At 44.3% G+C, this 144,179-nt stretch overlaps 3 protein-coding genes across 4 annotated transcripts; all 3 read right to left on the reverse strand.

The window, feature by feature from the left end:
* Positions 1–9,192: 9,192 nt before the first annotated feature.
* On the reverse strand, positions 9,193–30,431 carry ARHGAP40 (Rho GTPase activating protein 40; the record flags this gene model as incomplete). The annotated part of the gene is given in 16 exon segments (XM_080813585.1): positions 9,193–9,386; positions 9,457–9,527; positions 11,539–11,645; positions 12,172–12,296; positions 18,325–18,472; positions 18,476–18,484; positions 18,842–18,907; positions 18,909–18,920; positions 19,519–19,642; positions 19,792–19,837; positions 22,421–22,468; positions 22,471–22,494; positions 22,497–22,541; positions 22,544–22,583; positions 28,697–28,772; positions 30,427–30,431. Coding segments are annotated over 16 exon segments (1,140 nt in total).
* A 14,341-nt stretch (positions 30,432–44,772) lies between these two features.
* Positions 44,773–48,646, reverse strand: ADIG (adipogenin; the record flags this gene model as incomplete). The annotated part of the gene is made up of 2 exons (XM_080814703.1): positions 44,773–44,867; positions 48,520–48,646. The coding sequence occupies 2 exons, from the start codon at positions 48,644–48,646 to the stop codon at positions 44,773–44,775; spliced, it is 222 nt and encodes a 73-aa protein (XP_080670829.1).
* A 2,491-nt stretch (positions 48,647–51,137) lies between these two features.
* On the reverse strand, positions 51,138–118,229 carry RALGAPB (Ral GTPase activating protein non-catalytic subunit beta; the record flags this gene model as incomplete). 2 transcript variants are annotated; one of them, XM_080814518.1, is made up of 29 exons in its annotated part: positions 51,138–55,187; positions 55,882–56,030; positions 57,168–57,246; positions 58,035–58,143; positions 61,447–61,583; positions 63,209–63,331; positions 65,946–66,111; positions 69,493–69,651; positions 71,707–71,916; positions 74,095–74,247; positions 75,824–75,930; positions 78,263–78,450; positions 84,469–84,620; positions 85,695–85,877; positions 87,391–87,512; positions 89,305–89,434; positions 90,594–90,658; positions 93,463–93,610; positions 93,987–94,101; positions 94,615–94,782; positions 97,515–97,716; positions 101,212–101,428; positions 101,556–101,704; positions 103,164–103,342; positions 104,014–104,145; positions 107,530–107,716; positions 109,338–109,501; positions 114,873–115,075; positions 118,044–118,229. In XM_080814518.1, 29 exons carry the CDS (start codon positions 118,227–118,229, stop codon positions 54,994–54,996), a joined length of 4,476 nt encoding a protein of 1,491 aa, XP_080670644.1. In that variant the 3' UTR covers positions 51,138–54,993. The 2 variants fall into 2 exon arrangements, with proteins under 2 accessions (XP_080670644.1, XP_080670643.1); XM_080814517.1 differs by having other exon boundaries at positions 87,391–87,524.
* Positions 118,230–144,179: the final 25,950 nt, after the last annotated feature.

The raw sequence follows: 144,179 nt of genomic DNA on the forward strand, positions 1-144,179 counted from the left end.
CCACAGAAAACCACTCAGCTTTAAATAGGAAGGCAATTCCAACATGGACAAACCTTGAAGACATGATGCTGAGCGAAATAAGCCAGTCACAAAATAATAAATGTTGTATGATTCCACTTATATGAGATCCCTTGAGAAGTCAAAGTCATAGAGACAGAAAGCACGGTGGCTGCTGGTAGGGACCCAGGCAGAGGAACGCGGAGCTGGTGTTTCATGAGGAAAGAGTTTCTGTTTTGGAAGATGAGAAAGTTCTGGAAACGGATGGTGGCAATGGTTACACAGCGAGATGAATGTACTTAATGCCACCGAATCGTGCACCTAAAAATGGTTAAAATGGCAAACTTTACATTAGTATACGTTTTTAATAACGGTGAAATACACACAACTTCACAGCACTAGCATCATTCTCATGGGGTTTGGGGCCGCCCTTCTGTCCCAGGGCAGGGTCACGGCCGCCTTCCAAAAAGGCTGAGTCCCATCGGGAGCTCCAGGTACCAGTGTCCGCGCTGCAGGTTGGATGGAGAAGGCATGGGAGGAGGAGATGGGGTGATTTAAGGAGACATGTCTGGTTAGGTGATTTTTCCAGTAACCCACAAAATCTGCCTGTCTTGTATTTATTTCCTTCACCAAATATCTTGAGTGTGTACCAAGTGCAGGTTACCTGGAGGGCTGTGGGGAGGGATGCCAAGGAAGACAAGCCTGGGTCTGGTCTCTGGAGCATCCAGGCCAAGAAGAAAGGCACGACACCCCGGTCTGTGAAATGGGTCGAAACCTTCCATGGGGTTGGAAGGGAGGAAGCTTGAAAAGCTCTTTGTACAGGGCCTGACCCAGAGCAAGAGCCTAGGAGAAGTCCTCCGTAGTTCTTGGTTTCTTTAAAGATTTTATTTATTTATTTGACAGAGAGAGATCAGAAGTAGGCAGAGAGGCAGGCAGAGAGAGAGGAGGAAGCCCGCTCCCTGCTAAGCAGAGAGCCCAATGCGGGACTCGATGCCAGGACCCTGAGAACATGACCTGAGCCAAAGGCAGAGGCTTAACCCACCGAGCCACCCAGGCTCCCTTGTTTTTTTTTACTTTTCACTCTCATAGGAGGTAAAGAAGGTCCAAGTCAGTTGGCTAGGAGGGTGTGGGGTTCTGTGAAAGGACGAGCCCATGAGAGTTATTTTCTTATTTTAAATATAGGAAAAATATACTGGAGAAAATAGAGAATATCTACCCTATACAAGGAGGAAAATCTCACTGAGGGGACAAAGTGGTGGCTTGCTAATCCTGATTTCTCTACAGTTTCCCACCCCCACCCCAATCAAAAGCCTGGTCTAACATCAATCGCCGCCCCCCCCCTACACTTAGTGCCCCCTCCCCATGACTCATTTGCCTTAGATCCAATTGTTCTCCCGGCCTCCTCAGTACGGAGCTCTTGATGGATTTGGTAATTGGAGTAATTACGGTAATTTTACCTTAAAGACAGGCAGCTGCAGATTTCCTATTGGGAGCCCCTCCCTGGGCCTCCTGCCAGCCAGTATTCAGGGACGACAAGGACAAGTGGCTCCCATTCCCCTCCCCCAGAATGCAAAGTGGCTGGGGTAGGATGAGCGCTTTCAATAGAAGGCATGTCCCCCCTCTCATCGCTGGGTCCCCCAGGACCACCCCCCACCACAAGAGGGGCAGAAGACAGCGGGATGGATTTGCCAGAAATCACTTCTCTCCAGCACCCCAGCATTGGCTCCAGGACTTGCAAAACACAGCAACTACATTCACTTGTTCCCCATCCAGGACTGAAAACCAAGACAAGGGACCCCCCACTCCCCGCCAAACCCAGGTCTAAGGATGAAGACTCTTATAGATCCCCTAAAGCCCCCACTGCATGTATCCTGTGGTCTCTGTATGTAAGAGTCAGGGAGGGCTGATGGACCCTCAGACAAGGTGAGGAGAGTCACCTGCCCACAACCAGGTCCCAGCAGCACCCTACCACCCTCACCCCCCCTACCAGGGCCTGGGGTCCCTGCCCCCATGGGCAGCCTGAGAAATTTCCCCTTCATCCCAGTGCCCCTTAGAGTCCAGAGACCAAAGTACCACAGGCGGAGCTCTGATGGTTGTCAGGGTTAGAAGTCTTCCCAGAGGAAGGACCTCAAGGAAGTTCTCAGAGAATGTATGAGGGACCCCCTCTGATGCTTGGGAGTCAAGGCCAGACTGCCGGTTGGGCCCACCAGTGAGGAGGAGCACTAGTGGGTGTGGAATTCCCGCCCAACCCCCATCAAGGTAGGTGCCTCCTGGACACCTTGAGTTGGGGAGCAGGGGGCTGGGAGAAGGGTTGAAGGAGCAAAGGTCAAAGGAGGGACATGGTACCCTAGGTTAGCCTCCCAGGTTTGCAGGAATTATTGAGGACTAGAACTCAGATTAATTGGATTATGAGTAATCGAGGTAACCTGTTTGCACCCCGTCCATATCCCTAAGGCTTTACGGCTTCCGTATGCTCCAGCAAGGTCCAGGGACATGGGGCTCCCCCACCTGGCAAACATGGGTGGCAAGAGCAGCGGAATTAACATTCTCGAAACAGCCCTCAGCCAATGACTAATGGGAGTGGGCCTTTAAATACACCTCTTCCTCGCCCCTCAGGAGTGAATAACTCTGAGAGTGTTCTCTGTCTCCCTGAGTTCCTCTCTCAATGGGGTCCCAGTGTGATGACTCACCGTTCAGTGGCTCCCTGTCCCACGTCCCCACTGTCCTGCACTCAAATCCTTGTCTCTGGCCTGCTTCTAGGAACTCATACTGAGACACCACCCAAGCCAGGGGTTGCCGGAGGGATGTTCTGACAGAATATCACGGGCCTGGGCTCTACTCCCAGTTAGACCACCGCAGACAGGACACCCCTTGTTGGGGTCCATACCCCAGTCAGCCTCACTGGGTCACCTCATTGCCATTCTGCCCACCTGATCTGGCCACTAGGTTAGACTGGGGCTACCGGAGTCGCGGGGTCTGGGGACTACTTAGAGCCAGAAGGGGACATGCCCGTGTGACATCACAGCATCACTGGATGGCCAGGGAAGCACATCACTGTCTCCTCGAGCACGGGGCGGGGTGGGGTGGGGTGGAGTGAGGGCAGCAGTGGCTGCAGAATTCCAACTTCTCTGCCCTCTCACCTCCCTTAGGTGAGCAGCATCTCCCCGCCCCTCCCACCTCCCTCAGGAGCGAATGAATGGATAGAACCTCCTGGGATTGGGCCCCCCAGGCCCTGCCCACCCCAGCCAGCCAATCACCGAGTAGCCGTAGGTGGGTACAAGGGTGGGAGGAGTCCTGGGGAAGGCAAGAAGGGAAAGGTCTAGGAGCGAGCCTAATTGATCTCTTAGCCGCGCTGCCCAGACAATCTCTCTTGCAGCGTGTGCTGCCCCAGCAAAAATGGCCTTGGCCGACATCCTTCTGTTCCCTCTCTGCAACCCCCCTCTCCAGGCTCTTCCAATGGGAGGCCCCTTCTCATTTTGGTGTCAGTTCAAATGTCCCCTCCTCACGGAGGCCTTCTGTGACAGGGGCTATGCCCACATCTGCCCCACCCACATCCCCTCGGCGCTCACCGATCTTGTCCTCATGGATGGCTTCCTACAGTAAGCATCTGGGACCCCCTGCCCAGACTCTTTCTGTGACACACAAGAGGGTCAGCCTTGTATCTGTGAAATGGACCAGATGCACCAGGGAGTTAACACCCCCAGAAGCTGCTCTCAACCAATACAGGTGGTCGGGCAGTCCGTGATAATACTGTCTCTTCTTTACTCCTTAGCTGACACAGACCGGAAGCAGGTCTATACCGTTGCCCAGAACTCCCTGCAGCACCGAGCCCCAGCTGCTCACCGCTGAAATCTGCTGGTTAGCACACCCTGCTTTGGCTCCAGCCTTCCTACTCACATCTCTACCCTCAACAGGGTCTTCCTGGGACCACTTCCCAAATAAACTTCTTGCCCTCCAATTTTTGGCTCAGGGTCTGCTTCTGGGGACTTCCAAACTTAGATCTTTCTCTGGCCACCCAAAACACCTACCCACATTCCTTTCACCGTCTCTCTCTCTCTCTCCAGGGGCCTTTCTTTCTTCCTTTCTTTCTTTATTTCCTTTTCTTCCTTCCTTCCTTTCTTTTTTAAAATCAAGTTTCTATTTATTTATTTGAGAAAGAGAAAGAGAGAGTGTGCACCAGCAGGGGGAGGGGCAGAGGGAGAGGGGGAAAACCTCAAGCAGACACCCGCTGAGGGCAGAGCCTGATACTGGGCTTCTTCCCACGACCCTGAGATCATGACCTGAGCCACAATCAAGGGTTGAATGCTAACCAGACTGAACCACCCAGGCACCCCAATAATTTTGTTGTGTCTCTGGATAGTCCATGAGTTCCAAGAGAGTTGGGACCTTCCCTGTCTTGTTGATTACTCTGGTTCCAGCCTAGCCCAGTGCTGGGCACTGAATATCATTGTGAACCCAATGCAGATTCCCTCATGTCATCCTTCCATCCTTTGGAGTGACACAGGAATGGCGTGTTGACTCTCCAGGAGCACAGAGAGGTTACCTGCAGCCCCACATGGGTACACCGGAGCTCAGGGCTGCCATCCAGCCCCACGTGGCCACCACTAAACACTGCCTGTCCCAGAGAAGCCCTCACTTGAATGCCAGAAGAGACACCTCCTCTGCCCAGGGGGCATTTCTGCCTTTGCCCAGGGAAATAGTCCCACTCGAAAGCATCTTTCCAAACCCCATCCTCCTTCCTCGCAAAAGCTGGAGGCAGGAAGGGCTTGTCTCCATCAGCCCCAGCTGCATAACAAAACACCACAGGTTGAGGGACTTAAACAACAGACACTTATTTTCTCCCAGCTCTGCAAGCTCAAAGTCCAAGGTCAAAGATGGCAGAAAATTGGGTTTCTGGTGGCAATTATCTTCCTGGCTTGCTGACAGTTGCCTTCTCATTTTGTCTTCCCATGGTCTTTCCTCTGTGAGCCTGAAGAGAGTTTTGGTGTCTCTTCTTCGTATAAGGACACAAGTCTTATGGGATCAGGACCCTATCTTATGACCTCCTTTACCCCTAATTACCTCCTTAAAAGCCCTATTTCCAGAAACAGTCAACTTGGGGGTTAGGGCTTCAACACTAAAGGAGGGGGACATAATTCAGGAGCCCATAACAGGGCTCCTTAAAAGAAATTTGATCCTAGCCCAAGTCAGCCCCCACTGCATAGAGCTTGGAGAAGCTGGGCACCCAGTGTGAGCTGTGCTAACCCAGCGGCAGGGCTGGTGCAGGCTCATCAATCATCATGATACCACTCGGTGGAAGAAGATGAGCCCTCAGATAGAGCCAAAGATGAATGGGCAAGCTGACATGTGATTAAACTGGGATCCTCTGCTGGTGGCTGATGGCCCACGATGGGTGCCAAGTTAGCACAGCTGGGTGTGGGCTCACAGCACCCACTGAGGCTCCTGCACCCTCTTCCTGCCCGGATTAAAGGATTGTTCCTCCAACCACACAGATATCTGCCATCCCGGCCCTTTTAATAAGAGAATGAGGCAGGCAATGGGACCAGTGTAGGTGCTGGAAACCATGTGGGAGAGAATAGCATTAGTTACCATTCAGCTTGCCTCCTAATAATTCCTCCTATTAATAATAGGTTATTATTATTCCTCCTAATAATAATAATAGTGAGGGCACTGAATGAGCACTATGTACTTCAAGTGCATTTTCTCATTTCACTCATAGGACCAGGGAGGTCAGAGTTAAGTTAGGGGATGAGGCAACAGTTTCTAGAGGAAACGGACAGAGGGGCAAAGAGGGATTCATTTATTCATTCATTCATCCAACAGATTTTTATTAAGCACCTACTGTGTACCATTATACCCACAAAGGTGAGCAAAACCCCACATAATCTCTGCCTTCAAGGGGCTACCTTGTATTTGGGGGAGACAGATGACTAAAAAATGAATTAAATAAGATAACTTCAGGTAATGATAAATGTTAGGATGAAAATTAACCAAGGTGACGAGAGAGAGAGAGTCAGAGGAGACAGTGTCAGAGGAGGCAGTGGGATGGTCAGAGGAAGGGACATCTGAGCAGAGACCCAGATGTGGGAGGAGCTGGCCATGGGAGTGGCTGGACTAAAAGTATTGTAGGCAGAGAGAACAGCAAGGGCAAAACCTCCAAAGCAGGAATGAACTTGGTATGTCTCAGGAATTGAAAGGAGGTTCTTGTGGCTGGCTTTGGTGAGTGTGCATGAATGGCAGGAGAGACATTAGACAGACCTCATAGGCCAGGGCAAAGACTTGGATACTATTTTAAGTGGTATGGGATCTCTCTGGAAGGTTTTTAGTAGGAGTGCTTTCAGAAGAATTGAGTTTTTGTTTTACAAGGACCACTGTGCCTGCTGTAGAGAAGAAAAATAGGAGGGCGACAAGAGAGAACAGTTCTAACTGACAGTGAAGCCACTGAGACTTTGTACCATCACAATCATCATCACCATCACCACCATCACCACAATCATCACCATCACCACCATCACCATCACCACCATCACCATCACCACCATTATCACCATCATCACCATGATCACCATCAACACCATCATCACCACCACCATCACCATCACCACAATCACCACCATCACCACCATCACCACAATCATCACCATCACCACCATCACCATCACCACCATCACCATCACCACCATCACCATCACCACCATTATCACCATCATCACCATGATCACCATCAACACCATCATCACCACCACAACCACCATCACCACAATCACCACCATCACCATCATCACCACAATCATCACCATCATCACCACCATCACCACCATCACCACAATCATCATCACCATCACCACAATCATCATCACCATCACCACCATTATCACCATCATCACCACCATCACCATCACCACCATTATCACCATCGTCACCATGATCACCATCAACACCATCATCACCACCACCACCACCATCACCACCATCACCACCATCACCACCATCACCATCATCACCACCACCACCACCATCACCACAATCACCACCACCACCACCACCACCATCACCACCATCACCACCACCATCACCACCACCACCACCATCACCACCATCACCACCATCACCATCATCACCACCACCACCACCATCACCACAATCACCACCACCACCACCATCACCACCATCACCACCACCATCACCACCACCACCACCATCACCACCATCACCATCAACACCATCATCACCGCCACCACCACCACCATCACCATCATCAAAGGCATTCGGGTGATTGTGGCTTGGACTAGGATGGTAGTAGGAACAAAATGGTGAAGTGGGCAGATTGGAGTGTATTTTGGTGGGCGGACCCATAGGGCTTGTAGGTGGATTGTGGGGGTAGGGAGGAATTGGGAAACAGAAGCAGCAACTTTGGCTGAATCCCATGGTATTTCCCCCACTTGGATAATCTACCGAATCCCCCTACTTGCACTGTTTTTTGTTTTTTGTTTAAGATTCTATTCATCTATTTGAAAAAGAGAAATAGAGAGCATGAGCAAAAGGAGAGGAAGAAGCAGACTCCCCACTAAGCAGGGGACCTGACATAGAGTTTGGTGCCAGAACCTGAGATCGTGACCTAAACTGAAGGCAGACGCTTAACCAACTGAGCCACCCAGGTTCCCCCCCACTTCCATTCTTGACTGTCCCCTCTCGCTAGAACCTACCAGGTCTTGATCCTGCTTCAGGCAATCATGGTATGGTGGAAAGAGCACCAGATTTGGAATTGGGCATTTAAACATCTCATTCTGTGTGGCTTTGAACCCATGGTATAACTTTGCTGAACTTCAGTCCCTTCATATGTAACATGGGACCATAGTAACACTTTGGTGGGGCTAGTGTTGGGCTAAACTTGTACTTCATCCAGTGTGGGCTCTTTGGAGCTGGGGAAACTGAGGCCACTCAAAGGCTCTTAATCTGTTGCAAGCAGGAGGGGTAAGTCAGATGGATATCTTCTACAACACTTCTCAGAATTCTCCAGTAGAATTAAGCTCTGGTTGCCTACCTGGTAACCTGTTTGATGATGGGTCCTTTTATGAGCTGCCTCCCCTCTCACCTCCCCACCCCTTTGTGTCTCTTGGGGGTCACTATTTGCACTTGAATCATTGTCTCAGGGGCTGCTTCTGGATGAAACCAAATGGAAACATGGGATTACTGCAGAGGTTAAACTTGTAAAGCCCTGGGCATATGTTAAGCACTTCATAAATTCATTGCTGAATAAATGAATGAGTGAGGCTTCCCCTGCTCTGAGGAGACAGAGCTGGGAAAGGGGGAGGAAGAAGAGAGAGACCCGGAACACTGGGAAATGAGAGGGGGAGGCCTTGGGCATTTCTGGGAAATGAGAGAGAGTCAGTCTTGCACATGCCCACCCCATTCAGCTACCGGTCAGGATTCCATCCCTCCCTCTCCCGAGTTCTCTTCCTGGCCCTAGGGTAGGGGTAGCTGCAGGTGTGAGGTGTAGCCAGAACCCTTTGAGAAATAGCCGTTCTCACACCAAGCCCCCAGGTTCACTCACTGAAGGGACAGCACCCATGAAGAGCTGAACTAGGGAGAAAAAAACCAAATGAAGTGAAAGCAACATTTCACACATGGCTTTCATCTTCAAGTGGAATTTAAATATGATATTACAGAATGGCAAGATTGTACAACATTGAAATCATGAGAGCTGTGGAGAGTCTCCGTCTTGTTTTTCCAGGTCTTCCCCGGGCTGGGGGTGGGGGGGCAGAGCCTTGGCTCCCCCTCCCTCTCACTCCTGGAGGCCCAACCCCTCCTCTTTCAAGGCAGCGCAGAGAAGGCAAGGGGTTTAGCCCAAGCCACAAAGCTGTTCTGACTTGGTCTCCAGGACTGTCCCATGATATACTCTAGGGCCACTCTCAAAGTAATTTCCCTGGGAGAAAAAAAACAACTGCTTCTCGAGAGAGGTGCTGTATTTTTTATTCTCCTCAGGCTGGACTCATGACAAAACTCCATGGAGATCCAAGTCCCTGGGTGCTGTGGCCATACAGCCAGCCCGTGCAGGAGTCACCATCCTGAGGGCTGGGGAGCCCGTGGGAGAGCAGCTCTGTGTGTGGGGTCCTGCGGGGAGGAGACAGCCCCAGCCCCAGCCCTCTGTGGGATCTGGGAGCCATTGTAGGGAAGGGTGCTTCTGAGGAAGATCTAGACCTTTCCCTGAGGCAGCTGCGTTCCCACGCTGGGTCCACTGGCATAGGCCATAGAGGCAGGGGTGAGGCATCTGGGGCTGCTCCTCAGAGCCCAGGGTTTAGGGGGGCTCTGTTTAATGACCCACTGGCCATGGGGGTTGGAGCGATACAGAGCTAAGCGGCAGGGCTCTGGGTCCAGGCGATGTTCACCTGTAGGAAGCGGAGAGGAGGGAGGTGGCAGGCAGTGGGTGGGAAGATGCCAGCTGGCCAGGAGCCTCACCGGACCAGTGCACCGCACCCACCCCTACCTGTGTGAGCTTCGGCTGCTGTGGCTCACAGGTACCCCTCTGTCTGCAGAATGGGCCTCTGCAGATGTCAGGTGCCTTGCAGGGGTGGTTGAGCTGCCTTCCCCAGGGCATCCCACAGCCAAATCTGCCTGGCGAGGTGGGAACCACAGGCTTCCCGGCCTCTGATGCAATTTGCACTCCAGCGCCCCCGTGTGGCCAAGGCTGGACTTCTCTCTTCTTCCCCTTCTCCCCTTGCTCCCTCCTAAAGCTTGGCCTGCGGAGCACGCCCTCAAGGCACCACCACCATCCAAGCCTGGTCTTAGCCTCTGCTCTTCAGCCAGGGGCTCTCAGAGTGGAGTCCCTGCACGACCAGCAGCAGCAGCACCGGGGAACCTGCTAGAAATGTGGATTCTCTGGGCCCAGCCACTGTGTCTTCACAGCCCTCTAGGGGATTCTGACCCTGTGGTACAGTTTGAGAATCACTGCCCTGGAGAATGGCAACTGGGAAGAAATGCCCATCCTTGGCTCCCCCAAAGCCAGGGGAAGAGGCCGCAAAGCCAGGCGTGTGTTGGCAGAATTCCTTCTGGAATCCCTGGCCAGGAGGTCCAGGAGGAGCCTCCTCAGCCAGGGAGCCCCAGTGGCATCCCTTTCAGTGGTGGCACTGGCAACTGTCTCACTAAACAAAAATTTCTGCCCTCCCATGCCTCAGGCCAGCTCCGGGCAAGACTCCACACTCCTGAACAGAATCCTGAGGCACGGCACAGGCTGACCCTCCACCTCCTGGCCGGGTCCCACCTGCATTCATGGGAGACAGGGGCCCGAGGGGAAGGCTCACCCCAAAGTGGGCTCTGGTTTCCCCCAGAGGAGCCTAGTGAGCCCTCGAGGTCAAGAGCTCCCAGGACCTGGGCTTGGGGCCCCCCACCCTTGACCCCGGGACTTACAGATATTCCCTCCAACCTCTTAGAGGAAGATGTCACGAGGCAGAGACCATGAAACCACCGATCTTTTCTCCCAGAGACAGCAAGATCAACTGCTTCTGGACCGGAAGCCTGGAAGGGCCAGCCTCACAGATTTGGGGTGCCACGTGCGAGAGGAGACAGAAGAACCTTCCCAGGAGAGCCGGAGCCCCTGAAGGAGCCTAGGGCCCAAAGGGAGGGGAGAGGTAGCTAGATGGCACTCAGGGGACCAGCCCTGGGTACCCTCTCACCAGAACATCAGGATGGAGTCTATGAGGGAATGGAATGGGGGAGACAGATGGGAATAGGAGTCTGCTGTGAGAGGCAAATTCTAAGTCAAGGTGGGTTATGGATTTTGTATGATTACCTATGATAACTAAAATTATTATATAATTGTCATATTATAATTATGGATATCCCGTGTTCAACTGCAGAATCTGTCCCTTTTGCTGTGTGGCCCTGGGCAAGTCCCTTTCCCTCTCTGGGGCTTAGTTTTCCCATCCATACAAAGAGGAAGTAGATGAGACACTCACTAAGGCTGGCTGGCAATCCAAGATCCCTCATGCCAGTTCCATCAAGGAGGCTCCAAAGGTTTCAAGCTGTTTCTCGCATCCTGGAACAACTGCAGTGTACCAACCCCACTAATCCTCTCTCAGCATTTTGGCCATGCTGCCTCAGGACCTTTGCACCTGTGGGTTTCTCTGCCTGGAAGTCTTATCTCTTCCCCAAACTATACTAGGTATGTTGTTTGACATTTACATTACTCCCTGAATGTCTTGTAAAACAAAATACAGTTTGTAACTTGATATTTACTTTGTGGCTTTTGACTCCTGTCTGTCTCTTCTACCGGGTTGGGAGCTGGTAAGTCCAGGGCTCCTGTCTATTCTTTTCATGGTGATTCTAGCCTTCCCCATGGTACCTGGTCTATAGTAGGCAGTCATTAAATATCATTCTTATTCGGAGCCAAGAAGCTCTCTAAGAAGTCTGCAGACCCACTTCTGAACACCTCAAAGAGGGAAAAGCCAATGGCATGAGCAACTCCCCTCGGTGGTAAGCTCTGAGAGACTGGTCCCTCCTTGCACCTGCTCCCTGCAGGGGAAGGGCTCCTGTCTTCAGCACCCTGTGAACAGCCTAGGGACATGGGCCACTTCGGGGCTGGGAGTCAGGGGCACCGCCAGGGGATCTGTGATAGGCCAGGCCACCTGGATCTTTGGCACTTCGGAAGTCTACCGAGAAAGAAAAAGATCCAGCTGCAGAGGACACATATGCATTCCTGGAATTCAAATGTGTGAGCATAAACACACACGTGCACGTACACAAAAACCCACGTTAGAAATACAAGACACACACACACACCAGCCGTCTGTACACAGAGCATCTCATGTGCACGTACATAAGGGCCCCGAAAGTGTGCATACACAGGCATGGAAACACGAGTGTGCACGAGGCTTCACACTCAGACACACACCAGGAGTGCGTGCATTGCACCTAGACACGCACGCATATAGGTTTATATAAAGGTACGTCATGCACAACACGATGGCGATCAAGTTCTCCTTTGAGGACTCCAGTAAGGACCCCCGCTGCGGACTCGCAGGAGCACTCCGGGTTCTCGGAAGGCCCTTCTTTTCTACCACTCCTCTCCTCACCCCAGTCACCCCACAGCTCACCATACTTTCCCAGCCCTCGGTCAGGCACACAAAAGGCTGTGCGAAGGGGGCTACGGGAGATGGCTGCTACAAGTCCCCGCACCGCGCCACTTCCCTCCGGCTCAGTCGGGGCTTGAGACACGGCCTCCTCGCTCGCTCCGACGGGGCCGGCGCGCCCCCTGGTGGCAGAATCCGCAGCGCCGTTCCCGGCAGTCAGGTAGCGAACACCTGCAGGAGGCGGGAGCCCGCCGCCCATGGTCCCTGTCTCCATCCGCCTGGCAGGGGATGCTCAACACTGCCTCCGGGCCCGCATCCCCCTCCCTGTCCCTGTTTTCGTGTAACCTTCGCATCCAGGTCTTGAGGTCGCTGTCGTCGAGCCGGGGTGGGGGGGCAGCCATGTCACTCAGTTTTCGCACCTGGACGACCAAGAAAGAGGGGAGCTGGCCGGAAGGAATCGCGTCCTAGCAGGGGCCTGAGGCTGCTGGGGAGAGACGCGGAGCATGGGAGGGTCACTGTGGCCTCTCCTGTCCCAGCACCCCACGCAGGGGTGGCAATACAATTCGTTGAACTTGGGGCTGAAGCGCTAGTTTGGTAGGATGTGTGGGGGAGGGCATGTAGGCCCTAAAGAGGGCCAGGAAGTAGGGGACTCTGAGACTTAGAGCCCACTTTGGGGTTTAATGGACAGCAGTCTCCCAGACAGAAGCTGGAGGGTCTTGTACCTGCTGTGGGACAACTGTTCAAGGTGTCCCCAAGAACACACCTGGAGTAGGCTAAGGCTGTGGGAAACCCCAGCCATCCCTGCACTGGCAAATTCCCAAAGAACTTCAGATCAGCCCATGCCTGTCTGTTGGATCAGAACGCAGCAGACAGAGCTGGAAGAATCTAGCTCCAGGGGACCCTGATCGCAAAGAGCTTGTGTGCACGTCTGAAAGAAGTGGGTTCCATTCTGGGCTCCTCTGTTTCTTGCCTGTGAGACACCCAAGCAAGATAATACACGTGGGGGAGGGAGAGGGGCAAGTCTCCTATTTACTGACGCTTGCAACAAGAAAATACTTAGGTATTCCTGGAATTTTTCAAACTCCCTATGATAAAAATTATCTAATCTAATGTGTCTTAGTCACCTTAGTTCAGAGATGAAAGACACAGGGGAGAAAGGAACTATGGGAGCAGAGGCGGTTTACCTGCGTGGGGGATGAGGGGGGAGGGAGCAATCCACACAGCTGATTCTTGAACTAGGCTGGAAGAAGGAGCGGAGCTACCCGGCTTCTGCCCTTTCTGAAAACGCATAAGCCAAAGCTCAGAGGGATGAGGTGTCGGAGGAGGGGGGAGAACTGGCTGACATATGGTGGGCTTAGAACACAAAGGAATGCCTGAGTTTGGTGGGGGGAGAAACAGAACAGTCAGAGCTGCACTTGCTAGCATTAAAAAAAACCAAGAACCCCCTATCTTACTGACTTGATGGATGGAGGGAGCGAGGGAGGGAAGGGGAAAAGGTGAATCAGTGGGTGTATGAGTAGAAGGGTAGGTGGGTGGGTGGGTACATGGGCTGCCGCCTTCCAGTGCCGCAGTCACCCAGCCGCGGTGGGCCATGCTGCCTGTGTTCACAGGGGACTCCAGTGCTGGCTGGGTCTTCCCGGGCTCCAGCCTGGCCCTCAGCTTTCAGCAGGCCTTGCAGGCCTATAGTGCAGAGGCGTCCCTCTTCTTACTCTCATCCCTTGCCCTTGCTTTGGACTACTCTGATGGTTGCTCAGGGCGAGGCTCGCAGGGGGGCCCGGGGTGCCTTGGCTCTTTGGCTGTGGCCTGGGTTTTAGCGAGGTCCTGTGCTCTTGAGCCTCAGTTGTGGGGCTTTTTCAGCATCTTTGGGGCTTTAATGTGAAGAATTCCTTGCAAGAGCTCGGGGAACACCCCAAATCTGGGGTAGCCCAGCCAGTAGTGGACTGGCTGAGAGGCACGGCAGTAGAGACAGAAAGTGGAGACACCTCTTGGACACCAAGGCAGGGGGAGGACGGAGACAAGGGCTCACACATAGGATCCCACAAAGATCCCAGAAGAGATACAAGGAGAGATTGGAGAGAGATAGCCGGGGAGACATCCAGTCCAGGATGGCGGGAGCAGCAGGGCAGCTGACCGAGAGGAGGATGGGAGCTGTCCCTGCCACCAGGATGGACACCTCGTCCCCTCCACTCGTGGTTGACCCATGGGCACTCACCGTCTGGAGCTGGTCCTGGTAGTGCACCGTCCTCGGCACCCTCTCAGCTGCCCCCCCCATGCCAGCTGCTCCTTCTAGTGTTTGGGGAGCTTGGGGGGGCCATCCTTGGTGCAGAAAAAGATTTGGGGCCATAGTGTCATCTTGTTGCCTGGCTCTCAGGCCACCACCTTCCCGAGGAATTCCGGGAGTGCCTGGGGAAAGCCACAGAACCTCCCTTGGGTCTTAGCATGTCCCAGAACTCCTTACCTTTCCCAGAACCCCATGCTGCACCCCTTGGGGGCACGTGGAGGGAGCCTGCGGCTGGGATTGGGGGCGGGGGGCTGTTTTAGCTTTGCCGTCAGCCCGTGAGTTCCTCCCTGCTTTTCAGTCCCCTGCTATTGTCCATACCCCTCCCTGTCCCTCTTCCCTCAGAAGCAAAGGAGATATCAGAATCAGACTTCAACTTCCAGGCGGAAAAGAGCCACAGCTTTGGGAAATGGGTCTTTTCCCCGAGAGCCCCAGGATGGTTGCTTTTTCTGGAGTCTGGATCTGCCAAAATGTGCAAAGGAAAAGCCAGGGAAACAGAGACAATGGGAGGAAACGGGGAGACGATACAACTCCCATTTATTAAGTCTTCTTTGTGTTTCCGGCCCGAGTGAGCAACGCACTTGCATTTATCATCCCGTTCAGTCCTCACAACCACTTGGTAAAGTGGGTTCTATCATTGTACCCATTTTACAGAGAAGGAGAATGTGCCCAAGGCCATATAACCATAAGGGTGAAGGAAAGGAGGATGGAAAGCTGGGGAGATGGACAGATGGATGGATGGAAGGATGGAAGGATGGTGGGGCGGAGGGAAGAGCATGTACCAAGGCCCCGCAAAGCACCACACCTTCTGCTCTATGAGTTCTCATGCGTTAGCTCTTTTAATTGCCAAAACAATCACATACCATGCTATTATTATCCTCCTTTTACTGAGAAGGAAGCAGAAATTCAAAGAGGCCGTCTCTTCCACCAAAGCTGAGGCACGAGGCGTGGAGGTCCCTCGAGCCCGGCTGTCTGGTTTCACAGACTTCCTCGGGGCCTCTCATGCCCACAGCAGACGAGGACCCCAGGAGGCCTGGACCTCCTCGCAGCCTCACCCTAGCATTTGACCCAAAGACAGCCAGGAGGGGGCCGGAGTTAAGGCAAGGCTGCACCCGAGCCCCACTCTAGCCTAGGTCCTGAGCACCGACTCCCCCAACACACAGTGGGAGTTTCCTAAAAGAGTGTTTCCCAGACTGGTGCCCCCCGCAGCCCACCCCTGAACGCCAGTGCCCTGTAATGCTTTCCGCAACGAAAGAGGTCCGTGATCAGCTGGGTTGGCAAAGTACTACATACTCTAGTCCCACTTGGAGACCATATCACAGGCTCTGAGAGGTCTGTAGGGAAGAATGAGCCTCAGCCTTGCTTCAGGGAGTCAGTGTTCACCCATGTTATTTGAACACGGAGCCCTTTTCCTCTGTGCCACCTGTGAGCGCCACACAGGACTGATGGCCGGCAGTCCCCACTCCAGTGAGCCCCGATTTCTTTCAGCGCTCATCTGCTTTCTCTAGGGAAGAAGTCCAGGAAAGCCTCGGTCATCACTGTTGTCGTCACGGCAGGCAGCATGTGGCATCGTCGTCGAAGCGATGGCTAAGTCGATGAATGAGGAGCCATGATGGCGGCCGCGGGCTGAGATCGTGGAATGGAGGCAGCTCCAGTTACGGCTTCGCCTTCTTTTTTATTTCTTTTTAAAGTAAGCTCTCCACCCAACGTGGGGCTCGAACTCATGACCCTGAGATCAAGAGTCGCATGCTTGCTTTACTGACTGAGCCAGCCAGGTGCCATTCAGGGCCTTTCTGCTGGGGTCTGGGAGGGTCAGGATGAGCCGGTGGAGAGCCGGCAGGGGTTGCCTGCCTGAGGGAGGAGGGAGGCTTCAGCCTCTAGTCTCCAGTCCGCGAGAGTCTCAGGGACTCTCCCTCTCTCGGTCTGGAGGCCCCTTCTCGGGGGGAGATCGCAGAGTCCAGGGACAGCCAGGAAACCCTTCGTCACAAGACCAGGAACTGTTTCCTGGGCTTGTGGCAGCTCAGAGAGCTCTGACCAGTGCCGGTCGCGAGGCTCACTCTCTATGCTGTGAGAATAAAAAGTATCCCGTGGGTGCAAACACAGACACATACATGTGCACATGTGTGCGCGCGCACACACACACACACGCACGCCGAGATGTGTGGCCCGAGAGCTCCAGTCCAGGGGCAGAAATGCACCGAGCCCACAATCGCCCTTAGAGGGGAGATCGTCAAGTGCCCTGGAGAGGTTTCATGGGACCCTTAGCACTGCGAGAGCACCGCAAAGGAAGAAGCAGGCATCCCCTACCTGGGGTCAGGATCTCCAGGGAGCAGAGGAGGTGGGAGTTACAGAGTTCAGAGAAGGAGTTCCCCAAGCCAGACCAGACCCATGGGCTGAAAGCTGGCAGAGCCTGCGTGGGGGCACAGAGGCTGAGCGCAGGCCTCCTCCCTCGGATGCTGCGGGGCTCCCGTTCCTTCGTTCCGGCGCTCGCTGGCTCATCTATTCATTCATTCATCCGCTCCCTCCCGCAACAAGTATGGCCCAGTGCCTATCCGGTGGGCTCTCCAGTCCAGGTGCCTGGGACGCAGGACCGAAGAAGACAAGAAGACAAACAGGCCGCAGATTTGCAAAGCTTCAGCTTCAGGGGAGAATGCAGACAATAAGTGATTCGAGAAATGACTATCTTCTGACAATGATTCACACACACACACTACGCAGCGGAGCGGAGCGTCGGGGATACGCAGCGCCTGGGCGGGCCTCTGGGAGGCGCTGACAGCCAGCGGCCATCCCAGTGCCCAGCGGCAGCCCTCCTGGGGAGTGGGCAGGTTTCCAGAGGCGGAGGGCTGCGAGCGCAGGGGCCAGAGGGAGGGAGTCGGGGCCGGCAGGCAGGGAGGACAGAGGGGAGCCCCCTACTGGGAGGGGCCCAGAGGGAGACTGGAGGGCCCTGAGGGCAGATGAGGGGAGGGACTGAGGATTTATTCCGGGTGGTGGGGCGTGGAGCAGGAGGAGCTCTGCAGCCACAAGGTTTCTGTTTTAAAACGAGGCTGTGGAGCCCGGGGACGGGTACGAAGGAGGGCACGGACTGCATGGAGCACTGGGTGTTATAGGCCAGCAATGAATCAGGGAACGCTGCATCAACACTAATCATGTCCTGGATGGTGACTAACATAATTAAAAAAAAATTATAAAATTGAAAAAAAAGAAAAAGGGAAAAAAATAAAGCGAGGCTGTGGGAAGCAAAGGCTGGAGAGGATTTCTAGGGGTCCCTGCCCTCGGCTGGGGATGGACATCAGACAGCCCGCACCCTGAAGCTTATCAGAGAGTCGGAGAGAGTGACAGGGCAAGCAGGTTTCCCGCTAGGTCACAGGTGGACCCTGGGCAGGTTGCTTTATTCTTCTCAGCAAACTAGGAGTGTTTGCACTCTGTGGGGTGTGAGAAGTCCAGGCAGAAGGTAAGTGGGGATCTGTGCAATACGTGCTCACGGGCAGACAGACATGCCCACGGACAGATGGATGTGCACACACGTGTGCGCCTGCTGATACAAAATGAGCTGAATCTGATAAGCTCGGCCCCGCCGCCATCGTGAAGGGAAGAAAGCTGGTGTGTAGGAGGATGAATAAGGACTGCGGTGAGCAAGCCGTACCTCCTCTTCTCCCCCGTTACACACCACACACACGCATGTGCTTGACATACACATATAGGCACACACTATATACCCATGCGCACACACACATACCTGATACACTCCACACACACCTGCGCGTGTGCACGTGACACGCATACATGCAAACACTACATGCACACACATACGGTACACACCATACACAGGCACACACATGTACATGCGCATACATCCTCCCCCATCAGCTCAAGGTCACAGGAAGGAGGTAGTCCTGTCTTCCCACCATGTCGCCTCTCCAAACAAGGTCAGTGGCATCAAATGCTCTTCTCTGCAAATGCAAAGGGCTGGGACACTCTCACTGGGCAGCTCGGTGAAGGTCGGGAGGCACTCGGCAGTGAGCAGAGGTACCAGCAGATCCCAGATGAACCTCTTGAGCAAATGGGACGTGTCACTGTGGTGAACCTTGTCCCAGCCAGAAAGGCCAGTGGAGAAATCTCTCTCTGGCTGTTATTCCATCCCCTAAAAGAAGGAGGGGCATCAGTGAGAAGCTGGCCCAAGGCTCTAGGAAAAGTTGTTCTACCACTTCTCTGGGCCTCCGTTTCCTCATCTGGAAAGCAATAGCACCATCTCTGTGGGCTGATATGCAGAGTAAATGGACGAACTGGGTAAGTCATGGCACAGAGTTTCACCCAAGACATGCTGGCAGGCTGACTCCACTCCTGTGCCACACGCTGCTGCCTCCCTGCTTTCCACCCTCCTGGAATTCCCTGACCCAAACAGGACCCAAGGCAGAACACAGACAAGCTGGGAACTGATTCTCCCGTGGCTTAACTCGGAGTTGCAGCTTCCATGACATGGGGGAAACCAAACAGTTACCTTGACCCTGGCCTGGGATCCAAGCACCCTGAGAATGCCTTCCATGTCCAGCTCTCTCTTTTCCAAAACAGGACAGCAGCTATGAGAGACGGAAGCCAGCGTTTAAACCAGCACCCCTGAAAAGTGTGATTCAAACTGGTGTGTTTGTCTCCCTTGAAAACCGGGAAGAGGAGAGAGCTAGGAGGAGGGTAACAGCTCTCTCGGCCACTTTCAGAAGCCAGCCCCTGCTCTGAGAGCTTCATATGCATTTCTCTTACTTAGTCCTTCATAAAGGGAGGGTACTATTATTATGACTTCACTGCACAGATCTTGACGGGGAGACTTATGGAGGTTCAAAAATTCATCCCCAGGGGACGCCTGGGTGGCTCAGTTGGTTAAGCGGCTGCCTTCGGCTCAGGTCATGATCCCAGCGTCCGGGGATCGAGTCCCACATCAGGCTCCTTGCTCTGCAGGGAGCCTGCTTCTCCCTCTGCCACTCTGTCTGCCTGTGTTCACTCTCTCTCTCTCTCTCTGACAAGTAAATAAATAAAATATTAAAAAAAAAAATTCATCCCCAGTCTCCAAACTAGCAAGTGTCAGAGCCAGAACTTGAAATCAGGAATCCAATTCTAAAGCCCATGTTCTTACACGCCTGGGCTAGACATCTCCCAATGGTGGCCCCAGACACAGTCTCTCACGGGCTCAATGAGCCAAAGCTGGGCACAACTAATGGTGTGAAGGACCAGCAGGACCTGGGGGCTGGGGAGGGCTCTGTGGTCAGCTTCTGGCAGGGCGTCAAGGGGCATGCTGAAAGCCATGTTTCTGCGGGAAGTCAAGAGCAAAAGGGGCATTTCACGTCGTGGAAGGCCAGTCGGGCTCTAGCCTGTAGGATCATCTGGGCAACATGAGTCTGACTCCTTTCCCTGCGTGGGGACTGAGCTCTCTGCTGAATGGCTGAGCTCAAACTTCACATCTCTACAGCAGAATCTTCGATCTCAGCAATAATGAAAATGTTAGCTGCATCACAGACCAGAAACTCTCAGCTGGACAAAGAGGTGTTAAAAAGAAAAGGTGAAGCTGTCCCGGGGGTGCTGGGTAAGGTATACACCAGTGGTCTGGGGCAGAGGGCCTAGCCCTGCAGGCATGTGCCAAGTTCCTAAGACGTATCCCCAGGTCTTCTTACTCGTCCTGTCTTACAGTCTTCTGGGGCAACTTCCTCCTTCCAAATCTACCCTACCTTCCTTCTCTCTTCACCTCTCTACCCCTCTCTGTGCAAAACTCCCACCCCTGGTCTGTCTTACCCACTATGTTCTTGTTGTTGTTGTTGTTGTTTTTAACATTTTATTTATTTATTTGACACACACAGAGAGAGAGAGAGAGAGAGAGATCAGAAGTAGGCAGAGAGGCAGGCAGAGAGTAGGGGTAAGCAGTATCCCCACTGAGCAGAGAGCCTGATGCGGGGCTTGATCCCAGAACCCTGGGACCATGACCCAAGCTGAAGGCAGAGGCTTAACCCTCTGAGCCACCCAGGTGCCCCTGTCCTTTTTTTAAGGACACAAATAAAAAATTCAGTGTGTAATGTTGACAATGATGCAGTGAAATGAACACTCTCATACAGGACCGAAGGGTAACAAACACCAAGAACTTAACAGGCCTATTTCAGATAATCCAAGATGCATTCATGGTTGTATGTACAATACATACATGTGGTTGTGTTTTACAATTGCAGAAACAGGGAAATAGTAAATGTCCACTAATAAGGAAATGGTTAAATAAATTAGAATATATCCCTAAGGATGAAAATAATACCATGAGTAAAAATCACGTTTTCAAAAGGAAACAACAAATGTTGGCGAGGATGCGGAGAAAGGGGAACCCTTTCACACTGTTAGTGGGAATGCAAGCTGGTGCAGTCACTCTGGAAAACAGTATGGAGGATCCTCAAGACGTTAAGAACAGAGCTACCCTACGACCCAGCAATTGCACTACTGGGTATTTACCCCAAACATACAGACACAGTGAAAAGAAGGGGCACGTGCACCCCAATGTTCATAGCAGCAATGTCCACAATAGCCAAACTATGGAAGGCGCCAAGATGCTCTTCGACAGATACATGGATAAAAAAGATGTGGTCCATCTACACTATGGACTATTGTTCAGCCGTCAGAAACGATGAATACCCACCATGTGCACTGACATGGATGGACCTGGAGGGGATCATGCTAAGTGAGGGAAGTCAAGCAGAGAAAGACAATTGTCATATGGTTTCACGCATATGTCGACATAAGCAATAGCATGAGGACCATAGGGGAAGGGAGGGAAATCCAAAGGGGGAGAAATCGGCGAGGGAGAGGAACCTGAGAGACGATGGACCCCAAGAAACAATCTGGGGGTTTCAGAGGGGAGGAGAGTGGGGAATGGGGTAACACGGTGATGGGTATGGAGGAGGGCACGTGCTGGGATGAGCATTGGGTGTTACACTTAACTAATGAATCACTGAACACTGCATCAAGAACTAGTTATGTACTATACAGGGACTAACTGAACATCATAAAAAAAGCATGTTTCCAAAGAATGCTATTACTAGTTGTAATAAATGGTAACTGTTCTAAGTTCATTACCCAGCCTTGTATCCACACCCTTTGCCATATGAATTTGCAGTTCTTCCCATAAGGCAACAGAAAATACTTCCCCATTGCTTTGCTAGTCAGCCAGGTGATAGCTTTGACCCATGGATCAATAAATTCCATGATGCATGCAGAGGTTTAAAATGCATTGTGTGTCAGGGCACCTGGGTGATTCAGTCAGTTAAGTGTCTGCCCTTGCCTCAGGTCATGATCCCAGGGTCCTGGAATGGAGTCCTGCATCAGGCTCCCTGCTCAGTGGGGAGCCGGCTTCTCCTTCTGCTCCCTGCTTGTACTCTTTCTAGCTCTATCTCTCTGACAAATAAATAAATAAAATCTCTAAAAAAATAATAAAGTGCATTATATGGTAGGGTTTGCTCTCTTGTGCTTCTGCCATTAATTGCCAAAAGGACAGGCTCCAGATGGCCTGCTGGTCCCAGGAGGATGAGACACATGAAAAGCAGACCCAGACCTAGCCAACAGCTTGAGCCAAGGCCAGCCTAGGTCAGCCAAACCCCCAAACATGCGAACGAGAGTGAGTGATTGTTATTTTAAATCATGAGTTTGCCGGCTGTTTGTTATGAGGCATTATTGTGGCAATAGCTGAATGATACAATGGGAGATGTCCATAATTCTCTAGTATTTAGTGAAAAAAAGATACACACACACACACACACACAGGAAGATGATGCACTGAGAGCTGGTAGCACTTAAATCTGAATCGTATCTTTCCTTTTGTATTTTGCTCTGTTTCCCAAATTTCCTACAATGAGCGGAGATTGTTTTCAGATGCAGAAATATACATATATGTATCTACATATACATATAACAGCATATATATTCTATATGTAACATAATATATTTGTTAGTTATACATATATGTAGCAGGAAGAAATATGGCAGCTAAGCATGCTTCCTTTCCACACAGCTCCTTGGATGAGAAAGCCACAGGGTTTTTGGAGCTGGGACTGCTGACCTGTTGCCTTCCGCTTCCCTGCCCTGCTCCTCTTCAGGTCCAAGTCTCACTGGTGCAGAGCACAGTCAGCTCGAGAGGGCCAGAGCAGGGATCTTCTGCATATCCTGCAGGGAGAAGTCTCTATCCTCGTCAAGCCAAGTCTGCCTTTGGGAATCCTAAACTTCTAGGGAGGGAAGTAGAGACAATCGCTCAAGGGGCCCCTGAGTGGCTCAGTCGGTTAAGCGTCAGACTCTTGGTTTCAGCTCAGATCATGATCTCAGGGTCCTAAGAGTGAGTCCTGCATTGGGCTCTGCACTCAGCGTGGCGTCTGCTTGAGATTCTCTCTCTCCCTCTGCCTCTGCCTCCTTCATGTGCTTGCTTGTTCTCTCTCAAAATAAATAAAATCTTTAAAAGAAAAAAAGGCAATCGCTGAAGCCACGTGTCTGGTATGGGTGTTGAGGTTCTCCCTTCCTCCGCAGGAGGTTACTGGGGGGTGGGGAACAGAGGCCATGAGGACTGGGGCTCAGGCTTCCATCCCAGGTTCAAGTTTAAGCTCTATCTCTGACTGACTGGGTTACTTTCTGAGCTTCTAAATCCCCATCTCTAACCGTAAAATAGTGCCTGCCTCGTAGGGTTTTGTAAAATGGGCTAAGGGGTATAAAGTGCTTCTGGTGCCAAGCACACAGCGAGGCCCCAACAAACGGAAGCTGTTTTTATTACTTGCATTCCAACAGGAGCGAACACCGCACGGGCCTCTTATCATTGCTTCTATTCCAGTCCTTTGTTGCTCTCTCTTGCCCCATCTGTCTCTGCCCTTGGCAGTGCCACCCATGGATCCAATGCTCCTCTTCCTATTACTCTGAATAATGACAGAATATTAATTGAAAAAATAAATTATGCTTAACTGCGCCGTCTAGAGGCCATAGTAGGGTTCTGCGGGCAGCAAGAGGCATTCCTGCAGCCAGAGGTCAAAGACAGCAAGAGCGAGGGACTGATGGATTTGTTTAGTATTCCGGAGTCAACTTGACCAGCGTATTCCCCAGGGCCCCATTCCAGTGCCCTAAGAAGGGAAAGGAAGCATGTTGTGCTTGTAGATAACAATGTTAGGGCTATCGTACAGCCCAGTGCTTGTGGTGTGAGCTGTGGTGTCACATCTTCTGGGTTCAAAGTCTGATGTTCCCTATGGGTTTGGGGAAATCATTTTACCTGTCTCTGTGTCAATAGTCTCACTTGTAAAATGGGGCTAATGACAGGACCTACTTCACAGGATTGGGGGGGGGCGTTAAATTAGATAAAGCATATGAAACATAGTTTCATATAACTACTATAATTATTTTTTTTTCAGGGCATGATTGCCAACATAGCAGAAAGAAATAAAATCATAAAGGTAAAGTACTGGGTATAATGCCTGATCCACGGTAAAACGTCCATATATAGTATCTCCAGATTATTAATCATCATCCTTCATGGGTTAATGCGGGAAATCAAATGATCAAGGCTAGAAGGTAAGATAATGTTGAGCATTAATTATCTCTGATGCTTTAGAAATAGAAAGTCATTATTTTAAAAAAAATTATTTTGATGTACTGTGCTTACATAAGATATTTTCCCTGGGAGAAACTAGGTAAGGAGTACATGGGAACTCTGTACTATTTTTGCAACTTCTTGTGAGTCTAAACTTATCTCAAAAAGAAAAAGAAACATTCTATTTGTGGAGTAGAGGTTACCGGGGGAGGGGGCATATTTCCTAAGCGGTGGACAGTAACAGTCCACCAGGAAGGCCCTGGGTGGGGCTGCTGGGGGCTCCAGTCCTGGCCTCAGGATCAGCCGGCCCTCTCACTTCTCTCTGAACCTCACTGCTCCTTTCCTACCAGCGAGGTGGGGGTGCAGTGACAGCACCCACCTTCTAGGGTGAGGGAAGGAAACAAACCAGTGCATGGAAGCCTCTGGAACAAGGCCCAGAGCCAGCTACCTAGGGTTATCCAACCACATCAAAAATATGGTCAGTGAAGAACCTCTTCCTTTTGGTAACAGCAGGACCTGGGAAAACCTATACATGATAAGAAGAGTCAGAACAGTGGCTGCCCTAGGAAGTGGGGATTAACTGGGAAAGGCACAGGGGAGCCTTCAGGGGTGCTGGAAGCGATCTAGATCTTGACCTGGTGGGAGTTACACAGGTGCACACATCCAGCTGCACATGGCAAATATCTGCCAACCTTACCATGCACTTTATTTCAATCTTTAAAACCTAGCTATAAATAATGCCATCCTCACTTGGAAGGAACTGTGCTGGGATAGTTCAGCCCTTTGGGAGAAAAAAAAAAGGGCAGAAGTTGGGTGTCTCTCTTTCATACCAGACACCAAAATGAATTGAAAAAAAAAAAAAAACAACTAGAAAAAATATACCTGGAGGTGGACAGTTTTCAGTTTGCTGGATTAAGGAGGACTTTCTAAGCGTAAAAACAAAGAACATAAATGAACATAGAGTGAAGAAGGAGCATGAATGCCTGTAGCTCTCCGCTCCCCAGGCCCTGGCACGGCAGTTACCGGGCAGAGAGCTGTGCTAGGAATTCAGTGAGTGAACGGTTCAACCCCTGTGTGCTGGGTGCCCAGCAGCTCGGCAGGGGTGAGGAGGGCGATGCAAGATGTACAGGTGCCGAAGGGTGGGGCCCAGCCACCAGCCCTCTGGGCGGTGTGCTCTCCGGCTAGGTGTCTCCCCTAGTCGGGCAGCCCCGTACAGGAGCCCAGCAGCATCCAAGGGGATGCATCCCCCCGCCACTCGCTTCTGAGCCTCCAGCTCTGCGACTGGAAACAGAACAGAGAGGCACACATTCCTGGCTGCCTCCCCTCATTGACTCCCAGCCCAGAGCCCCAAGAAGCAAATTCCCAGGCTTGTGCCCTTGCTCAGGCCCACGAAACTCAGTAGCAATTGCCTAAGATTAGGATCTGAGATTGTGACTCCAGGAAGCAAGCCGTGAGGCCAAGGATTCAGGCCTTTACCACAGCAACCCGCAGGAAGATGGAAAATCTCAGAGGGGTGCGCGCTCTCTTACCTCAGCGTGCAAGCCCGGGGGCGCAGCTGGAGAATGCTGACGCCTGGAGAATGCAGGCCATTTACTTGGAGGAGACTTCGAGGTCTGGACCTGAGCTGGGTCCATTTCATACCCGAGGCCCCAATCTCTGAAGACATGTCCTATGCAAAGAACAGACGGCTCCCAGTTAGTCGTGCAGGAAGCACGGGGTGCTAGGCCGCGGGACGCAGGAGCGGTCCCCAGCCCCTTCACAGACGGAGCCGCTGAAGCTCAGGGAGCTTGTCCAAGACCCCACAGGGGCTGAAGACCTACACATAAAATGGGAACACAGTTGCGGACAAGCACCGAGATAGACAGTCTTGCTGTCTGTGCGCACGCGCACGCGCACGCACACGCACGCACGTACGTGCGCGCGCCAATACAGCCCTGCCGCGGTATCGCTGTTGTGCTCTGGTTGTGGTGACATCCCAGAGGCCCCAGGGAGACGGGGCCTGCCGTGACCTTATGCCACTTACTCACCATTGATCGGAAGACCCCGCGGGTGTCCCCGACATCTCTGGCGGTGCCTGGTGTTGTCTGCAGGTTTAGCAGGCAGAGATGTGCAGCCGGCCGCGCACGGCAACCGCCTGGGGCCGCGTCTGGGTGGACAGGAGCGCCTGGTGGCCACGGCCCAAGCTCTGGCCACCAAGGAGGCCTGACAGGCCTGTGTCCTGCAGCCACTGGGATTCGGCTTCTCCTGCCAACAGAGGAGAACACCCAGAGGAACACACACAGCTCCACACCCAGCCACAGGCACTCACCAAGGCCACATGTAAGAATACATACTCCCGTGGACGCAAAGGGCATCCACATATCTGATCAGGGGACCCCCTAACACCAACCACACCTTTCAACGGGGAGATCTAGTAAGCACCTGAGAATATGGGGGATACTGATGGGATTACCCACTAGCTAGATGTCAACCCTTAACACTGCCACCGCTGGGAAACAGAGCAGGCTGAGGAGGCCCCGTGTATGTTCTGATTCTGAAATGTAGCAATGAACTCATTCCCTCTCCCAGATCCGGCAGAGACCACCACAGAATCACATGGGCCCCACTTTGTAGAGTGTGGGCAAGCCGTTGGTGTCCCCTTGGAAAGTCCCTTTCTACTCAAGACCTTATTTACAATAGAAGACACCCTCCACTATGTTTCCCCTTATGCTTCCCACCGCAAAACCCTTCATCCAGATCCTGAGACCTGCCTCCAGAGACCACCCAGGGGCTCAGGCCCCAGGCCCGGGGATCTGCACTTGGAACATCCTCCCCAGGTTCCTGGAGCCTCTGGGCAACACTGGCCTGCTGTGTTCCTTCCTTCTCTCGGGGAACAGATGAGAGCTCAAGGAGGAAGTTGCACACACATGTGAGCCGACTGGGGGCGCGGTATATGGTTGTGCCCAGTGTGACCAACTTAGTGGACCAGGTGCCGGTGGTTTAAAAAACCCCAAATTGGGACGCCTGGGTGGCTCAGTTGGTTGAGCAGCTGCCTTCGGCTCAGGTCATGATCCCAGCGTCCTGGGATCGAGTCCCACATCGGGCTCCTTGCTCGGCGGGGAGCCTGCTTCTCCCTCTGCCTCTGCCTACCACTCTGTCTGCCTGTGCTCGCTCGCTCTCTCTCTCTCTAACAAATAAATAAATTAAAAAAAAAATTTAAAAAAAAAAAAAAAAAAATAAATAAAAAACCCCAAATTGCCTTTATGGCAGCCTGGATCATGCACATAAGCCAGACACCGTAGTCTTCGAACATTTCCCCTGTACTTGGGTGCCAAGCAAATGCTTCCAGGGCAGACACAGCTCTGTGGGTCCTCCCCTCCGGCAGGTGGAGGCACTGATGTCACTATAATGCTAGGAGACTTTTCCCTCCTGCTAACCACAGATCATTTGTGCAGATCTTTTCAATGAATCAGTGAAACTGAGACATTTACCTACCACTTTATCATTTTCATCTGTATCTAATTAGTCCCATACAACTGTTTCCTTAGTATTTTTCTCTAATCAAGGGCCACATTTTTACTTACATCTGTTCTTGGAAAAGAATCCCAATATCCCAACCACTAAAGGGAGCATCTATCACCGCAGGTAGTAAGTAGAAGTTAATGAGAAACAGTGACTGTATTAACGTTCTTGGCCCCACGCCACCCAGAGGCTCCCGCTATCCTGTGAGTCTAAAAAATCTCTTGTGTCTCTTTAGAGGTCCACATGGGTTTCTCCTTTACCCACCCCGGCCCCAATCCCTTTGATTGTGTGAAATTAGATTGCTGGCCGGGGCACGATGACCGACCGGTTTCCTGCAGCGGGGGCATCTCCCCAAACCACTTCTTCCGTGCCCAGCGATGTGCATTCTGTACTGGAGCCGTGGTGGCAGACCATCAGGCCCTTGGGGGACCCCCGTCTCCCATACAACCACGTGTTTTGGAAACCATGGGCTAGCATAGCTGAACTGTATTCTAAACCAAGGAGGTTTCCGTGTGGATGCTCTCTCCGTTCCCTCCTTCACTGAACCAATAAGGATGGAGTATGAGAATGTGCTTGGCTTGGGTCTAGGCATTGAGGAGGCAGCGGTAAAGAAGATGGGCGATGTCCCCAGCCTTGTGGAGCGTCCCTTCAAGACCCTAGTGAGAAGGGCCCGGCTGAGCCCTGTCAAGCCCCGGATGATGCCGTCACCATTGTTCTTGTCGTCATCGTCATCATCATCATCACAGTGAATGCTGCTTTACACTGCTGAGTTTTGGGTGCCCGTGCAGTCATAGGTAACAGGGACATAGGGCTGTCTGTCTCTCAGAGAGATGGGGAGACATCTAACTTGTGAGCAGAGCACTTTGAATTCCACTAGAATGTTAGCTCCACGAGGGGACAGATTTTGCTTTGAACAGTGAACAGTGTTCACTGTTGTATCCCCAGTGTCCAAAACAGTACGTGGCATGTGATTGGCACTCGTCAATATTTGCTAAACGAATTAATCTAAGGAGGGCATGATCTAATTTACATTATAAAAAGATCATATGACTGTTGCATGGAAAAGGGAGAGACCGGATGGCTGGGAGCAAGGGGAGGGCGGGGAAACCCGTGAAGAGGATACTGCATCAGTCCAGATGCGAGGGAAATCCCCCTTCCTGTTCTGGTTCCCGTCTGGCTCCTGTCATGTTTCCCCTCCCCCTGCCCCAGCACCCAGCAGGCCCCAGCCAGGGCTCTTCACCCTCTGGAAGCTTCCATGCCCACTGCGCCCTATTCCTTCAGCTCATCCCTCTGTTGGATCCACTCCACCTCCATCCGAAAGCCATCCATGGACGAGCTTTCTGCCAAGCTATTATTTAAAAAACAAACAATAAACCAGAAAAGAAAAGAAACATGAGGTGCATTCCTCCAGCCACAATAATTGATTCAAGGAAGGGAACATACAGGACTTTGGCTGGGAGTTCTAGGATAGAGACAACCAGCTCTAGCCCAGGACACAGAGCAAGTAGCCCCACGGAGGTGGTGGGCACAGAGTAGAGATCCAGGCTCAGAACGAAGTGGATCCCACACTCAACATAAATAGAAAACTTAAAAACTTGGTCCTAGATGATGTCATTGAGTAGCTGAGACATGAGAGGGTCACCTACATGGCGCATATTCAGGAAAGATCCTCGTGGGGAGGTAGTAACCATCCCCTTTGACAGGTGTTGGATTATTTCTATCTGTCAGTCACAAGTAACATGATGATAAGCGTCCTCACGTTCATTATCATGTTCCCTTGTGTAGAGGTAATAGTAAAAAAGAGTGCGAGAGGCAGATTTGTAAACACAAAGGGTTTGTGAGATTGTGACACTTCTTGCCCAAATTGCCTTCCAGAAAGGATTGTTCTATTGGATTTGTTTGTTGCGGTCCATGTTGCAGCCTGGGGCGGGGTGCTGATTTGGTTCCTGCTGCCTCCCTGGCTTCCCTCTTGTGGGTCCTGTGCCCTGGAGTCTCTGAGGCTATATTTTGCCCATAACCTGAGATCCCACCTCCTGATGTGCCCCCAGCTTCTGGAGGTGTGAGCCAGTACTCAGGATCAGGGTCATGGATGTGGGACCTGAGCAGTCACACACGGTCCCTCGGTTAGAAGGGCCTCCCGATGGGTTTAATCATTATCAGGGAATTCTTAATAACGGTTGAACAAGAGCCTCCATGTTCATTTGACGCATGGCTTGTGCCTTTCTCCCAAGTGTCCTGCCCACACACTGAGCTCAACTCCAAGCGATAAACACTCACATCCCGAAACACACTCAAACGGGGTAAAGCTGAGAATTCTCAGGTCCTCTGGGGCCCAAGGGAAGAGGCAGGGCACCAGCTCTCCCCAGGGGAACGGCTTGGCCATTCTCACCGAGCAGAAGCTTAACTGGGGACCGATTCCCAGTTAATTATAAAATTGGCGGTTCCACTCTATTTATGCTTTTCGAGAAAGCTGCTAGCCGGCGCCCCTCCTGCGAATCCGTTTGGTCCCGCATGCTGGCGCACAGTTTGGTTTCTTTAGCTGTTTTGCGATTTCGCTTGAAAATTGCCAGCATCTGTGTGTTTTCCTGACAATGTGAAAACCTCAGTGACTAAACCCAAACAGAAGACAGTAACTGTGTCTCGATTTGACAGCTGAGAGTGAGAGAGGAGCTGTTGCCGTTTCTCTGGGTGAACTTTCTAAGGAGGTCAGACAGGGGCCCAGGAGAAAACAGACACAAAATAAAACCCCAGCAGTTCTAAAAGGATTGTTGTGCTGAGATCACGGCGTGCAGTGCGGTGACAGATCTTTAGTTTAGCACAACTGGGGCACTCGGCGCGTCCACAAAGTTCATTCCGAGTTTCACAAACACAGCCAATTTTCTGCTTTTGTTGTCAACATTTTATTGAGGTATCGTGTACGCAGAAAAGCGTACAGATCCTAAGTGTACAGCACGATGGTCTCTTGTTGTAATTTTGTTTTTAGGCAGTTACTGAGCACTTACCACATGCCCACTAAGTGATAGATAACGGGATCCATAAGTTTAGAAGGTAAGAACTTCGGCTCAAGTGTCAGACATGTGTGACTTTGAATCCTAGAGCTGTTATATTAGCGAAGTAACCTTGGGGAGCCTGTGAACCTGGAAAGCCTCGGCTTCCTCCTTGTCCCACGGAGACCCCTAGTGTGGTTTAAGTTCTACTCGGGGCAGTCAGCAAACGTGGATTGAGCTCCCGCATAGTTTCTAGAGAGCTGGGGCACGTACGGTGCTGGACTGAGAGGTCCTCCACAAATGTCAGTTCGATAAATACTTGTTGCTTCGGGGCGCTTTCCACCTGACATTCAGATGGGACAAGTGACTTGTCCAGGGCTGCCCAGCCAATGAGTGGGTTCTAGCTCTTGCTCTGCAGTGAGGGGCCAGAGGCTGACAAGCCCAGCCTGGGGACAAAACACGCCATCAGGTCAAATGGTCCGGGTGGCAATCCCAGCTGCTCAGGGCTCTCCTGAGTGCAAAGTCTCTCCCCACGCACCAGCTGGTTGTCCCTCCAGGTGACCCGTGGGAAGACGAAGATCCTACAAATCCTCAGCTGCGGTCTGTTTGTGCCCCCTAATACTTCCTCTCTGTGTGACCGTGGATGTTTCCCTTTCTCACTCCAGGCCTTAGTTTCCATAACCGTGCAGTGGGGAAAAGGTGGTAGGGACAGGAACTTTGCAAGACAGACTTGGGAAGACTTGCCCATGGGGTCACGGCAGGCCCCCAAGGAGCAGGTGATGGGGGGAGGCAGCAGCTGGAGAATGCGCTGAGGAGCCCGCACAGACAGGATGACGACGAGGATGCCTCACTAGGGGAGTGCCAGGGGAGGTGTGGCTGGGCCTCCTCTCCAGCTGGCTGGCTGTGGCAGTCAGGCTCTTGGGCCCCCCTTCATTCCCTTCAAAGAACCTGCCGTTGCTGTCACCTCCCTGACTCCGACGAAGTAGTGGCAGGTGGCAGGACTGGGCACCCAGGTTAGACAGAGGCTGAGCTCCAGACGCTGACTCTCCGTCTCAGCAGAGATGTTTCACTTCCCTGAGCCTCCATGTCCTCTGCAGAGGGGGGCTAATCCGAGCTACTGTCGCAGCGAGTATCACAAGAGGGGTAACCGAGAAGCCAGGCAAAGTAGCTGGCCTGCCCTGGGTGCTCGGGAAATAGGAACCGTTGCCACAATTGTCATTAGTGTGACAGCATCGCTGCTCCCCTCGTCATGAATGATAGAGGCAACCGTACGTTTGGGAGGAGGATCTGGACACCAGCACAGGCGATGTGGCCACAGTGACATGTTGCCACATGTCTCCTGGGGGGCAAAATTGCACACATTAAGAACCAATGTCATTCATGTAATCTTCACCACAAGTTCCTGTTCTTATTATCCCATTTTACAGAGGAAAAAACAGAGGCACAGAGAAATGAACTTGTCCAAGATTACCTGTCTAGTAAATGGGCAGGACTCCGACCTCAGGCATCAGGCTCCACAGCCCACGTTCTCAACCACTATGCAATAAGGCCTTTGTGCAACTTTTTTTCTTAATTGTGACTTTTCCTTCCCTCTCTCTTTTTTTCCAGCCCATTGGCCAGATGCAGCAGGAGCCTGGGGAGGGAATACCACCAGCCTAGACTCAGTCCCAGCTCTGCTTCTTACCAGCTGCTCTGACACTTTTGAAGATTCCCTCCGGCTCATGATTAGGAATAGACAGAGAGGCCTGGTGACTCCGTCGGTTAAGCGGCTGCCTTTGGCTCAGGTCATGAGCCCAGAGTCCTGGAATCGAGACCTACATCAGGCTCCCTGCTCAGTGGGGAGTCTGCTCTCCCTCTAACCCTCCCCCTGTTTGTGCTTTCTCTCTCCTAATAAATACATAAAATCTTTTTTAAAAATTAGCAGTGGATAGTGATATGTCATAGCAAAATGGATTGAGATAAATCCCCATGGGGCATGTTGGAGGAGGAACAGGAGGTCACTGTCGGGGAATGCCAAAGTCTCCTTGGCCAAGTAGATGACCCAGGGGCAGGTAAGAAGAAAGGGTGAGGATAAAGGAAGGACAGATCGCCAAGAACGGCCACCATGGGAGGAATGGCCATAGGACACGTGATGTGACCCTATCTTTTATATCCTCTACAAACATTCAGGAAATCAAACAGACCAGCCAGTGCTTTGGGAATTGGGTTTGTTTCAGAGCTAGTTGCTAAAATGCCGACATCAGCCTCCGGTTCAGGGTGGACTGAGGACAAATGCTGGATCCTCAGAGGTGTTAGTTACATACACCCAGTCATAACCACCCCGATTCCCAAGAGGGCACAGGCAAAAGTACAAGAAGGGAAAAGCCACAGATATTTGGCATTTGCACAGTTTGATCCCTGGCTACCAGAGGAGGTTTTGGGTAGGAACTTAGTTTTTTGATCCCAGCTCTGTATTTTACAGTGTCTGAAAATGTCTTCCTGACAGAGTTCTAAGTATGCAGCTTGTGTTGTCCCTATGTCATTTGAGTTTGCCCCCCACCCATCTATTGACGTGGATTTTGGGCACATGCCATGCTCTGGCCCATGGACTGTTCGCAGACATGAGATAAGCCAAGGTGTGAAATGTGCCTGCCTGATGGGGCTGGCCCTCCTGCTTGAAATGGGGCCACCCAGCAGAGCCTGGGCCAGATCAGTGACCTCTCAGCCAGCCAGTAGACACATGTCTTGAGTAATGAGCGTTGTTTAGTGAATGATTGCCATTGAATTCAAGATCATTTGTTACACAATGATAGCCGACAGAGACAGTGTATTATTGAACAACCTAAACCACTTGGCAAGAAGACTAGTGGGCCCACCAGAAGAAGCTTAGTGGTGGCCACCCCTTCCAGTGGGCTTTCCAGCCAGCAGTGCATCCCTGCCCTGCTTGCCAGAGAGGGTCTGAAAGTTCCCATGGGGTTGAGGCTTGCCTCCATCCTTCCTTTAAGGAAGGTCACGGACACTACCTTGTCCCCACCTGAGCCACTTAATCAGATTATTTTATATGTTGGGCAACATATGGAATTGTGTTGGTCACCTGTGCCTACCTGAGCACTTGAAATGTGATTAGTCTAACTCCAGGCCCTGGAGTCAGGCTATCTGGGTCTGGGTCTGTCCTCTTGATGTGTGACCATGGGAAAATATCTTAGTCTCTCAACTCCCCCTGCAAAATGGGCATGACGAGGATGATACTAGTACACACAGGTTGTGAGGAGGAAGTAAAGCAATGCATACAAATCATTTGGCCCCTAGTAAGTGCTCCACCAAATGTCTAAAAGCAAAACTGTGCTTCAACACAGCCTACAAACTGCCTAAGATGAGGCAAACAGCCCCGAGGGACAGAACAGGAACAAGAGTGGGAGGGGGCTGAAGAGAGAAGGCTTCCTGGAGGAGGCAATCTTGGGACTCAGTTTTAAAGGGTCAGTGAACACCAGGGAGGGAATGAGATATGCAGAGCTCACGGGAAGGGGAGCAGGTTATTATGCTGGTAAGTACAAAGGAATTTCCCCGGGTGGATGGGAGTCTACATTAAGGTTTGCTGAGAATGAAGTTGGGAAGAAATAAAGGGTTATGGAAATCTCCCCATGCAGAATAAAATCTAGAAGCCATTAACCAGCAATATGAAAGGTTTGATCACACCAAAATTCAAAATTCCTGTATAACAAAGACACCATACACAAATTTAGTGATCAGCGGACAGGACGTTTGCAACAAATGATAAAGGTTACTACCTAGTCTATATAAAGAGTTCCTGGAAATCAATACAGAAAAAATACCTTCAAAAAACATCTCATAGAAGAGTACACAACAGATACGAATTAACAGCCATATGACAAGATGTGATTAGGGAAACACAAATTAAAACACTGAAACATTTTCACCCACCAGATTGGCAAACACTGAAAAGATCACTAATACCCAGGGGTGGCAAGTGTCGAGAAGACATTTTCACAACCTATGAGCATCTGCTGGCTGTTACGCCCCAATAACGGGTCTGTGATTAAAGGAGCGAGACTGATATAAAGCGAAGGTCAAGCAAAGCTTTATTTCGCTCCAAGCATCAAGAATCTAACCGAACGTTCGGGGACGCACCTCTTACAAGAGAGGGAGACCCTTCTCTGGTTCACAGACTAGCTTTTAAGGGCAAAGGCCATGCGGTCGGGCCTGGCCACACACGGGTGACCAATGAGATTGTAACACACACAGGAAACTCCACAGTGATGCTAGGTGACCAATTGAATTGCAATTTACCCTAGTAGACATTTGAACCAGCCTATTACACCTTGATTAGGATTGGTGCCCAAAAGGCTCCCAAAGCAGTGGGGGGGGGGGGGCATACTCCTTGGTAGCTAGGGAGACAGTATGCAGCCCCCCACTGATCGATGTCTCCACCTGGCCTGACCCACCCTTGTATCTGGGCTTTGTTACCTGGAGCTGGTTTCCCGGACTTGTTTTTGAGTGAATCCCCTCGGGGAAGGGGAGCAGGGACAGTTTAAGGGTTAAACAACAAGGTTTTGTTTAACCTCAGTGAAAGCCTCTTGCTAAAATACAAAAATATAAAATAGGTCCTTACACTGGCCAAACTGGGTGGAGTTGGTAATGCTTAACGGAAGGGGAGTTAGGGGTGGGGAATCCCAGAGCTTTGAAGGGCCTCAACCTAACCCCTCAGCATGATGAGAAACTTCTCCCTTTGCTTCATTGTCAGGTGAGAGAGGAAATACGGAGCCCATCAGAAGGGACCTGCCCTTCACTGGTTTGTAAGCAAGTTGGCCCAGGTAAGCCCATCTGTTGCAAACGTGGTTGGAAGGCAGCCCCCGATGGCCAATCCGTGGTGGACATCCAGGAGGGTGTGTGTGAGCAACAACTCTCAGAGCGGTATTTGTTGCAAATGAAGGCAGGCACAGGCTCAGAAGGGTGACATAAGCGGAGGACTTAGGGCTCAAATGCAGATCTTTCTTCCACGGCAAGGAGTCAGGAGGCCTGACTTTACTTATTGTATGAAAACAACTCTGTGCTATCTGTGTCCTTCTCAGAGTGATCCCTCAGAGCGCTAATGTCTGGGGCAACCAGCACGCTCCCCACGTCCCCACTCTGTGCCAGACCCTGCCCGTGCATTCATCTCCTTGGGTCCTCATAGCAGAGAAGGCTGCCCCCATCTTACAGAAAAGGAAGCTGAGGCTCAGAGAGCTCCCTGGAGCCCCACACAGCTGGGAAGGGTGGAAGCTGGACTTTGAGCTTCAGGCTGACCTTCTACCACTGATGCATTTAAACTGCCTGCGGTGATCTCTTGGTGCTTGGGTTTGCATACAGGGGTGTGTGCCTGAGGGGTTAAAGCAGCAGGATATCTGGAAAAGATCAGTGACGTTACCCGTGGCAAAGACCTCAGAGCGACACACGAACAGAGAGCCTGAGGTTAGGTAGGCTTTGTAAAAATGACTTATGCCACGAATTTTCTGTGTGCAGCTGGGCAAGTCGCTTATCAGAACCTCAACCGCCGCACTAGACTCAAAATGGTCTTCCTGCTTCTGTGATCTACCAGGCGCTCAGCATGAAAAGTTGTTCAATGGCACTTACATAAGAAAGTGGAGTTAGGGTGCCTGGGTGGCTCAGTGGGTTAAAGTCTCTGCCTTCGGCTCAGGTCATGATCTCAGGGTCCTGGGATCTACTTGCTCTCTGCTCAGCAGGGAGCCTGCTTCCCCTGCCCCCCACCTCTGCCTGCCTCTCTGCCTACTTGTGATCTCTGTCTGTCAAATAAATAAATAAAATCTTTAGGAAAAAAAAAAAGAAAGAAAGAAAGCAGAGTTAAGAACAAGATACAATTAGCATAGGCTAAAAAGAGCAGTATTGTCCAGTCAAGAATGTCAACATAAAAAACCAAACCAGCACCCACTCTGTGAGTCTGTAATTGGACACAGACTTCTGGGAAACCACTGGGCGATATGATTCAGTTTTAAAGGTACAGACCTTTGGATTCAGTGATTCCTGTTCTGGGAATTTATCATAAGGTAAGTGCACAAAGATATATATGCCTAAGACAATGCATATAGTTAAAATACCAACAAGAAAGGAAGGAGGGAAGGTGGAAGGAAAGAAAGAAGGAAAGGAGGGAGGGAGGAGAAAGAGAAAGGAAACAGCCTAAATTTTCATCATTGGGTGTTTGTCAACAAAAGTAGAGTTTGGTCATAAAAGAGCTACATGGACCCAGCTGAGACCCCATAGCTTAAGGTCCTCAATCCTGAACCTCAAATAAACTCTTGGGTCTCTCTAATACAGCGCACATGGGGGGGAGGGGGCATCCCTCATATCCCTTAGAATCTGAAAATCAGTGACCCCTGCGGAAGGCCATGAGTCGGAGTCCAGGGCAGTGTGTGTCCCAGAAGGGTCTCATTTGGAGTTCACCAACCAAGGTTTGAAATACACCCCCAGCACTTGGCAGCTTGTAACCTTGGGTCATTTACTTAAGCTCTCTGAGTTTCCGTCTCCTCATCTGTAGGATAGGAGGAGAATTCTTCCCTCATGGGGGTGTAGCGGGGACTGACAGACAGAACATATACCCCTCTAAGGTCCTCATCTTATTCCTCTTACCCCTCAGGCCTGGCCCTGAGACACCAGTGGCCCAAACTTCGCTGCTCTCTTTCCTTGACAACCGTACCTTCAGCCCAGGTCTGCACAGTGCCCGGGCTGCCCGGCGCTGCGGGCTCACAGGATCCAGGGACATGGTGAGGCAAGGGGCACCGGGGTCCAGCCTCTCCATCAGGGGTGTGGGGAAAAGGGCTGACACCCTCACGGCTCTTAGTTCGGTGGCTAGGCTCCCATCACCATGGGGCTGACTCGGCCAACAATGCACATAGGAGGAAGGCTGCAGGGTTCTGTGACACACTCAATTCCCAGATGCCCCCAAATATCCAACCTCCTCTCCTGTGAGGCTGTCTCAGCTGGGGCCACCTATGGGCAGACACACACAGACAGACCACCCCCCTGCACCCGCCCACCAGCGCACAGTGAAGTAAAAATGGCACCTTTTAAAAAGTCATGAAATATTATTTGCATTGCATTATTACCTGCAGCCATCCAATTTTAAATTAAACTGAATTAACAAAGTAACTGACTAACACAGCCAGTAAAGGTAGCCATGACTCAGGGATCTTCATCTCGGCCTGGCCACTCTTTGAGCAGGTCACCCACCAGCTCTATGTCTTGATTTCCTCCTCCCTGAAATGGGGATGGTAACATTTGCCAGAAAGCAGGAAAGCAAGCCAGCAGGATTGTGTTGAGAGGGTGAGAAGGGCAGGGCCTGGGTGGGAGAGGAGGCTAAGGGGCAGGGCAGGGGAGTGGCAGAATGTGGGGGTCCTGGGAATTGACATTTTGCCTGGAATGTGCAGGAGCAGGAGCTCAGCACATGCAAAGGCATGGAAGTGAGAGACTTACCCACCAGTTTCCCTGGCTTGTGTCCCCATATCTGTAGGAACCAGGAGGGCTTCCTCTTGCACTCTGGCCAGGACAGAACACTATGGTCTTCCCCCAGGTTGCTCTGGGCTCCTGCCATGCCCTCCTCAAAGTCTCTGAGTGTTAATGACCCCCTCCAGAGGGCATAGTTGAATTTACACTAAGAAGAGTGGCTCCAGGGACCAGCTCAAGGGTGGGGCCCAAGTCCACAGGTCACCATAGCCTGCTCTGTCCAGGGAGAAGCAAGAAATGGAGCCCAATAACTGGAAATAATACCCTAGGGGAGCCACAGTACCCAGGACTATGCATGGCTCTCACATCAAAAGATGGTAAGGGCTCCACAGGACAAAGGCTCCCTTGGGACCCTCAAGTCTCAGGTAAATGTCACTGGCTCTCACATGGAGACTAAGACCATGCAGATGACTAACTGTCCAGTCTTCCTGAGGACAAGACTCTGGAACCATGCCACCAGAAGATCAAGTATTTGGAGGTCCCATTGATGCAGAGGCCCTCCTTCCCAACAGGTAAGTTGAAATAGCCATGAAAATGGGTGAAAAAGTACTTTGGGAGCCATAAGTAGTTTTGTGTGTAAAACAAATAGATGCTTAGTAAGTGTTAGATGGGTGGATGAATGGATAGATGAATAGATCATGGGTGGATGGATGGTTGGATAATGGATGGATGGATGGATGGATGGATAATGAATGGATGGATGGATGGATGGATGGATAATGAATGGATGGATGGATGGATGATGGATGGATGGATGGTTGGATAATGGATGGATGGATGGAGCATGGGTGGATGGATGGTTGGATAATGGATGATGGATGGATGGATAATGGATGGATGGATAATGGATGATGGATGGATGATGGATGGATGGGTGGATGGGTGGATGGGTGATGGATGAATGGATGGATGATGGGTGGATAGATGGATGGATGGATGGATGGATGATGGGTGGATAGAAGGATGGATGGATGCTAGATGGATCATGGATAGATAGATGGATGGATGGATAATGGATGGATGCATGATGGGTGGATGGATGGATGGATGGATTATGGATGAATGGATGGATGGATGGATGATGGGTGGATGGATGGATGGATGATGGATGGTTGGATGATGGATGGATAATGAATGGATGGATGGATGATGGATGGATGGATGGGTGGATGGATGGAGAGTGGATGGCTGTGTATATGAACGTGTTAGAGCATGAATGAGTGCATGAAGAATTCAGTGAGCCATTAGGTGAATGGATAGAAAAGCAAATGAGTGAAGGAATAAATAAATGCTTGAATGAGTAAACAAGTTAGTACCTGAGTAAATGAACTTCTGGTCCAGAACAGAAAACTTAACTTGTTATCACCTTGCTTAGGTGTAGGGAGCGCCTGGAAAGCAAGGAGGAAGAGAGAGTATCCTGAGTCTTGAGTAAGCTTCTTTAAGGAAGTACCACCTCTCAGCTTCCTGGAGAACCACAACTACTCAGAAGAGGGTGAAGTGTGCCCGCACTCTGGGCAACATCCCTCTGCCCCTGTTGGGCCTGGTCCCAGCCCTGGAGCATCAGTCAAATGGATCAGGTCACAGTGGAATGACTCAGATTCTGGCAGCTTGCCAGCACCTCCCCAGGGAGCCTGTGATCCAGCCCACCTCCTGACTATTGTAGAGCGGTGTTCCCCACCCCTCACACCCAGAAAGCTTCCCAGGGTTGTGTGCTCCGTGTATAGCATTTCCACCCTGCCTTGCTCCCCCTCTGAGCATCTCCTGCTCCCCAGCATACACGTGTCCCACCTGGTGGGGTAGAGGGAGCCACACAGGCCTGTGGTTGAGCCTCAGCTCAAGAGCCACTTGGGCTCTTTGGCTTCAGGCAAGTGCCTGAACTTCTCAGAGTCACAGCTTCCACATCATTTCGATGAAAATCTTGCCTGTCTATAGCGGTGGCCGTGAGGATTCAGTGGGATAATACGTGTCAAGGGTCCAAACTGTGCCGGGCACAGGATGTACATCCAGCACCTTATTTCCGGGTGCTCAACTTGGCTCTCTTGGCGGCAGTTTACAGAGCATTTACGAAGTGTGAGCCCAGCCCTGTGCTCAGAGCTTTCCGTGCACGACCACACAGAGTCCTCGAAGAAGAGGGAGGTAGGGATTATTGTGTCCTGCTAAGAATACACATGCAAGTCCTAATAACCTCCAGGACCTCAGAATAGGACCTTTTTCTGGAAATAGGGTCTTAACAGAGGTAATCAAGTTAAGACGCAGTCATTAGGGTGGGCCCTCACCAATGAGGTGTCCCTATAGAAAGGGACAATTTGGACATAGAGACAGACACACACTGAGGGAGACGGTGCAAAGACCCACAGGGAGAAGGCCGTGTGAAGAGGGAGGCAGGGGCTGGAGGGATACAGCCAGAAGCCAAGGAACATTTGGAGCTGTTAGAAGCTGGGTCCTTCCCGCAGGTTCAGAGGGAGCACGTCCTGCCAGCGCCTTCTGGACTCCTGGCCTCCAAACTGTGGAACAATCCATTTCTGTTGTTCTAGGCCACCCAGTTTGTGCTGCTCTGTGGTGGTCACCTCATGAAAGGAGTACAGAGAGGATTGGCCTCAAATTGCCAAGGACGACACTGAGGGTCCTGGAGAGGGGGAGAGGGAGGGTCCCAGAGCTTCTGGTTAGAGGTGGAAAATATGAGCATGCCTGGGAAATGTGTCATGACAAGAGGTCCAAAGAGAGAGCCACGTCCACTTACTGTCCTGAGTTTGCTCGTGTGTCTTACAAACATCAATGGCACAACCTTCAGTTGCATCGTCCGGGCTAGGAAGAGCCAAGGATATCCCTGGGGATCTTCAGATATACCTCTCAGTTACAGTTAGGAAAACGGGCCATTTTCAGGTTGGGGGACTTTGGGGGAGTTACTTAACCTCTCGGACCCTCAGTTTCCTCACTGGAAAATGAAATTAAGACCCACCCCACAGGGTTGTTGCAAGGATCAAATAAGACAACTCACGGGGAGTTTATAGCCCTGGGGTAGGCACAGAGCAGCAGGCACTCAGCCACCGCTGCTATAATGGGGACGATGTCTCTTGGAGAGCCTATCACTAGAGGCTCACAGGCTGTGTTTAACACACACACACACACACACACACACACACACACACACACACACACCTGCCTTATAGAACAAAATGTTGAAAAGGAAACCTCAATCCACACCCCTCAGAGACCCAGGATCTCAGCCTTCCACCCAGAGCTGGGAGGGCATCTTCCCACAGCCCCCACCAACTACCATCCAGAGCTGTTCACCTACCAGGAGTCCCAAGGAGCTGTGTCCCCTGCCTTCTGCAGCAGGTGCTCCCAGGTTTATGGCCAGAGGTCCTCCTTGCAGAGCCAGGCGGTGCCCACTCTCCTTCAAGGTCTGACCCCCACCCCTCAGGCGGCTTCTCTGGCTCCTCCAGAGTGACAGGGAGCAGGAGGGTGGGGCTTGATGGCTCATCTGGCTTTTCTAGGTCAGCACAGAAGCTGACCCGCAGCATGTTCCCTCACAGCAAAGGGGACAGAGGCGACCAAGCAGTGCATGGGACTCTAGGGAGCAGGGAAGCTGGAGAAAATGCCAGACAAAGCCTGAGAGAAGCTCCAGCCACAGGGGATGTATGTTACCAAAAGTGTTTATTTCAATGCCAGGAAAGCTCCCAGGAAAACGCAGGTTGCCAAAATCTCATCAGCTAGAACAAGGCATGTGTGGAGGGAGAGGTGGGCTGGGGTGAGGGGATGGGGGAGAATGTGTGTGTGTTAGGGGTATCTGTACAGTAGGGCAAAGGCCTGGGGGAACAGGCACGTAATGTACACCCTCGGAGTTACCATATAGTGGGGCAACTTAGCAACATCTGCAAAATCCAAACACATAGGTCTCAAATTCAACAACTTCTCCCAGAATTTATCCTCTAGATAGAAGCGTACTTGTATACCAAGATAAAAGTTCAAGGATGTTCCCATTGTCATTAGGAACAGAAACCTTGTCCCGCAAATTTGGTGGGGCTCAGCTCCCAAAGGGCAGCCCTCTGTACCACACAAGGAACTCAAGACTTTAGCCCTAGGACAATAGGGAGCCATAGAGGGCTTGAAGCAGGGGGAAGGACATGTTTTACTTTGTGCATTGGATGGATCGTCTGACAGGGCAGAAAAAGCAGAGCTGGGGAGACCAAACTCCAGACGAGCTAATAATTCATATTCCTGACTGGTAGGATCTGAGGTGGCAGAGGACCCCTCCTCTGCCCCAGGAGGGCCTGTCCCCTTCTTCTGCCATCAACTCTGCTGCCCCTGGGAAGCTAGTGAGGACAGGGGATTTCTGTAAAGAGCAGAACCCTTCCTCGCCTGCACCTCCCCCATATCCCAAGCTGGATGAGACCTGGCACAGTGGAATCAGGGTCTTGGCTCAAAGCCCAACTCCACTGGCGTGGCTCCAAGCCAGACACTTGGTCATTCTGTGCCTCATTCTCCCCTTCTGTGAAACAGGGATCACCAAAGACCCTACGTCATAGAATTCTTGTGAGGGTTAAAATCCCTAATATAAAGCCCATGGAAAAGTGCCTGGTACACAGTGGGTGCTCATGAAAGGTGAGTTAATTTTATACTAGCATATGGTAGCTGCTCTGTATTTACAAAATGAGTATTTGTTATTAAAGTCAACCTAAAGGCGAATCAAGGAGTGTGAAATTATAGAATGGGAGCTGGGAGCAAGATTCCCCCAACCCTTTCAAAGGATGGGAGAAAGTCAGGCATTCCCAAAGATGGTCAAGGACATGCGGAGTCAGCGCCAGAGGTTGGGCCCAGACCCCACAGCTTATTAAATGAATGGGTCTGGCCAGGCCCAGTGGACTTGTCAGGGGTCTCCTGAGCTCAGGAAACTCTTCGTTTCTTTAATATGGACTCACACCTTTTGGCCCAGCCCTGTCCTAGGACCTCCTCTGAGTTCAGAGGGCCAACTTTCCCCGCATGCCTGTTTATCCCATCTTCAGAGGCTCAGGCTCTTCCCCAAAGACCCTGGGAGGTGATCTGTAGTGGGAGAAGAGCTGGGTCCTCTGGGGGCTTTCCTGAGTCCGTCGGTGGAGGAGCGGAGTCCGGTGACCCCCGCGAAGCACCGCATTTGCCAGAGTCCTCTTCCCTCATCGGCGAGTCTCTCCCATCCAGCTCGGTTCCTGCCACCGCTCCGCTGACTCCAGGAAAGCCAGGCTGGAAAAGCATGGCAGGTTGAGTCTAGAGATGATGATGGAATGAAAGAGTGAGAGAGGAACAGATACATGATGGGACGATAAGGGCTCTATATGAATGGGACAGGGTTCTGGAGCAGAGTCCAAAAGTCTCCTTTCCTCACCCCACTAATTGTACACAAACAGGGCAGGTTACATAATTTGTGGGCCCACTGGGAAAAAATGAGTGTACAGGGCCCCTCGTTCAAAAATTAAAAAATTTAAGACGAGAGACAGCAGATCATTAAGGCAAGCACGGGGTTTTTCGGAACATGGGACCTCATGGGACCTCACAGGTTACCACCGTGAAGCTGGGCCTGAGCACAGTGCTCCGAGTGCAAGCACGCGAGTGTGTTTTTCCAGGGAAAGCACCCTCAGCTGTCAAAGCCATGGCCCAGAAAGGTTAAGAATCAGTGTAACTGAGGTTAAGTGAGGGCCCTTGCTTCTCACCCCACACAGGCAGGGGCTCCACACTGACCCACAGGGAGCAGCAGAGGGGGTTGGGAACACGTTGCATCGGTAGACTTGGAATAGATCAGGCTGGGGTGTTCGTGGGGACAGAGGGAAGTAGACACATGAGGGATGGAGTTGAGGACTTGCTGATGGACTGGATGTGGGCTGGGAGGGAAAAAAGGCATGAAAACTGACTCCTGCACTTATGGCTCAAGCAATGAGACCGATCAATGGAGGTGCTATTCATGGAGATGGAGAGAAGCTCATCAACATCAGGGGAGGTGTTTTGCTTTGTTGTGTACCCAAGGGAATCAAGACTCCCCTTCCAGCCATGAAAAGGTGTCAAGGAGATGACAGAGCTGAGAAGGACAATTAGAGCATCGGGGTCATTGGCACAGGGCTGACATTCCACTCCTCTGGAGTGGCTGAGGCCTTTCCAGGTGTTCAGTAGGTGCCAGGGCCCCGTTACTCCGGGCAAACTACTTACTGCTCTGCCACTCAGGTTCTCATTTGCAAAGTGGAGGTAAGAATGATACCCTCTTCTTAAGATCTCATAGACGAGCTTGTGAAAGGGAAGTGCTCGGCACAGGCCCTGGTGCCTTGTAAGTGTCCAGTGACTATCAGCGAGCTTCCTCACTGGATCGTGTCATTCCTCCTCCAAAGAGCTATGTGTCAGGAGTGCAGGGAGGGCTTTGGATTAGTTATCGGGCACATCAGGAGGTGGTAATGCTATGGCAGAAGACAATCTAGAGCAGAGTAAGGGGGACATTTGAGCTCAACCTCAGAGGTGAGGGAGTGCACCGAGTGGGTGTGGGGGAGAAGAATTCCAGGTGGAGGGAGCACCGGGGGCAAAGACCCTCCATAAGGAGAGCGGTGGGAGGTGAGGTCATGGAGGTAAAGGGTAGGGAAACTTTGTGAAGGCACTCTTCATGGCAGAGAAGGCTGGTCCTCCAACATGGTGAAAACACGTCTCAACAGAATGAAGCAGAGGGTTCCCCAACATGGTAGAGACAAGCAGCTCTTGTCCCATGGTGGAGGGAGTGGATATCCAACATGGCAGCCGCCCAGGCCTTGGGTCAGACCTGAGGCTCCCCGTTTCTGCCCCCGCCCCGCCCCAACTCCCAGAAGGGTCTCACCTGGCTGAACAGAAGGCTCACAGGCAGGGCCTCTCCTCCTTTTAGCTATGGAGTGTCCCCTCCCAGCAAAACTGGGCTGGGGCTTTGCTCCAGGGCTCCCAGTCAAAGCATACATCTGAGTCATTTTCCTCTGAATCTGTGGAGGTACAAGATAAGGCATCTTGGGTGGTCACATCCTGTCTCCTACCCCTGACCTCAAGGGAGCCCCCTGCCAAACCTGGGCATCCCTGGTAGCCTTGTCTGAGACCAAGGGGCCAAGGCAGAATCATGGCATATGGGACAGCCCTGAAAACTCAGGAAGACCTGAGGACCTTGAAGGTGACCGGGACCAACAAAGGTTGTCCTAGGACTCAGAGAGTGGCCACACCCACCTACTACATAGGGACAGGCCCTAGAGGCAAACAAATGACCTATTTGTATTCAGTATGGTCCAAGAGCGGGCACTGGGGAGACACAAACCCAGCGACTGGACCATCCATCCATTCGTCCACCAGTCCACTTATTAACAAGTATCTGAGCATGTATGTGCAACATTTCCTTGCAGCATTGCTTTGTGGTGAAGCACGCACAAGCAATAAAATATGCTGGAAGCTCCGTGCATGTGTGCGCACGCGCGTGTGTGTGTGTATGTGTGTCCATCACGAGGGGTCTGGGGGATGGAGAGTGGCACAGTCTCACTGCACAAAGAGCCACCCCTCCATCCAGTGCCATGTCAGAAACTGTTAAAACAACCATGAGACCTGTAGCTTTCTACTTGCAGGATGTCCATGATGCATCACAAGCAAGTTTCAGAGAAATGTATAGGTTCAGATCTCCTCCCCTTTTTACTGAGAAACAAGTAACAATCTGCTCATGCTTTTTTGGAAAACCTGCATGTGTTGTTAGCTAGGTGTGTGAGCTTGCCACCATGACTTATCCGGGGAAGGCAAGGTGGAGGAGGAGGGAGGAGGGAGAGGGGAATCCTCCTCCTTACTATACTGATGGCAGAGAAGTAGTGAAGACTGAAGAGAGCCCTCCGCTGGCAGACCAAGAGCAGGAGACAGGAGAGGCAGTCTTCATTTCCTCATCTGTAGAATGGGCACATTACAGCCCTATGAGGAGGGAGTGATGAGGATTTACAAACCAGTGTGAGGGCTTGAAGGGTCCACTCTTCACTACAGGTCGTGATTGTTTCTTGAACACACGCTAAGTGCTAAGTATTGCACGTGCATTTTCTCATTTAATCCTGTCGACAACATCTTGAAGGAATTACTAGTGTTAGTTGCAATTTGCCAATGAGGAAGGCTGGGGAAGGCGGAACGTCCAGGCTCCCAGCCAGGAAACGGTGGGGCTGGGCTCCAGTCGGCCTCTCAGCACCAGGGCCCTGTGGTTGTCCCATGTTCCATCCGCTGCACCAGTTTGACGTCAGGGGATTCAAAGGGAGCTTTGCATTTAACCCCTTGCTCCCAGGATCACCCTGAGGTGGGTGGGACAGGCATGTTTCAGCCCTAAATGCAACTCTTCGGAGGTTTCTCTTCTTCTTGCTGCAAATTCCTTTCTGATCACAAAGGAAATGTCCTCAGAGGAGCCCCTTCCCCTTGAAGGGCACACAGGGCTGCATACTCTCTCCTGTCATGGTCCAGAATCAGTTGTCCCCACTGGCCAGCTTCTCCAGGGCTCAGCTGCCCACGACCTTTTCTTGCCTCGGTGCCAAGCTTGCCGGGCAGCTCCCTTCTCCTCCCCTTGCTCCCTCACCTACTTGAGAAAGCATGTCCTCCTGGGGCCCATGGCACCCCCCGCCCAAACCCGCCACCTTCTGGGCCCTGGAACGGCCCTGCTGAGCAGGGGGGTCAGAGCTAGTCCTTCCCGCTTTTCACACCTGATTCCAGGCCAGACTGATTCCAATGAGATCAACAGCAGAACAGAAAACTGCCAGCCCAGGTGTCCCCTTGAGAAGCAGCTCCCCCAAACCCCGACAGGCCCAGACCCTGGCACAAGGACATTACCAGGGCAACAATACTAAGAGTTCTGAGCAGACGGGCCCCTGAGAGGAGACTGTGTGTATCTCGCTTTAAGGACAGTTTCTGGTCATTGCAAATTACCAAATGCCTTTTTGCAAAGGGCTGTGTGAGATGTGGGAGGAAGTTTGAGACAAGGTCAGGACAGGGCAGGTTGCAGACGGTTTTAGAGGTTTTAGAGGAGGGCATTCAAGGAGCATGAACTGCTGGAGATTAGTGCCTTAGACCTTAGGGGAGGTGCTCCTGGCTTCTAGAGAAGCCATCCGAAGACACGCCTATGCTTCCTCCCACCTCGTCTACACTGTCACTGAAATGGATTATTTCTCAGCCTATGAGCACCTACTATGTGCCACACGTGTACATGTCCTCGACGCCCTGCCCTTCACACGCATCTCTCCACAGCCCCAAAGGGTAGGGACTGATATTCTCTCCATCCTATAGATGAGAAACCCGAGGCTCAGAGAGGACTTGCCCAAAGTCACAGAGCTGCTGGGAGGCAGAGCCAGGAGGTGACACCAGATAACCAGCACTCTCAAGTACTTCACGGGTGTGTGACCTGGGAACGTGGCTCCTCTCCCTGAGCCTCAGTTTCCTCAGTTGTGCCATAAGGATTATTTTGCAGGGTTATTCTGAGGATTAAATGAGATGATGCACATCAGTGTTTAGCACAACCTTTAGTACGGTGTGCAAGAAAGTCTAGCAGTTATTCCGAACGATGAAGGGCCAAGGCTCAAATGTGGGCCCCGTCCTAGGCTCCAGAGAGATGGCTTTTGCAGCCACTGCACGGACACATGCTCTGTCCACCACCAGCCACCAGCCCAAAGTCCAAGTTGCGCCCCTCAGGGAAGGTGGCAGCCCACCCCGGGAATATGAGAATGTAAACATTTTCCAGAAGCTCTCGCCAGGAACTCCCAGTAATGACAGCATCAGCAGCCCCCACACTGGAGAACGTGGGGCAGCTCTGGGGATGAACCGCTTACCCTGTCTCAGTGCCATCGGACCAGAGCTGGCGGCGCATCAGCACCCTCTCTGCCTCACTGACCAAAGGTCTTGGAACTGCGGAGCATGAGGTGGGAGGTCAAACCGTTCCCAGGAAGAGGCTCCCTGGTGAGGGGAGCGCCCAGGGGAACAGGACACCTGTGGAGCCGAAGGCCATCCCTGCCACTAGTCCCAGGCTTCCCTCCTGGCCAGCCCCATCCTGCCTCTTGTTGCTCTGGGGGGCACGCCGAGTTCAGGACAAGCGTCCGTCGGCCTCCATGATCTTGCGACCCCGAGAACCCAGCTGCCTTCCTGATGCATAGTCCAGGCAGAAAGCAGCGTGAGGGGTCTCTTAGCACCCGATAAATGCCTGGCGCTGCCGTATCCCATCGCGTGTTATTTACTGCACGGAAACACTTGGGAGGGGCTGAAGTCCAGCGCATGCCTTGTTCCCCCGGCCTTGTGCCCTGGCTAGTCACAGCAAAGGGCCCCTTTTAATAATTCATCTGGGGGCAGGGGCTACCTCTTTCTGATTTGTGCCAAAGACCTTCTGTGCTAGCAGTGGCTGTGAGGGCACACAGGTGTGCACACACACACACACCGCTTCCCAAACTCGGGGGCTCACTCTTGGCCTTTAAACCACTCAATGAATCCTTTGCTCCTACAACTGCAACTGCTTGTCTCAGCCAGCGCATGAAGGAAACTTAAAGCGCATGAAGGACTCTTCTCTCTGCCGTTGCTTCAGGACCCGCCTGCCCAGCTTCGGGACCCCCTGCCCAGCCCCAGGATTAGGTCCTGGCCCGGGCAGCTCACCTTGGCTCAGTAAGAAGCGGAGCCAGACGATCAGCAGGACCAACAGCAGGCTCACGGGCAGGCAGAGCCAGAACACCAGGAAAGAAAACGTGAGGTCGTTCACCAGCGGCACCAGAGGGTACTTCATGGCGTGTGGCTAAGCCAGGCCTGCCCGGGCTGGGCTGGCAGGGCTGCCCTGGGGACCCAGTGGGCCGGCCCACACTCTGCTCTCAGCTCAATTGTGACTGAGCGGATGACCGAACAAGGAAGTCAGTGTCTTTCAGGCAAAGGGAGAGCTGTTTTGGACAAGCGAGTGGGAACTACTGGCGGTGAGACAGCTTGGCCAAGAACAAAAAGCCCAGGCTTCCAGGCAGGCAGGTCTGGACTGGAATCCCTGCTAAGATGCTGTGGGTTCATGGGACACCTCCTTGGATCCTCTTGTAAGATGGAAAGAGTTCTTACTTCAGCAAGCTGCTAGAAGAAGAAATGATGGGATAAACACCAACCCCAGGTGGCTGTTCAAGTATTTGAGGTCACAGGTTCCTTCAGGAGCCCGCCGGATCCCAGGACCCGTCCTTCTGGCTACAGGTGCCCACATGTGCACTTGGTGGCACTGGGAGGGGGGGATGCGGCGACCTGGATAGAATTTGGTGCATCGAAGCAGGCAGCTGTCGCAGCTTCAGGCAGTAACTGCTGTGTGGGAAAGGCAGGCCTGGTACTGGCACATCTTCTTTCCCAAGAAAGCCCCCCAAATCTGCATTTTTATGCAAAATCTTCCAATTTAAAAATTTGCATCAAGCACTGAAAACACTGTTAGCTCAAGAAAACGAATCTGCTGGGCCAGCCTGGGTCACTGGGCTGCCATTTATAAACTTTCTAACACAGAGGAGGCCCTCAGTAAATGACTATTTACTCTGGAAACTTCCGCATCTCTCCTTGAGAGTTTTCCGTGAGGGGCTTCTAAGTAGTTAGCCTTGTTCCTTTGTCTCCCAAGTAGGGAGAATACTCTCAAATGCCATCTTCTCTTCCCACCTCACCTGTCATTGGCTCATTCATATGGTAGCACACCTCCATGTGCCGGGCCCTGTGTCGGGAAGGAGGACCTCCAGGGCCCGACCATCCCAGAGCTGGAGGGGAACGCTGGCCAGACGGGGAGCCTGACAGGTGCGGGGAGTTCACAGGTGGAATGGCTGCTGCTTGTGGAATGGAGTGAGGCAGAAGCACTCAATCCCCACGAGTTCTGAGCCAGCTACCTCAGTCAGTACCGACATGCGTCTGTGAAACACACCGATTCCTACACTTCCCCCTGTTCTACTCAGAAACTCTAGGTGAGGCTCAATGAGCAACCAGTCTGATCCAGCCCTGCTTCCGGCGCCACAGCAGCTCACAGAGCATGGGTCAGACAGTCAGGCCGACCCAGTTCCAGGCTGGGAGAGCAGCTGCAAGAATCGGGTGGTAGACCTGGGGGAGGCTTGGGGTGGAAGGACCCCCTTACAGGAGGACACCAGCTCAGGGAGAAAGGCAAGAGGCCAGCCACAGAGCAAGGAGGGAAGGGGTCGAAGGAGGAGAGGGGAGCGGGGGCCGGAGTTTGGAAGCCAGTGCTGAGTCTTAGCCTGGGAACTTAGAGACTGGAATCCCCAGAAGGGGCGGCCTGGGCAAGACGGCATCACAGTGTGTGTCCAAGAAGAACAGCGCCTTGGCAGGCTGTGCTACTCTGAGCCCAGAGGCCAAGACCAGGAGAGGTTTGGGCTGGGGTGGGGGTGGGGATCCTTTGACAACTGAGTCCCGAAGGGGCTGAGCAGCACTGGTGGGAAAGGCTTGAATGGACATTTTCTCACCAGAGCCCGAAACAGGACCACTGTACAATCAGCCTGACGCTTTCCTGGCCACCAAGTACCGGCTAGAGGTCCTGTGGGCAGAGCAGGTGCAGACACACAATTACAGGGAAGGCAGCTCAGAGAGTCACATGTGAATGTCCCGTCAAGTCAGCGATAGGCTGGAGGGACAGCTCTTGGCAGAGGCCTACACCCTAACCATTCTCATTGCTGTTTCCTTGGTTCCCCACATGTGTGGTCTTGGTAGGAAGGTGCTAATCAGGCTGTGTGGAACCCTCTCGAGCCAACCTTACTCACGGGGCATTAGGTAGGGGGAGGATGACCGCCTCTGCGTCTCCCCTGACTGCTAGCCCTGGCAGAGTCCGGATTTGGGGCAGGCAGAAGGTAAAGCTGCTTTTCTGTGTCCCTAAGATACAGGCAGCCGGCCCCTCGGTGAACACAAGCCTCTGTACGGCGGGTTTCAGCTGGCAGTGTTTTCATTACACAAGCCCTGTGATGACTTTGTACAGTGACAGAGAGTAACTTATACCTATGGAAGTAATTAATCGTGTATAAAAACAGCGAATCACTATGTTGTAGCCTGGAACTAATATAATATAATGCTGCATGTCAATTGTAATTCTGTTAAAAAATTAATCTAACTTTCAGTATTCCATGAAACTCTACAAAACCAGTGTGAAAACCCACAGATCTAAATTAGGAAGGTCAGGCAAAGCAGAGCACACAGCCCTGCAAAGAGTAAATTAGAAACACCAGTGCAGGAGTCAAACCCCAGCCTGTCACCAAAAGCACACACAACGTTATTAGATAAGAATCTCCTTAAAATTTAATTGACTAAATGTATTACATTCAATATTCCATGGGTTTTTTCTGGACAAAGGATCGGCATAAATACAAACAAGCCTCTGGGCCTTTTTCCCTAACTGATGAAGAGAAAACACAGGAGGCGAGGGGACACAGGTACACCTTCGTATTTACATTTCGCTTTTACTTTACAGTTCAGTGCCAGAAATATTTACAGAAAATACAATAAGAAAAAGATCATGTCTTGGCAACATACCGAAATTCATACAAATTGTATATATGATTTCAAGCAAATAATGATACTGTTTGTTTTTTAGCCACAACTGCCAAGCCCTTCAGAGGAGAAAGATGTTCTTGGTCACTGCAAGAGGCAAGGACTTGGGAAACTTGGTTTGCTTCAACAAATGTTTATTGGGCGCCTACTATATGCAAGGCACTGTGGAATCCCAAATTACACCTTTTCCCTCACCATTAAAAAAAGAAAAGCATCTGAGGAACGTGAGCTGATGCTCTGAGAAAAACACTATACAGTACATGGCTTCTTCAGCTACCGAGAACCCACAGTTTGATTCCACACTGAGCGGATGGATTACCTCCAATCTCTCCATCTCAGGAAAAGAGGCTGTCACTGAAATCCTTAGAACAGACCATCTCATTCAACTTATTGTTTCATGTAAACACATAAATCAAATCCTTCCGGGAAGCTATAACATGAATGGGTTTTAAAATGCTGAATGGAGAACCACTGCCAGCAGGAGTGTCAAATTACCCCCAATACATCTTTACTATCTACCTCAAAGTGGGTCTTTGAGTAAGGCTGATTTCCACCTTGGGTAAAGTCTTACCTTCCAACGGAAATAAATGCTGCCGAAGATGGTCTCTCTAAATATCACTCTGTAGAGCCTCACAAATGCTTCCCCACAGTATGCAGAAAGTAACCATTCATAAAGGCCTCATAGACACAGCCTGCGGGCAACCGACATTACTGGCCAAAGACGTAGGTCTTTTCTATTTGTAAGGGAGTCCAGAGGAGAATGAGCTACCCTGAAATCGAGGACCAGGAAATGGAGGACAGCATGCACGCACATGGGTGTGTATGGCCAGCGCAGGAGGGGGTGAACCACCACGTAACTATTCCTTTCGGAGGGCCAATGCTAGGTAGGAGGAGGTCTTAGGAGGAAGCACAGGACAAAAGTGGGAGCTGGCTGACCAAGAAAAGGCAAAGCCTCCTCATTGTTGTCAGTGCTCCCAACCAGAAAGGAAGAGGAAAGCTCCCATCTCCCGAATGGGAAAAAGGACTATGAGGGGCTACCTGCCTCTGTCCCTTGGGTAATGCTTTCCTTGTCACTCATCCACCCCCTGATAATACCTGTCACATGCAGCAACTATACTGTTTAAGCCACAGACCAAAGTGGTCCTGGCTTCCCTTTGAAGGTTAGGAACACATGCTAGCAAATTTATCGAGTGGACTACTAAAGGTTATCACTAGGGACTAAATATGCTCCTCTGGCATTATTCTATTCAAAGTGATTCTAACAAAGGCAGTTGGGTGAACTTAGTGACCATGAACTCAAACCCATACTAGTGTTCCAAGTGTTCTTACCGCACTCCCTTTTTAGGTAAATGTTATTTTGAGCAGAAGGAAGGGGCACCTCACGAGGTAGATGTACCCCTATGTTCTGTTTGTGCTGTACACATGCCTTCGGGGGCTGCACAGCTCTGCATCTATCCCTCCTTCCCTGGGAGATCATAGGCTTCCAGATTACAAACTGCATTCAACACGGTTATTCACTTCTCAGGAGAATTACAAAGAGTTGCCAGAAATGAGAGCAAACGGAAGGATCAGGAAGCCTACCCTCAACACGCACATCACAGTATATTTTGCTGACAGTAAATATGTGCTAGAGGTTTTATCTGAAGAATCACACTGAGGAAGCACACCTACATCAGTTATTTTTAACCTCTGGAATGTTATGAGTTGCGTATTGATTTAAGCCTTCTTTGTTTAAGTCCACCAGAAAAAAGGCCCATTTTTCCCTTGAAATTCCCTTGGAATTTCCATGAAAGTTGTTAAACTTCACTTTACACCTGCTGAGTTAATAAGATATTTCTAGAGTAGAATTTGCTCATCTTTATCCTACACCCCCTACCCCCATGCTACCATCTGGAAACATCAATTTATTGCCCAGATTAAAAAGAAAATCAATTATTCAAAAATACCATACTCTGAATGGAAACTGGAGTCACAGAAGGAGGAGGTAACCTTTACCTGAGCTTAAAACAAATATGAAGAAACAGGTACAGCAAACTTAAAACCAAGAGTTGCTATGATACCCAAATTTCTTGCTCATAGATGACAAAACACATACTTTTGGGATAGAAATATCTGCACAGGGAACCAGGCCCTACATTATCCCCCACCCTCAAATGAACTCCCCAAACATCAAACCAAACACACCATCGCGGCCCTGACCTACAGTCTATTGACTCCAGAGTTCACGTGGGAAACCACCCCTAACACAGCCGTGAGCACTCCTCGACTTCAAATGTCACTTATTTTCTTAACATAAAATAATCTTAATAAAGAAGAAAGCATGGAAAAATAGGAGAAATGAGCAGTGTATACTCTAGCACTGTAACAGGAATCCTTGGAAGGTTGTTCTGGGTCTGGCCACCTCAAAACATTTATCCCTGGCAGAAAAGTAGCAGTGAGGTAACAGAAGTATTTCCAAAAACCGGGCAGGGATTTGTTGTGCCTTCAGCTGGCAGAAGTCCAGAAAACATGACAACAACAGCCATTTCTAACAGCAGTCACCCTAGGGGGTGGTCACTAATGTTTGTCAATTACGATGAAATCCAGTAGCGCTCTGGGAGAGATCTGAATTAGTAGCGTTGAGAGGCTATTTCCTGAACCCCAAATTAGAATCCTTCATAAACTACTGCAGTTTCCTGCTTGGTCCTGAAATAAGAGTCAATGGATGAAACCAAATAATTTTCAACCCTTGTTGTGACTTACATTTCTCAAAATTTAACCAAGAAATTACCAAGGAATTATGAATGCTTAGCCTGTCATCATGTCCCAAGCCATACAGCAATGGAGAGAGTGGAGGCATCACTGCTGTCTCACTTTCTAACCCCAACGCCACTTGTGTCCCCTTTAAAGGACACAGCCATGCCTCCATTGTAGATCTGCTCCTGGGCTGCCCAGAAACTGAGGCCTTCGATGCAGTAATGAGGACGTAACTTTGTGAAATGTGGAGAGGAAACATGAAATATTTTAATGTCAGGCTTCTTACCTAAACAAAACACATTTATGCTCATTTCTGTCAGTTGGACAGCTGGACGACAAATGAACTTACAAGTGAGCAGAAAGCTGAGATTTCTTTCCTTCTCCTCCGTGCTATCATCAGCATGAGTCTTTGAATGTCCTGGAAGATTCTGAGACAGATTTTAATTCTGAACATAACCTCCTAAAAAGTGAAGTATAAAACTATCTTCAACTTCTAATTTGCAAATTTGATACTACCAATGCACGTGTTTAACTGAGATGCAGGAAGCCTTTCTCCTCAAAAGGCTTATATTTAACTAAAATTGTCACTTTTAAAAGAAAGTTTATGGCTAAAATGTATATCATCATTACCAGCAGGAATATGATTGTGTCTGGGAGCCCATTTCACTAGAAAGCCAAAAGTCTTCTATCAAATGGGTTTATAATGTGTTTCTTCTATTCTGGTGATTAAACAGTAAGCTCTTGGGGAGTGATTGGTTTTTCTTTTTACAGTGATCACCTATCCAATTGTTTTGCTCTGATATCATAGCCCCAAACTGGAGTTCAAGAGTCCTAGACAGACAGTGTCTAAGAAGTGCAGTTCTTGAGTCCAACCTCCTGGAAAAGTGAAGTATAAAACTCTGGCTCCAGCTGCTTATTCCGGTACTTGTTGACGATGTCTGTGATTTTCTGTTTCCGGCGGACATGTGGTGGACTGTAGGAGTCACTCTCCAGTCTCTTTCTTCTACAAATATTAATTACAGTCTGCCTTACCAGAAAACCTTGAAAAAACAGAGGGTATTAAATTCAACGTGAGTAACGAGCTGTCTAGGTGAACTATCAGTATTCAAAGTGAACTACTCTCTACAAAGTCAAACCTAGTTCATTCCATGTACAAAACTCCCTGTCCCTGGAGAAACAGACAACATTCTACTGAGATAAAACTGCTAGAAGAAATAAACCAGGGAAAACAGAAGTAAATCTGGTCTGACAACCCATTTTCCTGCCCTGGATTATAAACAGCTCTCTGATTTTCTAGGCCTGGAAGTTTGTGAATCATAGTTCTACATGTACTTAAGTAGATGAAGCACAGTTAAAAAAGAATAAAACATGCTTCTTAGTTAACAAGTTGGCAATTTCTTTTTTTTCTTTTTAGATTTGATTTGAGAGAGAGCAACTGTGAGAGAGAGAGAACAAGCAGGGAGAAGGAGAGGGAGAAGCAGACTTCCCGCTGAGCATGGAGCCTGATGTGGGACTCGATCCCAGGACTTTGAGCTCATGACCTGAGCCGAAGGCAGACGCCTGACCAACTGAGCCACCCAGGTGCCCCAAACCACAGCATTTTCTACATGTAGGATCTATTAAGTAATATCACCATTTCCTTATTTTTACTTCTTGGTTCATAAAAATATTTAAGCAAATAAATTTTTTAAAAAAGAGAGAAACCTTAACTCTGGCTATATATGAAGGCCTTACCAAGTGCTCGCCTGCTGACAATCATCCCATCCACAAGCGGGATGACCATGTTAAATTTTCCAGTGGCTCCTTGAATTTTTATCCGGAATAATCCAGTGTTTAAAGGGTGGATAAAGATGACAGGAACTTCTTTTTCAAGAGTGGTAGATCTTAAGAAAAGAAAACTTTTTATCCCAACCATATAAAAGCTGAAGTTCTCCATGTGTAATTTAAGAAAATTAAGGACACTTGATGCCAGGCTTGACGTAGTCTGATAGGACCCAATTTGTCACTGCTCAGAATCCTCCTTCTGGGAGCCCACGTTGCTGCACCCCACCCCAAACCCCCATTAACATCTGGCCCTAATGCCCATCACTGGGGTTGGGCTTTTCAAATTAATAAAAAAGGGCTCAAAAATGTGTTTTAAAACCACTAGGGACACAGGATAGAAGCAAAGGGAGAGGAATCTCTGGGGGGGAGATCCAGCAACCAACTATGGGACTTTCACTTAGTTCCTCCTTCTTGTGGGGAACAATTCATCTTACATGCAATACAAATCAGGTTATGTAACTTGGTATCAAGGGCAGATCTCTGATGTATGAAATAAGGTTGGCATCTGGGGTCAGAAGCCTGAGTTCAGAACACCTTCTCTTTCATTTACTGAATGTGTGATACTGTAGAATAATTTCTATCAGCCTATTTTATTCCATTTGTAAAACAGAGATGATAATGGCACTTCTTGTGAATTGTTTTAAAATACCTATTTAAACCAAAAGCAAGCAAGAAAGCAAAAGGTCTTGACTATAAAGCCTATAGAGATACATTGTTACTAATTTTAGAATCTAATTATACCCTTTTATCCTTTTTGTGTATGGGCAGCTAAAATAGGAATCTTACTACTATAATAAGGTTAACATTACATTTTACTTAGAAATATTTTCCCATTGAATAGCTCATTTAGTTAGGACATTTTAACTATCCAGAATGTTTTGACCAATTTAACTCTATTACTTCTATCTAATATCGGCGGTCTGTTGTTGCAGTCTTCATTAACGCTCAACTGCTTCCACCTATTCACTTTTCTCTTTGCTGCAGAAAAACATAAAATTGCAATTAATTATGCCATTTTAAAATGCCTGTTAATTTATCACCTTGTGCATGTATCTACCAACTTCTTTGATTTTTTTTCCTTATGTTTATTTCCTATTGCCTCCATCCCTTTTGTTTCCTCATCTTTATGAAATCACAACTGACATACTGTAACGAATAGATTTTGCTGGTGAGCTCGACACAAATAAAGAGTGTACCTCAGAGAAGTGCTACTGTTTGCAGTAGTTTCCACACCAGTACTGATCTCTGTCAGCAGGTCTGAGAGGGGAAAGTTTTCTGGAAGAAAGTAACAGCATTACAATTAATATCTCCCTCATATTTCTAAAATAAATAGTATGAAATCTAATTTCCTAATCTCTTTATACAAGTGTGCAATGAATATATGGATTGTGATATCCTAAAATACATAATCCTGACCATTCCTACCAAAAAGAAATCTCCCTCAAGACAAATTTTAGCTAAGTGCATCTAAAGCTGAATATTTATAGAACATGATCTGTGGTCTTTGAGAGCTTGGTTGGAAAGCAATGATCACACTTTTCCACAAACCCTGAGCTGGATGAGATACTAGGCTAAGTATGCATTTCTAATGCTCTTATGTTACTTACATAAAAATCATGAGAAACTTACCCACAGCAGAATTCCTAAGGACAAATTAATCTTTACACCAGAACTAGACAGTAGGGTTCATGCAGAGGTGAGGGAACTGTTCCCCCTTCCCCTTTCCAGAGGTCCTGGGATGACTGGGAGCTACATGGAGTGGGACCAACTCACAACAAGCCATTCACTGTGATATCAAGAATAGCTGAAAGTTTTACATCCACTAGTCTCATCAAATCAGCACAACTAGGACATGCCATGAGTGTCTCCATTTAACAGATGAGTACTCTAAGGCTTAAAGAAATTGAGTGAGGGGTGGAGCCAGGATGCCAACCCAGGCTTGCTGAACTCCAGCCCCAGCTTCTGGCCACCATACCACATCTGTGCTTCCTCTCTTTAGACATTCAGCAAGTCACTGTCATTCTACAATAATTTTACTTATGGACAAAGTCCTTACACAGTACCTATATCATCATAGCGCTCCACCCAGACTACAGAAACTCTTGTCTCAGGTCCAAGGGGAGGCACAGGGCGACCCTGAGGCAGCTTCTTCATTCTGGAACTGGGACTAAGCTATATGAGGTAGAGAAAAGCAGAAAAGGGAAAAAGGGGGAGGGAAAAAAAAGAAGCGACTTAATAAAATGACCCAACCACATATTCATCAAGCTGCCCAGTGATGTAAGTATCAGGTCACGGGAAATCACTTCAGGAAAAAAGTAAAATATATTTGCAAAAAAGCTCTTCTTTGACTCCTGTTTATCAAGTCTCAGCCTAGAACAAAGAAACGAGGGTTTTAGATTCCCAAAGAAGATAAGGAATACTGACCAATTATAATTTACATTAATAAAAATAAAACTTGGTGGGGAGTTGCCAGGGCGGCTCAGTCGGTTGGGCGTCTGACTCTTGGTTTCGGCTCAGGTCCTGATCTCAGGGTTGTGGGATCGAGCCCCCCATGTTTGCTGGAGATTTTCTCCCTCTCCCTCTGTCCACCCTTCCACCCGCTAGCATGCACTCTCTCTCTCTAAAATAAATGGATAAATAAAATCTTTAAAAAATTTGCAGGCAATGTCTTAATGAGGGCTTCAAAGAATTTGAGTCTATTGATAGTAAGCAGAATGCTTTCCTCAAAGCCAGTAAGCAGAATGCTTTCCTCACCTCAGCAACGTCACTGGTTTGCCTGGGGATCCTAATCTCTAAAATGTCCCATCAGCAAGTTACTTCTAGTTCTCATTTCTAGGCCAGAGGTTTCCTACTGCAATCTAGGCCAAAAAAGTCCTTTTTCTTGACAATAGAATGAAAAAAAGAGTTGCTTGTGTCTTTGTTATCATACAGTCCGCTTCTGGCTTCCCTGCCTACCTGATCGGCATGCAGTTTCTCAAGGGCTAGCAGGCCTCTATGGCTCCCCTTTAGCAAACTGGCACTGAGCAACACCAATGTTAGGGCATATAGTAGGGAGGAGTTTGTACTAAAGCCCTAAACAAAGCTATGTGGACAAAAGAGAGAATCTCATATCTAAGTTGAATTTTAAAAATAAAACTGCTTTATTAGCACAGAAATATACCTGTGTTCGGATGATAGAGCCCATGGCAATTCCCCTAGATTCTTATTTCCATTTCTATTTGTGTTCTGGCAGTCACAGAAAATGGCTGTGACTAAGAGATCTTCCCCAAATTGGTGGCAGACACCAGCCACACACAAAGACCATTTTCTTACCATGGCTCCTAGTCAGCTCTGAATCTGACTTTAGCCCTAGATTTAAAGGGCTCCTATGGGGTGCCTGGGTGGCTTAGTTGGTTAAGCATCTGCCTTCAGCTCAGGTCATGATCCTGCAGTCCTGGGATCGAGCCCTCTATCAGGCTCCCGGCTCAGTGGGGAGTCTGCTTCCCCCTCTGCCCTTCCCCCTACCATGCCCTCTTTCTCACACTCTTTCTCAAATAAAATTTAAAAAAAAAAAGGAGGGGGGGCTCCTGTGATTAGGTCAGGCCTACCTGGGTAATCTCTTTTAACTCAAAGTAACCTTAATAATTATATCCACAAAATCCTTTTTGCCGTATAATAGAACATAATTACAGGATAGCTCATCATATTCACAGGTTCTACACACACACATGGGGAGGACATCATAAGGGGGCAGGAGTCCCTGGGGGTCATCTTAGAATTCAGCCTAACACGGTGGCCTTTTTTCCTATAACCTTAATAAACTCACTCAGCAGATCTAGTAGATTTTTTAAAAAAGATTCCTCAGGGTTTCTACATATATGATCATGTCATCTGCAAATACATACAGTATTACTTCTCCTTTCCAATACTTAATGCACTTTATTTCTTTTTCTTGTCATATTTCCCTGTATAGGACTCCATGTTGAATGCAAGTGGTGAGAGCAAATATTCTTGCTTTGTCCTCCATTCAGGGGGAAAGCAGTCAACAATACTGTATAGTATAACCTTAGGCTTCCAGTAGAGCTCTGTCTCAGGTTCAGAAAGTTCTCTTCTATTCAGAGTTTGCTGAAAGTCATGAATGAATGTTGAATTTAAAGTCAACTGCTTTTTCTGCATCTAATGAGATAACATTTTTATTTTTTTAGATAGTAGTGTAGAAATTAACAAAGGGAAACCTCACTAAAGCAGGAGGCTAGAAAAAAGAGCCATGCCACCCAACTGCAATTACGTGAATAACTGCCCATTACAGACGCCAACAGAAGAATCATCAACAGGAAAGAATAATCAATTACAGGCCCCACCAGGAAAAGATGTACATGAAATCTCCTGCCAAGAAAACCTCTGCTTCAATCAAGTTTACATTTCTTTTGTCTTTCTTATTATTTGTTACAAATCAATCTTCTCACATTTATGAAAGGATCCTATACCCTCCTATCACTCACTTGTCCACTTTCCAGTAAGGATGAAGAGGTAATATGAGGAGAAAACAAAAATAAAGACATAACATCTACTCATACGGCAAGAAAAATCATATAAAAGTAAAATGCTCCCTTCTTGCAGGGCTGCTGTGTGTCTCACTCATTACGTCTAGTCATACACTGGGCTAGTCTCCAAAGTGCTACCATTTGTACAGAGTAGACTTAAGTTGAATGTTGCATGATTAAAGACGTGGAACATACAGCTGCTGTTGTACTTTTCTTTATTAAGGTTTATTTATTTATTTGAGAGAGTGAGAACTAGCGTGTGCACGAGTGGGGAGGGGCGGGGGGGTGCAGAGGAAGAGAGAATAGCAGGCTCCCTGCTGAGCACGGAGCCCAATGCAGGGCTCGATCCCAGGACCCCAAGATCATCACCTGAGTCAAAGGGCAGATGTTTAACCAACTGAGCCACCGAGGCACCCCACTACTATTGTACCTTTTTTTTTCATTTTTTAAAAGATTTTATTTATTTATTTGAGAGAGAGAGAGATCACAAGTCGGCAGAGAGGCAGGCAGAGAGAGGGGGTGGGAAGTAGGCTCCCCGCCGAGCAGAGAGCCCAACGCGGGGCTCAATCCCAGGACCCTGAGATCACGACCCGAGCTGAAGGCAGAGGCCCAACCCACTGAGCCACCCAGGCGCCCCTACTATTGTACCTTTAATGGATATTTCAGGGGCCGGATAAAAACTTAAGCCTGAGAAGGAATGGGTGAGAGACCCAAGCATGGTACCAAAATGGCCAAATCAAGGAAAACAACGAGGCTGTCTTATTTGTCTACTTGCTGCAAGCTGAAAAAAAGAAAACTGTGAGAATTTGATTTTAAAAAATTAAGATACTAATGAATCAGCACTGCTATCATTACTCTCTACGTTACAGTTAAAAGGTGACTAAAGGCATGATTCTATAATTACTCCCACTGCATGACAAATTTTCAGAGCTCTATCAACAAAGTTACTTACCCGCTGTGAGGAATTAAGATTGTCTGTGTGATTAGGGAAAAGCTCAAGTGTCAGGGATGGCTGTTTCAGAATTCCAGGCATAAGATCCATATTTGAATCACTATCTTGGTCCGAGATGTTACTTTCCAAAGAATCAGCTATAGAGTAAAGAAAAAAATCAATTATATTTACTATTTCTTTAGACAAGTGTTTAATTATGCTAATGGTCTAAATTAAGTCACTTAAGAGAAGTAATGCCTCTAGACAAAAAAACTGGTAAACTTTTTCTGTAAGGGGTCAGTAAATATTTTAGGCTTTGCTGGTTATGTAGGTCTCTATGGCATATTCTCCTCTGCATTTTATTTACAACGCTAAAAATGGGAAAACTGTACTTAGTGGTCTGATTTTGGCCTGTGCGCCACAGTTGTCAGCTCCTGTGCTACAGGATAACTGAGGTAAGACTAGAAAATATTTTGACTTTTCAGATGCAGAATATAAGCCATCTGTTACACTCTGAATTATTTTGATTACATATTCATCATGTAGCATGGTACCAAGTGGCACAGGGGCATTCCGAAGCCACGGAGTACCTAGTCTCTGTGATTAAGAAGTGATCTGATTGGAGACAAACACACAGAGTCAGAAAAAAACAAACACAAAAACAAATCTCAAGAAACTGGAGGAGGCTGAGTTGGAGCAGGGGCACAGTCAGCACACAGGACGTTTCCTGACAAGAGGTGAAGACCCAACTGTGGCAACTGAAGTACAAGGACAAGGCTCTAGCTCCGCTGGTGCAAACAGGCTGGGCTAGAGATGAAGCAGGGACTCAACTCAGAGAGGACAAATGGGGCCTGGCTTCTGGAATTACAGTAGTAGATCACAGTCTTGACGTGAAGGCAAACAGCTGCTAGGGATACTGACCTAGACCATGAAAGGTCTCTCTTGCCAGGTACACAACTGGCCGGAGAAAATAAGACAGGGGTTGGGGCGGGGGGGGGGGGGGGCGGCGCTGGTGTAGGAAATCAAAGGCCCAAGTACAAAGGTCAGGAGGCCGCCAGAGTAAGGGCATGAGAGAAGTCATTAGCCTAGAGATGAGACTGTAACAGTGTGATGTATATAGCAGCCCATCCTACAGATGGTCTCAATGAAGAAGGTGAAAATATTCCACCTACTGCTTGGTCAGTCACAAAGAAGTGGGCTTAATTTGGGAGGAGCAAAGGTTCTTGGCAAGATAAGACTATGGGTTCAGACTGAGAAGTAATAAATCACTCCTGATCCTTTGAAGAACAGGCTTAATTTGCCACCTTTTCTAGGCTTTGCAGTTTCTCCTACTTGGTGTCAGAAGATCAGCCAGATGCTATCTTCCAATTGTAGAGAGTCTTCCAATTGTAGGATTCTCTGAGGTTCCACATAAGCCTCTCACATGGAAAGAGGCAAGTAGGTGGGGGGCCCATTCATAAATAGAGAAAAAAAAATGAATAAACTGGAAAACAAGCCTTCTACATATTAATTAAAGAAAGACAAAAAACAGGTTGAAGTGGGTCCCCTTCCCTACTTAAAGATTATTATGAGAGGTTCAGTCTACCTGTCTTTAACTAGTGTCCTTAAGAAAGTTAAAAAGAGCTAACATCCTATACCTCTGCATAATCTAAATGCTACCATGCCTTAGAAGTTAAACAATGACTTAGATGACTTCAGAATATCTCCCAATGCAAAAATACTGCACAAACCAGTGAATACAAAAATAGATTTTAAAACAGCACCATACAAAAAATGCTCTTACTTAGGGACTCCACAGGAGAAGGAACTACAAAAGCTATTTCCGTAAGGGCATCGGCATAATACAGCACCTTCTTCTGTCCATTGAAAATGCTAGCCCCAACGTCTTCAGAAGAAATAACTTCATCTAGGAATGAGAAATACTACATTATTGCTCCAAAAAGTGGGAAAAATCAGTTTCATCCTGCTTCATGAAATTTTAACTGTTTAATAAAATGGAAATCAACAGAAGGCACATTTCCAGCAAGAACCAATGAGTGTTTAAGAAGAATAAACTATAAGTGTTTATGTCTTTACACTAAATTTAAATGATAAAATCTTAAATTCACAGTTTCTGAAACTACTCTAAATTAGTCTACTTCTGATTAGCAAAGCCTTGAACTCATCTGTATGAGGCAGATTATGAAACCAGTTTTTCGGGAAGAGGTAATAATCCAAAGGAAGACAACCACCACAAACCTCTGAACAGAATTAGGGCAGGTGTCTGTGTGTTTCATACTCTTGCTTTCAAGGCATTCCTGTCCCTGGTCTCTCTCTACTGCTCCTCAGCTCTGCTTCTGCTCCACCTTCCCCAGAGCTCAGTGACAGAACATAAAACATACAGGCATTTTGATTAATAGTATCTGCTCTAAGCCAGCAAGAATGAATGAACAAAAGTAACGTTCCTGAGAGCTAGTATAGTTCTCAATTAAAATGAACATAATGCCCTACCAGTAATACAAAAAAGACCAACAACCTAAAAAAAATTGGGAAGAGGAAATGAACAAGTAGTTCTCAGGAGAGAAATAAAAGTATGAAAAAATGCTGAAACTCAATCTTAATTAAAAACAGAAAATTGGAGGGGCCTGGGTGGCTCAGTGGGTTAAAGCCTCTGCCTTCGGCTCAGGTCATGATCTCAGGGTCCTGGGATCGAGCCCTGGATCAGGCTCTCTGCTCGGTGGGAAGCCTGCTTCCTCCTCTCTCTCTGCCTGTCTCTCTGCCTGCTTGTGATCTGTCAAATAAAAAAAAAAAAAAAAAAAAAAAAAAAAAAAACAACAACCAGAAAATTTCTCAGCTAACAGACTGGAAGATACCTAATGTTGGTGAGGATGTGGCACACAGAAGTTTAGACCAGAGGTTAACAAACTTTCTCTGTGAAGGATCAGATAGTAAATAAGGTTTTGTAGGCCAAATGGTCTCTGCCATAATGACTCAAGTATGAGAGCACCGCAGCACGAAAGCAGTCGTAAACAATACATTAACAAGTGTAGCTGAGTTCCAATAAAATTTCATTTGCAAAAATAGGATGGGCTGTAGTTTGCCAGCTCCTGGTTTCGACACTGGGAATGCACACTGCGTCTACTATAGTAGACACTTTGGTTATTGCCCCAACACCCACTCCGTCCTCCTGCATTCTGTAGCAGGTGCGAACTGTAAGTGAAACTGACCCTTTATACCGGCTGTACCTTGTCTACAGCTCTCCACCAGTGTCAGTCCATCTCTCCTGCCATAGCAACAGGTCTGGAGTAGCCAAATCACTGCGTATCTTAGCACCTGGGTGTAGGGAGGTACTGAGACCCAGCTAATCTCTCCTCTTTGGGCTAGGGTTGGTATGTAAATGTAAAGCCTGGAACGGCCTTTCCATACTATGAGAGAAGCCAGGCTAGGGACAAAATCAATATATGAACAGCAGAGCTGAAGGAAAATTGCAGAGAAAGGGAACAGGGTGCTGATCAAATGACAACAAAAATGTACACTAACCTCTGGAATTTTCATTTACATCAGACAATAAAGGACCTTTAAAATATAAGCCAGTTTGGGTCAAGTTTTCTATTACTGCAACCGTAAGCATCCAATGATACATTTATCAAATTGAAAAATATGCATATTCTTTATCAGTTTACTTATAGGAATTAAATATACTCAAGCATATTATTAAAGGATATGTGGAAATTAAAATTAGAGTATATCCCCAAATAGTTCCATTTAACCTTGACTGAAAGCAGAAAAAATGACAGGTCACAAGTCACCACAGTATTCAGTAGGAAACCTTGAGAGAGTACAATCTGGTTAACAGAGCAACTCTGATAATTCAAAGCACCGGACACAGGTATCACCCACTTCAGAGATAATATTAACTCTCCAGTGACTTCAGGAGCCCTCAGAACAAAGAGCCAGGAGGGGCAAAGGTCTTAAGTTTAAATTTATACTTGCCCTGGTATTTATTATTCTGATTATAGTTCCCCAAGAAGATTTGTAGATATGGGCATGAATCTCTCCAAGATAGTCAGGTGTTTACTACAAAGGTTTTTATAGAATGTCCCAAGAATGTAACTTTTAACGATAGCCACGATATCTATAAAACACACCTGTTAATAGAAAACTGTATGGGGCAAAATATACGTTAGCAAACTTGTTAGCAAATAAATCTTGATTTATTACAATACTGTTATACAAAACAGAATTTGCTCATTCACAATATAAAAGGGAACTTATTAGCCTTGTGATATTTAAGCCATGAATTTTATATTAACTACCTTTATGTGTCTATATTTTTTTCCCATTTACACAAAAGACGTCTGAGAGAATATACAAACTAGAGTTAAGTGGCCTCTTGTGAGGAGTTGAATTAGGGGAAGAAAAGTTTTCTTTAATATACCTCTGGTTGGTTTGTTTGTAAAATAAGACTACAAACTTATAGTAAAGAGGGAGAAACCAAGAGTAACAAAACGAGGAAAAACAATGACCATTATGAGTTTTACCTTGTTCAGGTCCTTCACCATCATCACAACTGTTAATAGACCAACTGGTGGAAACATGCCCAGTCCAACCCGGGTGTCTGCCCACATCTACTGACCAGCCAAGGGAAAGCAAAAATTCTAGGAAATGTGGCTGAACATTTCTGGAAGATTCCACATTCTTTAAAATCTGAAATACATACCAATCATCAGCCATAGTGAAGGAAGCAAAAGAGCATATCAAAATAAATCTTGAAAATAAATAAATAAATAAATCTCCATAAAATCCATTAGCTTTAAAGTATCTGACAAATTAAGTCTAAGCTCAGAATAAACTTGGGAATACATCCCTTTGGTTAAAAAAAAAAATGATGCTTCTAGTTAGACAGATTTGGGTTCAAATCCTAGCTGGGCCTTAGGAAAGTTTCTTAACCTCACTGTTAACAGTGTCTTCAACTCTAAAGTAGGGATAATAATGACGTTTGCGAAGAGTAGCTGAGATAATGCAAGTAAAGCCTTTAGCTTCCCCTCTTGCAAAACAATACTGAACCAGACAAGTTTACTTAAAGTAAATTAAAACTGCTATGTCCCTGTTTTCACAGACTTTACTGTCTGGTTAGTGAGATACATTACACAAGTATGTGATTATTTTATTACACATCATAAGAAAGGATATAAAAAGTACAAATCTATTAAAAATTCAATAAAGATTAGGTATAATTAACAAACAAGCGAGAAAACATCATTCCCCTAGTCCATAAAAGAGAATGCAGCCATTCCAGAAAAAAACAGAATGACCTGAAGGTTCTCCCCTCTTCACTAAATATAAGATTTAATACCTGGGCTTTTTACTTATCTCAAAAAGGGAAGTCTCTAAAATCATAGTTCCATGGGGGTGATTCCCCCTTCAGGGGGCAACTGGAATGTCTGAAGACACTTCTGTCATCACAGCTTGTGGGGTGCTACTGGTATCTAGTGACCTATTTGTAGGACAGCTTCCATAACAAAGAATTATCTAGCCGAAACAGCAATAGTACTGTTGTTGAAAATCCTACACTAACGGAAGGAAAATGAGAAATCCTCTACAAATTATAAATGAAAAGGGGGGAATGTATCAAAATCAGCAGGGGAATATTTTTTTCTTGACTGTTCCACTAAACTTTTAATTTAATAATTATAAAAACATTTAACTTTTATTTCATTTTGTATTCAATGTTATCTCCCTTGTGAGAATAAATGACTAAAATTATTAAGTGATTTATCTGATCTATAGTTCTTAATCTAAGATCATTCAACCTATAATCTAATATCGGCAATATTAAAAGTCTGCAGTATGAACTGCATCTATAAAACACATAAGCAGATCACACAACATAAAAGCAAAGAGTAAAAGGATCGCCTGACACTGAACACAGCAACAGATAACACTGTTGATATAACACTCAAAATCAGCATACAGAGATTTGAGGCATTCTTGGATTCAGAGAGGGGTGAGTGGACACTGATTCTATAGGACCAGGGAAACATAAATCTGCCACCTGGGCAACATCTTAAACATGAGATTCTCTTAGATCACTGCAGACCTTCTACCATCAGCAAAAGTAGGATCCTGGAATCACTATTCTTAAAACTCTCCAAATGACAGTGATGGAGTCGGTCCACAAGTCACAGATGTGGCTCATCAGTGCTAATCTATTCAAGACCATACAGAGGCCTGAGCAAATCAAAATATGGGGTGTTCCCTCTGTTACTTGTCAACCCACTGGGTGAAACTTGCCAGGCCATCACATCTTAAACACTTGTTGTCAGAAGTACTCTATGTAGTTCACCCACAGCCCTTCATAGTCCTGTAAGTGTCAGGAAACTGATTTGACAGCCACTTCCAGTTTTCTTTCAATTAAAATTGTTATTTAGAAGTGGAAGTTTTAAATAAACAATTTCTGAAAAGTTAGTCAAGACACAATAGATGAGCAGATTCAACCTGCAGGCCCTGGCTGGCAGCTAGAAATTACCCTAAAGCTATGCTGCGGCTAGGGAAGGTGGGGCTCAGACATTCTATAGGAGGCTGTAGACTGTGCGCTGCTCTCATCCCTCTCAGTGCCTAGAAAGCTAAGGAAATGGAATTAGTTTAAGAGCTACCTCAACGGTCTGTGTCTTCTTTTACAGGAAGGAGAAAAATGGCCCTACTACTGTCATACGAACCATGCATGAGACTTCTTCCAAACAAATCCCCAACCTCTGCAATCAACCCCATTCTCAGGTTCTTTCAAATAACCTGGAGTCCACTAGTCTCACCTCTAGCCATCATAAGCCCACATTCTCCCAAACTCCAAGTATACTGGACTCCACAGTGAATTTGGTGAAGACGGAATTCTCCAGGGCCATTACACATGCTATGACTTTGTTAGTAAAAACCTGCTTTTCCCTTTTTACCCACTCTCAATGTAACCACAGATAACAGCTAAAATATTTTCCTCCTAACCTTCTCAAAAGGAGGTTAGGTTTTCCTGTTGATGGCTCCTATAAAATGCTTCTAATTAGCACACTTTACTATGGTTGTTTCTTTAGTCATCTGTGGATGACTTTAGATGGCAGTTCTGGAATGTCAGATACTGACATTATTGAGTCAATAGCATGAGATGAGAAATCTCATATTTCTAATAGTTCACCAATTATAATAAATCTCATAAATCTCTCATAAATCTCATAAATCAATCCCATTTTCTAATAGTTTACCAATTATCTGAAATAGTGCTTCTAATAGAAATAAACATTTTGTGACTTTGATAAATTTCTTACGGTGTGTTCAATTTGATTAGCTAACAGTGTTACAAGGATTACAGTAAAATTCTGAGACCATGTAGTCCTAGTGCCCTGTACATCTAATACTGTATTTGGTAACTCCTCCTTTGGCCCTTTCCTAGTCAAAAGTTCGTAGCTGCCTGCCAATTCCATGTTTCAACTATTCATTTCCAACAGATGCTTTAACTCTCTTGTCATTTACTCTCCAGTTTCCCATTATCCTTTATCTTATATTTTTCTTCATTCTTCTCCTACTCTCTTTGATACATGCACCAACTTAAGTCTTCTCTAACTTAGATTTTACTTAAGTCTTCCGCTTCTGTCCTTTATTTCAGGTGTTCTTCTCCCCACTGTACGCTACATATGCCTCAACTGAAATTACTTGCTTGTGAAATTACCTGCAAGGTAAGCTCCTTGAGAGGAAAGACTGTTACTCACTTCTGTACCAGGCACTGAGGATGCTCAGTAAATATCTGCTGCTGTTTTTCACCTTAAGCTTTTTGTGGTTAACCTTCTGTATTTCAGTTTCTTTTGAATCTGAATTCTTTAAGGAGAAGACACATTATGGCTCCTCTCTACATCACGTTCTTTTGAGAGTCAAAAGGCTTAGGACTCTGAGCATCACGATTTTCATTAATTCCATTCTGAACTGGTTCACAGTCTTTAAGCATCACGTATAACCTACCTACCACCATGGATAAACACAGCCAAGTAAAAGTTTTTAACATTTATAGCATAAAAAATTATCCCCCAAATTCAGAAATCTTACCTCCTGGTTTGTTTTCTGACCTGGTTTCATATAGAAAATAAAAACTGTGTCAAAGGGACGACATGGCAAGAGATCCAGATACCCAATGTCATCAAAAAATCCAGGTATCGTGGAGTCAAGTGCAATAAGGTGAGGAGGTAGGCGACTATTTGCAGGTTCCTGCCACCAAAGGAAGAAAGGAGAAATTAGTATCTCTTTTCATTATTCTAATTATAAAAGCAATACTTGCTCATAGTTTAATACATATTAAGTAAAAAAAATTATAAAGTGGCAGCAATAAACACAACCATTATTCTAAACTAGAAAAACTATTTAACATTCTTGTATACTTCCTTTCAACTTTTTTTTGTCAAAGACAACTGAGATCATACTATGTATATAATTTTTTCTTTTTTCTTTTTTTTTAAAGATTTTATTTATTTATTTGACAGACAGAGATCACAAGTAGGCAGAGAGGCAGGCAGAGAGAGAGGAAGGGAAGCAGGCTCCCCGCTGAGCAGAGAGCCCGATGTGGGACTTGATCCCAGGACCCCGGGATCATGACCTGAGCTGAAGGCAGAGGCTTTAACCCACTGAGCCACCCAGGCAGCCTGTATATAATTTTTTCAAAGACACCTGAGATCATACCATGTATATAATTTTGAATCCTATTTTCTCTGTAATCTGTCACGCTTTCTAGTAAAAAATAAATTTCACAGGGGTGTCTGGGTGGCCCAGTCGGTTAAACAGCTGACTTGTTTTTAGCTCAGGTCATGATCTCAGGATTGTGAGACTGAGCCCCACCATTGGGCTCTGTGCTGGAGCCTGCTTGAGATTCCTCCTCTCCCTCTCCCTGGCCACACCCCCCCCAAACTTGTGTGAGCTCAGAGTAATGTTCATGTTCTCCACTACCAACTCACTTTTCTACAACACGGAACATTTTCCATCAACGTGCTGAAACCCAAAACCAGCAATGTTACCCCTGCTTTCCTAAAACGTTAACCCCTGGCCTTTAACCAAGTAGCTGCTAGGGAGTAAAAGCAGGGGACAACTTCTGCAATGAGCAACTGCTTCCCTGGTACACTTCAATTGCGCTTTTCAAAACAAAGTGGCCTTAGTACAAACCCCAAATCCACCTCAGGCAAGCTATTTCACATTTTTGAGCCTGTTTTCACATCTGTAAAACAGGGATAGTATCACTTTCCTTGTAAAACTGTTTTAAGGATAATAGAATTAAGAATAATGGCAAGAGGGGTGCTTGGGTAGCTTAGTAGGCTAAGCGTCTGCCTTCAACTCAGGTCATGATCTCAGGATCCTGGGATCTAGTCCCACGTCTGGTTCCCTGCTCAGGGAGGAGTCTGCTTCTCCCTCTCCCCCTTCACCTCCCCACCCCCTGCTTGTGCTCTCTCTTTTTCAAATAAATAAAATCTTTAAAAAAGGAGGAAGAAGAAGAAGAAGAAAAATGGCAATATCTGGGCCCTGACTAATGCAGTCAGTAGAGTGTGACACTTGATCTCAGGGTTGGGAGTTCAAGCTCCATGCTGGGTGTGGAGCCTACTTAAAGAAAAAAAGAAGAAGAATGGCAATATTTACCTTCCAGGCTGGCTGGCTGTGCTCTAAGTACTGCATGAAATATCTCATGCAGCCTCACACAGCCTCAGTGTGGCGGAGACTTTCATCATCTCCGTTTCAGATGAGGAGCTAAGACTCGGAGACGTCAGGCAATTGCCCAAGACCACAAAGCTGGCAAGCACTGGTGCCAGGACCTAAACCCAGCCAGTCTGATCTTAGAACCTGCACAACATAAGAACTTCTCGGCTCACAAATACTTGTTACTTTTTAGTAGAGGCATGAAAGAGCAGAGCCCACTGTAGCCTGTACCTTCAGTCATAAATGCTAATAGAAGATTTTTAACATTCTTGTTCTAACTATCTGTGGATTTCATTTATACATGTGATATGGGCCCTACACGACTCAGCAAATTTCAGTGCTAGGTGTATTACCAAAGCAGCCCCCTCAGACAGGGGGACTGTCCCCTCAATCCAGAAGGATTCAGGGGACAAATGGTCTTGGACTTGCAGAGTAAAAACTACAGCACCACAGAATTTCATTGACTTGCATGCAGGATAAGATTTATTTATTTAATTCCTTCTGTCCTCATAAAAATGTTTTAGCTATCATCAACTCCATGTTAACTTATGAATATATTTACTCACAGAGGTTTAGGAAAATTACCTTCAGTGCTTCTAAGGACAAAAATCCAAAGTGAGAAAGGAAGAGGCGTGCTGTTTGGAATTCCTGGGCAGGAGGTGGAGGCTTACAATCCGTAACTGGATCAGGAAAACTTCTCTTCCGCAGCTCTTCCTCACTTTGTTGTTCAAGGTGTACTTCATAAGCAATCTGCTGGGTCATGCCATTCCTTAATTTTTCATGCCTTTCTTCCAACTGAAATAAACCAAATATTTAATTTTGTTGGAACTATTAGAAAAGTAACAGGATTAACCTTAATTTAAGAAAATAAAGCTTTAAGCAACAAAGGAAATGCAGATAATTTTCAGTGATCAACACAGAGTTTCAATTCAGTAGAGAATGCAACGAAGCAAACACGTTTCGAGGTTAAAACAAATACCCAAAAAACTGTAAATGAAACCATTCTGTCTCTGCTTCCCCTCAAATGGGCAAGAAAGGGGTAGGGGTTGTTGCTTCCACTCCCTCTCCCTCACCACAGTCCACCCTCACCCTGCAGCCCCTCATGTTCAAAGTCCTCGTCTGAATGGATTACTCCACTAGATTCAGAGAATCTCCCCTACCCCCTGCTTCGCTTCTGCTCAATCCTAGTCTAACTCGATCCTCTGTGGTGAACGATGATCCTTCCAATAGCCTGGCTGGGAAAGCCTGGCTTCATCTATATGCCAACCAACACACCTAAGCCCTCCCAAATCTAACATCTTTTTTTTTTTTTTTTTTCAAATCTAACATCTTGGTACCCTCTTCTAAACATACAAATGGCCATTATCCTTCCATATTCTTACACCACTCAAATTTTTTACTTAATGCCTCCAGATCCCAAGGACTTGTGAAGAAGACAGTCAGCACAGTAAGTTAAGTAATTTCACTACAGACGATTCTATTTTTTTTTTTTTAAAGATTTATTTATTTGGGAGAGGAGGGGCAGAGGGAGAAGAAGAGAGAATCTTTTTTTTTTTTTTAAAGTAGGCAGAGAGGCAGGCAGAGAGAGAGAGGAGGAGGAAGCAGGCTCCCTGCCTAGCAGAGAGCCTGATGCGGGACTCGATCCCAGGACCCTGAGATCATGAAGCTAAAGGCAGAGGCTTAACCCACTGAGCCACCCAGGCGCCCCCAGACGATTCTATTTAACCTGGGCTGGGCTGCCTGGCAATTTTATGAACTATCTTTTATTCCCTATTTCATTGCTAAGAACTAAAATTAAAATTTACATGAGCTCCTTCAGTTTCTCTCCTTTCCACATTCAAATGTCTCTGAATCTCCACCTGCTCACTCCTTCTCTCCTGTCTTACCAAAAATATGGTTTTTCTATTTTTTTTTTTAAGAGTCAATCAGACTCTTATTCGATTACTTAGCACTTTCCTAGCTCATCTTACAGTGTTAGCAGACACAGGCCCTTCTCCACTGCTTCCTTCCTTTCAGCCTCTAAGCATGTTCATATTCCTCACATCTATGAGTTTAAAAAATAGAGAGAAAGAAAAAAGTAAAAACTAGCTTTGCCTTGCCTTAGCTAGGCCATTTCCTCATGCTGTTATCTACTTTGTACCCTTCTCTTAACTGCTAACTGTGTAGTTTATGTTCACTGCCTCTCATTAACCACTCATCACCCAGCCCCTTACACTCGTGTCACTGACTTTGGACCTGCTCTCAAAGGTCACCTGCACATTCATGCCAAAATCCAGAGGCCTCTACTTAGTGCTCCTTCTCCCCGATCTCTCTGGCTAGAGTAAGCAGCCTCCATTCTTGCCCTATTCTCTCATGCCCTGACATACTTCTGCCCCCTGCTTCTTAAACTTCTCTCCTGATCTAAGATACCTATTAGTTAATCTAAATATCTAAATCTAAAACCAAATACATCTTCCCCATCTTGCCAAACCTGTCCTCTTCCTAAATAATCCATATTTCTATAAACAGCACAGACATCTCCTTTGTCACTCAGCTTTAGAATCTAAGTTCTTCAGTTTTTTTCCTTCTCTCATCAATTGAAGACTGCTTGGGTCTATCTCTATATTACATTCCATGTGTTTCAACTTCTGCTATTAGTCAGGTAGTCCTTCCTTTTCCCTGCCTGGATAGTCATCCAAATCTCTGAATTGGGTTTCCCTTCTCCAAATGCCCTCCAGAGTGCGATCATGTCTCCATCCTGCTGAAACCTACCACAGACTGCCCAAGATGCCTCTCTAAGAGACGTCCAGGTCCTTTGAATCAGCTATAAACTACACTTGTCTTACTATATGGTAACCTGGATGACAGAGATCTAGGTCATCTTATGAACCATCTCCAGTAACATCAAAAAAAAAGCAGTGTCTCGACCACAGCAGTTGTTCAAGAATGTTTATCATCATTCCCTTAACAATAGCTGACAATGACTTATCTTACTTCTTCAGTGACAATTTCATGCAAATCTGGAATGCTCAGATCTGCTTTCACAAAAGGAATCTTATCCACCTCTTCAGGAAATGGTCGATGTTTGACAGTATATTTAAATCCAACATCATCTTTAGGAACTGGACGAGGTTCAGGTACAAAAAGCTGTTAAAATAAAGCAAATAATGTTATGTGCATTACATTTGGTGTCATCTGTAATGACACATACTTTCCTGGTCTCTTAGATGCCTCTTTCCCTAGGATTACATAACACTGGAACTCAGTAAGAATCTGCAAATACCCCACTGTTAACACTAAAGGTAAACAGTCCGTGTACCAGTGTACTCTTATTTTTACAAAAATGTTCATCATTTTTACAGATTTTTGTGACTTATAGGTTGTATATCTCTAACAGCCTCAGGCCAGAATCTCCAATAAGTGGTAAACCATTGGTAAACCAATGGATAAAGCAGTTCAGAACTTAATGCTCAAATCTCCCTCGTCTCCAAAGGTTCTCAAAACATTCCATATAAACAAAGCAGAAATTTGGGTCCCCTGGACCTCTCTAGACAGTGAGTCTAACTGAACACCAAATCTAGATGCTCATGGCTCCACATCCCTGCTTTAATATACATTAACTGTGTGGCTTTTGTTTTTGCATCTGAAAAGTGCAAATATCCATCATTAGAATGTTGTAATGATTAAATAAAAATGTACGAGACACATATTAAAGCACCAACAAATTTTAATTCCTTTCCCAATCTCCTTCCTCCTGTCTTTAATGCCAATTTACTGGCTTACAGTGCTGACAGAATGTGATCTGCATGACACCACCAAACAAAAACAGGGGTGTGCTCCTCACAGGGCAGAAACACAGTTCATCTGTAACAGACACCTAGGATGTTAAACAATTTTAGACACATGCTCCAATTTTGTGGCTGTCTCTCTTAAATGCTGGTGACACATTTAATGAAGTCATGTTTTAAAGAAATTTTAGTAACATAAGTAAAAGCTTAAAATGTTATAAGTGAAAAGAACAGTATACAAAAAGGACTCAAACTCTAATATTACCGTGTACAGAAAGGAAAAAAAGATTGTAAAGAAATCTACTAAACAACTTAGTGACTACATCTGGAAAGTCAGGGTACAGATGACTTAAAATTTTTTCCTTATTATCTGAATTTTCCAACCTTCTCCCATGAGCAAATTTTATTCACAAAATTACAAACATTACAAAGAAAAAAAATTATGCCATCCCACATAAGATTTCATTAAATTATACAGCATATTAAAAAGTATAGGGCATATTACCAATTATACAGGAATAAATCATATAAAAACAACGTGAAACTAAGTCCTATTGCCAGAGAGATCAAGAGTCTGGCCAAATTTTTTTCCTATGTGGCGCATACCTGAGTTTTATTATATTTAACACAGTACAAAAAAATGAGGCCATGGCTCAGAACAGTTCTTAATCATAAGCAGATTCAGACCTGGAAAGCTTTTTGAAAATATACCCGTCGTGAGGATGTCTTTAAAGATTAATTTAGTGGATGTGGGAATTATGGGCTCCTAAGATGATTCTGATGTGAACCAACTGACTGAACCCTGGCTAGGATCAAAAATATTTACCAATGAACTTTGTTCAGATGTTATCTAACCTTTAAATCATAACACACACACACTCACATGCACACACTCACTCACTCCTAGTCACTTCCCTGTAATTTCTAATGGATACCTTCTGATTTGCTTTTGCTCCTCGGGGTAAAAGGCAAAGCTGTTGTGCCCAAGCAAGTCTTCCAGACATTCCCCGGACCAGCACAGTGACAGAGGGGAAAAAATCATCTAAAATAAAATATTGGTATAAAAAGTTTTTATTTCAGACAACAACCATTTAAAATACACGTGTTATCAACCACTAATAATCCAAGCCCAGCACAGTGTTTGAAAGCCACAGTGTTCTTGTCTGTGTGCTACCTCTGCTGTTTCTGCCATATCCACATACCGTTAAGTACTATTATCTTACTTTATATCAACCACTTTCTTTTTTAAATTTAAATCTATTCAAAAAGGAAACTGTGTATCTTTAAGTGGAAAACTGTGAGTTTTGGTGTGCTAATAGTTTATTTTTTAAACACATATTTAACAATACATAAAATTATGTTCATCAACGTGTTGACTAACACCATCTCACATGCCTCCAGTGATACACACATTTCTGGCAGACCCTGTCCTAGCTAATACTCTTAGTCCAGAAAAACAGACTGGGTGTCTGCAGTACTACTGCTGCATTCCCCCATGCCTTATGTACTGCTATCCACCACAGGCAGTCCCTGTTTCATCCCAGGGGAAGTTCAGGGGCAGGGAATTGGGCAGGGGGAGGGCAATGGGGAGAAATTCAGGATGGACTTCCCGGGTGACCCAGATCTTCCTTCTTATTCCCTCCTTTCGTCCTGGTATGGGAGTTAAAACTTTTTCAGACTTTTCTTTCTCACTTCTTCTGTTACTAATTATAATAAACTATCAAAATGTTCTTGTAAATCTATAAAATCCCAACTATTTATATTTTTAGTACACTTCCAATGCAGTGAAATTACTGGGAATGAGAGTAGGTAAGTCCTAAAAAATCTGGAAGAGGGCTGACACTTACCCCTCAGGCCAGGAAACCTAAAGGGAACACTGAGATTTTAGACTCCTTAGGAAGTGGCCTGGGAGTAGAAGGCTGGGGGAGTCATGAATAATAGGCACAAGCCAGGAGAAAAAGTGATGCAAGCCCTAGGTCTGGGACAGAGAAGAAAGAAGTACATGCAGGGAAGAGTTGGAACTAGAACTTCTGGAGCTGGGAAATGACTGAAGGCCACATCTGTTTGACATTAAAGTCATTGTACCTTCGCACCATACAAGGGAAACCTGTGATGGTATTCATTCATCTCTGAACTGTAGGGAAATGTCTCATTTTCATTTTATGGATTCATGAGATCCTACCCATATAGTCTCAACAGAATTTGCATGGGACTTAAGACCCTGTTCACCTCTGTAAAGGTTAGTAAGTCTTTAATTACTGAGAAAATCCTATGGGACAGGGACAACAGAATAGCACAGTATAAAGCTCAGAAAATTTGGACACTAGTCCTAGTCACACCTCACACTTCTTGAGTAACCCTGACCAAGTCATATATACCCTCTCTGAGCCTCCATTTCTTCACCTGTAAATGAAGGAACAGTGGGAGATTCCCTGGACCCTCTCTGCCCATAGGTTCTATAACCTTCACTTTCCCGGAAATCAGGATATCTCTGAGAACATGCTTCCTTTACATACTGGCTGATTCCAATACCCATCAGAAAAAAAAATGTATTCTGAGTAGCCTGGGTTGCAGTGGTAGTCATATACCTTAAGATGGCTTATGGTGGGGCGGGGGGGGTGGTTTGAGGAGGCAACAAGTGTATGTTGTGTCAATGGAAAATCATTTAAGGGTTTTCAGGAGGGCATGGCATGGTGAGATCCATACTTGAGGAAAACTATAATGGTGGCAGCAAGTAGGACAGGGGTAAGGATAAGACATTTTGGAACCAGACGAGGGGGGGATCAGACCAGATAGGAAGCAACTATAATAATCTCAGTAAGAAATAATAAGGCCCTGCATTTGGATGTATTGGGAGGGATGCAGAGGAAAAAAAGATGCAAGAGTCACTGGGTAAGCAGAAACTTGGACACCAATTATGGAAGGGAGAAACAGGAAGGAGCAGGCCAAGATGACTCCTCAAATTTCCCACCTGTTTGGGTGGCACAGATAGCTAAAATACAGTAAAGGGGAGTGAGGGCCACAAGAGGAGAAGGGCAGGATCCAAAGTTCAAGAAGAGTAATACAATTTTTATGCACAGTACAAAAGAGAAAATACCCCACTAAAATAAACTTTTTATAGAATTACAGAGCTTCTTTCTGGTATTCAGATACAGACAAAGAGCGTCTAAGAGATTCTATTTAATATGTGTATTCTATTTTCTGACCCTCTCTTTTTCCGTTACTATTACCACACAGCTAGGAGATATTTTGACAAATGCAGAATTGTGTGCATTTGTAGCCTTTTCCTTCCCTATTCCTGGAAACAGCCTGAGAGAAGCACTGACAAACATGTCAATTTAGCAGTGGAAAAGGCCCAAAGTGCTGAAACTTACTCTGTTCATTTCCAAGAGGTTGCTCCAGCATTGCCAGGATGACACTGTTATCCAAGACAAAGTACCGGAAACTATGCTTGTTTATGGTTGGCAGTCTGGAGTATTTAATCAAAGTGGTCTCATTCACCAGACTACAAGGAGAGGCAGGACCACTGGGTGAAGGAAATGCTCCAAGCAACTGCATAATACTATGGAGAATGCAAAAGACAACAGTTAATCCCCAAAGCAAAATCTTAAGTTTACCTCATGCATCAATGTGGCTCTTTGAATTTTAAATGACCACAGCCATGCTTCCACTTTGCAAGTCAGATTTACTCCCTGTGGCAGATGTCATGGTGCGTGCCCCAGATTCCTGCCTCCAAGACTGAAAGCTCCAGTCCCCCAGATGCAAAGAGATGGTGGCCACAGCTTCCAGCTGTATCCCTCTCTAGGACTTGCTCTCAGCCAAGAAGCAGTACCTCACCCCAAATCACTGCTTTGTCCTGGGACAGCCCACAGTCAGCGAAAGGGTGACGTGGGGGTATCAAGTCCCATCCCAGCCCCAGAGCTCTTTGTTGCACTTGCCCCAGCTTAGTGCTTCCCTCTGCTCAGTCCTGCCTCCTTCACTCCCACAGAGTGGCTGATCCTAAGAGCACCCTCCAATAAACTTCTTGCAAGGAAATTTCTCTCAGAGTCTGATATCCAGAGAACCCAACTAATCACACTTTGAAACTGTGGAGCTCCCAAAGATAAACATGCATCGGGCTCTCTGCTCAGCGGGGACCCTGCTTCCCCTCCCCCCCTGCCTGCCTCTCTGCCTACTTGTGATCTCTGTCAAATAAATAAAAAAAATCTTAAAAAAAAAAAAAAAGACTGAACGCACTAATAGTACACTTTACAAAACACCTATAATTACTAAATAAGAATATTTAAGAAAAAAATATTTTGTAAACCGGAATTCAACCAAATAAAACTTAACATTCAGAAATGTTTATGTCCATAGAGATTTCTGCATACATTCAATTAATAATAGTAACTGGCACGCAACATTTGCATCAACATGAATGGAACTGGAGGAGATTATGCTGAGTGAAATGAGTCAAACAAAGAAAGACAATTATCATATGGTTTCACTTATTTGTGGAACATAGGAGTAATAGCATGGAGGACATAAGAAGAAGGAAGGGAAAAATGAAGGGGGGGGGGAGATCAGAGCGGGAGGCAAACTATGACAGACTAGGGACTCCAGGAATCAAACTGCAGGTTTTAGAGGGAAGAAGGGTGAGGGGATGGGTTGGCCCGGTGATGGGTATTAAGGAGGACACAGATTGCATGGAGCACTGGGTGTTATACTCAAAAAATGAATCATGGAGCACTACATCAAAAACTAATGATGTACTACTGTATGGTGACTAACATAACATAATTTTAAAAACTATAAAAAATTAATAATAACTGGCACTTACCATGAGGCACTGGTCTAAGCACTTTACACACATTCTTTTATTTAGCTATCAGAACAAACTTCTGAGGTGAGTACTATTATTATTCCCATTTTATAATGAAGAAACTGAAGCACAGAGAGAAAGTATCTTGTAATGATTTTACCTTGTGGTCCTAGTATCACCTGACCCCTCATATGCATCTCATTTAGAGTCCAACGCACTACCAGTGTGCGACAAGGCCTTCCCAATATGCACTTCATTTGGAAAACTAACACTTCCCAACACATTCTTGTCATCTCAATCCTTAGCTTGAGCGGCTTCTCCCTTTCTCCTTCATTCTAATGCCTGAATGCAAATACCTCTGATAATGGAAGGCAACGCTGCTGGAGAAGTTTTCCATCCAAAATTTTCTCTCCTCCTAGGAGGAGGATGGTCTAAAAATTTCAAAGACCAGGAGAAACTGATGGTGAGTTCAAGCCTCTAAGGTTTTGTGGAAAAACAAGTGATATACCAGCAAAGCAGAAATGGGAAAATGTGACTTTAGTTTTCTAATACGGGACAGAGACAGATGTCACAAAGTATATGGACCACGTGAGTTTGGCATGTTCCAAGCAAAATTCTAAGACAATATCAAATGGGCTGCTGGCAAGGAAATGGGTTACTGAGATCAAATCACACCAGCCTAACAACATTTTCTCTTCTGATAGTGACTAGACTGGAAAGGCCAGAGCATGGTCTCTGAAATCAAGACATACAAGTATTTGACAGTGTATGCTGATAACCTTGGAGACAACATTGAAAAATCCCTGTCAACCTGAATGGAAATCTCTGATGGTGTGCTTTGTGGGTCTACCTCTGTTCAGTATTTACACCAGTGTCTTTGATTAGGACACACACATAGCAGGCTCATTAAATCTGCAGTTGACCAAAAGTTGAACTGCAGAGTTAATGTGTTAAAGGAAGAGTTGGGATCCAAATAATGAGGTAAATCTTACATAAAGAGATCTCAAGTTTAAATGTAGAGTTCTGTACATCCAAATACCCCAAACAAGTAAGTACACGATGAGAAAAATAGACAAAAGATAAATGTGTGAAAGAGACTCTAATTTTAGTTACTTCATGCAAATTATAAGTTCTCAAAACCCAATGCAACCTCAAAGTACATTTGAATCCAAATATAATATCCTACAGAGCGTAAAGATCATCCAACTCACCTAGAATATTATACTCAGCGCCTTTAAGAGGTACCTAAGTAGTGAAACCCACACCTCTGAGAGAAGAATGACCGGGATGATAAAGGTACTTGAAGCTCTGTCTTATAACAAACAGCTTAACGTACTGGCAAAACGAATCACTATCTTCATGAGCACTATCGTCAGACATTGTTACCACCTGGAAAGAGGACTCCACTAGCAAGAGTTTGAATTAGAACCAATAGTGAGGTAGAAGTTAAAGGGGGAGAGATTTCAGTTCAATGTAAACATCAAAATTTTAACAATAAAAGTGAAGGGGCGCCTGGGTGGCTCAGTGGGTTAAAGCCTCTGCCTCCAGCTCAGGTTATGATCCCAGGGTCCTGGGATCGAGCCCCACATCAGGCTCTCTGCTCAGCAGGGAGCCTGCTTCCTCCTCTTTCTCTCTGCCTGCCTCTCTACCTACTTATGATCTCTATCTGTCAAATAAATAAATAAAATCTTAAAACAACAACAACAACAATAAAAATGAAATGGGAACCCTGGGGATTAGAGTATCCCAAAATTAGAGATTAAATAACTCGGTATACGTGTCTTACAGGTAGCTTAGGCAGAGGGGCTGCTGAAAGGTGTTCCAAGAGTCCTAACTCCGAATTTGTATTACTACATGAAGGAGAAGATGCTACTATTCTTAGCATTGTGAGAGGTGTTGAAGAAGGAAATGTCGCCTCTACCCAAGTTAGGGAGACAACACTAGCATGTATCAAATATAACCAGATATGATCGTGACAGTATAGAATTCCATACTATGCAGTTGGGTCTGACTGAATGAGCACAGAGGCACAGAAGAGAGTTATCATTAAGAAGCAGAATAGCCAAGGAACGTCCCCTAGAGGTAGCCAGATGTGATGTGAACACTGAGCAGGGGAGGATGTGAGCACAAGGGAAGGAGGGAAGTCATGAAACCCAGGGAACACACAGAGACAGGTCTGAGCATGCCCACAAATGGCCTATCAGGTCCCTCTATGGCAAAAGGGATATGCTGGGAAAGATCAGACAGTATGAGTGGGGACAGAATAAGGAGGGCCTTGACAACCAGACAAGGAGTCCAGACAACATGGCAGAAAACAGATCTATTCAGTTTTCAATCACTTAAGCAGTAGAAAAGAAAAGAGTGCCTAAGGATGAATTCAAAAATGGAATGCAAGATGAACAGGGTGAGATTAAAAACAGGGAAATTAGGCAAGAAGTGAGAAGAGCCTAGAACAGGATGCCGAGGTTAGAGGGGATGGAGGAAATACTTCTAAAAATAAAGTCTACTCGATTCATATAGGGAATGACAGAAAAAGTAGAGATAAATCAGACAAAAAAGACAAAGGTTTGGGTTTGCATAACCGGAAAACAGCAGTGATGCAGACATAAAGCAGTAATTTTGAGGAAGAGATTTGATTTGGGACAGGTTTCATGATGACGGTACTCTACAGGGCCCTGTTCAGGACTGGTAACTGGAGATACCATTTGTGGAGTTGGCAGAAGAAACAAGACAGCTGAAGATAAAACAGATGAACCGCCTAGGTAACCACTAGCTAGGTTGCCTGGAAGCCAGGGCTCACTACTCATTTTGAGCACATATCCAGTTCTTACAGCGTCATATTCTTATAGGAATGTCCCACCCAGGCTAGGATACAGCCAACTTAACTTTTGTATAATACAGAGTTCCCAGTGAGAAGGGCTCTCCCCCTTTCTCTCCATATCCTTCTTACTCTTCCAGGCACACATCAAAGCTCGTTTCTTTTATAAAGCTTTTCAGTCTACCCCACCCCTAAATGGTCTTCTCTCTGAACTTTTTTTAAAGATTTATTTGAAAGAGAGAGAACACATGCTCATGTGCATGCATGCAGGAGTGCGCGAGCACGTGCGCGCACACACACACACACACACACGAGTGCGGGGAGGGGCAGAGGAAGTTAATCTTTGAGCAGACTCTCGGCTGGCCGCAAACCCCAACTCGGGGCTCAATCTTACATGACCTGAGCCAAAACCAAGAGTTGGAAGGATGCCTGGGTGGCTCAGTCAGTTAAGTGTCTGCGTTTGGCTCAGGGTCCTGGGATCAAGCGCCGCATCAGGCTCCCTGCTCGGGGGGAATCTGCTTCTTCCTCTGTCTTTCCTCTGCTCATGCACAATCTCTCTCTCAGATAAATAAAATCTTCAAAAACAAAACCCAAGAGTTGGACACTGAGCCATCCAGGTACCCCTCTCAACTTTTATTATTTCTAGTACTCACTGCCTGTGTAAGTACATGTTTAAACAATTGCATTCACATTCTTCTGATTTTCTAACTATTAGTCAAACCTCCAGAAGCACACCGAAAGCCTAGCTAGTGAAGTAAGCAAGACTGAACTAATGCATGCATGATTCTAAAAATGTACTGAATAACCAAAGCCCATGAGTAAGAGAAATAAATCCAACTTTACTGTCCATGCCCCAAGTGATAAATAGACCACTAAACTCAAAAGATTCTGGGATCCTGGTAAGGGCTGATTTACATACAAATCTGCAAGCAGTCTTGCCCACCACTTTAAGACCAAGATAAGCCAATACTGATTGACCTGACATCCTCCTTCCTGCTTTTATGTTTTCTGTGTCTTCACCCACAATTACCCTTTCATAAGCCCCATCTTTCCATCTGTATTGTGATTCTACCTAATCATCTCCACTCAACCCTTCCCTTCAATCCATAAATGCCTTCCTTCCCTCTTTCCACTCTCCCCACTTACCAGCCAATTGCAAACTCTCTCAGGAATCTCTGCTATTTTTCTAAGGTTCCAACCTGTCTCCATCCCTTCACTACCAAAATGATTAGAACAGAAATCTTCTTGCTGCCTTCACTACTCTGTAATCCAGCTTTTGATGAAACTTCACCCATCCTGTAAAAGCCAGGTCCAAAATCATCTTCTCTAGAAATCTTTGATTTCCCCTTGTCTAGTAGTATTCATTTCCCCTGTCAAGCATGTTATTATACCTCTTTTCCTGCAGCACTTACTCTCCACCTAACATTAGAGCTATTTGTGCTCATCTCTCATCTTCCATATTGGACAAGAAGCTCTTTAAGGGTGGTGACCGAATCTGATGTACCTTTACAATCCTATTACAAGTTCCTAAGAGGGAGCTCATAAATCTTGACTGAATGCACTTCTAATATGTACTATAAATGTAACCGAATACACACCACTGAGCTAAGAAGCAGGAGACTTAATAGAGGGAGTTCAGGCAGATCCCATCTCTGGACTCAGGCACCAAAGTGAAGAGGAAGAGTAAGGTTCTCCAAGATCCTTTCTAACTCTAACGTGATACGACTTCAATTAACGCCAACTAGCACAGAAAAACAAGGACCCAAACTCTCAGCCCCACATTCCTGGTTTCTTTTGGTCCCCAAAATAAGTTTTTCCTTTCCATTTTATTTCTAAAGAAAAAGCATCCTAGTAGGTTACATCACTTAATGCTGAACAACTGGGGAGGAGAGGAAACAACATGGATCACAGCTAACCCCATCTAACTGCCAGGCGCAATCCCTTTGCAGTCACTTTCATACCATGTTAGGGTGGCTTCTGCAGCATCCTTTACCCTCATAGACGCAGGATTTGGCTCCTTATCTCCTTTGTACTTGACCTCTTGCTCACTGTTCTTGGACTTACTTCCTGAAATACCCAGTTCCACAATCTCCAATACCTCCTTAAGACAGTCCTAGAAGCAGGAAAGGCAAATCAGTTTTTGTAATACACCTATTTTATGAAAAGATAAAGAACTACAGCAATATGCAACAGTGGTTGTGTTTTAGTGGTGGGCTGCAGTTTCCTTCTCACTTTAATAGGTGTACATTAATTTCACAATAATATAATAAACTTTGCCCCCTAATTTTTCTTTAAAGTACTGTATTTGAATGCTCAGAGTTAAATAATAATGATAAATTGAATTCAATCTTATCAATCATAATTCTTATAAAATTACCACACATTACAAAAACTACAAAAGCCCAAGTTTAAGACAGTAATTCAGTTAAACCTGGGGTGGTTTAAGACATTAAGACATTAAATTATCCAAAGGGAAGTTCATCAGTTACTGACTTTTTTTTTTTTTTTTTTTTTTTTAGTTACTGACATTTTTAAGCAATTCTTTGGTACCATAACTTTAGAAGCCATAATGAAAATAACTAAGATTTAATCAACAGTATTATTTTAAAATGATATAAAGCTCTCCATAAATACTCAATGGGCCTAATATCTCTTATTTATACTATGAATTCTTGATTAACTGTCTGCCTCCCTATAAGGAAGATACTAAATAGAACAATGGCAAGGGAAACCAACTTAGGTATCTGTGCCTACTTGAAAGTGCAAAATATGTGAAATGAAATTTTTATATACAGCCAAACTGTTAACGGCAAGTTGTGCCCTAGGTTTTCAGCCTGGCTACCAACTGCCCTTCAAAGTTTGATAATGGGTGACCAAAGTGCCTTTTGGCCATCTTGAAGCTACCACATCCTTTCAGGAAAGAATTTTCTTGATAGTTCAGATAAATTAGTGAAGGCTCTATCTTTCAAAAGAAGTTCTCTTTTGGGTTAATTTGCAACCAAATTAATTAATTAAGCATGATGACAATTTTTGAGCTGTATTCAAAAGGACAAGTGTTCTACCAAAATATAACAAGTATATTTTGTTTAAAGTATGTAATATTGTATTTAAATATTCTCTTTTAAGAGGCGTCTTCCCAACACACATTTTTGTTTCTCCTTCCTGTTTTAAGATCTAGTAATCTAACCTTTTCATCAAGCATATCAGGGTGCTCTGTCAGCCAGACACAGAGACACTGAAAAGCTGCTACTATCATGGAGTGCAGATCCCGGGAGTGAAGAGGAGCTGGCCGACTACACTGGTACACAATGTAGCTGCACACGGAACTGATGGCTCGCTTCCGGTCTCCAGAGTCAACCATCACCTTCACCTGAGCATATTCATATGGGGAACACAGTTAGCCAGGAACCATTATACTAATTTCAAACTATCTACACTGTAGCCTGACCTTTCTGACACTGGGATACACCACAGGAAGCCTCACTTTTTAAAATATTTATACAAATGCACCTGGGTGGCTCAATCGATTGAGTGTCCATCTCTTGATTTTGGCTCGGGTCATGATCTAAGGGTTGTGAGATCGAGTCCCATGTCGGGCTCTGTGCTAGGGGGTGGAGTGTCCTTGAGATTCTCTCCCCACCTCTCCCTTTGCCCTTCCTCCCACGCTCTCTCTAAAATAAATAAATAGATCTTAAAAATAAATAAATAAGATATTATTTATACAGAGGAACAGAATATTTCAGATATATCATAATACTCTATAAAATCAGAAAGCATGGTGGCTCAGTGGATAAAGCCTCTGCCTTCGCTCGGGTCATGATCCCAGGGTTCTCGGACCGAGCCCCACATCGGGCTCTCTGCTCAGCAGAAAGCCTGCTTCCCCTCCTTCTGTCTCTGCCTGCCTCTCTGCCTGCTTGTGATCTCTGTCTGTCAAATAAATAAATAAAAACCTTTAAAAAAATAAATAAAATAAAAGTTATTTCATTTTAGCATATTTTTTCATTGGCTGAAAACCTAAACTCCTGGAGTGTACCTATTCATCATTGCCAGATATCAAAAGAATAGCTGGCAATGGGATGCGTATACATTTCTGAAGGCCCCTAACCCAACCCTGCAGTGATGCTCTATGGGCTATAAAGTTCTGTGTAGCTGCTCAGAGGTATAATTAACATACAGGAAACTATTTAAACTATTTAAAACTATTTAAAGTGAACAATTTTATAAATTTTGGCATAAATATACACTTGTGAACTATCACCAAAATCAAAATAGTAGACATATCCATCACCTCCCAAAATGTCCTCATGTACCCTTCTAATCCCCTCTTCCGCTTCCTTTATGCCCCTTGCTTAGGTTATTACTGATCTGCGTTCTATCAATATAGGTTAATCTGCATTTTTTAGAGTTTTATACAAAAAAAATGTATTGTATTCTTTTTGGGGAGTCTGGCTTCTATTCAGCATAAATATTTTGAGATTTATGCACATTTTTGTGTGCATTTATTAAAATCAGATGATCCTACGATGACACAAAATGTCATGTTGAAAATGTAAGGGAAAAAAAAAAGAAAAAAAATGTAAGGGTATTATAAGTAAATACAAAACCAACAGGTATTCTATTATCATATGCAAATAAATAGCAAGTATTGAAATGTTTCCTGTAACTCAACAGCAAAAGTATCATTCATAATTTTTGAACCTATTTAAAAAAGTAATGTTCACGTTGTAAAATTTCACTTGGAGGCCCGTTTTTGCACACTCTGGATAAAACTATGTTAGAGTATGAGCAACACTGTAATACCCACATCAAGGAGTAAAGCAATACAGGAAAAGGACTCATGGTCCAGAGCTATTGGGCTAAAATAAAAGGACTGTTCTCCTCACCTTTGCCAGGCCAGAGAGGAGCTCTAGAGCTGCCAGTGATATGCTCATGTCTTGGCGCCACTGGGAGTTGAGTCTTTGGGTGACAAGATGAATGCTGCGAATCAGGAGCCCAGCAGCTGAATCTGTATTAAGAGCTAGGATATAACCCCAATGCCACATCCCACAGGGAGGGAAAACAACTAAGCATTAGTAACAAGAAGCACAGCATTCCACCAGGCACAGACCACAGCAGCCACAGTGAGCATGACGGGCACCCACACAGTGCTATGCTCCCCACCCCATGGGCCTGAGCATCAAGCCTGACTGAACAACAGTGCATAGGGCACACACACTGGACTGAAGCAGCTTTTAGCTCCCAGCTCAGGTACTTTTACACAGACATCCACTAGGATTTGGCAGTTCAATATATCTTAAAATTTCTTAATTAACTCATAGAGAGTTACATTTTCAAAAAAACAATGAAAAGGCTATCAATTATATCCTTGGAATTTTACAGAAAAGAGAATTCACATTTTAGAATCTCCTCAGACACTAAGAATACCCTAAAACATCTGCTGAAATTATTTTCAGGGTTTAAACTATCAAAAGTCACATGCAATGCCTTCTCAAACATATTTTGACATTTAATTCTCTAAAGCTACTTTAATACTTCTAAAAGAAATAACCAAGTCGCCATGTTTTTATTTGGCCTCCAGTTCTACATTTAAAAGTAATCACTACTTAGCTAATAAAAAATTAGGACAAATTAAATTGAATTTATAAAGGAAGCTTTAGGGGACATTATACCTGTCGATCCTATCAGAAAGAGGGCAGTGACAACAGAAAAAGGAATGATCATTAAAGAGAGACATTCATGCGACACTAACACAAATCTGGATTTCTTAGTAAAAACTACTTTACGACATTACAACCAGAACTCACTAACACCAGTTCAAAAGGCTGAAACAAACAATAATCACTTCAAACATTTATATTAGAACACATACAATAATTAAAAAGTTCTTTAGAAGTGTTTTAGAAAGCATGAAAAACAAATTTTCACCTATAGTATATTTAAACCCATGAACATAATGAATAACAATTTAAATAACTTCTTTATAAATGCAATTTTTAAATTTGCTGAATAACCACACGACGACCCAATGTATTTGACGTGCTCAAGGATACTGAAAGCAAACTTAAACATGCCTAGACTCCTAGGCTCATGAATTCTCCAGGTAATTAAAAAATTAAATTCACATCTAAGGATCTAGATTTCATTCCAGTCATGTTGGACTAGCACTCAGAGATTCAACACAATATTAATAATTATGTATAAAAAAAAGGCACCCACAAATTCACAGAACCCATAAAGTAATTGCCAAGGTAAACGACATCACTGAATAGGATGCTCTGCTAGCAAATGCTTCTTTACTTTTGCTTAAAATTTGTAACTAAAATATCTAACCAGTTATAGTAGGGTATAGTTTTTAAACACCAAGACTCTCTCCTCTGGGTTCTAATGTATATTTTATCACTCCACTTACCATACTGCAATAATTGATGTGCTGGCTCTCTCATTAGAGCCTGAGGCAGAGCACATTCTACTTCTCTGTATAACCAGTATCTGGTAACAGAACCCATAAATTGCCACCCACTGTAACCATTTATAACATCTAAAAAACTACCCAAAATCTAGCTACTAAAAGCTATAGAGGTAATTTTACAAGATTTGTTTTCTTTTAAAAAGATCTTTTAGACTAATAAGTATTAGGTTATTAAGTATCATACTTAATTTATACATTTAAGTATAATACTTAAATACATTAAAATCATGAACATTAAAATTTTGTTCAAAAAGATTTTGTTTTATGTATCTGGGCATTAAAAGTTACTCAATAATCTTTGGATTTCAAAAAAACAAACATGGCTTACCATAATCCCTTAGGAGAGCTTGAGCAGGTCTTTCACTATCAGGAGTTGTGGGCTCTGTGCTTCCACCACTTGCTGAACTAATACCACTATTAGTGCGACTATGACTCTTCAGGTTATTCTCTCCACCACCCTAGTCAAATAAAAATGGATCAAGTACTTGAGGACTACACCCAAAACTGACAAGTACAGATAGAAGTCAGTCATTAAAAGCCATGTTGATAAAACGGAATGGGCCAGAGAAGTAGCACAAACTGATACACAGATAAAAACTGACAAGGGATTAAAACTACTGCAGTGTTTTTGCATAGACACCATCTACTAAAGGATATGAAGGGTCTGATGATTATGGGTGTCCATTCCGGAGTGTTCTTTGCAAAGGGGCAGCCGAAGTCCTTTTCTATCTTCACCTGACTTCACTAGCTAATGACTCTGAGCCCTTAAAGAATTACCCAATGCCTCCTAAGCAAAACTTCAGGTGTACAAGCTTATTAAAAATATAACACAAATAAGCAACAGTAACTTTCAAATGTAGTTACATCATAGAATGTAAACAATAAGATACCATGATTAGTATAAAGATTAACTCCTATATATGTAGGGGATATCTGTTAAAGGATTCTCTCATTTTTTCCCCCAATAAACAAAATTCATTATATCCAGATCAGCTGATTATTATTAGCCACCTACTAGGATACAAATATAATTTCCTTAATAATAATTTGATCACCCATCCTGTATCTATCCAGCTCATTCCAGAATACTCTATTTCTCCACTCTCCTGCCTCTACTCCAGGTGGGAGGCAGCGGGAGTCTCTAGGAAGCTTTTTTAATTTGGAAATATTGGTGCTTTGGGGGACCTTCAAACTTTGGTCTAGGGAAGCTCAAAGAGCTGATGAGATGGAAAAGAATAAACTCAATGTTTGTTTCTGAACAGTGTTAGATCCACTAGGAAGAATTATGGAATAGGGAGCTTTTCCTAGATTATTCAAGCCAGTTCACCAGCACAATGAAGAAGTTAAGAGTTTTAAGAAGAGACTGTCCAGAAATAAAGACTGCTTTTGGCTGAAATGTCTCTCGTGCAGAATCTCTCAAGGACCTGATGAATGGCTAAGGAAACAATGAAAGGTAAGAAACCTCAAAATACTTATTTTAAAATATGATCCTTTTGAGTCAATGAGCTGAATTTAGAAACAAATGCCTTTAAAAATCACAAGGACAAACATTTTGGAATGCAATTTACATCTAATCAGATGCTGATATTCTGACATAACATGTGGTATGCTTCTTACCATCTCCATTTGGCAACCAATGGCTTCTAAAAGTGCTGAATCTTGAACAATATTTAACATTGCCCCTGTAAGAGAAAAAAAAAGCATTTTATTTAAATATATGATAAGAATATTAAAATGGCTAACATATCTCAAAAGAGATAAGAATTTGATTTTAGCTGACTACTCTTGAAATGTCCATAAGATTACTAATAAATCTATTGACTGGTATGAAAAAAACACTCTTTAGAAATGCCCTAATTCTGGGACGCCTGGGTGGCTCAGTGGGTTAAAGCCTCTGCCTTCGGCTCAGGCCATGATCCCAGGATCTTGGGATCGAGCCCCGCATCGGGCTCTCTGCTCAGCAGGAAGCCTGCTTCCTCCTCTCTCTCTGCCTGCTTCTCTGCCTACTTGTGATCTCCATCTGTCAAATAAATAAATAAAATCTTAAAAAAAAAAAAAAAAAAGAAATGCCCTAATTCTGATCTGCCATCGCATCAATCATCAAATGTGATTTAAAACCACATTTTCTAAAATAAACTTGAAGGTCAAACTTAGCTATATAAAAATATGACCACTATCAGATATTTTTAAACTGGTATTTCAGACCAGATGTAAGCATCTCAATTTCAAGGCTATTACAAACTAAGAAAATATATATATACATATTTTAAAGATTTTATTTGTTCATTTGACACAGAGGCAGAGAGAGAGATCACAAGTATTCAGAGCAGCAGGCAGAAGGAGAGGGAGAAGCAGGATCCCCACCAAGCAGAGACCCCAATGCAGGACTCGATCCCAGGACCCCGGGATCATGACCCGAGCTGAAGGCAGATGCCCAACTGACCGAGCCATCCCAGTACCCCCAAACTAAGAAAAATATTATGGAATACTTTAAAAAAACTGATTCCGTTCTTTTAGAAATAAAGGAAAAATAACAAAAATCATAGCTGTATCTTTCTGATCAGATAGCCTTTTTTTTTTAAAGATTTATTTATTTATTTACTTATTTTATTTATTTGAAGGAAAGTAAGCTAGAGAAGGAGAGGGAATGTGTTGGGAGAGGAGCAGAGGGAGAGGGAGAATCTCAAGCAGACTCCCTGCAGGGCACAGAGCCTGGGGCTCAAGATGTGGGGCTTGATTCCACAACCTATGAAATCATGATCTGAGCAGAAATCATCAGTCGGACGCTCAACCAACTGAGCCACCCACGTGCCCTTGATCAGACTGCTTTTTAAGAATGATTAAAGCCACACGGTTGAGGGCTACCCCGGCTGCATATTTTGAAGGCAAGCTTCACATATTTACTATCAAGGAACTTACAGCCCTAGAAAGGCTAGAACAGAAATAAGATGGTGAGCCTAGCACACTGCTTCTCATCTCAGTGTGGGAGTACTCTTGTCCACAATAAATAAAGAGAGGACACACACAGCTTTGCCAATCTATGGCAAAAGCTGACCAGTGACTCTTCCTTGAAATGTACATACAGAGCTCTTCAGGGCAAGGATAAGGCAAAACTAAACAACTCTGCAGAAAATTATCTGATTTCAAGTGATTGAAATTATCTGATTTCAAGTGATTATTTCAACAACCTAAAACACTACAACTTGCAGCCCCCTTATAGCAAGATTTAATCTGTTCTTTCAATTTTCAAAATGAAAGGATTTATTCTTCCCTATTTATTCCACCTTCTCACTGCATAACATACTATACATACTTCCAGAACACTCAGTCCAACTATTCCTGCCACCACCAATTCTTTGGCAACGACATTTCGTCTCCTGAAATGAAAACCTAACGTCATTTCTGCCTATTCAAATTCTACCTTACAAGATCAAATTTAACCTCCACTTCCCCCCATGAAGATCTTCCTTGCTGTTGGTTTCTTCTCTCAACAGTGAAGACACTGAACAAGACATGCAATCAGCTCTTTGTTATTACCTGACACTTTGTGAGAATATTCTTTCTACAATAAGATTTGCTCAAGGATGAAAGCCATACCATTCAGTTCTTTAGTACTGTCCTCAGAGCACCTGTACCTATGGCCATTCTCTTGGCTTTGATGAAAAGTCAGAAGTACAGAAAGAGACAATTGTAGTAATCAAGCTGAAAAACAATATATATGGCTTAATATATGGCAGTGAGCATAATGATGAGCCATTTAAAAGAGAGAATCAGGAACACCTTGGTGGCTCAGTCAGTTAAGTGTCTGCCCTTGGCTCAGGTCATGATCCCACAGTACTAGGATCGAGTCCCACATCGGGCCCCCTGCTCAACGGGTAGTTTGCTTCTCCCTCTGCCTGCCGCTCACCCTGCTTGTGCCCTCTCTCTCTCTGACAAATAAATAAATAAAATCTTAAAAAAATTTTTTTAAAACTAAAAATAAAACAGAGAATCAGTATGATCAGGAGATCAACAGAGAACATTAAGAAAAAAGGGAGGAAGCACAGCAACAGCTATCCCTCAGTTTCCTCCTGGCAGGGTTCTGACACAGCTTCCAGATTTGTACTGAACTCAAAATTCTTCCCCATGGACACAATGGGCAGGATGCAGAGTAAAACGCAGATGTAAGAGGGTAGGGGAAGGAAGAGGGAAAAGGAAGAAGGGAGTAAGGGGAAAGGAGGAGAGAGGAAAGGCAAGAGGGAAAGAGAAAAATAGCACAAATAAAACTAAGCAAAAATGACCCCCTAAGATAACTGTTAACGCTTTTCTGTTCCCTCATCTCACCCCTTTAAACTTTTGCACATGCAAAAGCAAACATATTCTGCCTCTGATAAAGAATAAATACAGCAGTATTGGGCTAAGGCTTCATCACTGACCCCTGCCTTCCAAGCACGCCTGGGGTCAACAGCATTTGGGTTCTCTTACAAAAAACTGTGTGAACACAAACCTAGTATCATCTGAGTGTTGTTGGGGTCCGTTTCTGTTTGCAAGGCACCTATTAGTATATTCACAAGTCGCAACTTCAGGGACAAAAAAGTTATTGGTTTATCATATGAAGAGCTGTCATCATTACTAAACTTTCCTTCCAGGACCACCTATGGAGGAAACAAACAATATTCACCATCAACTGCTGTAGTGCACTATGCCCGTGTGGCAACTCCTACAGTGGACAGAGACCAGGCTAACAGGCAAGGCTTTCAATCTGACTAGTAGTAGCCCCTGCGCTAAGTCTGGCACTAACTCACACAACACGTGTTATTATTAGCTCTCACTAGCTGTTGTCACCTGAAACAGTAGACCAAGCCAGGCTGGCTGGCTGACAGAAGAAAAACAAATCAACTTTGTCGATTTGATTGAAATAATCTGAGAAAAGTTTTAAAAAGCTCATGTTCCATTTTTAAAATACAATTTGACTTGATTTAAGTACACAAAATAAAACAAAGAATATAAAAAACTTCAATAAAACATTACCTCAGATCTGACTGTGCCAAAATGATGAGGAAGGGGCAACAAAGAAAGGAGGATATTAATGGAAGATCTTCTCAATTCTGTTGGATTTACATAGCTTTTGAATTTTGAGAGCTCTCTGCCAAAAACAAACAAACAAACAAACAAACAAGAAATAGCTATTGGTATTTCCAAACCAAAGCTTGTTTTTAGCTATTGCCAAATATACATTATGTCAGTTTTTCACAATATAAGCACTGGGTTTGGTTTCATAAAGAGTGAAGTAACTACTTTCCACTGTGTTTATATTCTGCCTGTGTGTGTGTGAACTTCTATGTTAAACTGTTACAGAAAACTAAAACCTGACTGAGTGATTTCAAATGTTTGATCTACTCTATACAAATAGGACCTCCAGGTTGGTTTGTTCTTAGCTCTCTAGACCAGGCCAAAAAGGATTCAACATGCCCAAGACAAATTAGAACTAAATGAATTCATTTAGTGTCTGGATGTTCTATGCTCACATAATGTGACCTGAGTCCCCTTGAGTTATGAAGACAACTGCACAGGATAAATTAGGAAACTGGGGAGGAAACACAAAAACAGACCAGGTCAAACCCACAAGTGATAATGCTAGTACAGAGTGAGAGCTTACCTGTCAGGCAAAATGGTTTCAAGAGCTGAAATAAAGTAAGGAACCACAACATCAATCCCTTTCAAGTCACAGCAGAACAAAGGAGGGGAGTTTAGAATAACGCTGGCCAAGACAGGATGGCACACATAATCATTTATCTGCAAACCTTGAATTAAAAGCATGTAAAATCTAGGAAAGCAAGAAAAAAATTTTAAATAAACTGCTGGTCAACTGTTTTCATAATTATTAATATTTTCTACACAGTCATCTGAAAGTCTATTTCCACTCTTCACTATTTCTATCCTTTAAAAGGTATTACTAGAGTTAGAACAATTCAAAAGCAAATATACAAGAACCAAATTATCTTTCCTAATGAAAAGAGAAAAAAGATTCATGTCTATTACACCTTCGTGAAATGTTAAGCCTTGCATAGCTGCCTGCATATGAAGTCACCAAAACAAATGACTGCAGTAATTATCAGTAAACTAGAGGAATTGGTGAACTGAATTCCATGCCAGTAAAATTTTGCAGTATTTCCCAATTCCTGAAGAAAAAAAAAAAAGGTGTGTGTTGTGTCTTTTCCCCTTCCCCATCATTTCTGGGGGGACAAAGAAAGAAAGAAATCTGCATTTATCATGACATGGAGGTGAGTGTGAGTAAGACTCCTTTCAGGAATACACCTGAGCCCACCTTCTTTTAGCTTCCTCTCCTAACTCCCAATCAACTACATATTTGATCTTCCATCATTCAAGAGCAACTGTATCGGTCAACTCTCCTACTACTGTGAGGCACTTTTCTTCACAAACCTGTTTGGAAACAACTCCCTCACCTCCTGGTCACTACTCAAAACACTGCAATCTAGCTTCTCCTCCTAGAACTCAGCTGAAACCATGTCAGCAAATAACCAACAGCCTCTCAATTGCTAAATCCAGAAGACATGTCTAAGTCTTAACTTACTCTGCCTTTTTTAAAGCATTCAACCCTTTACTCACTTCTTCTTTTCCTTCTGTGACCTCTGTAGCTGTTTTCTGTAATAGACACTCTTACTCCGCCTGCCTCCTATACTGGTATCCAACAGGCTGTCAAGCTGCACTCTAGGCTCTCTCTCGCACTAACCTGGTTTTAAGCTCCTGAATATAATCAAATCAGTCTCTAGCCTATGCCTCTCAAGTGAGCTCCAGACCTGTTAACCAAAAGTGTGATGGATACTTGAAAGAAGGTCATGTCTAATTATTGATTACTGATAATTTGTACTCCAGTACTTCCTATGCACAGTGTCTGGCACATAGTAGGAACCTGATAAATATTTGTTGATTAATATCTTATAGGCATCTCGAACTCAACAGTTTCATAACTAGATTCATCACTTGCCCTCTAACAAATCTGCTCTTTTGGTTGGTCTTAGGGGCCAGACAGAAAGCTCATGGTCACAGCTTTTTCCCTTATTGCTATTTACTCTTTGGGGTATCTCCCCAACCCACAGTCTCCCTTCTGAGACTATGCCCTCATCACAAGGGATGAGCTCCAGCCATCCATGTGACCCACCCACACAGTTGTAGTTGACTACAGCAGAGGAAGACACCTGATTAATCAGATCCTCTTTCCCAGGTATCTGAAATTGGTCATCTAGACCAAAGCCATGGAATTTGGGAACTCAGAAGCCTACTGAATATAAGAAAATAATTCTGCAGAGAAGAATGAAGCAGTTCTAGGAGACTATGAAGACAGAGAAACAGAAAGGAAGAAAATTGCTTTGTTCCTTGAACACTTTCTAGTTTGATCCCTGCCTTTTGTGAGGCCCTGCTGCAAGTCCTGACCTTAAAATGTATTAAATAGCACAGTTTCTCACAACTCATTACCATTTTGCTTAAATCACACTGAGGGGTTTCCTGTTACTTAAAGCCAAGAACCCATTAAGATATTCCTGATTAGCTGCCTGCATGTACCAGTTTGTTTCAGGCCTATAGGATTCTGCACTTGGTCCCCTCTAATTCAGTTTAATCGTCATTCCCGAGAACCCAACAGGTACAGACATCTGAATGGTCTTGTTGATCACTTCAGCAGCTATGTGAATGACCAGCTCAGGAAAGAAAAACAGAGTCAAGAAAAATAGGAGGCCGCTACAAGTTAATTTAGGAAAAAAGTGACAAGATCTAAAGTGTCACGGTGAGGACAGAGTGGAGATTAGAAAGTGGGTTAAGTAACAGAAAGGGAGGAGATGGTTTACCATCTAAAGATAAAGAGGGAGAAGAGTCTAAAATGACTCCTAGTTTCTGGCCTGAGCAACTGAATTGGCTGGCAGAGCCATTCACCGAGATAGCTGAAGTCACCTATTTGGGTAAGAGGACCATACCCAACCTTCTAACGTATGCTAAACGCTACCTATCCTTTTAAAGTCCAGCAAAATCACCCCATTCTCTGTAACTCTTTCCTGAACCCCTGGGGTAAGTGGGTACTGCTGCTTCTTCTGAAGGCCCACAGCACTTGACCTCTGCCTTTCTCCTGCCAAATTCCTATTACTAATGGATCATTATTACTTATGTAATGCCTTTGCTCACTTGAGAAAATAAGCTCCTCAGAGGCCGGATTTACAGCTAACATTTCTGGACCATCTGTAGTGCCTAATATTCTGCTAAAAATTTATTTAATTAATGTGATCCTTCCAAATCTCTCCATCATTAAGAAAAGTCAAATATGATTAAACAAATAATACTTTTAAAATAAAAAGCATCTTAAGGATCTTTGCCAAATTTGATGAAGCAGGTAAAATGCAAGAATTTCAAGCCAAAATTCCAATTACTTACAGACATTTGAAAGTATTTCAGACCAGAATTTACTTATCAGCCTACCAAGCCATGCTATAATAGAGTTTCACTATCAAAACTATATAAATGGAAAAATAAACAAAAAAATTCTAAGACCTGGATAAATAAGCTGGCAGAATCTCTTCTCCAGTCTTCTTGCTACAAAAAATCCTACACAGTGTCCCACAAGCCTCAGCTCTTCCTGCTTCATAGTTATCAGGAAATTCACTTGCATCAAACATAGGATTGGAAACCATGGTGTCTGTGGACATTTGTGACCCTTTCCGTCGAAACTCCATGCTAGCTTGTGTTGTAATGGCTGAGGAGAGAAAAGGAGCATTTTATTATATTTGTCAATATGCAAATAGGCTCATGGGACCCTGGACACAAAGATCAAGTGTTGGTGTCATTAAATTGTTAAATAGAATTCAATAATGCTTTTGTTTGGCAACTACGTCTTAATTTTTTTTCAGAAGGGGCTCTCTGAAATCTTCTTTGAAAATGGTAACAATTTACAGTGGTATTATCAGCTTAATAGATTCTACTAGAAGCATTCTTCAACTGAATTTTTGATCAGCAGAGTACATGTGTATATATCTGTATGTGAATACAGATATATAATAAAAGAATTTGACTTTTCTCTTATTTATTCTTTTTCCTCCCCCTGCAGAATGATGCTTAAACATTAAGAAAAATAGCTACTGCAATTTACACATTACCCCAGACAGACATCATAATTGAATGGGCAAGCCCATGCCAGTTTGTATACTTCAGGGAGAGGGCAAAGTAAGGATGAGAAATGGGTAGGGAGGAAGAGAGAGCATTCCCACCACCCACCCAACTCCAAAACACACACCAAAGAATCGCCCAACCAAGCAAAATGAGAATGAATTTTAACAACCACAGACAGCAGCTAACTTGAGGTTGATAAATCAGAAAATTGGATTGGTAAGAAAGATTATCATGGTCATTCGTTGTCACTGAAACAGAAGCCCTTTGAAAGTTGCTTTTATTTTTAACAAAAGATTTCACAGTGTATTGAAAAATCACTCTGAAATCTTTTATCACTCTACATGAAATGTTTAAATTATTTTTAATAGTTTTAATAGAATGCAGAGTCAAGCATAAATCTTTATGCAACTTCCCATGAGCCATTTTTAGTCCTGAATAAGCTATCCAGCAATAATACATTTGAAAAACACTACATGCAGAATGCATACAAATCAAACACTAAATCTGTATAAAAATAAGCTTAAAGCTTTAAAAAAAAAAAAGAAAAGCCAAAACACAGTTAGTGCAAAGTCCTGGAATTCATGACATGACCAGACTAGTGTACAGAAATAATGGGACTGATTCAGGCAGATTAATTTGCTTTTGCCAACAATCTTCCCCATTCAAAACACAGAAAAGTATTTTTCTTCCCAAGTGCAAAAACTACAAGAGACAATGACAATCAAAATTTTTAATGGAATTATGAAAAAAATAAAAACATGACTGCAATTAAGGAGAAGCTTCTGGTTCCTACTTACAAGATTTATAAGAAAGAAGAATTTGGATAAAAGATGCTGCAAGATAATAGAAATAAATGGAAACAAATCAAAGGACAGCAGTAATTATAAAATACTTTAAAGATGGTGAAATTTTACAGTAAGTTAAGAAGCTTTTTGCTTTTTAAAAGTTAGATTAAAAGCTTTATGATACCACAAGCTAATTCAAAAACAGGAAATTGTGCATTCAGATCCAAAATTATGATTTTTGTATCATGCAAAACAATGAACAAAGAAAATTACACAACTACAAAGAATTGAGGTTTTGAACTGCCGATAACGTGCATTAAAATTTTAGTTCATTAACCCTTCCCAGCTCAATGTTACTTTTACAAACTACAGTGTAATGTCACCTCAGTCTAGAGCTAACCAGTTCATAGAAGCAAACATTTTAAGTTAGAGGTGAACTGCATGGCAGAATTCCTTGATGGCAGCCAGTACTTAGAAAACACACTAGCAGTGTTAGTATTTCCGAACCTTCCACCCACCCCCTCCTCTCCCAGCCCCACAAGTTCATGAGCAGTGCCCAATAGCACTCAAACCCAGTGAAATACCAGGACACTTCCTATCTCCTGGGTAATGTAACAGCCTTTCTCATCTCCAAACACAATAGGGGAAAGAAGAGCTTCTATCTTTTCCGTAGCGAGGAAAATGCTAAGAGTTAAAAGTAAGAACTGGTTGCCCACATATTATCTGAATTATCCATCTTTTGGCACAAGAGGGTGAGCAAAGCTGTTACAAACTCCCTAGAGAGTGAGAAGATCTGTATATTCTCTTAAGCAAGCCCACCAAGAAGGCAGGAGATTGAGCCATCCTGGATTCAGGGATTGTAGTAGTGTCAATAGTTTGATACCCAAAAGTTACAATTATAAGAATTGTACCTTAATAAAAATAAAAATAAAAATATGACTGATTCATCATAGAAAATACAATACAAATTAATAAATATAAACATGGTTCAGAAAACTCAAAATATAAGCCATAAGAACATAAGAAAATATAAGCCAAAAATGGTTTTCTAAAAGTTTTCATTTAGTCATAAGTACATTTACTTATCCATACATAAGCACTACATTCAAACTTGTAAATAAAACATAATATGGAAATGGTAGAATATAAAGTATCTGAATTTGAAGAAAATAAACAAAGGAATCTGTAAACTCAAACATGCAATCTCAAATTATATACCCAAGATCATCTTCATATTCACACCTTTTTAAATTATTTAGAAGATTTTTAAAAACATCTAAAATGATTATACATGTATAATGCCCATACAGACCTTAGTTCTGAGATGATTCATAATAGCTAAGAATGCATTTCTGAGAGAAAGCAGAGACCTTTATGGTCATCATATTAGTTTTAATCCTTGGAACTAATATTCTCCCCAGAGATGCATAAACTAATGCAATTAGGCAATCTTTTCTCTCAATCTACACCTAACCCCAGTTGGAAAAGTGCTTTCTTACCAAACAACCAATACACTCATTAGTGCATATAACAAGGTGCCTGGGCACGTAGTCATTGCCGCTCAATAAATGCGAGCCATGATTACTGTTCTCCAGAAGACGTGTCATAAATATCCAGTACATTCTGGATTACCCCACACTCCCATCCTGCACACTATGCCACCATTCCCAAGTACAGTGGTAAGATGATAAAAATAAATCAGATTTCATTTAGACAGTGTCATTTCTGTAATAAAACCTAAATGAAGACATCAGGGTTGAGTTATCAATTTGCCACCAGTCTTACTTAGTTCCAGAGCAATGGTATTTTTTTAAGTGTGCTCTGAAATAAAGTTCTCTAGACTAAAACCTGAGAAGAGTTTTTCATGAAGCAGAAATTTTCTAATATTTATATGTACTAATAAGTGAATGGCTGCCAGGATCTAAGAAAAACACTTCTTGTGAATAAATTTCTGATCAAAATCTTTAGTTCTTTCTATCAATATTATTATCCTGGCTGACATGAAGGGAACTTCCGGCCACCTACTGAAAGGAATTTGATTCAACAAAAAGTGGCTAACCTAAAGTATGTCTAATAAAACCAGACAAAAGCCAAACCTCATAGAACAGACATAAAAAGGACAGGTAGGAAAACTTCCAAAATTCTGTTACTGCAGCTGGAAGGGGTTAAACACAAGACACTGCTTGGTCAGAGACAGAAAGCTTTTTAAGATACATATTAATCTTGCAGGTAGGAAAGATTAAAAAGAAAAAAAAGAAAAGAAAAAAGTGATAACATATTTCTTGAGCAATATTTACCAGTCATGCTGCTGTCTCTGTTTATCCCATTATGAAGTTTACAGTGAACAAATGCTGCATCAAATAACCATGATCCAAAGAGATTCAAGATGCTGTTAACCTTTGGTCTCCGAGGGGCAGGCAGTGGCCGGGGTTCAGAACTAGTCTGATTGGGACTTGACAGAGGAGAGGTGGATGACGTCTGGTGCTGAACTTTCGAGGCATGAGCAGTACTAACCTGTCAGAGGAGTATAAGAATATATCCACACTCAAGAAAAGTTTGAGAAAACAGCAGGACTTTTTTAAAAGGTTGGCAGATTAGATAGTCAACTCTATAGAGCATAATAATGGCGATGAAAACTTACTGTGCTTGTCTTCATGGTGGCCTTATTCACAGTAACAGCCCGGTGCCTCCGGTTATGTGGTGGGGTGGTACTCACAGCAGTGCTTTGAGGCATACTTAATCTATTCACGGGTGTTGGAGGAGCACTGTCTGATCGGGGTCTAGAAATGCCTTTAAGAAAAAGACAAATGGAGTTATTCTTCATAGTTTCAAACATATGGTCAAAAAAATCTTCCTCAAATAACACCAATGAAGGCAGACTACAGCAGACACTGCTAGCTGCCTCCCAATATCCATTCACTCTTTCTTCCTGAGTTACAATAAAGAACACAAATTTTAGCTGGACATGGCTACCCAAAGCACACAACTATATTTTCTAGCCTCCCTTACAGCTACATGTGGCTATGTTCTGACCATAGAGAAGTGGGTGATTGCTGGGTGGGTCTTCCAAGAAATCTCCTTAAAAAGACCAATCAAGCACAGACTCTCCTCCCTTCCTAACTGCTGAACAGGATGGTTGGAACTCATTTAACCATCACAATCCATGAGAGAGTACAAAAAAAGCCACAAGATAGAAGGGCCTTGAGTCCCTTAAAATGATGGAACAGCTAAAGCAACCCTATACCGCCTAGCCCTGGCCTTACCAGATGTGAAAATAAACTATCTTGTTTAAACCACTGATATTTTCGGTTGTTATGTGGCAGCCAAACTTAATTTAAACTAATATATTACCTATGTAATGTATTAAGAAGTGCACATAATAAATGTTTTAGAAAAAGATAGATACTAAATATCATTAACTTTCAGTAGGTTAAAAACACTGACTTTTTATATTCCTAAAATGTGAAAAATGGGACTTGAAAAAAAAAAAGATTTTATTTATTTATTTAACAGAGAGAGAACCCGTGAGCGAGCGCTCACAAGCAGGGGGAGCAACAGGTCCATTGCAAGCCTCAATCCCAGGACGCCAGGATCATGACCTGAGCAAAAGGCAGACGTTTACCCAACTGAGTCACTCAGTCACCCCAAAATGTTTAAAATAATGATTCACAAAAGGTGTAATCTGGTTCCCAGTGACACACATAAGAATGATACCTAATGTATTTTAATCTGTATTTTCTTGGATTACTATGAGAATAAACTTTTTCTTTCTGCAAATCATTTATTCATATCCTTTGTCCATTTATCTACCAAGCCTTATTCTTTTTCTTAGCATACTTTGATCTATATAAAGACAACGAAAGCTTTCCAGCTATTACATTTGTTGCAAATAGTTTTTTCCTACTTTTGTCATATGTAATCAAATCTGTTCCATCTTTTTCTTTGGGTTTTCCATAATAGTTTCTTTTTTCTTTTTTTTTTTTTTTAAGATTTATTTATTTAATTGACAGACAGAGATCACAAGTAGGCAGAGAGGCAGGCAGACAGAGAGGAGGAGACAGGCTCCCTGCAGAGCGGAGAGCCCGATGTGGGGCTCGATCCCAGGACCTTGAGATCATGACCCGAGCCGAAGGCAGAGGCTTCAACCCACTGAGGCACCCAGGCACCCCCCATAATAGTTTCTAAATCTATACTCTAGACTTATCTACATGTAGGGCTCCAAACATTTAGCAACATACACAAAATTCACCTAAGAATGCATCCACCAGACAGCTGATTCCACGCATGGCACGAAAAAATATTTGAGGCAGATGTTTAAGGCAGGGATACTGATTCAATTCTTGTGGCATTCCACTAACATTTAAGAACTGTTCCTGAAATTTGGGAGTAGAGCTTATAATGGCCGGGTTACTCAAATCCACGGGATTACTACCAAAAAAGAGAAAAAGAATTAATTACACAGGAAGGCTTCCTAATTTTAAAAGAAATAGAAAATGATCATAGAAAAAGACATTTTTAAAAAGCTGAAATCACTGAAAGATGAAAAACATGAACTACAAACGAGAAGAAAGATAGAGAATGGTTAACACACTAATTTATAAAAAGGGTAATTTAGAATCACTAATACACAAAACAGAAAAATGAGGCCAGTCAAACCAGAATCAGAGGATATGGAGAGGTAATGATTTAAGAATTAGGGCAGTATGCAACAGAAAAAAAGTTCCACGGGACATAAGGATGTAGCTAGTAGAGAGAAAAGTAAGAAGCAATAAAACTGAACTGAACATAATTACTATAAAGAGAGAGCAGGTCCTGGGAGAGATAATATCCAGGCTGCAACAGTAGGCATGAAAACAAATGTTACATGTACCACAGGGACAAGCTTCAAGAGTACAGACCAAGCACAGCTGAGGGCAGGCTGACTCTGCTGGGACAGGGAGTGCAGGAGGCACATGATGTAGATGTGCCTATTGTTTAACGTGGCTCCATCTGAGGGCTGTATTTAGCCATCGCACACTGAGCACCAACACGAAAGTTACAGCGTGGTTCCTGCTCTAAGAGACCAGGGAGAGAGAACACACAATACTAAATAACAGTACCTTAACATATGTAAGAAGCGAAACCATGTCTGTGCTACACACTCGTTATCCATTTCAGGAGGGATCAGACTGGCATCTTCATCAGGAACTTTAAATGGAGGAAATGAAGGACCATACGTAAAGCGTAGCAATCTGGAATACAAAAAAAATGCATACCACCAAGTTCGTTTCTTAACAGTATGAAAAATACATTGAAGTATTAAAATATGATGAGAAATACAAGAGAAAATAGATGACATGTGTATTACACCTCACAGAAGTGAGTAAGATGAAGACCCTTGTTGATAAGAGACAAATTATAAAGGGAAATACAGTTTTGTAAGATTAAAAAAAATGTCTAAACATTTGAATAATGCATTTCTTTTAAAAATTATTGTCATTTAGTTACATACCTATTCATATTTTAGGTTATATAATTTTATTATAAATGTATCTATAATTTATAAAACTACATAATGATATACATTAAATACATATATTACGATCTTACAGTAATGTAATAGCTTTTTAATATATAATATGTAATATATAAAACTGTATATGGATGATATAATTTCATAATAAATAAAATTACAAATATCAAATTATAAAATTATGGATTTTTAAATTTTTATTTATAAATAATTGAAAATAAATTAGTAAATTGTATAATTATAGATGAAACTGATGTTTATAGTTATGTAATTATAAACAAATTGTTATTTAATTTTTAAAAAGATTCATCCCACTACAAGCTCCTTCAACACAAGTAGGCTGTAATTTATCCATAATAACTGCTATATAACTTGCATGAAGTTCAGAATTTATAGTGTGCCTTAAATTTATAGTGTACCTTAAATACTTAAAAGTAATTCAACAATTCAATTACTTAATTTAATAGTCCTATTCTAAATGTATTTAAACTGTTCAAAGCCCTTTGACTCAATTACCTTATGGCTAGAAATTATATCTTAATAACCAGTATACAGACTTTCTATAAAGTATTCATATAAACAGTATTTTTAAAGAACATAAACATCTGAACAATGAAATTATTGTATAAATTGTAACTTCATTTATCTAACAAAAAACTACAAAAGCATTAAAAGTATCTCAAGATTTAATAACAGAAAAGGTACATGTAATTAATGGGATAAGAATCAAATTAAAAAAGCAGGTAATACTACATAGAATAATCTCAAACTTTTTTTATAAAGAGAAATGGAAAAAATACATTAAAATGTTAACACTGAGGGCACCTGGGTGGCTCAGTGGGTTAAGCCTCTGCCTTCAGTTCAGGTCATGATCCCAGGGTCCTGAGATCGAGCCCCACATTGGACTCTCTGCTCAGCAGGGAGCCGGCTTCCCCGCCCCCTCCCCCCCCCCCCCCCCCCCCCCGTCTCTCTGCCTGCCTCCCTGCCTACTTGTGATCTCTGTCAAATAAATAAATAAATAAAAATGTTAACACTGGTTATCTGTAAATCATGGACAGTTTCCCCCATATCTTCCAAGTTTTCTATTTTTTTTTCCAAGTTTTCTATTTTAAAAATGTATTGGTTTTGTGGTGCCTGGGGGCTCAATAATTGACCATCTGCCTTCGGCTCAGGTCATGATCCCAGGGTCCTGGGATCAAGCCCCACATCGGGCTCCCAGCTCAGTGGGAAGCCTGCTTCTCCCTCTCCCAATCCCCGTTTGTGTTCCCGCTCGTACTGTGTCTCTCTGTCAAATAAATAAAATCTTTTAAAAAAATAAAAAAATTATGTATTGGTTTTATAATCAAGATAAAAAGTATTTATTTTTTTGGAGCAGAAATTAGTTGATTTATTTAACATGATACAGGTGTTATTTAGATGACTTTTTTTCTAAAAATTTTTGTTTTTTCATTTATTTACTTTTTCCATTTAAATTCAATTAAGTATTATTTGAAACTAGATTTATAATTTTGACATTCACTAAGATATAAAATAATCAAATGGGTATTCTAAAACCTCTACTTCTTACTTTAAATAATGATGAAGATAAAAACATAAACATTTCATAAACTCAGAAAAAGACCAGTCTACCATCTGATACATAATGCTACCTATAAGTTATTTGTTCCTGCCTTCACACTGCCTCTCCCCGCATGGAATCTAAATCAGATCAAGTCTCTAGATCTAATTGCCAGTTGACAGGAAACACAGATGACAGAGAAACATATTAACACAACTAGAACATCATCAGAAAAATTCAGAATGTGGAAACACTCTAAGACAAACAACCCAGCTTCTTCAACAAAAACCACAAAGAACTAAAAAACGAGAGAGTAGGAACCTATAGCTTAAGAAAGGCTTAAGAAACATGTCAATTAAATGCAATATGTGAACCTTGTTTGTTTTGATTCAATGGAATCAACCACAAACAAACAAACAAACAAAACCCAATAAAAACAAACAAACAAAAGAAAACCGGAGGCATTCAAGGGAAATCTAAACATTGAATGGCTAATGATATTAAAGAACTGTTAATTTTTTTAGGTACGATAATGGTACTGTGATTATGTTTTAAAAAGAATCCTCATCTTTTAGAGTTACATATTTAAATATGTAGAATTAGGGGTGCCTGGTGGCTCAATCAGTTAAGCATCTAGCTTCAACTCAGGTCTTGATTCCGGAGTCCTGGGATCAAGCCCCACATCAGGCTCCCTGCTCAGCAGGGAGTCTGCTTCTCCCTCTGCCCCTCACCCTTCTCTTGTGCTCTCTCACTCTTGTTCAAATAAATAAATAAATAAATAAATAAAATCTTTAGGGAAAAAATATGTAGAACTGAAATGAAGAAACAAGTCCAAAAAAAAAAAAGCCTAAAGTTTACTCACATTACATATAAATGGTAAAAAAAATAAAATTAATATAACAAACTACCTACTTTCGTTATAATATAGCACATTATAGTATGGTCTCATTTCTGTAAAATTATGTATAAATATACATAATAGCATTTCTAAAGAACTTAATTTTTTTATACCTTTCTATGGTTTTTTAGAAAATAATAATCATGGTATTTTAGTAATCAGATAAGAATGGGATTTTGGCAAGGGAGGCAGGGTGCAAAATTTATCTGCTTCTCCATACTTGCTTAATCTGAAAGGTTTTAAGTTTGCCAGGCAGTAGTCAAACTGTATATCCATTTTTAAAAAGTGGCTTGAGAGCGCCTGGGTGGCTCAGTCGGTTAGGCATCTGCCTTCAGCTCAGGTCATGATCCCACTGGGATCGAGTCCCACATCAGGCTTTTTCTGCCCAGTGAGGAGTCTATTTCTCCCTTTACCCTCCCCTACTGCTTGTGATCTCTTTCTCTCACTCTCTCAAATAAATAAAAAACCTTAAAAATAAAAAAGAAATAAAAAGTGGCTTGATTCTGTACCTAAAATGCAAGTAATAACAGACACAGGATACGGACTTTTCAGAACATATTCCATGAATCCCAGGAAGACATGGAACTAGGAGAAAGCTGCCTTAGACCAGGTGGATGAAGGAAGGCAAGTCAATGATGGTAACCTACCTTGAAGTGAGTGCACAGGTGACTTTGCTCCACTGCTCCACCACTGCGGGGTGGTGTCTCCAGTTCGCCACCATCTCCTTGGCTGTTTTCCAATAAGGTGGTGTTGGAAAGCACCGAGTACAAGCTAGTAACCAAACCTCAAAGAGAACACCAATCAACTTCTCTGCTAGATTCTCAGCAATGCCACCTTACCAACAAAAAGAAAACATCTTTGGCATACTTATTTAAAAAAAACAAAACAAAACAAACTTTAATTCACTGATTTGGGATAAGTGGTCAAAAAAATCAAAATAATTGCAATGTTAAGTTCTGACTTTCAAATAGCCACTTAATAAGTAAGAATGAGAAACTATTCTTAGGAGGGCCTATGAAGAAAATCATGACGACATCAACCAATTATCATTTATAAAGTTTTCAAGTTGCCCTGCTCAGTTCTTATCAAAGATCTTTATCTTCCAGCAAGTGGGACAGACACAGAGGAGAAGGGGAAGGACGGATGTTTATGATGTGTGGTACTGGGTCAGTTTCTGTGCTGACTAGTTTATGCACATGACCTCATATATTTTGCACATTAATTCTGCAAGACAGAGACTTATATCTTTTATAAATTATCAATTAAACACATTTTGAAGAAGAGAAAACTTAAACGAGAAAATTTAAGTAACCTCTCCAAGTTTACACAGTCAGTAAGTAAAGGAATCAGAGCAAATACCCAGGTCTTTCTACCTCAAAACTTTGTTGTAAAACTTACAGGTGTTTGAAAGCTACCCTTTGGGGAGAGGGAGACAAAGAAGGGAGCAAAAGGACCGGTGCTGCGCAGGACAGAGCCTCAACCATGAAAACAGACCTGTTCCTCCACTCTGAGCCCTGGAACTAGGAGAAAAGTAGTGGTCTATACTCTGCATAGCTCCACAAGGCAAACTTGGGAGTAGTAGGAAAAGTTATAAGGATGCATATTTCAAATGAGCACAAATGAAGTTTCAACAATAATGAGCCCCAGAAGGGGAGAAACTGCCTGTGCTGAGTTGCTGAGATTCCTAGCATGGAGACTGTGTACCAAAGAGCTAATGAATCAATGACTGCCTAGCTATCATCATAACAGACAAGGTATTCCTACTATGGACTCATTTTCAACAGTGGAATTCTGATTTCTTTTAGATACTTTCCTGGACACTGCCTTTGTGCAAGTTTGCAAGTGCACACTTGCATATGACTACACAGATAATAGGCAACAAGGGAACCTAGAACCAGAATATCAACTTACAGTTTGTATATACTATGCTGTAACATACACTATGCTGTAACATAGCAGGGCCTCTAAAATACAATCTGAAGGCATAAAACTGGAGGCCTCTTAATGACAAGGTATGAGTGGCATATTGTCATACCTCCAAATAGAACCATTAAGATTTTGCAGGTTTCATTTGCTGAACAAAATATCTTCTGCCGCTAATCAAGTTGTTAATGTCTACTTTGATAACTACTTTGCAATCAAGTGTAATACTTACAGGTTCTACTTCAGTTAGCTGTTTCTTATATAGCCTCTATCCTAATAGACTGAACAACCTACTGTTCCTATCATTATCAAATACTCATTCATGCACCGAATCTCTCCTACATTAGCAAAATCATCACTGAAAGTAAAATAACTTTATGTTGTGCCTATGAGGGCCTCCATTCTAAGACCTGTTAACCTCAGTTTGTCCAATGTCATCCCAAATTGTAAATCCCTACAGTCTACTACTGAGTGAGTTTAAAGTGAACTGTATCCAGAGCTTGGAAATAAATTAGAAAAAACATAAACAGACCTTGAACAGTTGGCGGGGCTAGAAGTATGTCATTAATCTGCAGAAGAAACAACAGTAAGACTTCCCATGTTTCTCGTGCCATGATGGATGACTCACGGGCCAGTTTCTGAATGGCTCTCAGGACCTGTAAGCATAGTCGGATCTGACTGGAGCCCTGTTCCTGTCTGAAGAAGACAGATACATCACTGACAAGCCTTGAGGAGAGAAAGCAAAGGCTTGAGGACAGGCAACTTATGGACACAGCAAGCAATGGTCCAATGACACTCCCTAAGAGCATCAGAAGGCAGGACAAGGCACAGCCTCTTCAATTCAAAGCTATTTTGCCACCATAGTTTGGCTCTCTGGGATCTCAACCCACCATTCCTATGAGAGCTTGAAAAGCTCCCGGGCAGGGGGGAATAGTAGAATGTAAGTTTCACCTCTGGATTTTCTAAGTCTAAAATGTACCTGACAACGTAACAGGCACACCATTTTCTCCTGAGTGAATGAGTAAATACCCACAGCCCCTTCTGTTGCTCACACTGAAGCACAATGCCCTTTGTATTCTTTTAAAAAATTTTTAAACACACATTCACGAGAATTTAGAATGTGAATTCTTGGTGTTCACAGTCCCTTTGAGGCTAATGTCTGCTAGAGAAGAGCCTACAGACCCAAGGGAATATCCTCACAGGTCCCTGAAACTGATGAGATATGGAGGCAACTGCCTCAGAAGTGAGCACCCTGTTACTGCTGTTCTAATAAAAAAGGCACCTTAACCTAAGATGGGGGTTCCAATGGTTCCTAAGATACTCCAGAAAAAAAGTTTTAAAACTCTCTTTAGTTTATAGGACCATTTTTTCTCAAGAGAACAAAACAGATCAAAGTACTGGGGCTAGAGTTGAAGACAGAGGTCCAAGCCCCAGCCCCTTATCCCTACTTTGCAAAGCAGACCACCTGAGAATTTTGAGAATAGTAGGAAATTCAATGCATAAATGAGTGGTGAGTTGGCCTCCTGACTTACTATGTGAAACCTAGTAACTAACAGTACTGAAATAAATCTTGACAATTTCTATATTATGACTTATATCACAAAGAGCTGATAAAAAATCCAGAAAATGAAACAATTGGACTTACCACTCCCGCCCCAACCTGAGGATAGAAGATTCTCAGATTCTGGGCTATGGCCCAGAAAACCAGACACATACCTTAAAGTTACAAATGACACCACTAAGTTTTTCCTAAAGAAGTCCTACCTCTCACCTAGGAAAGACCAAGATCCCCAAAGAGCAGGGAGATGTCCTACATTCAGCTAGAGGTGAATCCAGTACATGCGAAGCCATGAGGCTCAAGTTTGTGTCTGCGGCACTGGCTACTTGAAGAACAGTACAAAACTGTATAATAGCCCCAAATCTCATCTAGTCATACAAGAAGTCCAGAATAAGAAATAAGAATAGCTCTGGGGTTGACACTCTGCCAAGCTAGTGATAAGACTCCAAGCTAGTAATCTAGGCCTACCCACTATTTCCAGGTACCTGTCCACTGGTACAAAAGGAAACATCTGCTCTGTAGGTAACTGTAGCCTCACAAAGAAGACCTAAATTCAGGAACAGTGTTCAAGTTTCTAAAGCTAAGAGAAACAAGATCATCTTTACTTCATTTACTTCATTTTACATCATTTTTGCTTAAAAATAAGCAGAAAGGTCTAAACACGATTTTCCTTTCCCCCCAACATTTTCTTTTTTTTTAAGATTTTTTTTTTTTTTTAAATTTATTTACTGGACAGCAGAGATCACGAGTAGGCAGAGAGGCAGGCAGAGAGAGGAGGAAGCAGGCTCCCTGCGGAGCAGAGAGTCCGATGTGGGGCTCGATCTCAGGGCTCTGGGATCATGACCTGAGCCGAAGGCAGAGGCTTTAACCCACTGAGCCAGCCAGGCACCCCTCCCCCCAATATTTTCAAAAAGAACTTGTGATCGTCAGAAAAACTGTTCTCAGAACAAGAGCCGGTGAACTATAGCCCATGGGTCAAATCTGGTCTGCCATCTGATTTTGTTGAAGTTGTCCTGGAATACTGCCATGTTCATTCATTTACACATTTTCTGTGGCTACTTTCTCTACATCAGCAGAGCTGAGTAATTAGAACAGACACCACATAGTCCACAAAGCCTAAAATATTTACTATCTGGCTCTTTATCAAAAAAGTTTATCAACCACTGCTTTAGAAGAGTATTACATTTTTTAAACTACAACATATTTGAGTAATGAAAACCCTAATCAATTTTAAAAGATGATACACTCGGGGCGCCTGGGTGGCTCAGTGGGTTAAAGCCTCTGCCTTCAGCTCAGGTCATGATCCCAGGGTCCTGGGATTGAGCCCCATATCGGGCTCTCTGCTCAGCAGGAAGCCTGCTTCCCCCTCTCTCTCTGCCTGCTTCTCTGCCTACTTGTGATCTCTGTCAAATAAATAAATAAAATCTTTTAAAAACAAATAAATAAAAGGTGATTCACTCTTCACTCTATTATGCAAATAAACAAAAGAGATCAAACTGATAGGCAAAAAGAGAAAGGTTACCCCCACTGACTTAACTCTAGCAAAGTGGTAACAAGTTTCTTCTATTTTGAGTGTTACTTTTTATAAAAACAACTAAGTAAGCTTGAGGACAATTTTGTGATCTGAATTTAAAATAAAACAAAACAAAACAAAACAAAAACTGATACTTCCAAAAAAGGGAGAGAAGATCATAACTCCCAATATTTAGCACTGAAAATATTCAGCTCCCTAAGACACTATTGGCCAGGAGAACTCTAGGACTCCGTCCAATATCCTCTCTGAAGAATGCACACACACTCTTGAGAAAAAAAGTTAATGAACAAGGTACTCATGTTCTCAAAAGGGAAAAAAAGCAAAAGCCCAATTAACTCAAATGCCATTGCTATTTTTCATCAATACAAATGAATTGAGGACAGACAGGTGGTAAGAGAGCAAACAGGAAAGAAACACAGTGACAATACTACTCATCAGACTGTCCCATGCCCAAGGAAAAAGGCCAGCAAATTAGTCTTCTACATGGAACGACAAAAGCATTAAAACTATTACACCATTTTAGAAGAGTCTGCTTAGACAAAAATAATATGCTAATCACTGTCAACTACTTCCTGTTACTACTCCTATTTGAAATCAATAAATACAAGCAACAAATATTTAACTCACACCTCTAATAATGTAAGTACTGCACCAGGTACTGTGGAAGCCCCAAATATGTAAAACCTAGTTCTTGCCTTCAAGCTGGTTAGCTGGGAAAATGAGACACACACATATTAAAAGATAAACAATAAAATAGTGAAGACATAAAAGAGTGACACAGGAAGTACCACACTGGTTCAGAAAAAGGTATGATCACTGTGGGGCTGGATGGTCAAGCAAGGTTTCTGTTTTTTTTTTTTTTTTTTAAGATTTTATTTATTTATTTGACAGAGAGAGATCACAAGTAGGCAGAGAGGCAGGCAGAGAGAAGTGGAGGGAGAAGCAGGCTCCCCACCGAGCAGAGAGCCCGACGCGGGACTTGATCCCAGGACCCTGAGATCATGACCTGAGCTGAGGGCAGCGGCTTAACTCACTGAGCCACAGGCGCCCAAGGCTTCTGTTTATAAGGCAGGACTTAAGATGAACCAACAAGAATGAGATGTGGACAACTAGGAGAGGGAGAAGAGGAAGAAGATGACAAAAGGGCAGAAGAAGATGAGGAAGATCATTAAGGAGTCTTAAGGGAATGTTTAATTTATGAGTCTGACCAATGAGCAGGGCTCACGCAGAATTAGCAGTAGATAATCTGCCTAGGTTATAGCCAGCATTTCACAAAAGGCAAGGAGTTTATACTCGATCCTACACATCACAGTTCTCAATGAGTTTTGGTTTTTTTTTTAATTCAAATTTTACAAAGTAAACTTCCTTCTAAAACTCTTAAAAAACATTTTTTTTTGGGTGGGCACTTACGTGGCTCAGTCAGTTAAACATCTACCTTCAGATCAGGTCATGATCCCGGGGTCCTGGAATCCAGCCCTGAGTTGGGCTTCCTGTTCAGTGTGGAGGGAGTCTGCCTGTCCCTCTCCCTCCAGCCCTCCCCCGACTCGTGCTCTCTCTCGCTCGCTCACTCACTAATAAATAAATAAAGTTTTAAAAAATGATAATTTTTAAAGTAAACTCTACACCACTTGTAGGGCTCAAACTCACAACCCTGAAATGAAGAGTTGCATGCTCTACCAACTGAGCCAGCCAGGAGCCTCCAAAGTAATCTTCCTTCTAAATTTAAAAGGTTAAAAATTTATAGAGTGGTTTTGGATGATTCAAAGTCTCTCACCATCTGATAAAGAAAAAGCTGTAATAAGAACTTTTCCAAGGACGCCTGGGTGGCTCAGTTGGTTGAGCGGCTGCCTTCAGCTCAGGTCATGATCCCAGCGTGCTGGGATCGAGTCCCAGATCAGGCTCCTTGCTCCGCAGGGAGCCTGCTTCTCTCTCTGTCTCTGCCAGCCACTCTGCCTGTGCTCGCGCGCTCTCCCTCTCTCTCTGACAAATAAACAAATAAAAATATCTTAAAAAAAAAAAAAAAAGAACTTTTCCAAAAGGAAGCAAGCCCCTTTGCCTCTTTCAAAGACATTAAAAAACAGCTAAAGACAGGTTTTTCTTAAAGGAAATCCTCATGAATGGATAAGAAACTAATTAATGCTTTCTTCTCCACTATTTTCTATATTTCCCAAACTCTTTACAATGACATATGATCTTTTAGAATTGGAAAAAAAAATTTTTTTAAGATTATTTATTTATATGAAAAAAAAAGATTATTTATTTATTTGAGACAGAGAGTGCAAGAGGGGGAGAGCACAAGCAGGGGAAAGGGAGAAACAGACTCCATAGTGGGCAGCCCAGCATGGGGCTTGATCCCAGGACCCTGAGATCATGACCTGAGCTGAAGGCTGTCACTTAACTGACTGAGGCACCCAAGTGCCCCTGGAAAAAAAATTTTAAGCCCAAATAAGGTACATATCCCATATTATGATATTTAAGGTCATCGTCTCAGAAGATAGGAGAAAAAAAAATCAGTAACAAACTGCTAACAAAATCTTTTGGTCTACTACAAATTTGCCCATAATAACTTCAAGTCTGCTTACTTCAATGTCTTCTTTCTCTCATAGGAAAGATTCATTTTAAGGTAGAAGGTTTAGTTGCCTTTAGCTTAAGTGGAGAAAAAAATTATGATAGGCAAAAGTATGTTTTTTGAAAGGAGGGGAAAGGGGTCATAACATTTTAATATCTAACAGCTATCAGCTCTTTGAAACGAAACCAAAAGCCTTTAATGAACATACACTTGTTAAAAACACTTAGTAAACATGCTATAAGCCCATCTCTCTCATCATTCATATTAATACATTCTTTGAACAGTAATGAAAGTTACTTTTCAAAAGACTAACAATGAAATCAGTTCCTACTTATATAAAATAGTAACATTTATGAGTATTTTATTATGATCCTGATAACAGACCAGACAGACAGGTATAGCTTACCTTGGTACAAAAAGATTTTGCAGGTGTTTTAATATACTTTGAACATATAGATTAGGCTCTTTAATAACTGGCAACGGAATAGAATCTTTCGGCAATACTAAAGCCATAATCCAATCTGTATATACATCAACACAATATTTTACAGTCTCTCCATCCAGTGGAAGGGTCAGTCCATAGCAAATTACTTCCATAGTCCATTTCACCTAAACAAAAGAAAATATACATACAGCACTATCACACATCTCTACTATATTTCAGTAGACTGATTTAAAATATTGACCTCTTTTATTACCAGAAACCTCTCAAGTGGTATATCCATCTCAACTTTGTATCATCAGATTTATTTTCAAGAATGCACTTTCCATGGAAAAAATATATTCAGACAACATTTCCTAAGCAAAATATTTAAGAAAAAAATAATTTATTTCTAAATATTAAACCCATGTTGGCTATTACCCTTTAGATATTGTTTGTTATGTGAAATAAAAAGCAATTATGGGCCATCTTGATTTTCTCTAGAGACTGGAGGCACAGAAACACAGAAAATTTTAGCTTTATTTCTCCTTTTAATTTGTATATAGGTATGTGTGTCATTTAGGAAATCATATATATAAATTCAATCATATCCATTTCTAGATTATGCAACATTAACAAGCAACCAGGAAAGAATACAACCTGCTCAACTCTTATTCTGTGACTTTTTCTGCCAAAGAAAATAATTAACATGGGAAGGTAAGAACACACACAAGTGAGAAGGGACTTAAGCTGGTAAGATCTTAACAAGGCACTTAGCTGCACTAAATGAGTGCCAGACCCTTGACCCATGTGCATCACATCATAGAGGCTGAGGGAACTTGTCTAAGCGACTACCAAACCACTGCCCACAGTCATGAAGAATGAATATGATATAAGCAGAAAGGGAAATAGCATAATAGCATAATCTGCAAGAGAGGATGAAACAATATTCCAGATTCTGTAGACTGGAAAGTTTCAGTGAATTCCAGACAAAACTGTGGGACAAATTACTAAGCAGATGATCAGTGAGCACTTATACAACGGAAGCATGATCACTGGGAATCAGCCTACTCAAAAAGAACAAGTCATGCCAGTCAAGCTTCATTCCTTTACTAACAAGGTTACTATGAAGGCAGTGGACAATTGCATAACCCTGGCAATTTACAAAGCAATTTTCATAAATATCATCTAACCATCAAAATAACCCTGTGTGAGAGATTAAATTATCCTCACTTTATAGATAAGAAAACTGATCCTTAGGAAGATTAAGCAGTTTGGCCCAAGTCACTGGTTTGGAAACGGTAAAACTGAAAACTTGGACCCTAATCTTCCGGCTAGACATCTGAAGCTACTCCCACCATATCCTATCAATAGTCTTGCCTGGCTAAGGGGGACCAGGAAATGTGGTCAGATGCAGGATATTCTTTTGACAAGATGGAGACCTATGGCCCAGAGGAAGGTAAAATGGCTGCATTTTAAGTTGTTGAAATACAAGATGAGAGAACACAGTGGGTTAATGCACCAAGACCATTTTGAAGAAGGTGCCCAGTGGCATGCCAAAGGGCCTGCCGAGATTTTTACTTAGGAAAAGAGAGAAAAACAGACTATAGGCTAACCATCTGTAGCTATCACAAAGCTAAAATGGATAGCTAACTTGTTATATAGAAATTCAGGATTCAAAAAGACTTCAACAGTTTAAAACAAAAGTTGAATCTAACAAGATAAATACAGGTAGAGAAAAATTTAAGCTCAAAAACAACCGCAACGACTAAGGGTAAAATCATGTTAACAGCAATATAACATAGACAATAAATACAGTATTATCTACAACAGTGATAAACTTTAAAGGCTCTAACACCACAGTGAAGCTGTGACAAATATAGGAGGGTAGGAGGAACTGAACCACGCATAAGAAGGGATTTTAAAAGGGACTGCAAGTCTGTAATTGTCAGATGAAACGACAAAGGAGAAAACATCTCTGGTGATACCTTCATAATAGTTCAGTTGTGTAATTCTAGAGGACAGTGGATTCAAGGACTATTCTCTCGTATCTTTTTAAGGGTGAGGACGGACAACAAACAAGGGCTGCACCAGAGCACCTCTATCCACTCATGTGCCATCTCTTCCCAGGAGAAGATTACAGACCCACCAAGAGGAGAGTGCACCAGGGCAAGCGCTGGTCCTCAGGGTAAGTCTCTGCTAAGGTACTCTGAAGAGAGAAAAACGCTCCTCAGACTGAGGGGCTTCATCCTCCAGCAACCCATGGCCTGCAGAGGGCAAATAAACTGCCTTTAGAGCTGTAAGATTTGGTCTTGTATCCAGTCTTCTATCTAGATTAAATCTAATCTCTCCTTCATCAGAAAGAAATAAAAAAGTAACGGGGAGAAAAAGTGGGTCTGGAAAATAAACTAACCCAAAGTCTGAAGGTTGTATAAACTTCCTCAAGCACAGAGACAAAGTTCTAATTCCGTATCTTAGCCAGACATCACACTAGCAAGTTCCTGTATCCCTCCATTTTCAGGGTCCCTTCATGACCTAACCCTTAAAACTTCACTTCAGCCCAGTCACTTGAACTCAAGAATAGAGGACCACCTCCAGGCCGAGCCACTCTAAGAGCTCTTATCTTTAGAGACAGCAAACACAACCCCCATTCCAACCACTTGGGCTCACAGCCATACGGGCTTAGCTGCTCTGCAGCACCCTTAAACCTGAGAGATAGGTAAGGGTAGGCAGACATGGAGACACAGGGGGGCCTCAAGTTCAGTGTGTATGTGTAGCCTGAAAACTTGACACATGACAGGCCTTCAGTTAGAGGCCATATGGGAGGAGCAGTGAAGACCTTCCAAACACACGTCTGAATAAAAATCTGAAGACTGGGCCCAGAGCTTAAGAGAAAGGGCCTGACACTTAAGCCTCTGTCTTGGGTACACAGCTCAAGTGGAGAATTGGGCCTGGCTAGTAAGGGGCTAGCAGCACAACAGTACAACCTATTCCTTGACCCCCATGAACTCTCAGCCCCAACCCTCAGCCCAAAGGTCAAAATTAAGTAAGTTGCACTGTATTGGACAGAAACCCATTAAAAGGACAATGCCAAATAAATTCTTCAGTAACAAAATTCTGTTTTCACACAGTAGAATGAAATGAAGAAACACTTACTTCTTTGTCAGTTTTTAACAAACTCTCACTACCAGCCACTGAAGGGGTACCTAAGGCCTGCCCAAGGGGATGGACCACTGCATTTGCCACCTCTCGCCCAACGCTCTCTGGATAGCTGTGCAGCACACTCGTGTGGCCCTGATCATTCTGAATCACCAAATGCAGTGACCTCCACTCAGAGTACATCGTGCCGCTAAAGGACTATCCAAATGGCACCTGAAAAGACAAAAAAAATTTCTGTTAAATTACACTGTTGTAAATTAATAGAAATCAATAAAACACAGATTTGCCCTACATGGTAAGATAAAGCAGCTACAAACACACTACCAAGCAGACAGAAAAAAAACACATCTACATGTTTTGAAAATGTCCTGAAACAGCCTCACAGCAAGATCAGGTAGGAAGGCAGACCCTTCCTACCTGTCTGAGCACCTCCCCAAAAGAGCCTCAGAAACCCTGGAGCAGAACTGGGACAGATACCACTGTGCAGGGGGATAAAATGATCTGACCTGGTTCTCATAACAAGAGGGAGACCTCCTCATTCTATGTTCCAGGAGAGAAAAAGATACAGAATGAAGTGCCCTAACTAGAAAGGAAGACAAAGGAAAGAGTTTACTCCAAGATCTAGATTTTTCAGTCAATAATATCCAAGTACCTATTACATGCTAGAAACATACCCCTGCAATTTCCCACTGATGTCCTCAAATTAAACATAAAATTCTTTGTGAATATTTCATTCCCTGCAGGAGTGACACACAAATTTCTAGTAATGGAACACCCGGAAGTCATAGTGTTCTTCAGAAAATATATTAAGAGCTCGACTCACTGAGCATTTACTACATGCCACTCATGCAATCACCAAAACAGCTCAATGAACAGGGGTGCCTGGGTGGCTCAGTCACCCGGGCATCCCTCAGCTCTTAGTTTCAGCTCGGGTCGTGGGATAGGGCCCCACATGAGGCTCCACACTCAGCAGGGAGTCCGCTTGTGATTCTCTCTCTCCTTCTCCGTCTGCCCCTCGCCACACTTGTGTGGGGGGGGGGGCTGTGGGGGGGTTGTGGGTGTGTGGGTGCATATGCACATGCTCTCTCTCTCCCTAAAGATAAAATATATCTTGGAAAAAAACCAACTCAATGAATATTAATGAATATTATCTCTATTTCACAGATGAAAAAGCTGAGACAGGGAGAGGTTTGCTGCTTACCTGAGGCTTCAGAGCTGTAACATGGTGGGGCTGGGTTTCAATCCCTATCTGTTGGGTTCTGGGGACCATTCTCTTGACCATGGCATGTACTACCTTCTCCCTATCCTATACATTCTCTGTGCATGTACTGCTTCTCCCTGTGCTGTATAGTCTCATGAAATAATCTCTATCATGAAAACGAAAAACTTTCAGCCACAGAAAACATAGCTGTATGAATGCAATGTAAATGTTACAATCATAAACATGAAAAGAATCAAGGATGGCTAAGCTCTTTCCAATTAATCTCTGCTAACTTCCAACTTCTACTTGTTCTGAAATCTGTATGCCCAGCCAGCAGAGTTTAAGCAAAATACATGGGTACACTTAATCTTTAAAAAGTTCTATCCTTTAAGCTAATTTTCCTTCATACTGGGCAAGACTAGCATTGTTCAATTTTATCTTTAAAAACCTCATTCCAGCTCAACAAGTATCAGTATTTTCCATGAGGACATGGCATTTGAGAATTACAGGCCTGAAGAACGAAGATGAAACTCCTTAGCATGAAAGTCAAAGTCATTCACAGACTGGTCCCAAACTACCTTTCTTTCTCATTTCCATACAGAGGAACCCACCATGTTCCCTTCCCCTCTTTCATACCTCCTACCCCCAACCCTCCTCAATCTTCTCAGCTTCTCTGGGAATCTGATGGACTCTGGGCCCTGTACCTTTCCATACCCTCTGAGATATGATGTCCTCCTCTGGACGAAAAGGCCCTGAAAATGGGAAGGCAAGAGAGCTGTATCAGCATCAAACAAGGTACCTACCATCTGAAGGAAGGGTGGATTCGACTACTAAGATTAGCTCAGTTTCCTTGGGTTTATAAGGAATTCCCCCAAGGATATTCTGGTGCCCTGCCCACTCCTCCCAAAATAATGGAAGGGGAAAAAGGGAAAGTTCTGATAGGGAGGTGTCCCTATCAGATGACAACTTATATTCCTATCCCATACATTTTTTCTCACCTCTTGTAGTCAACATACATACAAGTACATATACATGCAGTGTATACACAGTATAATATACATATAAATGCTAGACATAGTCTCTTACGTAAATGCACAAGAATATTACACCACAAGGACTTTTATTTCAGTGTAGTTTTTTTACCTTTTTCATTTTATTTGGCTTCATGACCTATCCAAATAGTTCACTTCACTAGACAATCCATGTTAACAACCTAATGTTTCCTCTTGTGTTTGCTCTACCCTAACTCAATCATATTAAAATAATTTTTCATACTTGCATAGATAGGCATTGTACACTTCTCTGTATCTTTTTTTTTCCCCATTCAACAATGCCTCATGAACATCCTTCCAACTAATACATTCTTTTTAATGACTGTGTAACATTCCACGACATGGGTGTGGTATAACTTATTCAACCAGTCTCCCAACATGTGTATTTACTTCATTTCCCACTTTTTTATCACCAGGAAATGATGCAATAAACATACTTATTCATATAAACACTGGCCTTTTAATTTCTATGGGACAAGTTCCCAAGAATGTAACTATTGGATCAAAGGGCATTTGTTTTTAAATTTAATGAGTCTTGCCAGATTGCTTCCCAAAAAAAAGCTGTAACAACTTCCATCTACATTTGGAATGGATGAAAGCCCTTCCCTCTTCTCACTCTCCATCTCCTGCCAGGAATTGCTTGCTTTTTTTCTTTCTTTCTTAGCCAATTGGATAGGTATGAGGTGAAATTTCATTGTTCTAGTCACATATTTTTTTTTTTAAGATTTTATTTTTTTATTTGACAGAGATCACAAGTAGGCAGAGAGGCAGGCAGAGAGAGAGGGGGAAGCAGAGAGCCCCGATGTGTGGCTTCCCAGGACCCTGGGATCATGACCTGAGCCGAAGGCAAAGGCTTTAACCCACTGAGCCACCCAGGCGCCTCCTGGACACATATTTAAATTCTGTAGCTTGAGTCTGGCTTGGGTGGTTTCTGCCTCCCGTCTCCTCTGTCAGTGTTTTTCAAACTGTGGGTCATGAAATAAATGTAATGGGTAACACTTTTGTTTTTAACTACCTGGAATAAGATATACAATAAAGGCATCAGATATAATAAAGCCAATATTCTGTGAAACTTATTTCACTTTTCATAAATGCATATTTCTGGGTCACAGTATAAAATACATTTATTATAGGACTAGGTCCAAAAGTGTGAAAACGTAACCCTAAAGTGTATATGTAGTCTCTTCCTGCAAAACAACTGCTATTTCTTCACACTTAAGTTTTATATTCATCTGAATTTACTTCCGTAAATGGTATAGGAAAGGTGCAATTTATTTTCTTATAAATGTACAGTCAGTTGTGCCATCATCATCTATTAAAAATACATCCTTTCCCACCAAACTGAAACACCAATTTGTCATATACTAAATCCTCATTTATATAGGAATCTACTTATGAATCTGTTCTATTCAACTATTTATCTATCTCTATGCCAATGCCATAATGATTTAAATTCAGTGGCTTTATAGAATGTCTTAAGATCTGAAAAAGAAGCCCCCCAACCTCCCCTATTCTTTTTCAAAACTTTATTGACTGTTCTCAGACCAAATTATTATATATGTATTCTTCTATATAAAATTTAAGATGATTTCATACAATTAAAAAAATAAACAAAACCCTGCTAGGAATCTAATTGAAATTGCTTATTCTACCTTCCTAGCCTCATCTTCCACTGACACTTTCCCATACGTACCCTTCCCCCCAACTGTGGCCACAAAGGATCACTGATCCTTTACTGATGGATCCTTAGTGATCCATAGTGATACTGAGTGATCCTTACTAACGGATCACTCAAACTCAACAAGGTTTTTCATACTCTGTATTACTGCTGAAGCTATTCCCACTGACTACACTGCCACGCCCCACCCTGATTCAGTTTATGAAATAATACTCCTTCAAGTAACAGCACAAATGTCCTCCCTTTGGTAAGGCTTTTCTACAATCCTCGAATCACCCCTCCTCCATGTGCCTATTACATGCTGGTCATATCAAGCTTCACATTAACTTATTTGTTAACCATGTAAAGATATCTTCAACACAATAGTGTCAACCTTTTCTGAGTGAAAACCTCACTTCCTAAATCTTTGAGTAGTTCCTAGCATGCAATAGATACTAAATAAATGTTTCAGAATGTTAAGGTTTACCAGTGGGAAACCAGAAGACATTAGAAAGTTCCCTTTATTCCACTGAGGTATGTCCAAAATTTTTCATGTCCTACACAAATAATATTGGGAAATGTCCATTTGTTTTATGTTATTAGTTTTGTTTTGTTTTTTTAAGATTTTATTTCTTTGAGAGAGAGAGTGAGAGCACGAGAGAGAGGAGGGTCAGAGGGAGAAGCAGATCCCCACTGAGCAGGGAGTTGGGGCTGGATCCCAGGACTCCAGGATCATGGCCTGAGCCAAAGGCAGATGTTCAACCAACAGAGTCACCTAGGTGCCCCTACACTATTAATTTTTTAAGTGGTAGGTAGATGGTTTCCAAATATCTAAAGAATATTTAATTACTATTTAGCTTGCATTCCAGACAACACACTATTGGCAGAAGAAAAACGTTTTAAGGCAAAAAAAAAGACAAGCTAGCTTTCAAACTCCACTGCACATGTAAGAATCATGGGGGGGGGGCGCCTGGGTGGCTCAGTGGGTTAAAGCCGCTGCCTTTGGCTCAGGTCATGATCCCAGGGTCCTGGGATCGAGCCCCACATCGGGCTCTCTGTTCAGCAGGGAGCCTGCTTCCTCCTCTCTCTCTGCCTGCCTCTCTGCCTACTTGTGACCTGTCTGTCAAATAAATAAATAACATCTTTAAAAAAAAAAAAAAAAAGAATCGTGGAGGGGCAGGGCAGGAGTGGTGGTGCTGCTGATGCTGCATATCTCCAGATCCAGTATCACTAGAAACTGAAATTCTGTCTAGGTCTGCCTTGGGGCCTGGGAATAAGCATTTTTAAGAAATAGCTGCTATCCCTCCCAATTCTGAAAAAGACAGGAGTATTATTCTTTAACAACAACACCACCACCACTGTGAAAGACAAATCAAAACAGGTTTAATAGGGGCACCTGGGTGGCTCGGTGGGTTAAGCCTCTGCCTTCGGCTCGAGACATGATCCCAGGGTCCTGGGATCGAGTCCTGCATCAGGCCCTCTGCTCAGGAGGGAGCCTGCTTCCCCCTCTTTCTCTGCCTACTTGTGATCTCTGTCTGTCAAGTAAATAAATAAAATCTTAAAAAAAAAAAACAAAACAGGTTTAATAGCTCTTAAATTCTTTTTTTAAAATTTTTTAAAGAAGATTTTATTTATTTATTTTACAGAGATCACAAGCAGGCAGAGAGGCAGGCGGGAGAAGCAGGCTCCCCGCTGAGCAGAGAGCCCGATGTGGGGCTCCATCCCAGGACCCTGGGATCATGACCAGAGCCGAAGGCAGAGGCTTTAACCCACTGAGCCACTCAGGCACCCCTAGCTCTTAAATTCTTTTTTTTTTTTTTAAGATTTTATTTATTTATTTGACAGAGACCACAAGTAGGCAGAGAGGCAGACAGAGAGGAGGAAGCAGGCTCCCAGCTGAATAGAGAGCCCAATTAGGGGATCATGACCTGAGCCAAAGGCAGAGGCTTTAACCTACTGAGCCACCCAGGGGCCCCTAGCTCTTAAATTCTTAAAGACTTTAAGAAACTGAAACATGTAAAGTAGGAAGGTATAGAAAAGATACAGTGACAAAGTTGAACTTAACTATTAAAATGTATATAACAGGAAAAAATGCTAAATTTTAACAAAGTACATATAAACAAAAAGTATTAAAAGTGTGATAATTACAGGCAAATTAAATAAAACAAGAGAAAATAAACATTGGAAACAAACACGAATTAAAAAAACAAAGCAAAGCAACAAAGACATTGTTTTGTACCTATTAAACTAGCAAAATAAGTGATAAAACTCAATTCTGAAAAAAAAACAAAACCCTCAATTCTGATTAGCAGGTAAGGCCACTAAGACACACTCAAGAATTTAAGTCAATGGTTTTCAATACAAAAGAACTGCCTCCTAGCAGCCATTTTGGAAATATGACGTGCACTTCTGGTTAACACAATGACTGGTGTGTGCTACTGGTATTTATGGGCAGAGGCAGGAAATCTAGACATCCTGCAATCCAGGAGACAGTCCTGCACAATGAACAATTACGCTACTTTTCACATGACTATCAAATGTCCGCCAAAAAATCATTCTGTCCTTAACTATCTAAGCCTAGAAATGTAACTCCATTTTATACAAAAATATAAAATATTTTGTGCTAGTTTAATATACACTGAATTTTCTAGTAGTGCAATTAATCGTGTAAACTGCGAAAAGACTGGACCTTTTATGTTTAGAACCTTACCATACCAAGAATTGTTTTTTTTGTTTGTTTTTTTTTTTCCCAAGAATTGTTTAAAAAAAATTGTTGATCGTTTCAGAAAAATCACATCACCAAAGGCTATGCCACTGGTTCTATCTGGGCTGCTGATACCACACACTGCTGTCAGGAACACAATCACAAGAACTACATATACACTTCTGTAATCCTTATTTCAAAATGTCAAATATATGAGAAAAGAAAGTCTCTTCAATAAATGGTGCTGGGAAAGTTGCATATTCAGATGTAAAAAAAACCCGAAACATCCCCTACCTTACACCATTCACCAAGATTAACTCAAAATGGATTAAAGACTTAATTGTAAGACATGAAATTCCTAGAAGAAAATATAGGAAAAATGCTCCTTGACATGGGTTTTGGTAATGGATTTTTTTGGAAATCATATCTAAAGCACAAGTAACAAAATGAAAAATAAGTGGAACCACATGAAACTGAGAAGCTTCTGCAAGCAAAAGAAACCACCAACAAAGCGAAAAGACAACGTACCGAGTGAGGAAAAATACTTGCAAACCACGTATGTGATAAGGGGTTAATATCCAAAACACACAAAGAACTCATACAACTCAATAGCAAAATAACCCCAAATAATCCAATTAAAAATGGGCAAAGGATCTGAACAGACATTTTTCCAAAGACTATATATGAATGGACAGCACTTACACGAAAAGGTACTCAACATCATTAGTCGTTAGGGAAATGCAAATTGAAACCAAAATGGGATATTACGTCATGCCTGTTAAAATGGCCATCATCAAAAAGACATAATAAATGCTGGCATGGATGTGGAGAAAAGGGGACTCTTGTACACTGTTAGTGGGATTGTAAACTGCTACAGCCACTGCAGAAAAAGGTACGAAATATCCTCAAAAAATTAAAAAAGAACTTACATATGATCCAGCAATTTCACTTCTGGGAATATATCCAAAGGAAATGAAAATGCTAATTCAAAAAAGATACCTGCACCCCCATGTTCACAGCAATGTTAATACATGGAAACAACCAAAGTGCCCACTGATGGATGAATGGATAAAGAAGTTGTGTGTGTGTGGGGGGGGTGTAATGTAACATTATTTAGCCATAAAGAAACAAGAAAATTCTACCATTTGCAACAACATGGATGGACCCTGAAGGCATTATGCTAGGTGAAGCTAGACAGAGAAAGACAAATATTATATGATCTCACTTAAAAGTGGCATCTTAAAAATAAACAGAAGTACCCCACCAAAATCATAGAAAAAGGGATCAGATTTGTGGTTACCAGTGATGGGTGCTTTGGGGAGGGGAAATTGGAGGAAGGTGGTCAAAATGTACAAACTTCCAGTTACAAGATAAATAAGAACCATATAATGTACAACGTGATGACTATAGTTAATACTGTTGAATGACACACAGGAAAGCTGTTAAGAGAGCAGATCCTAAGAGTTCGCATTACAAGGAAAATATTTTTTTCTTTTTATTGTATCTATCGGAGATGATGAATATTAACTAAACCTATTGTGGTAAGCTAAAGGCAAGACACTGCAGAAGTTCAGAGGACTGATTACTTTTGATTGAAAGAAGGGCTGAGCTGGAAAAAAACAGGATAAGATCAGGGAAGAAGGAATAGGGTATTGAAGGAAGGCTACAATTTTAAAAGAGATAAGAAAATTAAGTGAATAACGGTGAGAGTAAAAAGAGGCCGGTAGAAAAGAAAAATATATGAGGAAGGGTGTTTGCTTCAAGTAGCAAAAAAAGCACCTAAAAAACCTAAACTAAAAACCTAGATCGGCAAGAAAGAAAGTTGTATATAGAAGGGATGAGATTTCAAAGATAAACAGTGACCAATTTTGTAAGAGTACAAATGCTAGGATTGGAGATTTATAATTAATTTAATAAAAACTCGGGCAGCAGGCGCCTGGGTGGCTCAGTGGGTTAAGCCTCTGCCTTCGGCTCAAGTCATGATCTCAGGGTCTTGGGATCGAGGCCCGCATTGGGCTCTCTGCTCAGCGGGGAACCTGCTTCTCTCTCTGCCTACCTCTCTGCCTACTTGTGATCTCTGTCAAATAAATAAATAAAATCTTCAAAAAAAAAAAAAAAACAACTCTGGGGCACAGAATGAGAGAATATTAACTTTATCATAGAAATGATACAGCAGGAACTAGAATTTGGTGTAAGTATCCAAGACAGGCTGAGGGACAATAAAAAAGTAAACTCCAGTGTAGCTAATATATTGAGGGGGAGGGAGGGAAGGATGGGGACAAGGCAGGGAGGACTGGGCACTACAGTGAGAAATGAAGACAAAACTGAGGTTAGATAATTAAGGACTCTGACTGCTAAGTTAAGGATCTTGGGTCTCCTCCCCAGATAGGCTCGGTCAGCTATCACCCTGAGCTACTAGCAGAGAAGTCTCCAAAAGTAAATATGACAGGAGGAAGGAGAAGATGATGACAACGCACCCCTGCAGATCACTTAACTTCTTCCTAACTCTACATGTATCCATTTTCTAAGTAATCTCCCTGGAGGTTTCTACTACCAGGTGATTGTGTGCTGGTAACAGCTTAAGGTTTGTAGGTACTACCACAAAGTAACATGAAGGTTTGGTCTAACTGACAGATTACCAAAATGATCAATACAGTAGTAGTGGCAGATGCACTGAGACCACAGTCTGACATTAATTACATCAACTTACTCAACCAGTATTTATTGCATGCCTTCTATACACCATGCACAGGGAAGAATAACAGTGAATAATAAGATCCCTACTCCCAAGAAACTTCAATTACAGAGAACAATTTTTTAAGACTTCATAAAGTAAATCCAGACATCAGTTATTTCATGAAACAAACATTTATTAAACCCCTGTTATGTGTCAGATATTGTCCTAGGATAGGTACGCAGATATAAACAGGACACGATGGCTGCCCAAGGGAAGGTTTCACAGGAAGGAAGTCAAGAGAAAATCCATGACACCAGAGTACTGTAGTATTCAACATGATTAACTGACATGATGAGTTTTCAAGTCAGCATCAAACAAGAGAAAAACTACTAGAGATCTTGCTTGATAACAATGTGCCTTTGTAAAAACTGATCATTTTGAAAGAACTTCCACACGTTATTTCATTTTATTCCAATAACAAGCCTAGAAATTTCAGTAAAACAGATGTACTAGACATGAGGTGAGGAAACAAAAAAGGCTATAACTTGCTCAGAGCCACATTAAGTGACAGTAAAGCTGGGACAAGAAACTCCATCTTTTGCTCCAAAGTCCAATGTTCTTCCCTTTTGTTCTGACTCCATACCTCCCCATTATGACCTTGGACAAGTCACCTGGCATTTCTTTGTCATAGTTTCCTCACCTACAAAACAGGGAGAACACCTGCAGTACCTAAAGTAACTCGGGGGAAGGATCAAATAAAGTGACATAAGTCAACATACTTTAAGATGTACAAAGGCAAAGTACACACTATCAGGCATGCCTTGTTTCTCTTAGGAAAAACAGGGTACAGGGTGCCAAAATACTGAGTAAATAAATGAACCATGCTGGATTTTAAAGCACAAATTGCTCTCAAGGTCACCCATATAACTTTATGACAAATAAAGACAGAAGGATTATAGTTCACATTTCTGTTGTAGTCCCATTGACTCTATAAGGCAAATACCAATCAAGTTTCATCAGAAAGGAATGTGTTTACCTATATACCAGATTCTGTTGGGGATCCTATCAGACACGTGAATCACAAGAAAGAAACACAGGTTGTGCCTGTATTCCTCCCTAAAAGGGCAAACAGGTAGTTTTTGCTAGTCTGGTTTTTTTTTAAAAAAAAAAAAAAAAAGGCATGAATACCACGAACACCCTGCCCGCCCCCAACCAGCACCCCACACTTTTCATCCTTTATGTCTCAGACCTGCTCTGTCCAATACAGTAGCCATTTCCACATGTAACTACTTACATTTAAATTACAAATTCAGTTCCTCATTTACACTAGTCTCATTTCCAGTGCTCAGTACTCACATGTGGCTAGGGGCTACCATACTGGACAGTGCAGAGATAATATAATTCCATCACTACAGAAAATTCTACCCAGCAGAGCTGCCTTAGATACTACACTTCTATTTTTATTACAACTCTAACTAGACTATAGACTCCTTGAGGACAGAGCCTGTGTCTTATTTATTTTGGTATTCTCAAGATATAAAGTACATGTCACACAACAAGCATTCACTATACATCTAACTGAATATCTCAAACATAGACTACTCTGTCATTTCCCCCACCCCAAAACACACACACACACGAAACAATAACAAATAAGACATCCTCTCACGTAAGGTACAGAGATGGAAGGAAATACTGTGTGCAGAGGAAGGAACCTGCTTTCTAGCCCGATGTACTAGAAACTAACCATGTAATCTTGGGTAAACTACCTACTTTCTTCATGTCTAAAAAGTTAGAATTAAACTCCATGTACTTTAATTCTAAAACTTTAATCATCTTGTACCAAAAGAAATCATGTATTCTATCCTAAAAAGGTCTTTACATATGTCAGAAAACACATCTGCTAACACTGATGAGTATCTCAAATTAAACAGAATCCATTTCTAAGTCTCAGGCTATCTTGATTGCAGCCACTTTTGGTCTTTAATGAACACGTGAAATATTTCACCTTTATTCTGGATATCAATTACAGAATAAAACCTCAGGCTTAAAGATTGAGTTTCTTCCATGCGCTGAGGCCAGAACTGGATACTCTGTTCATATCTGATCAGAGAGAAACAAGGGCAAGTTTCTTGTGTATCTGAATTTAACAAGAATTGTCCCATCAGTTTCTCTATTAGCTTTAGCCTAAAAATTGACAAAACAGTCCAAAATGGAACCTGTTACAATGTTAAAGAATCTTTCCATAACAACCCTTATCCTGTAAAGAAAGTCTTTATATAAAACGTCCATATTTTTTAGTCCACATACTTCACCATATTTTTTTTAAGATTTTATTTATTTATTTGACAGAGAGATCACAAGTAGGCAGAGAAGCAGGCAGAGAGAGAGGGGAAAGCAGGCTCCCCACTGAGCAGAGAGCCCGATGCAGGGCTCCATCCCAGCACCCTGAGATCATGAGCTGAGCTGAAGGCAGAGGCTTAATCCACTGAGCCACCCAGGCGCCCCTACTTCACCATATTTAAGTGCTATAAAAAAATCTTTGTTGTCCAAAAACCTCTTCATAATGACCTTCACACACACACATATTCACTCATTCCCTTTTATAAACTTTAAGTGGTTCGAAGACTAGCCAAGAACACACACAATCTGAATTACTGGCCTGCCTTTCTTTAAAATCAGTAAATATGCTGGGCAACAGCAGTTCAGGCATTCTACAATAAATATATACTAAGTTTGTCAAATCCTGTGACATCAAGGTTTTCATCTTCATTAATGTCATCTCTCCTAGTGAACAGGATGAACTACTACCGACAGCCAATTCCATCTACTAGCATTTACCGAGTACCAATGAGGTAATAACAACATTTAGTAAATAACAACTAAACACTATTTTGGACAACGAGGTAGGGAACATATGCAAAGGCCTAAGGACAATTAAAGGTCTCCACTGCAGAATTGATCATATCTGATTATGATAAAATCAGATTTTTTAAAAAATTGACCAACACTAATTACATATCATCCTACATAGCGCCATGCCAGTGTAAGAACTCAATGTGTTTGTCCAACTGCTAGACGGATAAATTAATGACCCTAACTAGAGTGTCTCTAATCAAAAAGAACAAAACTCTATAGGCTAAGAACTACCAAACACCTTTTGCAAAAATGGAAATAGAGAAGAATCTGTTTGCAGCGTGAAGTCTATGCCATAGAATAGACTCAAACATGCCAATCTCTAAAACCAGTGTAAGTCTGTATCAAAACACTGGAAGGAAGAGAGATAATATAGTTCAAGTTGCTCATAATCCAGAAGAGACAGAAATGCAACACAGAAAAAGAATTAGTAAATTCCATTATGATGATGCTGAAGAGCACATAAGAACAACTCAGGGTGGTTGAGTGTCACAGACACAGGCATCCTGAAGGGCATGTGGAGAGTTAGGCAGCCAGAAACTGGAAGAAAAAGCTCTGTGCACATGTGTAAGAGAGAGCAGAAGTGTGTGCATCTGAGTGGAGTGGGGACAAGCATGGAGGATAGCCTAGGCAGAAGAACAGCATATGCAAAGATGACCCAGAAGTTTGACATTAGACCCATGAGTACTGTACATCCAGGAAAACTGCAAACTAAGAGTTTTACATGAGATGTATACACTGTAAAGGTACAGCAACTCAGAAATCCTGTAGACAAAGTTACTTTTCATCCAAGTGGTTTTCACAAAGTGGAGTAGTCACTGGGCCTAAAGATAACATCTTTGCAAGTGCAACTTGCATTTTTAACAAACTCCCAGATGATTCTCCTACACACTTAAACTGGAGGCACACTGAAACATCTTCTGAGATACAGGACTGCCCACCCCAGCAGTTCCCAAAGTTTGCTACACACTGGAATCACATGGGTCTCCTTAAAAAATACTGATGTTTGGCTCCCCTCTCCTTCCCCCCAAACATTCTGATTTAATCAGTCTGGGTGTGCTGCCTAAGGTTCGGGAATCTTTGAAAGTGGCCCCAGGTGACTTCAACGTGCAGCAAAGTTGGAGAGCCACTGACCTAATTGTTAAGACCTTCAATCTGGAGTCAGACTGCCTGAGTCCAAATTACCAGCTATGTGACCTTGGGCAAGTAAGTCACCAAACCATTCAGAGCCTCAGTTGCATCGTCAGTAAAATGGGGATAACCATCCTACCTTACAAGCTTGTTGTGAAGTTAGATGTAGTGAACGTAATGGCCTGGCACAATGCCTGGCGTATAGTGAGCGCTTAACAAGGGTTAGCTGTTTATCCTCGTTATTAACTCTTCCTCACCCGGCTGTCATTGTGCAATGGGTAGCATCATCCCCACAGGGCGGCAGCAACTCAAGCAACCCTTCTGCTGGACCAAATTCCTCGCCGGAGTTGTCTAGCTTCGCTCCTGACCCGCCCCCTCCCCCAGCGCATCGCCCGGCCCAGGCAGCTCCCAAGGGCTAGACCGAATCGGAACAGACCCGACAGAAGCCGCCGACTCCCCCCCACCCCCGAGTCAGGTCCGGGCTTTGCCGGACCCCGCGGGTCCCCTGAGAAAGGCAGAGTCGTGGTTCCGAAGGCAGGGTCCTTGGGGCACCCGGGCCCAAGAGACGAGATTTAGTTGTTTCGGGACCGCACGGAGGGGAGGGGAGGGGAGGGTCCGGCCGCGACGGGGAGGGCCCTCCGGTTACCTGAGGCGACGGGCGGGGCCCGCATCGCTGGGGCGGGCGCCGCCGCCGCCGCCGCCGCCGCCGGCCGCGCTCGGCCTTCCGCCTCACGCTGCCCGCGCCATAGTGCCGGCGCTTTTGCTGCCCAGGCCGGCTATTCTCAGGCGGTCGGTCAGTCCACCCGTCAGCGACTCTCCGAGGGCGCCGGGGGACGACGAAGGCCGGTCGGGCCAGCCGGCTGTGCTCCGCTCTGGCAACTTCCGACTGCCAGGGGCGGCAGCGTCAAATAACTCCCCGAACCGAGTGAACCACCGCGCGTGCGCGGCGCGCCTGATCAGAGACTTCTGCGGGTCCGAAGCCGCGGCGTCAAATAATTCCCGAGACACGGCGCCGGAAGCTGCGCGTGCGCAGCGATCCCAGATCGCCGCGCGGGGCATAGTCCCGCCTTCCTTTCCGGATCAAGTGGAGTGGGAGGAGTGAAGTGACGAAGGCATCTACTTCATCTCAATACCGCCTGTGGGGGTGCTCCACCTGCGTCCCTGTGAATCAGTGCAGACTTTGCTAGTTCTCGGTGCGGATAGAGTAAAGGACTTCTGTGCAAGAGTCTGGCTCCCACCCAGGTTCTAGGAGTTTCTCACTCCCACCATTACAGCACCTTTTCTTTGAAATGTTTCCCTTCTCCCGCTGCCCCTTATTACCTGGGCATAGCGTTAACTCTAGGAAATACTCAATTCCAGGCCCGGAGCAGACTACAAAGATGAATCAGACAACGGAGCCTCTGGTTAAGGAGCTGAATCTGACATAGGCGAGAAGACTTAAGTAGTAATAATAATAGCAGGAGATACCGGTTTGAGCACCTATGATGCACCGTAGATTTTGTAAACATTACCTCTCTCAATAATTAGGTTTCAGCCTCAACGAAGAAGATAATAAATACCCTTAAATAGGTACAACTCAATTGCCTTGGGACTGTAAAGGGGGAAACTTGGGCTGATAGAGAAGAGGTGGGAAGCCACGGCCTTGAGACTGTCCTTGATATTTAGAGATAGGGGATCAGGGTGTTGAGTAGGCTGAAGGCATGGTTGTCTGAGGCTGAAGAGAGCAGAGAAAATGCTGACTCCTCCTTACCTTCAGTTAGAACAGACCACGGGAACTGATATTCTCATAAAGATATGAGTGTTTCCCCAAGACCTTGCCACCCACCCCCAACCCCACCCCAAGAAAGTTGTTAGAGGAAAGAGGAACAAGGAGTAAGAATGTTCCAGGACAGGAATGGGGCTATATCCAGGACACTTTGTGGATCAAAGCAATGCATTTCAATTAAACACAGTGTGACAAACACTGCCAGAGGCTCACTCAATAGCTAGCTATTCCAACCACCTATCCCTTGCCTTTCGGAACTACAGAGACTGGAAAGCAAAGCATACCATTTCCAACCTCCCTTGCAGCTAGGAGTGGCAACACAACAAAGTTTCTGGCCAATAGAATGTAGATAGAAGTCTGAAGGGAGATCTTCCCTTCCAGAATAAAAAGGAAGTCTTTGGAGACATTTGTGATCTTCACCTTTTCCTTACTTCATTCATGGAATTCAGGCACAACACCTGGAGATGCTGCAGTCATCTTGAGACCATGAGGAGGACTATGCTAAGGAAGGTAGGAACAGAAAGACAAAAGAAGCGTGGTTCTTTAGGACATACTCAAGGAGCTGCACAAACCCTGGACTACCTTCTTGTTTTATTGAGACGGGGAAAATCTTATTTAGATCAGAGTTTGTTGAGTTATATACGTTACTTTCAACCAGACTCATTTCTAACATACTAAATATTGAATACCTGTAATATATCAGACAGGTAAGGGGCTGTAATGAGGGTGATAGATTGAAAGAGCAACGGATGGTAGGAATTGGAAAAGTGAGAGATACAGGACTAGGAAGCTGTCTGAAAGCTCTTAGGGAGAGGTTGAAAATACATCTAGTTCTCCCTGGTGACTTTAATTCATTTCTGAAAATTCTGACTCTAAGTGAAAGCTGTTAAATGAGGAATATATGTTTCTATTAGTTTTAATGGGAAAACAAAAAAAAATGTTCAATTCTAACCCAAGATACTGAAATATTTTAACAGAAATATATATCAATGGAGTAATGAAAATAAAAATTATATAAACAAATTATTTTAAGTCAATAGTATGGCTCCTACATAAAATGCAAAGTGTAAGAGCTATTGTACTGTTCAGAAGATAAGAGTCAATATTTGGTGGGGGTTGGTGGTGAAAAGATGCAAGAGAGTCATTCTTTCTTTCTTTTTTATTTAAGTAGGCTCCACACCCAATGTGGAGCTTTGAACTCACAACCCTGAGATCAAGAGTCAGATGCTCTACTGACTGAGCCAATCATGTGCCACAAGAGTCAGTCTTTTCATTTATTTATTTGAGAGAGAGAGCATGAGAGAGAATATGAGTGGGGGAGAGAGGCAGAGGGAGAGGGAGAAGCAGAGTCCCTGCAGAGCAGGGAGCCCAATGCGGGACTTAATCCCAGGACCCTGAGATCATGACCTGAGCTGAAGGCAGCTGCTTAACCAACTGAGCTACCCAGGCGACCCTCCAAGAGTCATTTTTAAAGGTAATACATTTCTGCACATTTTTCTTTTCCATTTTTTAAAAATTTTTGAGGGCTTCACTTAAACCAACATAAGAATAAAGTTATAACCTGCACAGAAACACACACTTGTTGTGGGAGGAGATCAAACATAACACTTTGAAATATGTGAGGAAAGTGTTTCAGACTGCAAGAGACTGAGAAACATGAAATACTACGCAGAGGGAAACCTTATGGTTTCTCCAGACACAGTACCCAATTCAAACGTGTTCCACATCATAATTTCTAACTAGAAGAGTAGAACAAATTGGGAGTGTCTTCTTCTGAAACTGTTATGTCAAAATATCACTTTGTATTGTGTACTTATTTACTGTGTATTAAAAGGCGTTGCATTCAGAAAAGGAAAAATGGAGTTATATTAACTTTTCTCTCCAAAGTTGGCTAGATAGGTAGGTAGATAGATAGATAGAAAGAAAGATATACAAAAGCCATCCCACAGTTCTTACAATGTAACCAACACTCTTCTCACTGAAAAATGGGATCCATGTTCCCTCCGCTTGAGTCCAGTTGTGACTGTTCTGGCCAATGTGATGGAAGGAATACTATGTGGCTTAGGGAACTAGGTCACAAAGAGGAGACAACTTCCACTTAGTTTACCCCCTTTTGCAATACTCACCCTTGGAACCCAGTCGCCACGTTGGTAGGAAGCCCAGGCCACATGAAGAAACCATGTGGAGGTATTCCCGCTGACAGCCTGAGCTGATGTCTCAGCTGGCAACATTAAATTGCCAGATACGTGAATGAGGAAGCCTTCAGATCATTCCAGTCCCCAGCTTTCACGCCAACCTACGTGACACCGAGCAGAATAGAGACAAGTTAATCCTGTTGAGCTCAGACCAGAGAGCAGATTCATGAGCAAAATAAATATTGTCAGTGTTTTAAACCACTAAGTTTTGGGGTAAATTGTATGCATTCATAGTAATTAAAACACTTTCAAGAGCCATAATTAAGAAAAGTTGTTAACAGACATATTAGAGGTATGTCATCTGTAGCCAATTTTTTTTTCTTCTTTTTCAAAATACACAGAACTAGTTTGGGGTGGATAATGGTTGGGAAGACCCACTTCTATTTCTCTTGAACTTAAAACAATACCAGCACAGTGTCAGTACTCAATAAACATTCGTTGGATGGATGGATAGATGTGGGGTTGGGGGATGGATAGTGGATGGAAAATTCATTGGCTCAGTATCTAACCCACTTTCTTGCCCTACTGTTAAGTCTTAGTGAATAATATCCAGTGGCTAGTGGTAGTACCATCATTAGATCTAGGTAAGAAGTCCCCTGTTCCAGACCCTGTGACTCAAGGAGTGCTGCATATTGGATCAATATTCCTCAGACTTTTCCAAGCGCCCCTCCAAGGCCAACAATGCCACCTTGGAAGGGTGCCCCAATTCAGAAAAGGCCCCACGTGGGTCCTGTTAGCTAGAAGTTTCCACCCTGAAGTTTTCTAAGCTTCACTCTAGCGATTGAGACTGGCCAGAGCCAAAACTGCCATCCAGGCAGGGTGATGCACTCCCAGACCAAGTCCATCACCTGTGAGTCTCAATCTTTATTTCCACTCTTTGAAGACCTCTTCAGCCTTCTGTCTTACCACCCCCTGCCCCCAACACTTATGTGTGAGGTTGACCAAATGCCTTGAAGAGCTCCAGGACTATATGGAATCATTCTGGAGTCTCATGGCCAGTTCTGGTTCCAGAAGGATAGCCTGGTGAGGAACTCACTCTTGCCAGCAGAATTTCTTTCACCAGTTTGTGTGAGATTGGGCTCCCAAAATGGTGTTGGCATGATGATTGTGGTGACTCTCACTCACATTGAAACCAGGGTGACTTTAGGACTCTGAGCTACCAACAGTCCACTGCAGATGCTTGGGCTTGAGTTGCATGATGTGGCCCCAAGTGTTGGTTTGCACCTCTGTGTTCAGACCATGTTCAGATTGCTCTGACCTATAGCAGCCAGGGTGATGGGGGAGGGGAGCAGCAGAGATCTTTTACTCTGTGTGCTCTGCAGTCCCTTCCTCAGCTGGCCCCCAGGGAAGTCACCTCACCCCCTTTGGCAGGATTTGCTATGCCTATCTCCTCCAACAACTTGAAATGTTGCTCTGCAATCCTTATGCTCTTCCCATTGATGTACTTTCTTACCTCTGATGGACTTGATGGCATGGTGCTCTCATCATCTTAAGCCATACAGAGGTGGCTTAAGGGTGGATGTATCTTGTATGAATGGAACTGCTCTTCTTGCAGACCCCTTTCCTGTGCTCCCTACTGGTGGTGGTATGTGGAAGGTGAGTGTGGTCAGCATTGAAAGCAATCACATTTTAGGAACACGGTGGTTACTGCCTGAAGAGTTCAAGACATGATGGGAAGATGTGTTGTCCATGTTTATGAAACAATATTCCAAAAGGTAAATTTAACATGACCAGAAAATAAATTATCATGTACATTTTTTTTTGCATATTCTGGGTAAGATTTGTATTTGTAGTTCTCATCAATGAGTCCCAGGAAAAATCTCTGAGTCCTTGGAAACCAGTGTATCGACACCCCCGCTCATGGATGATGCAGCATCATGAGTAATAATATACAAGCATTAAATAAATGTATTAGAAGGCTACAAAGTTAGGTTATATTGCTTCAGTACTAACAGGTTCCAAATAGCATACTTTTTGCAGTGGGAAATATGAAATTAGGCAATAATGGCAAATTTTATAGTAAAAAAAAATGAAGGGATGATTCTTGGACTTGAACTGGAAGAGATTGTGTCTGGATACTACCAAGAACCTTCCTGTGCCCTGATAGGATGATAAATACAGCCCCAGGACCTCCTCCCTAGCCATTATTCTAAATCATCACCAATGAAGCACTGTATTTCACATGGGCCCATGAATTTTGTGATGTATTTTAAAGCAAATTGCTTATATAGAAAGGAGCCATGCAAAAAACATTTGTTCAAGGCCTTGCATGTACTAGGGCTGCGTTGGCTAGTGTCCTCTTCCCCCGGTAGCCCCCTCAAGTTTCCCTGAGCTCACTTCCTCCACTCTTGAGAGCACCATCTTCCAGACAGTCTTGCTTGCCAACCTGGGTCCCACTGGAGTAGCTGCTTGTGCCCAGATCATCCCCTCCCATCAAAAGGTCCAATTCATACATATACTCCTTTCCTGCTTGGAGTGAGTGTGCCTGCTCTTTTAAGATCAGAAGATAAATTTTGTGACTAAATAAGGGCAAGCCGCTGAGAATGGACTGTTGTCTGAATGCCATGAGCAAGGGCCATCACAACATGTTTATTCTGAGAACTTGACATGCTGCCTGTTTGCTGGAATCTAGTTAGGCAGCCCAGGGTCATACAGGGGAAAGTCAGCCTGGATAAGTGAATTGACCACAGCACCTCATGCAAAGCATTCATGGAATACCGTAATAACTGGCCATTTGGAGGCAAGTTAAGGAAGAAATAGGCTTTTTTCCAGGATGCACTGGTGACAGAAACCTGACTTACGCTTCCAGAAGAAATTACTTTTGGAAAACGTAGAGAATCAAATGAGGGGGAGGGCAGGGGTCAAACTGGCCCAACACAACACATACCAGGGGCTGGAATGCCACCAGACTTCCTGTTCTGCATCTCTGCCTCTCTCTGTATGTGGACTTGCTGACTTCACACTCAATCTGGTTTTTTGCATACAGTGGGGAACATATGCTGGGTTTATCCCAGGGCACATCCCCATCCATCTTCCACTGAGGGTGGGCAGGAGAGCCACATAAGAGTCGTGCATTGGACAATTCATGGGAGCTATTCACATCGTAGTTTATTGTTGAGAAACAGAGATGCTGGGGATGCTTGGCTGAGCTAATGCCACAGAAAATGGAAAGAAATGGGTAGGTTTTCCTACCACATCCTTCTCTGGTGAGGAGTGGCCCTTGATGAGCCCATTCCAAGGGAGTTAAAGGAATCCCCTCTTGACTCTTAATGACCTCCCCAATAAAGCTACCAGGGAATAAAGCTGGCCTTCTGATGCCCTCATGGTTATGAAAGAGTGCCAAAGACCAGAACACTATGGAGTTCTGAACCCTCTGAATTCCTGTCTACAGGTGTCAATACAGGTAAGTCTCCTATGTGATGGGTCACATGCTCCCTTACTGGTGGGAAATCTCAACAAAAGCATTCGAGGTTATAAACTCCTTGTGTAGGCTTTAGCTGCATTCAACAAATTTTGATATATAGTATTTTCATTTAATTCAAGTCTGAATATTCTCTAAAGTTTGTTTTGGTTTTATGTCTTTCTGTTGTAGTCACATATTGTAGTCTATATCATACTGATGCACTGGTATGTGAGATTTGCTTTGCAACATACAATGTGGTCAATATTTAGAAATTCTCCAAATGTGCTTAAGAAAATACATACTCTCTCACTGTTCGGCAAAGATTTATAAACATGTTTTTTTTTTAATATGTATTAAAATCATACCTATATTCCAAAGACCAGAATCTTTGGAAAAGAAGGAACAGGAACTTTACAGTGAAGTTGGCAGCCTCCCCTTAGCCAAGTAATCAAGGCTAATATCACTAGGGATAGGTCATGTTGATATCATGTGCTCCTGATACGTGACAAGAGGAACTTCACCTCTGTGATAATTCTTTCCCCAAACCCATAACCCCATTCTAGTCATGAGAAACCAGCAAAGAAAGGCAAATAAAGGACATTCTACAAAATACTAACATTCCCAAAACTGTCAAGCTCTGGAAAAACAAGGAAAGACTTGAGAATCTGTTACAGATTGGAGGAGATGAGGATACACGCTGATGAAATGTAACGTGGTGTTCTAGATCAGGTCCTGGCACAGAAAATGGACAACACAGGGGAAGCTGGTGAAATCCAAAATGAGTCTAGAGTTCAGGTAATGGTCATGTGCCAATATTAATTTCTTAATGGTGACAACTATACCGTGGCTACATGATAGCCATATGCTTGTTAGGGGAAGCTGGGTGAAGGGCGTATAAGAAGTCTTTGTACTAGGTTTTTAACTTCTCTGCAAATCTAAAATTATTCCAAAAGAAAATATTTCTTTTTAAAACTCAATCTGGGGGCGCCTGGGTGGCTCAGTGGGTTAAAGCCTCTGCCTTCGGCTCAGGTCATGATCCCAGGGTCCTGGGATGGAGCCCCGCATTGGGCTCTCTGCTCAGTGGGGAGCCTGCTTCCCCCTCTCTCTTGGCCCGCCTCTCTGCCTACTTGTGATCTCTGTCTGTCAAATAAATAAATAAATAATCTTTAAAAAAAAAAGTCTTTAAAAAAATAAATAAATAAATAAATAAAACTCAAGTCTGTTGCGTGTGTTGTTCAAATCTTCTAGCAAAAATAAAGTAAAGGAGGGTGCCTGGGTGGCTCAGTGGGTTAAAGCCTCTGCCTTTGGCTCAGGTCATGATCCCAGGGTCCTGGGATCGAGCCCCGCATTGGGCTCTCTGCTCAGCAGGGAGCCTGCTTCTCTTCCTCTCTCTCTCTGCCTGCCTCTGTCTACTTGTGATCTCTGTCTGTCAAATAAATAAATAAAGTCTTAAAAAAAATAAAGTAAGGGAAACAATAAGGGGAAGGGTCTGTCTCCACTTCTCTAAAAACTGCTCTGGAGCCTTCAACCCCAATGTCCGCAAGACAAAGAAACAAACACAAAATTTGGCCATCTTGATATGGTGCAGAAGAACCTTTAATAAATAGTAAAGGAGGTCAATAATTTTTTTAAATTTATTTATTTGACAGAGAGAGATCACAAGTAGGCAGAGAGGCAAGCAGAGCTAGAGGGGGAAGCAGGCTCCCCACTGTGCAGAGAGCCTGATGCGGGACTCGGTCTCAGGACCCTGAGATCTTGACCCGAGCCAAAGGCAATGGCTTCACCCACTGAGCCACCCAGGTGCCTCCGGAGGTCAATAATTTAACAATGAATCAGGGCATCTGCTATATCAATGTTTTCATGTCTTTACCGCATCCCTTTAAGGGAGGTAACCAAGGCCCAGAGAGGGTGAAACTGGTCACCCAAGTTATGCAGTTGGCTTGATCTAGGTGTATGTGGCACAACGAAGCCGGTGCTGTCACATTCACTCCAGGATGCTGCCCCAGTTCTCCGTGCTGCATGCCATCCACACTGGCCCTCCTCCAGCTCCCCCTACATCCCCCATGCTGCTTGCACCTGTGACCACTCCTCCACTGCCCAGATAATTCTACTTGCTCAGGGAGAACTTCTCTGATCCCTTCCCCCACAATAGATCTCCAGTGTCCCCATTTAGTCCCATGGCAACTTTCATTTGTCCTTCAGAGCATTTATTACATTTCTTCATTTGTTGGTTACTCATTTATCATGACAGGACTGTGAGTTTACAATGGCCTGTGTTCACCGGTGTGTGTTGCCATTGCTTACCCCAGAGGCTGACACTTAGTAGGTGCTCAATAAACAAGTAGTGACTGACCGAATGTACAAACTCTGGGCACACTAAGCTTAATTCCAGGAGGTGGGGCTTGCACTAGATAAGCACTACAGAACTTGGTGTCCTGCTTCCAGAAGGCTCTGAACATGATGTGAGGATTCCATCAGGCACAGTGAATGTATACCCAGCCCTTCTCTGCCAGGATGTAGGATCCCCAGTTGGGGTACCAGAGAATGGGGGACCTAGGCAAGAGAAGCTTCTTTAAGACTCTATAGAATGCAGCAACCTTTCTGTAGAGAAGGCATCCTCAGGACACTCTTCTTACATGGAATTAGCCTTGAACCTCTCACCACCTGGATCTTTGCTGTCTAATAATGTAGCCACCAGCCATATGTGGCAACTGAACATTCTAAAGGTGCTTAATCTAAACCCAAATATGGGTTTAGATGTATAAGCATAAAATACGCACCCAATTTCAAAGACTTCATCTGGGAAAACATGTAAAATACCTCATTAGTAATTTCTTATATTGGTTATACACTGAAATGACAATATTTTCTGATATATTGGGTTAAATAAAATATAGTATTAAACTGCATTTCATCCTCTTTTTATTTAAGTGACTACTAGGGAAACTTTAAATTACCTTTGTGGGTTCCATTGTATTTCTGTGGGATATTGCTATTCTAGACTATAAGCTCAGTGAACCGCCCCCCCCCCGGCTTTTGTTAGAGCTGCACGCCCAGCTTACAGTAAGACTGAGCGTACAGTGACGGTTCATAGAAATGTGGGGTGTGGATTAATAAAACTTACTATCTTAGGTACTTGTGTGTGATCATCAGGGCAGAAACTTTCTTTTTCATCACTGTATCTCTATTCTTAGCGTAGTGCCGGGCAGTATTTTTTGAACGGAAGAGTAAACCTTCATTCTTCTGGCTCTCTGTTCTCCTACATTAGCAGCACAGTGGTGGTAAATGTAAGGTCTCTAATTCAAAAAGCAACAACAGTAAAGATCAACAACAGTTGATATTTTGGTGTTGGCTGAAACATGCCTATTGTCTCTGTACATGTCAGGTTCACAAGTTCAATGCTAAAAGCTGTTGATTTAGATGGAGAATATTTTAGAAGACTGGAAAATAGGCAGTGTGAAGCAGATGGGACAGAATAGTAACATACCCTAATTTCTAGTTTTCCAGCACAAACAAGCATCTGACAACCTGATATGCTCATGCTATTTATGAAATCAGCCTGCAACATTTTTCACTACTTAATATACTAAGCGATGGAAAACCAGCTGAGCCACTCATTAGAAGTAAGACACATCCCTTCATTTCTCTGAGCCTTGGTTTCCTCATTTATAAAATGGGAGATAATGAAATCTACCTCACTGGGTTGTTGTGAAGATTGAATGAGGTAATAACATCTATAGGCTTCCTTAGTACATACAGTGTGTGGCATTTAATCAAAGTTTGATCAGTGGTGGCGATGATTAACACCAGTCCTACTGGGGTATCTGCAAATTAGCAAAGAAGGAAGTATTTGTGGTGTCAATTAACGGATGAGTCTGTCATCATGATATACTTGTTCTCCATGTTAACCATCAACAAGCTAGACATGCTCATCCAATAAAAATGGCTGACGTTTAGCGAGAGCACAGTAGGAGGCAGGCACTGTGTTATGCAGTGAACGTGCATCAACTTATTTCGTCCTTGCTGTGGGGGATGGGTGCTGATGGTCAAAGTACGGAGCCAGAAACTGAGGTCCATGGAGGCAAAAGAACATGCTCCAGCCCCACAGTCTCACAGGGACACTGAGAATTCAACAGGCTCTAAATGATCTCGTTAGGCTGCTTCCCTGTAGTTAGGTATCCTGGTGACATGGCAGTTATAGTCCCGGGGACAGAGAGGCCTCCAGGAGCTATTCCTGGTGCACATGGTCAAGACCACTCTTGGCCTCCTTCCTCACCCTTGAACGCTGACCGAGCTCCTGGCATGTGTCAGTCACTGTACCCGTCAGGCTGTTAGTGGCAGAGGCTCATTTGAATCCTGCTAGTAACAAATGGCACGGTGGTGGTAAATGTAAGGTTTCTGATTTAAAAAAAAAAAAAAAAAAAAAAAAAAGGAAGACAGGGGACGCCTGGGTGGCTCAGTCAGTTAAACATCTGCCTTCGGCTCAGGTCATGATCCCAGGGTCCTGGGAATGAGCCCTGCATCGGGCTCTCTGCTCAGCGGGAATCCTGCTTCTCCCTCTGCCTGCTGCTCCCCCTGCTTGTGCGTGCTTTCTCTGACAAATAAATAAATAAATAAAATCATTTAAAAAAAAGAAGAAGAAGAAGAAAAAAGGAAGACAGGAGTTTTGGTCACTTGGCCACACCTCACAAAAATTCAGGCAAACTGGACCCTGGGCCTTGCAGAACACAGATGTGGTTTGGAAACTGAAATATCCTCCTCCCCTTAGAAGAGTTCTAGAAATGGTCCCTCACCTACAACAGGAGCCCAGTGCTCTGTACCTTGAGATCCTGTGGTTAAAGGGACTCCATCCCTCTGTCTCTTCCAGTTTCTGTTCCTGTGACCAATCACAACTCCCAGAGAGGAAAACCTGCTCTTAGTCCGAGACCAAAGTCATGGGTTAGGGCTGCCCTTGGGTGGCTGGGCTTCCCTATCCACTGAGCTGCGGTGGAGGATGAGGAGGGGCTGCAGGGCTGGCAGAGGCGGAGCCTACCCTCAAGACATGCACAGCCTAGACTGACCAGCCAGTACCAGCTTGAGCGGGTCACCACCCTCGCCATGTGACAGCCATTCATAACCAGATGCAGCATGGAGGTGTCCTCTTCGGCCTCCTGTGCCCCCAGTTCCCTGGGCCTGGTACCCCAGAGGAATGCTTCCTACCACCCCATCTACACTGTCATGGAGGCAGCAAGACTGCCATGAACACCCAGAGGTGAGAGACCCTCCCTTGACGCCAGTCATACCTGCCAGGTGAGGCCTTCCCTGTCTGCTCAGTTTCAAGCGCCACTCCCCCTCTTGCCCCAGCTTTCCTGTATCCTTTCCCTGTTTTTCCCTTTAGCCCATCTCTAGCATGCTACACGTTTTAGTACTTTATTTATGGTCTGTCTCTATCC

The sequence above is a fragment of the Martes martes genome (genome assembly GCF_963455335.1).
Source record: "Martes martes genome assembly, chromosome: 9".
NCBI classification, from domain to species: domain Eukaryota; kingdom Metazoa; phylum Chordata; class Mammalia; order Carnivora; family Mustelidae; genus Martes; species Martes martes.